This window comes from Macaca nemestrina, chromosome 1, assembly GCF_043159975.1.
Source record: "Macaca nemestrina isolate mMacNem1 chromosome 1, mMacNem.hap1, whole genome shotgun sequence".
NCBI lineage: Eukaryota > Metazoa > Chordata > Mammalia > Primates > Cercopithecidae > Macaca > Macaca nemestrina.
In genome coordinates, this window is record NC_092125.1 from 12,430,430 (window position 1) to 12,574,608 (window position 144,179).

General features: G+C 42.9%; 1 protein-coding gene across 2 annotated transcripts; it reads right to left on the bottom strand.

Moving 5' to 3' along the window:
- Nucleotides 1–3,671: 3,671 nt before the first annotated feature.
- LOC105474620 (actinin alpha 2) lies at nucleotides 3,672–79,991 on the bottom strand. Of its 2 annotated transcripts, none has more exons than XM_011729431.2 (21): nucleotides 79,676–79,991; nucleotides 49,949–50,063; nucleotides 48,903–49,022; nucleotides 47,716–47,802; nucleotides 41,940–42,027; nucleotides 40,189–40,267; nucleotides 36,398–36,479; nucleotides 31,942–32,027; nucleotides 30,441–30,533; nucleotides 28,102–28,332; nucleotides 25,413–25,560; nucleotides 23,686–23,836; nucleotides 19,975–20,083; nucleotides 18,482–18,622; nucleotides 16,120–16,302; nucleotides 13,700–13,834; nucleotides 12,599–12,778; nucleotides 11,584–11,730; nucleotides 8,177–8,242; nucleotides 6,457–6,615; nucleotides 3,672–5,153 (listed from the first exon to the last, which is right to left on the bottom strand). In XM_011729431.2, exons 1-21 carry the CDS (start codon nucleotides 79,799–79,801, stop codon nucleotides 4,995–4,997), a joined length of 2,685 nt encoding a protein of 894 aa, XP_011727733.1. In that variant the 5' UTR covers nucleotides 79,802–79,991; the 3' UTR covers nucleotides 3,672–4,994. The 2 variants fall into 2 exon arrangements, with proteins under 2 accessions (XP_011727733.1, XP_011727734.1); XM_011729432.3 differs by lacking the exon at nucleotides 31,942–32,027 and adding an exon at nucleotides 33,144–33,229.
- Nucleotides 79,992–144,179: the final 64,188 nt, after the last annotated feature.

The window sequence follows — 144,179 nt, forward strand, 5'->3', positions numbered from 1 at the left end:
TGAGACAGGCTTTTACTCCGTCACCCAGGTAGGTTGGAGTGCAGTGGCGTGGTCACGGCTCACTGCCACCTTGATCTCCCTGGGCTCAAGCAATCCTCCCACCCCAGTCTCCCGAGTAGCTGGGACTACAGGCATATGCTACCATGCCCAGCTAATCTTTTTGCATTTTTTGTACAGATGAAGTTTCACCATGTTGCCCAGGCAGGTCTCGAACTCCTGAACCCAAGCAATCCACCCAACTTGGCCTCCCAAAGTGCTGGGATTACAGGTGTGAGCCACTGTACCTGGCCACTGCAGGTTTTATCTATAAAAACCTGAACACTATGGTGGTCTCAGAGGCACACTAGCCTGTGCTGTTTGGTTGTCCAATGGTGATCTTCTAATCGAATAGCTGAAAAGAACTGCCTATGTTTAAATACATTTTTTAAAAGCCATTTTGATGGTTAATATTTCCTGCTGATGTTCTGGGATTTTCTGTTACTAATCTCCCCCATGAGCAATTCATGCTTGTGACAGTAACTGAGGGATAGAAAAGATGAAGCAAGCAAAACCTGGTATCACGGCCACTCCTAATCCTGTATAATACATATATCTGATTTCAGAACCATAATACCATTTCGTCGTTCATACTAAGTATGCATATAGTCTCCTTTTCCTTCCCTCTACAACTATTTACAGAATCTTTCTCCTCTGGTAGCTTGTCTTGCAAAGACTGTTAAATAAAGGTTAGCCTAAATCTGCCTCCTGACATATTTTAAGTTCAACCTAAAGGTTTCTCCATACACAGTGAACTGTAACCTCACTGGATATGTAAACAGATTGTAACCTACTTTTGTACCGATCACAAATGAAAGGCAGCCAACTGTTCAAACTCTGTTTACATAAGGCAGACACCAAGCTGTAATCAATCCAGCCGTTTCTGTGCCTCACTTTCCTCCCTCAGTCCCCAAGTCCTCTCATGCGGCGGCACCAGAGCTGCTCTGTACCTGTTCTGATTCAGGGGCTGCCCAAGCCACAAACTGTTCTTTGTTCAACTCAACTCTGTTAAATGTGTCTGAAGTTGTTCTTTTAACAAGACCATGGCGATTGGTTTTCCTCTATCTGATATACATCCAAGATGTAAGTATCTTATAAAAGATATATCTTAAAAGACATATGTAAGATATATATAAAATCTTATATATTTTATAAGATATATATCTTATATAAGATATCTCATATTGGTATTTTTATATCTGCCACTGTGGTTTCTTGTAAGTTCCCAGCCATGCAAAAGGATTTGCGAGTACGCCTTGGTGCACTCCCAGGCACTCCATCCATTTTACAACAGGGAGGTCTGCACTGCTAGGAAGCTAACTCCTAAAAGATTTAAATCCCACGGGGGCATTCATGGCCAGGGGTCACTGACAAATCGCAACTCCCAGCACCTTAAAAAGAAAGAATAACAGTCTGTCAGTTGCTTAAGGATTGAGTTATTAATGAAGGAATCTAAAAAGGAAAAACAATGCTGTCTTCTCTGCTGACTCCACCTGAAAGACGAAAATGCCTCAGAGCAGTATAATTATTGTGTAGGCTCCAGGGAACCTGAAAGAGCTCAAGGACACAGCGGGAACACTCTGTCTTCTTGTCAAATAATCCAGGGAAGCTGTGGGTGAATCTCTGCAACTTCTGAAAATACATGTTTCTGACTCCGTATCACTTAGCTTTATTTCCTTTCATATGAAGGCTGGAAAGAGCTCATTTCCAGCTTATCTCCATGAACATAGAAGAATCTGGTGTACAGCAGGAAAGAATACCAAGTCAAATGCTCTAATTTAAAACTCAGTATGGCAAGCGTTTCTTATCAACCAGATGGCACGAGGGTTTGCCTGGCCATTTGTATTGCTCAACTATTAACCCTGCCAGTAAGGTCTTCTCTAACCGTTTTAGACTTTTTTCTTTTTTTTTTTTTTTTTGAGATGGAGTCTTTGCTCTGTCGCCCAGGCTGGAGTGCAGTGGCGCGATCTCGGCTCACCACAAACCTCCACCTCCTGGGTTCAAGTGATTCTCCTGCCTCAGCCTCCTGAGTAGCTGGGACTACAGGCACCCGCCACCATGTAGGGCTAATTTTTGTATTTTTAGTAGAGACGGGGTTTCACCATGTTGGCCAGGATGTTCTCGATCTCTTGCCCTCGTGATCCGCCCGCCTTGTCCTCCCAATGTGCTGGGATTACAGGTGTGAGCCACCGCGCCCGGCCGTTTTAGACTTCCTGATTCCTAATGACCTTTCCTTTGCCTCTAATCCACGGGTTCTCAGTGGGGGGTTATTAGAACTTCCATGGAGTTTTAAAAAACTACAGATGTCCAAGTCTTAACCTAGACCTTCACAGCTTGACACTCTAGGATTAAGGCTGAGTATGCATACATTTTAGTAAATATTTACTGAGGATTCTGAAGTGATCTCTTGGTTAAAAATTCCTTCCTAATCTATTCACCACTGAATTTTTTTTTTTTTTTTGAGATAGAGTTTCATGCTTGTCGCCCAGGCTGATAGTGCAATGGCTCCATCTCAGCTCACTGCAATCTCCACCTCTTGGGTTCAAGTGATTCTCCTGCCTCAGCTGCCAAGTAGCTGGGATTACAGGCACGTGACCAAACCCAGTTAATTTTTGTATTTTTAGTAGAGATGGGTTTTCGCCATGTTGGCCAGGCTGGTCTTGAACTCCTGACCTCAAGTGATCCACCCACCTTGGCCTCTCAAAGTACTGGGATTACAGACGTGTGTCACCATGCCCAGGCCATCCATCATTCACTTCTAAATGGTTCATTGTTAATTCTCCATCTTATGTTCACCCTCCACCCAATAAGCCAGTCTCTAATTCTTTAAGGGAGGCAAATGCTAATCCAATGACTGTTTTTAATTCTCATGGAACCTTTAAGTGAGGAATTTTGTTTGTAGTTAACCAAAGTAATGGTTATTTTTTGAAATAACAAAAATAGGGATTCTTTTTTCTTTTATAAATTAAGTTTAATTTAGAAACTTATAAACTTTTTAATTTTTGAGCATCTAGCTTCAGAAATAAAAATAATAATGCCTAAAATGAGAGTATAAACATGTTTATTGTTTCTCATAGTTTACTTCCTTTCTTCATTTATTAGCAGATAGAAAGTACTGATCTGCTCTCTTGCTGAAGGTTGTAAAGAAATTAAAAGTTTAGGTAGATGAGTTACCCACACCCATCCTAAAACATCACAGATCCCCCTAATAGCCTCAAAGGAAGCACAACTTTCTGGCTTTTCTATAGAGTTTATGGCTGGGATATAGCACCTGCTTGAAATAAAATAGAGTCAGAGTTCATCTAAACCACCCCAAAAGTGTTTGGCATTAAACTCAAGGATTCAAATATTTCAGGAATCTGGAAACTACCAACTACTTAATAATGAAGCAAATTAAGTGAAATTCATAAAGGTTGAAGGTTCTAAATGGCCCAGTGTAGGAAAAAGAGTCAAGCTGTCAGACAGCTTGGAATGGAAATATCACATTTCCAGCTGCTGGTGGAAATCTATAAAAATCTGAGCAACAGACTGTAGGTAACAGGCATGTTACTGCTTCTCTAGTAATGCTTTAATTGCTGTTTGCAACTGTTTTTGTTTGTTTGTAATCCATTTCCTAATCATTAAGGACTCAGATATAAAAATAATTCCTGCTTTATTCTCTACAAGCTGTCAACAGGATGGAAAAACAGAGGGGGGAATTATAGCCTACAGCAGTATGAGCAAAAAGGAAGAATGAACATTCAGTGGATCAAGATGTGCGAGCGGGAGTGCATGTAGCATCCTGTGTCATGGAGCAGGCCTTTAGACACAGAACCAGACATGGGACTTGTTAGGATACACTCTCGAATCCCAGGGCTGAACACACACTGCACACTAGCTAAAACATCTAGTTATTCCTACTACCCAAAACATACGTAAAGCTTCCGCAGAGAAAGAACTCACCTCCACTGCTGCCGAGAATCAGTCCTTTCCTACGATAACTCTGGCTTCTCCTTACCAGGTCATAAAACGAGAGGCATAATGAAGTCCTGATTGGAGAGCTAGAAGGATACTGGTATCTGACTTGCCTTGTGATGAACCACTACTACAGAAACCTGCTTATTTAAAAACAGAGCACGTTCATATGGTCATCTCTTGAGAACCTGTACTAATAAGCTCCAACAAAAAGCATGGGAACTTGGAATCAATAAATAATCCTAAAAACCTCATTTAACCTAGTGACTGCATCCTTCCCTCTGGCAATTAAACTGACTTCCATGTTTCCTTAGGTCTCTACTCTGGAGGATAAGAGAAGCAGCAAAAATCACTGACTGAGTTGACCATCCAGCCCTAAATAATGAAGAGATGACCATAAACTCTATTTTAAAAATGGTAAGTGCCAAAAAATCTTTTTGATAGTCTTTTTAATCCCTGGCAGTTCCATCTCACAATTAAATTCATTTGAAGACACAATAGTAATCTTTGGATAAGCATGAAAATAAAACATTAGAATCCCAAATATACTCCCCTAGGGGCAATCACATAAGCATATTAGAGATAAATGAAATTTTTTACAAATAGCAAACCTTTATTTACCAATTTGTGGATTCCCTCCCCCCCGTCTTAAATCTTGGGTATTTTGTATTTTCACATTTTTCACTTTCCTTCTGTCCCTAGATCCTCCTAATTTCCTACTACTCAAGTAATTTGTTCCGTTTAATCAAAGAAATCAACCTGATATTTCATTACATTTAGCTAAAAACTCAGAAATAAACCTATTTATGAAGCGCACTATGTCATATACTGTAGAAACTTCATTTTAGCCGTGTTATATTGCTGGCAATTACTGAACTACAAGAGGCTTTTTTTCCCCCCTCTCTCTCCCAACTTAATAAAGCCTGTCAAAGTTTCCAGGAAACCAACTGTGACTGCTGCTTTTATTGCGTTCTGATGGGATCAGTGATTACAGAACCTCAGCGTCACAGATCGCTCTCTCCATAGAGCGCGGAGGAGAACGCGGTATAATCCAGGGCGCCAGGCACACTGCCTGGGCCCGAGTAGGCAGGCATCCTCTTGATGCAGTACTGGGCCTGATCCGGGGGCAGCTCCCGACGCAGCTCCTCCGCCAGGATATATGGCTGGAAAAAAAATACACACGTGTTTGCAGTCAGTTGTAGAAAACACCACAACATAAATAGTCTTAATACTGACATATTTCTTGCATCTGTTTAATTTTTCAAAAGGACTAAAGAATAGGGAGTCTATTGGCATAGTAGTACCAGACAACTACCAGAAAGCCAAGTTGTACTTGTAGGAGTGTATCTAGAAGCTGGCCTGGCCAGCAGGAAGGGTGACATGCTTCATAAAGGCAAATGGAGCATTACTAGTACTTCTCAAACTGAGCCACAATGCAAGGATACATACTATGATCTGCATTTCATACCAGAAAAGATGAAGCTTTGCAAAAAAATGTTCAGTGGGAAATAGGACAATTCCAGCCAGATAGACTGGTTGGTGAAAGTCAAAGTAAATCACAAATATCACATTATAATTTATATAATTATAGTTTGTATATTATATAATTTATAGTAGAAGTTTCTTAGTGGGGTTGGAGGAGCCACGGTTTATTACCTTCTAAGTCAGCTGGGCTCTTTCCCATCCACCCTCACCCCATAGGTAAATGATTCATTTTAAAGAAAACATTATTTTAAAAATAGTTGGTCTTATCTGATTTTTAAGGTAACAAATATGGCTCTGTCAATGTGTTTAACATGCTAACCTCCTTGTGGTAATGTTCATTATCCTCTCAGCCAGAAAACAGGGTAAAATAATCCTGTCCCAAATTGAATTTAGACATAGAGATGTTTTTATTGTTTGGGGGGTAAAATATGAAAATTCTGAACTGGCAATTAAACTCCTCCTGAAGGTCTAGGCTACATGTAATGAAAAGTTTGCCAATTTTTTGCTGACTGAACAGCTATATTTAACTTTGCTCCATGATTTTGCTGGGCACAAAGTCAGGGTTATTGATCCTTGGGAGAACGTACCCAGTTTTATAACATCTAAATTGCATGGTTTCTTCTTTCTGAGTCACAGTCACCAAACTAGAATGTAAAATGGGGGTTGAACCAGTAACACACACACACACACACACACACACACACACACACACACAAAAACATAAAAGTACAAACACACTACTGTCCCTTCTATAAAAATTCAATGCAAGGCCAAGCACGAATGCCAGCAATGGCGTGTCTGTTCCCTCCGTGCTGAGCGCCCCATTGTTGTGTATCTACCTGCTGCTTTCTGAAATCAGTGCCAATGTTGTATAAAATACACTGGTATAAAAATGGTTTTTATTTACAACACTGTTGCCTTTTCTGTTAGAATGACGTAATGGACTCCTGCTAAAGCAGAAGCAAATCTGTGAACGCAGACCTTATCAGAAGCCAGGATCCGGAAGGAGGCGATGACCTGCTCGGCGGTATCCGTGTCGGCCGTCTCTCTAGTCATGAAGTCGATGAAGGATTGGAAGGTGACAGTACCTTGCCCATTGGGATCTACCAGGGTCATGATGCGGGCAAATTCGGCTTCACCCTGGGGCAAAGTGCAAAGAAACATGTACTCGAACGGTACGCAGCTCTCAACAGAGCCGTTCTCATTCTTTCCCTAGTGACACGCCAATTCTTTTATGTCTGAAAATTGAAGTTTGACCTGTGTTTCCCTTCAGTCTTTGGACGAGACTCCCCTTCAGGGTGACTTAGGTTTACTGCTACCAAATAATTTTAAAAGTTGCTGGAGCTTCAAACCAGAAGCTTGTAAATGTCAGAATTCTTTCCTCTCTGGGCCCCACTGCTAGCCTTCATGGGTCACGGAATGTAATCATGGAAGAGTAGGTCAAAGCCAGAGCTGAACCCTTTTCTCAGATTAGAACTAGGAAAGCGATGCTGCCAAATTGAAGGCAGCTCAGAACACGGCTGTCACGACTGTAGGTTACAGTCCCGAAGAGAATCGAGGCAGGCCAGGTTAAAAGTACCCATTAATGGGTAACAGAGAAGCACTGGATGTTCTAGGACTATTCCAGCCCAGAGGAAATGTAAGTTTATCTTGGCTGATTTATGACTAAACCTTTTTTACCTTTCAACATATTAGAGGAAAAGGCACTTCAAAAATCATCAGGATGCTACTAAAAGCCACTGAAGTGTACACTTTAAATGGGTAAACCACAGTACGTGAGTTATATCTCAGTAAAGCTGTTTAAAAAAATCAAAAAGCGGCCGGGCGCGGTGGCTCAAGCCTGTAATCCCAGCACTTTGGGAGGCCGAGACGGGCGGATCACGAGGTCAGGAGATCGAGACCATCCTGGCTAACACGGTGAAACCCCATCTCTACTAAAAATACAAAAAAATTAGCCGGGCGAGGTGGCGGGCGCCTGTAGTCCCAGCTACTCGGGAGGCTGAGGCAGGAGAATGGCATAAACCTGGGAGGCGGAGCTTGCAGTGAGCTGAGATCCGGCCACTGCACTCCAGCCTGGGCGACACAGCGAGACTCCGTCTCAAAAAAAAAAAAAAAAAAAAAAAAAAAAAAAAAATCGAAAAGCCTACGTTCTCATCTCCTTCACCAGAAAAAATCATCTGACCAATTATTGAATAAAAATAAATGCTTTGGTTCTGTGACTTTTTTTTTTTTTTTTTTTTTTTTGACAGAGTTTCACTCTTGTCGCCCAGGCCGGAGTGCAGTGGTGCAATCTCAGCTCACTGCAACCTCCGCCTCCCAGGTTCAAGTCATTCTCCTGCCTCAACCTCTTGAGTAGCTGGGATTACAGGCACCCAACACCATGGCTGGCTAATTCTTGTATTTTTAGTAGAGATGAGGTTTCACCATGTTGGTCAGGCTGGTCTCAAATCCCCGACCTCAGGTGATCCACCCGCCTCGGCCTCCCAAAGTGCTGGGATTACAAGCGTGAGCCACTGTGCCAGGCCCCGTGACTTTATTTTTATATAGCAACAGTGAGACCTTCAAAAAATCTTATCCTATATAATGAAAATGAACCAATCCCAAATGCACTACCTTGGTTTGAGCTTACAATCTTCTATAATAGAAATCCAAACTCAATAAAATATCAAATCTTAGTACACAATTTCAACTTCTGTCTTACCAGGTCATAACCCATGGAAATCAGGCAGGCTCTGAAATCCTCATGATCCATCAGGCCATTCTTCCTCTGTTGGCAAAAACAAAGGACAGAGCAGGTGAGCACAGAGCAAGACGGGCAACACTACTTGACCAACTGAACAAAGATCTGGTAAGAGAAGCGCTTCGAGCTCTGCCAAGGTCATAAATGTCACCACTGACTTGCAAGAAGGATGGAGCCAGCACAAGGATGTTACAAACTAGTGTCTTAAAAATCAAAAAGAGGGGAGAGGAGGGTAAAGACCAGACAAAAACGAAAGGAGACCACACACTCAAGAAAATAGCAAAAGGAACCAGTTGAGAGCTCACTACTGCCACCTACTGATGACAGAACATATTGTAAATGTTCTAAGAAATGACGATGCTCTCAATGATCCCAGGTTGTCATCGTTTGTAAAATTCCTGCAGAGATGAGCACATTCCTAGAGCTCCAACACCTAAAAAGCAACTACTCTTAGGCCCTTGGGCCAGGACGCAGTGGCCCCTATGTGTGGCAAGGTCAGCTGCTCCCAAAAATCCAATGAGAGTCTACACAGAGTAGTGTGCAAGAAGGGGTCCACAGGGACAAGTTTCCCAGCTGAGAAAGGCCAGGTCAGGACAAACTGCGACCCAACTCTACAGAAACAGGGGTGTCAATGCAAAGCCCTGCATGTGACGTGAAGCACACACAGCTGTGCTGAAGATTCCCTGGAGGGTTTTGAAGGGATGGCTAATGTTTCAGCATCAGTACACACTTAGAGAAGAAAACACTGGTTATTGGCCATATGAATTATTAAATAGAAGGCTATTTTCTGTTGTTTGCGCTTGCCCATGAAACAGCCAGTCCCAAAAGCTAATGTCAGAAGTTCTTTTTTCCTATGAATAAGAGACTTTATGTGTCTGTCCTCACACCCATGTACTCTGCCCTCAGTCACCGCCAGATTCCTCAGCAGCATTCTCTGAAGTGATGCTTCCCACCTTGACCCGATTCTCCTCCACTTTCTCTAATGCTCCTCCTCTGGCTCATCTGCCTCCCATAAATGTAGTAGTTCCCTAAGATCTGGGCCTTCTCTCTTCTTACTCTCCAGACTCTTGCTGGACAGGGCCATTATACGGTGACTCCTGCAGGCTTCAGCCCAAAACTCTAGACCTGGACTCCTCCTGCTTTTGCAATAGCTGAGTCCCACTTCTCCCATGTCTTCACGGTTTGAACTTTCCATCTCACCCTCTCCCTTAGCCCCCAAATCCTGTTGTTCGCCTCTGTCAGATTTGTCTCAATCTCAGATCTACCTCTTTTCTTTTCTTCATTCCCACCGCTCCTATCCCTCAGCCCTGAAGTTCATGTTCCTTCTCTCTCACTTTTCCAAACAGACTCGGGTCTGACCCTCTGCTAACTTTCTCATCTTTTCTCCTTCCCTTCTGTCTATCCTTCATCTTAAATGTGCTGTCTGGCACATTTTTTTTTTTTTTTTGCAGCACAGCTCTGGTCGTGTTACACCTATGCTGTAACACCTTCTCTAATTCTCTGATGCCCATGAAGAATCCCTCCATTCACAGCCTCTGTGCCCCCTGCCATGCCTATCTTTACCATTTAATGAAAAGACGAAGCCAAGTGGATCCGTATCCCTGACACGACACCCCTTCCCACTACACAGTAAGCAAACTATTTTCCCCAGAAGACAAAGAATCATGTTTAATTTGAACAAACTTCTAAACATGGCATGTTCTGCACTGTACTCCTTGGACTTCTGTTGCAAAAGACTGTTGGATTCAAATCAATGTGCTTTCTTCCTCTAACGCAGCCCCAGTGAATGAGAGTGTCTTTCAATAAGAGATGGTTGTGTGCCGGGAAAAAGAGCCATCATTTCCCCCCTTGGAAGAAAAATGACTTGGGCTTTACTGAATGCAGTTAGGTCAAACCAAAGCACGTTTCTGCACAAGGAAGGTGTGCTGAAACTATAAGAACGTCAGTATCCATCTCTGTGTATAATTTTTCACTAATGCCTGGCTCTGAACCCTCTAACAGGCCCAAATCTGACTGGTCTATCTAGCCCAGAGGCATTTTAGGAACCACTGAAGGACATTTGCAAATCATAACAGGGCTCCATACAAAGTAATGGTACATCCCTTTTAGTGATCTTTAAGAATTGGAACGTAGCTAGGCGCGGTGGCTCACGCCTGTAATCCCAGCACTTTGGGAGGCTGAGGCAGGCGGATCACCTGAGGTCAGGAATTCGAGACCAGCCTTGCCAACATAGTAAAACCCTGTTTCTACTAAAAATACAAAAAGTAGCTTGGCATGGTGGTGCATACCTACTTGGGAGACTGAGGCAGGAGAATCGCTTGAACCCGGGAGGTGGAGGCTGCAGTAAGCTGAGATCGCACCATTGCACTGTAGCCTGGGCACCAAAAGCACAACTCCGTCTCAAAAAAAAAAAGGCCAGGTGTGGTGGCTCACGCCTGTAATCCTAGCACTTTGGGAGGCCGAGGTGGGTGGATCATGAGGTCAGGAGATCGAGACCACCCTGCCTAACATGGTGAAACCCTGTCCCTACTAAAAAAAATACAAAAATTAGCTGGCATGGTGGCGGGTGCCTGTAATCCCAGCTACTCAGGAGGCTGAGGCAGGAGAATCGCTTGAACCCAGGGGGAGGAGGTTGCAGTGACCCGAGATCGTGCCACTGCACTCCAGCCTGGTGACAGAGCGAGACTCCATCTCATTAAAAAAAAAAAAAAAAAAAAGAATTAGAGTGTAGCCTTAATAGTCACTCACTTTCAGCCACAGGATTAGTAAATAGTATTTTCTCATAAAGAATTGGTTTTACTCGATATTATTCAAATCAAAACACAAGATAATATTTTAAAAGCAGCACTTATCTTTTTATATGCCTTTACTATGAAAATTATCACCATTTTGTTGGTGCATGTCCTTAAAAGAGATCATGTGTCAATTTTGTTAATTAAAAAAGAAAACTGAGTTGTGTATGTTGAAAGAACAGGTTAAATTATGACCAGACGCTTTTCCTAAACAGTTGCTTAGGAAAAGCGTATCAGAGTTTTGTATTTAAGTCTTTACAAGATGACCTAAAGCCAACAGTCAGATTTTGTGAAAAATACACTTTGACTTAGAACAAATGAGCTTTGATGTCAACTAGAAATGCATTCTTATTAAGCGATCTGCATGAAACAGCACACAAACCTGGACTTTGTGTCACCTTGAGCATCAGAGCTTAGGACACTTAGTTTTGGTGGCGATTTTCTTTTGTCATAAACAATCCTGTTTCCCTGTAAATGTTGGGGAGCCTTAAGACTTAACCCGAGAGCACGCATATTATTTCAGATGCATTGTTTAATGTCCCCAGTATTGCCCTTCAAGTAAGTAGAGAGTGGTACCCTGTCAAAGTGGTTGAAGGAGGCTCTGAACTCATTCATCTGCTCCTGGGTGATGCCCTTCGCATCTCTCGTCAGGATCTGAGTCTCCACCTCATTGATGGTTCTGGCGATGGTTGTCAGCAGCAGCTCCCATCCAACACGTATGTGCTATTGAGGGAAAAGGGGAAAGATCAGTTCCAGGTCTTTCCAGCATGTCAACGCTGCCTCTTACTTTCATAACTGCACAGCCGACTCAAAGGGCTTCCTAAGCAAGGCTCAGGATCGCCTTCCCTGCACTAGAAAAAAAATTCTACTTTGTCATCTGTTGCAAGATTCTGCAGTGAGAAGTACTTACAAGTACTTACAGCTTTCTAACAGTGGCAGCGGACACGCTGTAGGATATGCTCTATCACCAGGGTTCTAACGGTGGCAGCGGGCACTCTGTAGTATATGCTCTGTCACCAGGGTTCTAACAGTGGCAGCAGGCACTCTGTAGGATATGCTCTATCACCAGGGTTCTAACAGTGGCAGCAGACACTCCGTAGGATATGCTCTATCCCCAGGGTTCTAATGGTGGCAGCGGACACTCTGTAGGATATACTCTTATCACCAGGGTTCTAACAGTGACAGAAGGCACTCTGTAGGATATACTCTTGTCACTAAAAATATTTTCCCATTTACCAAGTAGCAGGATGAGCCCTGAGTTATACCTCCGGGCTCCCAGAGAGATCAGTTTGGGCCTAACTGGTGGAAATGCAACAGTCCAGCTTCTGGCACTCACCTTGAAGAAGTGTAGCGAATTTATGGTGGTGATAATAATAATGATAACGTCACTGTCGGGAATATCATATAGTTCTCGATATAGCTCACGAAGCATTTCCACAAATAGTGACTGGAAAGGCTTAAAGATCCCTAACTTTCATACTTGTAGGTCTTAGCAGGAACAAAGAAGGACATGTGCATGAAGAAAGGACCCTGGGGAGGTGGCGTGGTCCCCGTGAGAAGCGAGCGGCGCACGCGTGCCTGGCTGCCGTACCTCCATCGTGTAGTTCGTGTGCTTGTTGTCAAAGACAAGGGCCTCCTGGATGAGCTGATGGTCTCCCTCCAGCTTGTCGATGTTGTTCTTGTAGTTGATGATGTTGTGCTCGTACTGCTTCAGCTGATTCATCTGGTCCTCCAGGGCTCCTGTGATCTGGATGGAGCTCCGGGCAATCTCCTGAGGGAGGCGAGTGAGCGAGCAGACAGAAACAAAGTGAAGTGCCCTCTAAGGGAGCTCGGTGCGAGGCGCCGTTCCAGACCCTGCATCGGGTGCTGGGCCAGCGTCAGGCAGTGGCCGGTGTCACGCGGCTCACTTTTCTCAGTGAGCATCATAGAACAAAACAAGGTCTAGTTCTAGTCTGTCTAGAGAATGGGAAAAAAGTCAACCAAGATCCAAAACAGAGAGGCAAGAGGGGTTAGAGCTGAGTCCTGTCGGCTTCTTGCCATTGGGGGGGAAATGCCGTCGGGCAGAGCCGCCCTGCTCTGGAGGAGGCTGGGGGTGGGCTGCATGGGTGGAGCTGCCGGACAGATTTAAGACCTACAAGATGCTTCCTCCATCAGAATTTCTTATATTTTTAGATGGTCTCCCCTTAAAGAAAAAAGTCAGTATTTTCACACCAAAAGGGTGGTGGGGCAAGAAATACGTGGGTCAATAAATGTCTCCTGGCTGTTCTTGATGATCAAAGGACAACAGTGTTATTTAAAGACCACTGTCCCTCAAATGTTCTGAAAATGCAAAGCATTTGTGGGCCTTCACATGTCCTCCTTGTAGGGATAGATGGTTTGAAGTCTAGGCCCTGCAAAGGCCAAAAACTGAGAAAAAGCCCTGTCACCGTTTTTAGTGAGAGAATAAACAGAACCTAGCAAGACCCCACTCTCCTTCCTTGAGTGCCCGCTTCCTGCATTTGGTATTGTGCCCCGGTCTGCACACTGTCCCCAACAGCCAGGGGCTGAAAGATAAACCTGGGGTGATAACAGAACGGTGCTCCCACCTGATTGAGTGGGTGGCTGGAAACCACAGCATGTGCGGTGTCACTGCTGCGTGGCTAAGGGACTTATCGCAGGGCTTGTGAACAGCGCCTGGGAGGGCATGGCTTACCTCCATCTTGTTCTGGATCCAGGGCCCAATGGCATTGGCTTGTGCAGCAAACTGGCGCCTCAGACGCTCGTTAGCATGCTGGCGAGCCAGCTCCTCCTGCAGGGACTGATCGCGGATGGGCACGAGTTGCTTCACCTGTCAGGGCCCAAGGACAACAAGGGTTAGAGGCCAGCTGTGGTCTCACAGGAATGACCACAGAATGTGGGACTAGTTCAAGGGGTGGGGGTGGGAATGGAGAAGGAGAAAGGAACAGAGGAGGGTGTGGGGGGAAGGAAGAGGGAGGATAGGGAGGAGGAGTCCCTACTCTAAGGACTAGAGGATGAGCTTGATTTAGCTTTGACTGCCATCTAGTGCCACCAAGTGCCTGCTGAAAGACAGGATGAGGTGGAGGGTATTTAACAGCCTGCAATAGGAGCAGCGACCATTCCCCTCCAGCCAGAGGCTCTCAGCCTGCTGCCCAACCAAGTCAGGGCCAGGTCCAGAGTACAGAGGATTTGTGAACTTGGATGAAGGGAACACTGACATGTCTATATTCACCATCACAGATTAAACTTTAGCACTCTCTTTGTTTATGAATGATGTGGACAGCAAATCTGCAGCAGTATTTAGCAGTCCCTGTGATCTTATCACAACAGAAATCACAGACATTCTATACTAACGTTACAGTTATACCTGCCTCTTGCAATAAATATCACGTACACTCTGCACTACTCCAAAATTATTAGACCTGCTGTTAGATCTTGGTTTTAAATGTGTTCATAAAGAAGCACATACATTACAATAACTTTAGAGATATTTGAATAACTACATTTCAATATAATTTGTTTCCTTTGTAATATTAAATATTTTCATAAATTTACAAACATTATTATCAGAGGAATCCACAGGCTTCCCCAGACTGCCAGAGGAGTTCATGACACCAAAATGTGAAGAGCCCACGCTGGGTTCATGAGTTCAATTCTTATACCATGCTGGCCCACAGAAGAGTATACACCTGGTCTGCTTCCTTTCTGTTCCATTTGTGAGTTACATTTTAATACTATGCCTCCATTATCTTTCAATAAATGGAAAAGAAAAAAGCTACTTCAAAAATCTTTCTTTGTGTCATCTGCAAAACTGCTACTAAAAGCATTATTATTGTCTTTTTTTTTAAACAAAAATCCATTTGCTTTATAACTTACTGATGGGAGAAAAGTTTGTCTCACTTTAAAAAATGATATATTTCTACCCAGGCGTGGTGGCTCACATCCGTAATCCCAGCACTTTGGGAGGCCAAGGCAGGTGGATCACCTGAGGTCAGGAGTTTGAGACCAGCCTGGCCAGCATAGTGAAACCCCATCTCTATGAAAAATATAAAAAATTAGCCAGGCGTGGTGGCGGGTGCCTGTAATCCCAGTTACTAGAGAGGCTGAGACAGGAAAATCGCTTGAACCCAGGAGGCAGAACTCAGCGATGAGCTGAGATTGTACCTCTGCATTCTAGCCTGGGCGACAGAGTGAGACTCTGTCTCAAAAAAATGAACATAATAAAAATGAAAACTAAAAAATGATATATTTCCTTTTTTTCCCCCCTACGAAAACTACTTAACTCAGTTTGCTTCCTTTCTGTTTTTGGGTGTTTGTTAGGAAGACCAGAGCTAAATTTAAAGCTCAGATGCGCTAATTAACCACTGTCTCTCAGATGAATACTCTCCTCTTCCTCATACCTGTTTTTGTCTTTTGCACTGTTTGTAACTATCTTGCTGCATGTGTGTTTTTATAGTAAAAGCCACTTCAGACCAATGTGGTGGACTTATTCCTCAAAAACTATGATTGGCATACTGAGATGACTGACTGTGCTATAATTTCAACCATGAAAAGAAATGTCTCAATCTTAAAAATGAGGCAAAAGGGCTCAAATTATCCCATTTGGACCATAATTACATTTGTCGATAGCTGCCCCAAATTTAAAAGGCAGCAAGTTAGTATGAATACTTTCATTGCCAAGATGTAATTTTCTAAGCAATTTTTCTGCATTTAAAATTCACACACATCTGGGACATGTCTATATCATATTCTAAAAATTCTTTTAAAAAGTACTATAAGTACTTGTAAGCAAGTTTTGAACCAAATTTCCAGTTGGGGCTTTAAAAACCATTTCCTTTATGGCATTAGGGTCATAACCTATAGCGGCTGCGTCAACATTTGTAAGATGTTCCTTAAGTAAAATAATCTCTGCTTTCTTTCCCCACAAACTGCAGAAGCTGCTGCAGGGTCCTTAAGAGTTTATCACATTTGGCCTGTGAAATCTGGGATAAAGGAAAATCCTGATCGTGACGCAAAATGAGGCTGTCACCCTAAGTCCCCGAGGCGTTAACTTCCTCCTTCAACTTCAGCTTCGAGAATGCCCCCTGGTCCCACACCAGGCCCTCAGCCACCCACCTTGTCCCACTTGGTCCGGAGCTCATCCATGGTGACAGTGCTGTACGGGTTGCTGGAGCTGATTCTGATACTGTAGCTCTGAATCACCTTCTCCACCTCGTTCTGGATGGCCATGATGGACTGTCGCTCTCCGTCCGCCTCGGGCAGCGTGGCCTTGAACTGCTCATGTGCAGTGATCAAACTCTACACCCGAGACACAAGAGGAGAAAAACAGTGTGGCTTGAGTGTTAATTTCATAGGCTTCCATATTCCTTTCTGCACACAAGTAAATGCCTTGTTAATTGCAAGAACCTCTGGAGAAAAACACATTCTGAATGCTTTAGAAAAAACTCTTTAGGTACACAGATGTCAAGTTCCTGGAAAATGGAAAAAGGATATCACGATGACTATTAATTTGATTGATGGCTACTCACCCAGAGTCTTTTAAAAATCTTTTTTTTTTTTTAATCAGTTTTCCTTTCACTGTTTTCGATCACCAGCTATTGTTTAGGTCTTTCTTATTTTCTGCTGACGAGCAGAACTTAACTTAGCGGCACTTCCTTTTTTTTTTTTTTCGAGACAGGGTCTTGCTAGGTCACTCAGGCTGGAGTGCCGTGGCGCAATCATGGCTCACTGTAGCCTTGAACACTTGGGCTCAAGTAATCCTCCTGCCTCAGTCTCCTGAGTAGCTGAGACTATAGGGTATACATCACCATGCCTGGCTAATTTTTTTCTTTTTATTTTTTGTGGAGACAGGGTCTCATTATGTTGCCCAGGTTGGTCTCAAACTCCTGGTCTCAAGTGATCCTCCCCGCCTGGGCCTCCCAAAGTGTTGGGATTACAGGTGTGAGCCACCACGCTCAGCCCTTAGATGCCCTTTCTAATGGCCAGTGTTACCTTTGTAGTCCTACAAAAGCATCTGACATTTGCTACTGTTATCCCTAAAGAAAACTAGAAAGTACATCCCTACTCCTCAAAAAGAAAAGGCCACAGAAACTAACTCTTCCCAGAAACCGCTCTAAAGAGCCATTTATCAAACCTATTCTTTGACCCGAACATGAGCAGCCCTGCAAATTCAGCTGCTCAAAGACCTCACTGCCTCCTGGAGCACCTTTGAGTGTGAAGCTACTGTTCTCTTTAGGTGCAGCAACAGATCAGTTGCCAACAGAGTTTTGACAAAGAGTGTGACTTCCAAGGCGTGCTTAGAGGTCTCACTTATTCCACAAATAAACGATTTTAGACTGTCGGCCTGTGCTTAAGAGTGCATGCAGGAAACACCATCAGAGCCTCTTTCAAAAGGCAACTCCAATGTTCATGGAAGCACTTTCTTTCCCCTGACATGCACGCGTAAACCCTTCTAGACGGCTCCTGGTAGGAGGTGTGGTTTCAAATGCCAACCTTCGGGATTTCCTTTCTACGTGGATTCTTTCTGATGACATATCTATTTTATAGGAAAAAAAAAGTAAAAAAAGTATTTTCTCTTTTTATTCTATTATACATCAAATTCACTGTACAGATTCTCTAAATAAATTATGTCCTGGCTAATTGAGATTAACTTTCCTCCCTAACATCACCACTTAGAAGCTTTGTTTATGGTTCTGAAGTTCCAGAAAAAACTATACGCAGAACATTTTGGATTGGCGGTAGGCAAAAGGTAGGTGCTGATTTGTGGCTTCTTATGGTTTACAATCTGCCACCCACTCTGAAGATCTAAATAAACAGTAATATGCACACATCTGCAAAGTAGTTAACTCAGCAGCTAGTACACTTAGAACTTTTTCATGAGTAACTCCAAGTACACGTTTATTTTGCTCAATGATTCAGCATTTGTTGTTGTTGTTGTTGTTGAGACAGGGTCTCACTCTGTCACCCAGGCTGGAATCTAGTGGCGCGATCTCGGCTCACTGCAACTTCTGCCTCCCAGGTTCAAGCGATCCTCCCACCTCGGCCTCCCCGGTAGCTGGGACTCCAGGCGTGCGCCACCACACCTGGCTAATTTTTTTGTATTTTTTGTAGAGACGGGGTTTTGCCACATTGGCCAAGCTGGTCTCGAACTCCTGAGCTAAAGCAATCCACCCGCCTTGGCCTCCCCAAGTGCTGGAATTACAAGCATGAGCCACTGTGCCCAGCCTCAGTATTCTTTTTTAAAGAACACAGCTTTTGAGACATATTCACCATTACTTGATTGATGTTAACGGGTTTGCAACACAGAGTAGTAAACACATTTTTAAGCTAAGGTTCAAGGGTAATTTGGGCTTTCTAGCCACATTTGTTAATTTTTTTTTTTAAAAGAAAGAAAATGAGAAACCAAATAACAGAACTCTAAGTTTAAATGACAACTCACTTCTAATGCACAGGGCATACACAGCTGGGGTTCCATTACCTGGATCTCCTCAATGCTGTGGACAATGAACATATCTTGCAGATCCTCCATAGCGCCCTCCATCCAATTGTTGAAAGGAGCAGCCCGCTTGGCAAACTCCAGGTGAAGCTGATCAATGGTTTCTAGCAATTTCTCCATTCTCTGAAGAATAAAGAGAAGCAAGCATTATCATAGACTAATGAATAAATTCACTGAAAGTGTAAGTATGCATTCCCTAACAACAGACTATTCTCTGACATTCTGTTAAGCATATTAGCATGTGTCCACACAAGATTACCTGATGCTCAAACGATTAGGCTGAGCCCTGCAGGTCTCTGAGGTGCCTTCTGAATCAAAGAAGGATTTAATAACATCCAGAGCAGCCTCATTTGTAAAGTGTCTAAAGTACTTCACTACATGCTACTTTTCTGAAAACTGAGACTCCACATACGGCCTACTCTAACTTGCTTTCAGCTAAGAAAGGACTTTGTAAGAGGACCTGATTCCCTAACTGTGCCAGATTAGCAGGAAATGCAGGGGCATCTTCCACGTTTTAGAGTCAACACGTGCAGAGAAGTGTGCCTTTCCCAAAGTCACCTGCCTAGTGGAGAGAGAAGGGACTACAGAAGGGAATTTGAGAATTCATGTTCTCAAATCCTCAGTCAGGATTTAACACAGATCAGCTCTTGCCTTTCTGGGCATATGAAGGCACAAGGTCTCAAGCAGCAGGATGATCCTGCATTTGTTCCCCACGGCAGACAAGCGGGGGCAGAGGGGAACGCGTCTCCACAGCTTTCAGCCTTCCATAATGAGGTTCATTTTTCCCCTCCTGTTCTAAAACATTTTGCGCTGTCTCTGTTACATGTCTGGTCTTTTCTCTCTCTCGACATCTCTTTCTTTAAGCAGATATGTCACAGCCATTTGGCATTTGGGGAGCTTAATATTGCGTTATCTCAAAAGTGTCATCAGAGTCAAGGAGAAAAGACTCGGGGAACTGATAAACTGCTTATTTCCTTCACGCAGGAGATGTCTTCCATGGTTAAAGACAATAAGGGGCAGTTCGACACCAGCTACCCACTGTGTCTTACACTTAGATGAGGCCAAATTCATCCCAATTCTGTTTCCCATCAATTTACTCACTTCAACATTTGGTTCCATCTTCCCTTTGCACATCTCTGATTTCCTGACTCACTCACAGCTCAATTTACTCAGGCAGAAGGACTTTTGGAAATGTACTGTCACTGCCCGATACCAAGTAGATTTATGCAGTAATCTCATCGCCCCTGGATTTTTTTAAACTGAAAAATATACTTCGCTGCTGTCTGGACAAATTACAGCACAAAGCTCCCAACTTCCCATTTCCCTCTTTCTTCCCTTTTCATGTTTTCTTTAGAGGTTCCTTTCACTAGACAACCTGTTTCATGCCACAGAGAAACGGACGACGAATACCAGTGATTTCATTAAAGAGCTTCTATTAAAAGATTTCGTGTCAACAAGTGGCTTCAAGACTTCACCTCTAGGGCTTCTCTCCTCTTCTGAGTAAGTGTTCCCAGTCGGTCCCACTGGTCACAAATTTTCTGGCACCGATCGTTGACATTGACAGCGTCGTGATAGTCCAGTTCACTATTAAAAGTGAAAATAAATAAAGATTAACTTTTCCAGATGATGAGAGAAAATGAACATGGGCTAAAAAAGAAAAACAACAGGGAAGTTTAAAAACAAACAAAACCATCTGAAATGTATCCACATGGACATAGAGTGCGGGCTGATAGACAGTGGAGGCTCAGAAGGGTGAGGGGCTGGGAGGGTAGGTGGATGATGAAAAATGACTTAGGGTAATTTCATACGATGTATGTTATTTGGGTGATGGCTACCCTAAAAACCCTGACTTGGCCACATGTAGCAAAACTGCACTTCTATCCCCCCAACATTTATACAAATAAAAAAATAATAAAATATAAAAATCTCATAGAGAACTGGTATGGTATTTCAGGGTTCTGTTAACTGTCATCACTGTAAACATCACTCTTCTCAGATAAATTACAAGAAGAATTCATAAAACTTTTGCTGGCCAACAGATTTCTAAACAGAGAACCGCTGTCTTCTTAATCCCGCAGGCTCCATTTATTTTCCCTTCCTTTTCTTGGAGAGGTCCCCAGACAGCATTATTTCTAAGTGGCAACATCCCTGTGGGTGAAGGTTAGATATCACTGTCTGACCTGGAAGACAGTCCTGTAGGCCAGGATGCAGCCACAGTGACTTGTGAGGGAGGAGTCAGCCTGCGCCACATTGTGTCCTTGGCTTCGCTAAAAGGGCACTTGGTCTCACCACTGGGTAGAGTATCAGGTCCAGAATTGCACCATGACTTTCTCTAACATAGAGGGATTTCTGAAATGGGGCCGAACTGAGCTCTTCCACTTAGAGACAGAGAGGTTCTGACTTATCTAATGCCACTAGTGTGACAAGCAAGAGCAAAATGATTTCTCACTAAATCCTTACTTTTCCTTGCCAGATCCATCTATGCATTCTACCTGGGATCTTTCTGTGCACACACTATTGAAGCAATTTTTTTTTTTTTTTTTTTTTTAAGAGACAGCGTCTTGCTTTGTCACCCAAGCTGGAGTGCAGCGGGATGATCATATATTACTACAGCCTCAGACTCTTAGGCTCAAGTGATCCTCCTGTCTTAGCCTCCCAAGTAGCTGGGACTACAGGCATGTGCCAGTACACCCGGCTCTTTTAAAAAAAAATTTAGAGATGGAGTCTTGCTGTGTTTCCAGGCTGGTCTCGAACTCCTGGCCTCAAACTCCTGGCCTCAAGCAGTCCTCCCTCCTCAGCCTCCCAAAGTACAGGGATTATGGGTATGAGCTACTGCATTCAACCTAAAGCAAATTCTTAACTAGAAGCTTAACCCAGTACCTCCAGAGATAACAAGTTTGAATCCTGTACAAAAGTTAATCATCTTTTTCATTCAGATATAAATCAAGAACTATGGAAGTTTAAAGACATCTTTGGGAGGCTTCTTCAAAAACAGTCCAGGATTAGACAACTTTTGAAAAGTCCCCTTCTACCCTACCAAATCCATTTCCTTAAAGCTTAAGTTCGTTTACTTCTTTTTTAACCTTAAATTAAGGCAGTGGTTGTTCGCTGCTTTTCATCCTTTGAATAACACTAATTTGTGCTTACTGAATGTTCTTGTTTCTGTTACTGAATAAAGGGGATGCACATGGTTACTATCTGAGTATTTTTCCAGTGGATAAGAAGCTCCCTATCACCTGATTAAAGCTTGTCCAGTTCTCAAGAGCAAACAGCAGCTTTCTACATACAAATACTCCTCACTAGACCAAGGTCGACTAAGATTCTTGTCTTACTTGTTATAACCAAAAAAACAAAACCAACCAAAACACACCAGCAGTTTGCACAACCCTGAATATAAAATGAGAAGGCTATGGATTTTCAGACATTAAAGAGAAGAAAGACTTCTCCAGAAACAAAAACGTAGGAATCCTTCTCTTGTTTCATGACGGAGACAACAATGCTCACCCATCCAGGGATACTTTTAGGGCAGAGTCTCTCTCTCTTCCTCTAATTCGTAAGCAACGGTTCTATACATACATGCTTTCAAGGAGTTAGGGTTTGCATAACTATGCATAACTATTGTTTGTGTACTTTGAGAACAGCACAAAAAGTTTGATTTATTATTGAAGGACAGGTCAAAATGGAAAAGGATGTTAATAACAATAAGATGAGCACATACTTGAGTTCTATGTGTGGTTAATCTCTAACCTGTGTGAAGACAAAGGCACTGGGGATGGCAGGAATAATAATAATATACAATTATTACTTAAATTTTATGGGCAACACTTAAAGCCATTCCAAATTGCTCATGGAAGCTATTATGGAGCACTAAAGAGCTTGAGTTCCTTTTCACCCCTTTATTTCACTTGTACCTGTTACTGAGCAATGAAAAAGCCAATGTTGAAGAAGCATGGGAAATAAGACCATCTACAGGCTATGAATATAGTGCACGAAGTGGATATAAAGATCACAAAAAAGAGTTTATATGGGCAAGACTGAAACACAGGATCTCTTTTAAAAGGCCCCATCTGCTAATTTTCTCCAGTCAAAAGTGAGGAACATTGCAGTTTTAAAATGTAATATACTGAAATAAATTTTTATTATTTAATTTTTGAAGTTACCATTATGTGACTGGCTCTAAACACTCTACAGATGTATCAGTGATCATAATGGTGGGGAAAGTAGTAGGGAATAAAATGTCGTCTTTATTACAAGGGAAAAGGACCTGAAGAAAGCTCAGAAACATGGCATGGAGGCTCCTCTCCCCGAGGGCAGCGGCGCCCCAAGGCTCACACTACACAAAGTGGGAACTGAGAACACTCACTCCGTGCTAAATCCAGCCTAGGCTCAATTGTCGTGTTAGTTCTTCTCATAAAACCAAACGCATGAAAGTGAAACAGCACTTATGGGATGATAAAGCAAAGTGGGGCCCTGACGTCTCTTCTGCACATGTGCGGCAGTGCCCTCGGTTTTGTTTTTTGTTTTTTTTTTTTTTTTGAGACGAGTCTCGCTCTGTCGCCCAGGCTGGAGTGCAGTGGCGCGATCTCGGCTCACTGCAAGCTCCCCTCCCGGGTTCCCGCCATTCTCCTGCCTCAGCCTCCCGAGTAGCTGGGACTACAGGCGCCCACCACCGCGCCTGGCTAATTTTTTTGTATTTTTAGTAGAGACGGGGTTTCACCGTGTTAGCCAGGATGGTTTGATCTCCTGACCTCGTGACCCGCCCGCCTCGGCCTCCCAAAGTGCTGGGATTACAGGCGTGAGCCACCGCGCCCGGCCAGTGCCCTCTGTTTTGTGTTCGTTTTATGTTGATTTCAGGACAGGCTGTATTCCGCCTCTTGCACCTGGCCTGGGTGAGGCCACCTTCCCATAGCTTTCCGGGCCCCATGTTCCAGACTTATTTCTCATCTTCCTGGAAGCGGAGCTGCTTGTGCTGGGGGCAGGGGTGCCGCTGGATGGGAGGACATAGGATTCTACCACAAGCTAAGAACCAAAATCTGTTTCTACATTTAAACAAGGAGAATCCCTGCACAGAGTGCCTCCAGCCGGGTTCCCTCTGCGTTTAGTCAGGAAAGGCAAGGCAGGCCTTCCTCTCCCCTCTCTGTGGAATCCCCGGGGCTCCCGGGAGGACCGACGGCATCTGCACGTACTTGAGCTCCTGAGCGATGGCTGCGATCTGCTCCACGCGGTCCTGGTGCGCTGCCAGGTCGCTCTCGAACGCCTCGTGCTTCCGCAGCAGAGCCCGCACCTCTGTCAGCGATGCTGACTCGTAATCCTTCTGCAGCAAGATCTGCTCTTTGCCTGCAAAGGTGGTAGCAAGAAAGTATGAATATGCTGAGGGCACAGTGGCTTCCTCGGGCCAGCCACGTTCTCAGGGAGCGTCGAGATTCCAAAGAACCAAGAGAAGGGGACAGAGAGGGGGCAGGACTGAAGACGCAGGCCAGGGTTGTGATGGAATTCAGGCTGCTACCTGCTAAGGATGCCCCAGTCCCTCTCAGTTTTGAAAGCTAGTGTCTCCAAATATAGGGGGAAGGAGAGCGTGCTGAGTGCATTTTAAGAAAAAAAGCAAATTTGTAGTCATCATTCTAAGTCACAAGTATCTGATTTTCCTGCATGATCCTCAGTTAAGTTAGTCATTATTCACTCCCAAGAGCTACTGGGGATGCTTAGATAAAACCCCTGTGCTCAACTTGTCTACCCATGAGTTCCACCCCACCCTAGTTCCTTTCATTTGAAAGCTATACTGTGTGTGCTTAAATGGAGTCTGTGCTTTCTTTTCCTGATAATAAATATTAGAAATTTTCCTCCCTGACCCTCCACTAATATTTTCCCATATAAATATTTCTCAAATCCAGCAACTGCTGTGATCACGACTGGATCCACATTTATCCCCTGGCTAACAACCTTTAAGAACTCTATGAAATCGGAAGTGGAAAGCAAATGTTCATATATTTAATGATGATGATGTACTGCTTACTGTGTACTAGACGCTACTCTAAATGCTTTCTAAATACGAACTCATTAAATCTTCATAGAAACCCTATGAGGGAGGTATTACTGTGATTCCCATTTTGAAGAGGACATTGAGGCCCTGCGAGATTAAGAAGTCATCCGGGGCACAGAGCATCAGAGCCATGCCTCCAACCCACCTTGCTCCAGCTTCCTTGCTTGTAACTACCTGTCTATGAAATATTAAAAATCAAGCAACAATAAAAGCAAAAACCATATAATGACGAAAAATCTCCCAAATCTCAAAACAGATTATTATGTGATGGGGAAAATGCTTTATTCTTCTGCCTTGGCAAGGACTATTTAGTCCAGGAGACAGTTAAAAAAAAAAAAAAATGTTAGGGCCATATTCTTATGGCTATGGAGACCGGCATGTGTGTAAGGCCTGAAAAAAGTAGATGAATGCAAGTGAAATAAGCAAGTTAGACTATAGACGATATCTTGCATCCTTCCTCCCAGATTTTCTACATAAGATATTATGTTGCTCTATGGCATTTAATATACATTCTACTGGCAGAAGCTAGTGGTTGGCCCAGGGCTATCTGACCACCAGTTAGGGAATGAATGGATACTTGTGGAATCAAATAGAAAACACAGAAGGAGGCCAGGCCTTATGCAGGTAGGTTTGTAAAGAACACATTTTAGGTGCCATTTTGGAAAGAAATAGATTATCTGCTTGATTAGAAACTAAATTTTCATGCCTACCTCTTAAATTTGGCACTGAGACAGGAGCAGAGAAAGGTGATGACACCTACCTTTAGTGTCACAGACATTAGGCATAGTTAGTAAGGGCACATCATGGCTCTGATGTGTTGAGCATGGCTCAACTCTGGTTTTTCAAAATCCAATCGGACTCCTGTCTACTTACCATAAGCCCAAGTCTCGTGGGTTGAGGCCTTTTGCCTGAACTTCTCAGCCAGGTGTTCCAAGCGCTCCAGTCTCCGAATCTCATTGAGCAACCACTCCTCGTAACCCTTCTCAGCCTGCTCCAGCCTCTGCCAGGCACCAGCAATATCCTGGGATGGTTGGAAGCCAAGGGAAGCGAATGTGTAACAAGCACCTTCGCTACATTCTGAACTCTAAGGCTGCTTCTATAAATCTCCTCCACTACATGACTGATGGTGTTTTCCTTCTGTTTTCTTTTCCTTCCTTACCCCTCACCCCAATAACCATTCAATTATTTGGCTTCCAAATGTCTTAATTATAATTCACTGGGATCTTTTAAGATGAACATAGTTGTTATCAGTTATCTTGACACTTCTCCAGATGGGGACAAAGACGCAGAGGGCTGACAATTTCTGGCTACAAGAAGATAAAGCCTCAGGATGGCTCAATTCAAAACTCTTTTATTATGATTATTTTTATTTTTTAAGAGGTGGAGTCTCGCTATGTTGCTGTTCTTTAAGTCTTAGGCTCTGGCAATCCTTCCACCTCGGCCTCCCCCACAGCCAGGATTACAGGCATGTGCCACTACACCCGGCTTCCAAAACAACTCTTATTCAGTGACTAGGGTGAACTGTCCAGCCACCCAGCCATCAACCACTAATTTCTGGGCATCTAGCATGTAGCAGGCACTAGTGAGAAACTCTGTAAGGGTAAACACCACCTCTAAAGTTCCCCATTCCCATGCAGCTTCCATGGTGGGGTGGGGAGAGGGACAATCATTAAGTACTTAAGCAATTTCATTTCGGAAAGTGATAAACGAAATGCTGTAAGGGAAAAAAAAGCACGGTCAAGGGATACTGCCAGCCCTGCTTGTCAGGGTGGTCCCTGTGGCAGGTTACTTAGAGAAGACCCCTCTGAGAAGGGGGCATCTGAACTGAGTCCTCAATGACAGAAAAAGCCAGTGATGTGACGAAGTAGGAAACGAGGGCTCCTGGGCAAGGGAAAAACTTGAATGCCCAAGAGGGCATGTGCTCTGCGTGTGGGAAGGATGGCAGGCAGGGTGGTGTGGCAGCGGTGGAGTGAGTCAGGGCAGAGTGAGAGATGCGTTTGGCAATCATGCAGACTCTTATAGGCCAGGATAATGAACCTGGATTTTACTCTAAATACTTTGGGGAGTCACTGGAGGGTTTTGAGAAGAAAGGAGATGAGATCTGATTCATATTGTTAAAAGATGACAGAGGCTGACGTATGGGGGATGAATTTTAAGAGGCAAAAGAAAAAGAACCAGTCAGGAGTTACTTGCAGGGTCCAAGGAGAGAGAATGGTGGCTTAGCATACACCAGTGGCTGTGGAGGTAAAGAGAAGGGGATCAAGAGCGTTTACTTAAGATGTAGTCTGGAAGAAGAGCCAATGGGACTGGCTGAAGAACTGGATGTAAGAAAGTGACAGAAAGGGAAGAATCAAGGATGAACCCTGGGTTTGGGGGTTAGCAACTTAGAGGACAGTGATAGAATTTACTAGGATCGAGGAAACTGGGAGGAACTCTTTTGGATATGTTTGATTTAATATGCTATAATATATCCAGGTGGATATATTGGCCAGGAACTTGGGGAAAAGTCAGAGCTGGAAATGTAAAATTTGAGAGTATTGGCATTTAGGTGGCAATGAAAACCATGGGCCTGCCCAGGCATGCTTGCTCATGCCTATAATCCCAGCACTTTGGGAGGCTGAGGTGGGAGGATCGCTTGAGCCCAGGAGTTTGAGGCCAGCCCTGGTAGCACAGCGAGACCCTATCTCTGCAATGAAATAATTAGCCAGGCCTGGTGGTATGCGCGTGTAGTCCCAGCTACTCAGGATGTTAGGGTCGAAGGATCGCTTGAGCCCAAGAGAATAAGGTTGCAGTGAGCTGTGATTGTACCACTGCACTCCAATCTGGGTGACGGAGCATAACCATGTTTTTTTTTAAAAAAAAAAAAAAGGAAAAAGAAAAAACAAGCCATGGGCCTGGATGAGATCACCTGGAGGGTATAAAGATGAAGATGGCTCAGCACCAAGCCTGAGAATCACTAGCATCTACAGGCAGAGGGAGGAGGCAAGGCCTTGAGCAGAGATGGAGAAGGCCTCGCTGGTGAAGGAGGAAGAAACAGGAGGACCAAAGTGGAAAGAACTTCAAGAAAGGGGAAATGGGCAGCTGGGTCAAAGAAACTGAGAATATAAAAATACAAATGATCCCAGCACTTTGGGAGGCCGAGGTGGGCAGATCACAAGGTCAGGAGTTCGAGACCAGCCTGGCCCATATGGTGAAACCCCATCTCTACTAAAAATACAAAAATTAGCCAGCCGTGGTGGTGGGCGCCAGTTATCCCAGCTACTTGGGAGGCTGAGGCAGGAGAATTGCTTGAACTTGGGAGGCAGAGGTTGCAGTAAGCTGAGATCGCGCCACTGCACTCCAGCCTGGGCAACAAAGTGAGACTCTGTCTCAAAAATATAAAAATAAAAACAACTTGCTTTGACAACACGAATGCCATTGACTTTGACAAGAACCTTCTTGGTGGAAGCAGGGACAGAAGCCAGCTGAGTGCACGTCAAAGGGTAAAAGAAGTGAGTGAGTGAGGGCGGGGCGCAGTGGCTCACGCCTGTCACCCCAGCACTTTGGGAGGCTCGCTACTCACCGACACCATCTTGCCCTCGGAGGGCATGAAAGCAGGCCGGTTGCTGATCCGCAGCTTGGTCTGCAATGTGTTGAAATTGATCTCCAGCTGGCATTTCTCCTGCACCTTGGGCGGTTTGTGCTTCCGGCGGTAATCCCGGAAGTCCTCCAGCTTCTTCTGCATGGCCTGCATCGTCTTCTCAGGAGTCCGGTTCTCCAGCCAGGGGATCGTGCGACGAATCCATTCCAAAAGCTGCTCCCCAAACACAAAAATACTGCTGAAGACACCAGCAAACCCCCTACCCCAGTTAAAAAAAAAAAATGAGGCATCCAATAATTGTAATGGATGAATCTAATGTTCCTAAAATCACTGACATGTGGTACCTCTATGCACAGAGGCATGAATGAAATGTTCAGTGTCCACCCACGGCCACTACTGATCACCCCAATGATATCAAACACAGGTCGAAAACTTAAAGTGAGCACGTCAAGTCGTGTCTTACAAGAATGTGACGTTTACAAGAAACTCAGGGACCAGACATTAGCAGACAAATGCTGGATGGAGCTTTCAAATTAAAAAAAAAAAAAACAAAACCAAACAACCCCAAAATACTTGACATGGCAGAATTGTAGTGTAATAAATTCAGCAAAGAACTGGATTTCACTTAAAATGTGTTTTTAAAAAGTCAGCTGAAATCTAATTAGATTACTTACTACACAATGGTATTGTAAGGCTGTGTCTAACTCAATGCCAAAGCGTATTTTAACGTCTAGCTTTTAAGTAAATCTGCATGATAGAAGTGAACGTGGTAGTGAATTCCTAAGGACAAAATATGCACGTACCTCCTGAATTACTACCTAGGTCTTAGAAATGACTTGCTGAAAACTCCATTATTTACACCTATGCCCACTGAGCACTTGGAAAATGACAGCAGATTAGAATGAAACATAGTTTAAATGGTGATATACCTAGAGTCGAAGGGTTTTAGGAGGATAAATGAAGGACCCAGTAAGAAAAGGGAGGACTGAATTCCTAAGGATCCTCTGGCCTTCAGTACTGGCCATGCTTCATGTCTGGCAACCCTGTCACTGTCATTCAACAATGCCATCAAGTTGAATTTTTCTACAGCAGCAGTATGAAAATATGAACTCAGTATCATTAAGTTACACTACTATTTATTGGAAGATTTATTCTAAGTGTCCTGATACTTTTACCAATAAAGACCAAATATCAGCTAAATTAAAAAGCAGGCCAGGTACAGTGGCTCATGCCTATAATCCCAGCACTTTGGGAGGCCAAGGCGGGCAGATCATCTGAGGTCAGGAGTTCGAGACCAGCCTGGCTAACATGATGAAACCCCGTCTCTACTAAAAATACAAAATTAGCTGGGGGTGGTGGTGCACGCCTGTAATCCCAGCTACTTGGGAGGCTGAGGCAGGACAATTGCTTGAACCCGGGAAGGTGGAGTTTGCAGTGAGCCAGGATTGCCCCACTGCACTCCAGCCTGGGCCAGAAAGCAAGACTCTGTCTCAGAAAAAAACAAAAAACAAAAAACAAGGCAGGGCAAAAATTGTTTGGTCTCAAGTATGTGTCACTGTACTTGAGTCCAATTTAGAGAGGAGACGGCTGGGGGCCTCACGCAGCCCATGCTTGTATTTGGGGAAACAGTGCAGATGCAGAGAGGCCACTGTGTAGTTGCTACGTATGCTATAACAAGAACACAAAGAAAAACAACCTGGAAAGTGCTGTCCTAACCAAGAGTCTGGCTGAAGAGCTCTGGAAAGGCACCACAGAAACTCATGCTCAAATATCCTGCAGGGAGAATTGTGTCTTCCCCAGATTTCCTCTGGATATTTACACAGACACACAAGCCCGAGCCAGCTCCGCACACCAGGCTGGCACAGTTCCTTTGACACTGGGTCCGTGTATGGAGTGAGGCTTTTGCAGATGGAGTGCATCCTACGTGACGTTGGTAGCCAGTGAACAGGAAAAAAAAAAACAAAACAAGTAACGCAAGGTCGTCTAGGGGTGTCCAACCCCGGGGGTGTAGAGCTGAGCAGAGAATGGCATTCTCCTATCTTCAGACATGCAAACTACACCTTTCTGCTTTGGGATCATTGGAAAGACCATTGGGGATTATGTTTTTGCCAAAAGTTAGGTTACGACAATAGGAACAACCTCAGACATCAGGTGTATTTTCCAGCTATCGCCCTATCTGAGATGAAAAATGCCAAAAAAAAAAAATATATATATATATATATATACCCCCACGGAGTATTTTTTCACCCTCTGTTTTCACCCTCTGTGCCTCAGCCCCTGCGTGAGGATGGACAGAACTGCAGGTCACCAGTTTCCTTTACCTCACTCGCTAGCCTCTCATATTCTTCCATCAGCCTCTCATTCTCTTGATTCACAGCAAGAACCTTACATATCCTGTTAGCCGCTGTCTCAGCCTGTAAAACACAATAGGTAAACAGGACGGCTCTGTCGACGGGAATGTGCACACACAGCATGGAACGAGGGGGGTGATGAGAGGGGACAAGGCGGGTGGCGTGCTGTAGATGGTGCAGAATCTAGGTTAGGGTGCGGTCAGACTGAAGGCATGGCTTTTGTGTACTATGAATCATTTCACACCTTTGTTACAGTTTTCACACAGACTTACACGGCAGGCTGATTAGACTGTAGGGAATAACAGGGAGAGAGCATTAGTCTAAAACACAAACTCGGTAAACATCCAGCAAGTTAGTCACAGAAATATTTGGGTCCAGGAAACCAAGATCTTGGGTCCCTGAATGTCCACCTGAACTCTCCACTGATCTCATGACGATGGGATGGAGACTCCCTGAATAACATTAGCCTTTGGAAATCAAGGCAAAAAAATAACTGGGTCAGGAAAATCCAGATATACCATTGCACTTGAATGCACTGAAGACCTCCTCAACTCCTGATATGAATATGCAGAACTTTCTGGAGGGGATCCTTCCACAGAGCTGAGTGTGCTTTAAGACTTTGTCTAACCTAGATGAGAAGTCATTGAGGTAATACACAATTCTCTATCATCTTTCCTGGAAAGGAACTTGGGGCAGGAGTGGCAAAGTGCCTTGAACCATAATTGTCTGATGGAACAAGAGAAACTTGCCTATCCGGCTTCTGGGTCCACAGTCTGTCCCCAGGCCTTTCCCCTAAAGCCCTCATCAGCCTGTTAGCATCCTTTCCCAGTGATGGGTTTCACAAGCCGTCACTGAAATAATGCATACTCCGCCCACTGCAGTCTATCAAGATCCTCCAAGGAGAGGAACAGAAACAGGTGAATATGCAGAAAGCTGAGGGCCATTCTTCCTCAAGGTCCCTTGGGCTATTTGTCTTGAGAAATGTAAAACTTTTTGAGGTTCCAACTCGGTTATCCCTTCCACTACTTCACTTAAAATAAGATTAGTCTTGAAGGATGTTAGACCAAATCATGGAACTGTGAAGGCAATTTCTAAGCAGAGAACAAGGCTGGGTTGGAACGGCATTCATTTTTCCTTGTCACATTTCCCTTTTACCAACCAATGCATGTGGCTCAATTTTCATGGCTTTTTTTTTTTTTCTAAAGCACAAATACTTTCCACAACTTACTAATGAAATAAAGGAAATATATTAAAAGTAAAACACATAAAAACATTTCAGGAACTGTCTAAAGTTAAAGCTGTTAAAAAAAAAGTTTTCACAGTTTAGAACTTGCCATATGAGGTTATTAGAAAACACTCAGAAAGATTCCAAGGTAAGATGTGAAGCGCACAAACACACACTCAAGTATGCACACACAACTAAAACCAACAGAGAGTAACACAATAGCCCGGACGGACAAGTGTTGAGTACCTGCTCCGCGCCCGCAAAAGCGTGGTAGAAGCAAGAGACGTACGTCATGATGGCTCTTTCATCGGGTTTAGGGGTGTTCACGATGTCTGAAGGGGGAGAAAATAACACAGGACGCGCGCACACACACACACACACACACACACACAGACGAAGGAGAGAAACCAGGGAGAACAGAGGGAAGAACAAATTGGTTTACACTGACCAATTTTCTGTGTTTTGCGGCCCGTGGTCCTGAACCTCAGGAAGGCCGTATTGTTTCGAAATGATTTGTGAACAGGATGGTTTGAGCCAGCATGTTTTTTAAGGATCAAACTGAGGGCTTGTTTTCTCCCCCACCCCTTGATGGGCTTTTAAAGGTGGATTCAATGGTTTCACGTGGAAACCTGGTCTGTTGCAGATCAGAACTTGTTACCCCTTTCTTGTGACTCTGGGCCTCCGACCACATCAGGGCACCTGGCCCGTCTGCTCTGGGGAACGCAAGTCACTTTGCAAGATGTGGGGAATATTCACAGCGCTGCACTGGGCTGTCTTCCCACTTCCCCTTCCCCACCCAAACAACTGTGGGGGATTTCTACTCTGTAAAGTGCCTTGCATGAGGATGAAATTCACTAGAGAGGGCAGCTCTTTTAATAACTTCTATACATACTTACCATACCGCTTATAGAAATCACCAAGAATAACAAAATATCTAAAGAGAAGGGTCTACATGGCTTGTCCTTATTATGACTCACTACTATTTCTACTAGTTGCTGAAACAGCCAAAAGGAAGACAGAAAACAGAACCATGAAAACCTACATCCTTTCTTCCTCCATCTTGGCAACACCATTTTTTGGTAAGCTGCTTTTTAAACTTGTTCATGAACTTGGGTCAGTCAATGGGTCAGAGTGAAGTTAAAAAGATACCTGATAATTCCCTATGGTGAAACCTAGTCATTGGGTTCGCAGAGACTATGAACAGAAAGGATGTGGGGTTGTGTAACTATGGAATCTTCCGGAAAACAAACATGAACGGCATACCACTGCATGAACAGAAAGTAAGTTTCAAAGAAAGCTAGACTAAAAAAGACAAACAACTGCCTCCTCAGAACCAGACAGTCTCCTTACTCTGAGGAGAGGGCGGGGGAAAAAGAGGAAAACAATTGAAAAAAAATTAAGACACAGAAGGTGAAGGGTGAGCAGTGACTCATGGTTTACATCCTCACCTTCTGTGCACCAGCAAAAGCATGATAGTAACAGGAAACATAAGTCATTATGGCTCTTTCATCAGGTCTGGCAGTGTATACTAAATCTGTGTGGAGAAAAGAAGGTTAACTGCGTGGATGTTCTAATACCAGCAGGCTTCTGTTAAGCGCTTCCTCAGAGGTGCTGGAATCAGGAATCTCCCTCCTCACCCCCATACACTTATGTTGTTAAAATTTTGGCTGAAATCAAAGAAGTCACACCTGCAAAGTGATTACTCTCTGTGTACTTTTGAGAATAGTCAAGGGAAATAAAGGAATTGCCAAACAGAACGGCAAGGCTAACCCACAAGAGCCCTAACCTAGCAAGAAAGGCACATCCATGGACAGAATTAGGCCCTTGGAACTGAACAGAGCGCACACACCAGCACACTCACCAGGACTTCCTATTACTACACACGGAGGGCCCAGGGGTCCACAAGATCCCTTCTGCAGGTTCTCACGGAACAAATGTACCCACAGATCTAAACCTAGTCTGCACCTCAAACAAAGATTTGTGGAGGGAAATCAACAATTTTTACAACCTTTTAAAAGCACAGTAGATACGTTTAGGAAGAGTTTCACCAGTTTTTGCTACAAGTAACAGTTCATGGGTGAGTGGGCCAATGAGCCACTTTAAAATCCCCACTTGGGTTCAGAGACCAACACGAATGACAGGAATTAAGGTCCATGGCAGCAGGCGGGAAGGCAAGGATTTACCAAAAGGCACTCATGATCTGAGGGGACCTGGACCTGACATTCCCATCAAAGAGCAGCAGAAATTTTAAACTGCTGATAGAATGCTGTGGTGATGGGAAGTCCAAATGCAGGCTGCAAACGTACAACAGGGAATGCGTGGCTAAATCTGTTAGGCAGTGATGCCAACGCACGCTCTACACGCAAGGTGACCAAGTTCAGAACTGTTTGCCGGAAGATTCTTTTGAGCAATTATTCTGCAAAGATAATAAAACAGTGTGTGAGCATTCTTCTGAACCATTTCAAGGGAAAGATGAAGAAACGTATGGAAGATTAGGAGGAGGAAATGAACACAGTGCTCACACACCCCATCTGCCTGGAAGGATGAGCAGAAAGGACATCTGCCCAGACCAGGACTCAGAGACTAAGGAAAAACCAAAGAACTGAGAAGAGAATATTAGCAGCGCCAGAGTAACATCGATGATGATCCTGCCAATAATTCTACAAGAGTGTTTGAACAGGAAACTCACCTCCAGCTTAGGATATTAGGGAGGCACGAATACACTGGAAAATTTACTAAGCGTTGTGTGTTTTCTCCTGTCTTTAGTACCCTGGCTATTAACCCAAGTGGGAAAACTCAAGATAGTTATTTATCGTATGAAAAGGTCAAAAGAAAGACGATACAAATACGAACTTAGCTTAGGACAGATGGAAAAAGAGGAAAGGAAATTTCCTATGTTTCTACTTCAGTGTTTTATAGACTTTGTCCCTCTAAAGACTTTTAGAGAAACCATACCCGATAATACAGATGTTTGATTAAAATGATTAATTAATGAGCAAAATCAGAGTTCTAATTGAAAGATTGCTGTTTTGGGTTGAACTGCATTTCCCAAAAAGATACACTGAAGTCTTAACTTCCAGCACCCCTGTGAAGGTAAGCTTATTTGGAAGTTAGATCTTTGCAGATATAATCAAGTGAGGATGTGGTCATGCTGGAGTAGGATGGGCCCTTAATGCAATATGACTGATATCCTTGTAAGAAAATATTCACAGGTCAGGCATGGTGGTTCACGCCTGTAATCCGTGCACTTTGGGAGGCCGAAGCAGGTGGATCACCTGAGGTCAGGAGTTTGAGACCAGCCTGGCCAACACGGTGAAACCCTGTCTCTACTAAAAAAAAACAAAAATTAGCTGGGCATGGTGGCGCATGCCTGTAATCCCAGCTACTTAGGAGGCTGAGGCAGGAGAATCTCCTGAACCTGGGAGACAGAGGCTGCAGTGAGCCGAGATCCCACTACTGCACTCCAGCCCGGGTGAGAGTGAGACTCTGTCTCAAAAAAAAAGAAAAGAAAAGAAAAGAAAACATTCACAGAGGGGAAAAGGCCGTGTGAAGACAGAGGCAGGGATTGGACTGATGCTGCCACACTCCAAAGAATGTCTGGGGCTTCTAGAAGCTGGAAGAGGCAAGGAAGAATCCTCCCCTAGAGGCTTAGGGTGCTGCCTACTCCCTGATTTCAGACACAGCCTCCAGAGCTGTGAGAGAAATTTCTGCTGTTTAGGCTGCCCACTTTGCAGTAATTTGTTACAAAGGCCATAATACAATTACCAAAAGCAAGGAGGAATGGAAGATTGACAACTGACTGTAATCAATTTCCTTACTTTTCCCCAACATCGCTAATTAGTGGAAGTAACAGACCATTAGGGAATAATAATATTTATAATAACAAAGTAATATATGAATATAAGTTTCTTGAGGGCAGGGTATATATCTTATACATCTCATCAGCTCCTGCAGTACCCAGCCGAGGGTCCTGTTCATGGTAAGTGCTCAGTAAATGTCTGTTGAGTAGTAAATGAATCATGAATAAATAAAATGAATGAATGGTGTCCACAGATCTGTGCTTTCAATGGTCTGCTGTCGGTACAGCTCACACAAATTCACCATATAAAAGGGGCAAAAAAGTATTTGAAGCAAGTCCCCGGAATGAGTGATACTGAAGTGCAAAATACGTGGAAATTATTTCAGCTCTAAATAAATTAAATTTAGATGAATTAAAAACAATATGTGAAGGTTTGGATGGCACACTGATGGCTGAATGCTCCACATTCTACATTTCAATTCTCTAACTTCTGGCTGGAAGGAATTTTTTTCTCTTAAGTATGTCACAAAGGGATTTATTTGCTACACTTGTCTCTACGTGGTTAGGGAGAAAACATTATGATGTTGAAAAAAAAATACAGGAAATGTTTTAATTATAAATAAAAGCATCTTGTTTCTTAGCCAAAGCTGAACTTTTTACCAAATCCTTTTGCTGTAATGTTGCTGGCTTGTTGGAGGATACAATTAAAAAAAAAAAAAATTTATGAACAGGCTACACATGAAAATCTCTACTACTCATGTGGCCAGTGACAGAAACTTGTTAGGAATCCAAAGCACTTAGGATGTAACTTAGCTACGAAATTTTGTAAGGTCCCAATGTGTAGCCATAACATTTGTAGCCTTCAAATTTTCTCTAACTCAGCAAACACAGTTTTCATCTCACCTTCAGCATCCAGCATTTTAGGAATATCCAGGTGCTTCTCAGCAATTTCCATGGCCAGGTTAATATTTCCTATGGGGTCATCCTGCAGGAAAACCAAGACAATGAGATTTTTAAAATGTATTTTGAAACAGGACTTATGAAGAATGTTTTTTACATACCTCACTTTAGGACGGACACCTTCCCACCCGCACACAATCGCAATAGTATAACTTGCTTTTTCATCTTTTCCCAATTACTTCAAACATTTAGAGAAACATCGAAAATGACAGAAACCGCAAAATCCATGCATGCTTCAATCATAAAGTGTAAACAAAGGGTTTAAGAGAACAAATGCCTTGACAAGAAAGGACACACTGAATCCATCAGCACTGATCTTCATGCCTAGAAATAACATTTAAATCATTCTAAATCATGAAACATGCATTTTCCAGACTTGGAAAGGGATCTCGGAGAACCAACACCATGATTTTAAATATTGGAAACCTGAGGGGTAAAGAGATGAAAGAAAAACATTGCTAGCTAAAACTTTTAGCTGGCTCAAGAGTGTTACTAGTGTTACAAAGGGCAAAACTCATGTTAAAGCAAGAAGAAATGACAAAACTTTAAAATCATTAAGTGAATTCATGAAAAAAATTTTGTTCTTAAGATTACATTTACCTTCCACCGTAAAAACTAGTTAAATATATGTAACATAGCAAAATAAACTGAACCAGAGTATATAACTAAAATAGTGAAAACAAAGAAGATGCAACATTTCTTATTTTGATCCACTAGAGAAATTAACCATTAAGAATTTCAAAAGAGATGGAGGTAAGATAGAAAAATCAAAATGAAGGCCGGGTGCGGTGGCTCAAGCCTGTAATCCCAGCACTTTGGGAGGCCGAGGCGGGCGGATCACAAGGTCAGGAGATCGAGACCACAGTGAAACCCCGTCTCTACTAAAAAAAATACAAAAATTAGCCGGGCGCGGTGGCGGGCGCCTGTAGTCCCAGCTACTCAGGAGGCTGAGGCAGGAGAATGGCGGGAACCCGGGAGGCGGAGCTTGCAGTGAGCCGAGATCGCGCCACTGCACTCCAGCCTGGGTAACAGCGTGAGACTCCGTCTCAAAAAAAAAAAAAAAAAAAAAAAAAAGAAAAATCAAAATGAAATGTAGTGCTAGTCTGCGGATGACTTTAATGAATTTTAATAACAAAGTCATTTCAATATTTTAGAAACCACAATGTTTTCCAACGAGCACCATTATTTTTATACAGCGAAACACTGAAAAAGTGCAGGTTTCAAACATATTCACAGTGCTCAATGAAGAAACCAAAGACAGCTTTCTGGCCTCACAGAGTATACAGCGAATTCAGTTAAAAAAAAAAAAAGTTTTTAACTAAAGGTTGTTTTAACAAAGCTTATCACCTGAGACTTTGTGAAAGCTATCTCATTTAGAGTGTAAATTTAAATGATAAAATGTGCCAATTAAGTATTTATTTCCTACCTCAGCTATTGGCCATGTGACCTCTGGTAGATTACTGACTTCCCACTTTCTTCATCTGTAAAACTAGGATAATAGTAGTACCTACTTTATAGGGTTACTGTGCGTTGTGAAGATTAAATGTGTATGTGGGATTTCATATATATGCATATATGCATGTGTGAATATACATGTATGTTTATTTGTTTATAACAGTGCCTGCTCTGGTGCTATAGAAGTATTAGTTGCTATTGTATTATGTAAGTATTTTTCTACTTTCTTAGATGACCAATAACTACAGATCTACTGACATTTTGTAATACAAACTGACCATAATAAACTGCTAATGAAACTGGGTCTATGCAGTACAATCCCCTCATTTTGCAAATGAGATTAAGATTAATTGAAAAGAAATGTACACTGTCTATATGCTTGGATCATTTCAAAGTAATTCAGGGGTAAGAAAATACATCCATTGAAAAGCTGGGAAAAAGTTCCATTTTCAAGGGCTACCTTAAAATATTTCATTCTCAACCTTTAGGATGCCAGTAAACTCTTCACATGCTACCCTGTATGCCATGGAGGCAGGCTGGGGGCAGGAGGCAAGCAGTGGATAACTAAAAAGGTGGTGGAAGCCAGGACACTCTTCTTACGACCATCCATGCCACACGAGTGAGGTCAGCATGCAACAGGGCTGGAGTCCACGCCCAAACACAGCAACAGCACGTGAACGGCGAGCTCGGCACACCAGCACCCAGCAGGAAATGTGTAGAGGCTACTGCAGAAATGTGTAGTAAGGGTGGGCCTTGCTTTTACCCTTAAGTCTTTACACACCATTCTTCTTTTCTGTTTTGTTTTTGAGACTGAGTCTCACTCTGTCGCCCAGCCTGGAGTGCAGTGGTGCCATCTCAGCTCACGGCAACCTCCGTCTCCCAGGTTCAAGCCATTCTCCTGCCTCAGCCTCCTGAGTAGCTGGGATTACAGGTGCCTGCCACCATGCCCAGCTAATTTTTGTATTTTTAGAAGAGACAGGGTTTCACCACCCTGTGCTGCCTTAGTGAATCTTGTGGCTTCTCTGTGCTGCCTTCCGCACCATTATCTCTAAGGCAGCACAGAGCATCCACAAGATTCAGAAGGGACCTTGATTTCTTTCTCCATCATGGGTTACATTTTAAAACTAAGTTTTTGTTTGGGAGTTGGTGTGTCACTCTGTGGTCCAGGCTGGAGGGCAGTGGTGTGATCACAGTCCACTGCAGCCTCAAACTCCTGGGCTCAAGTGAGCCTCCTGCCTCGACTTCCCAAAGTGCTGGAACTACAGGTGTGAGCCACCACACCCGGCCTTAAAACTACTTTTAAAGAAAGAATTTGAATACCAATCTGAGACTTAAACACACTAAACCTTTACCTTAAAGGGAAAATTGCAGTTTTCTAAGTTAAATTTTCTGAAAAAAAAGCAAAACTCAAAAAAAGAAAAAAAAAAAAGCCTGCCCCAAAAACTTCTTTTGCAAGGCTACAAATGATGATATTTTCTATCAATAACAAGATAGTTATGAAGTAGACCTTGTGTGACAGATGAGTTAATCAATTCTGAATAAATATGTCTACATAGAAAGTCAAGGGAATTTGACTTTAAAAAGGCTTAGACGGGCTGGGCACAGTGGCTCACACCTGTAATCCCAGCACCTTTGGGAGGTTGAGGTGGGCGGATCACGAGGTCAGGAGATAGAGACCATCCTGGTCAACATGGTAAAACCCTGTCTCTACTAAAAATAAAAATTAAAAAAATTAGCCAGGCATGGTGGCAGGCGCCTGTGAACCCAGCTACTCGGGAGGCTGAGGCAGGAGAATGGCATGAACCTGGGAGGCGGAGATTGCAGTGAGCTCAGATCACACCACTGCACTCCAGCCTGGGCAACAAAGCGAGACTCCACTTCAAAAAAAAAAAAGAGGCTTGGACTATTTGAGCCTTTCTTCTCCACAAAAATATAGGCTTCACTTCTCATATTTAGAATCCAGGAATGTAAAATCTCTAAAGAACATATAGAAAGCCTTCATAGTAAATCAAGCCAAATCAACAAACATATCTTGATATGGGCAAAAAGGGACTTAGCTTTGGGTCTTGTTTTCCCTGATTTTAAGAGGTAAGTGTTTTCCTGGCTACCCTTCATATTTGGATCATGGGAAAGGCTAGCTGGGAGAATGTACTCTTTCCTGGTGGCCATTTCTGCAGGTGGCCCTGGGGTTTGTGCTAGGCCAGTGCTGATGTGCTCATTTGCAGGACATGCTGAGATGCGTGGCTGGGGACACTGCATGCTGTATAAACAAGAATAACCTTGTTAAGCTTTGAGTAGTCAATGAGGTCAGGCCGGTGTCGGTGGATGAGGGCACAGAGTCCAAGGCCATCTTTCCAGCTTCACAACCGTCGAGAAGAACAGGAACACGTGTTAGTGGAGAGAAAGAAGCAGCCAGCGTCTGCACTCAGTCAGATGTTGGCCTTCCTTCTGTCTGACTTAATGCATCGAAAACCCCAGGTAGCTTCCTCTTTATCCCACCCAGTGAGCTTGAACACTCAACTTCTTCCCAGGGTCCGCTGTACTCCTCTCCTTTCGACTTCCTCTCCTGAGACTTGCTGTGTCTCCTGCCCCGGTCTGGTCCGTGCTGGCACAGGCAGTGACAGGAAGGGAGATGCCTCTACTGCTGTCCCTGCCCAGCCAGTCCCAGGTTTCCTCTCTCTTCTCCAAGTATCCATTCTGGCCCTTACCCCTGAGTCTACCCAATAAATATACACAAGGACGTCTACCCCGCAAATGTCCAGAACACGCTTCCTCTAAAAGTTCTTAGGATGCTTCAAAAGCCTCCGTTAGCTCCCAGATACTCCTTTGTCTTTCTTTATAAAGTTCTTTTCTTTTTCTTTTAAGGCAAAGTCATGTAGGTGAGGGAGGACATGCAACAAGCAGGGCAGATGTTTATTTCTGGTCCTTTTCCCCCATAGACACCAGCTCTAAATGCCCCATAGACAAGGGCAGGCCAGAGCTTGCTGGTGACGGCGGGTTCAGTGAGAGCAGAGTGTGGGAGTTCTGTTCCTCAAAGGGTCTGGGGTAGGAGACCTCCGTGAGAGTTATCAGCGCTACAATGCTGAAGTATTGGGGCCAACTGGGAGTCAGAAAAAGAAAAGCAAGATGAGTGGACGCAGGTCTGGGCACTCCAACTTTTGACACCTGCAGAAAGTCCCAGCCCTTGATAGCTTCTCTCATCTGCCAAATAGCACATTGTAGGGACAAAGAAGGACTCTCTTCCCCTTTATCCTCCCAAGGCCTGGCTCAGTGCCTGACACTTGGCAGACATTCTGAGAATAGTTGTTTAACTAGAAGAACCTCCCCAGTTTTTCACCGCAGTTCATCCTTATCTTTCTGATTATCAGTGGCCAGTGGTGGGCCTTTTTGCATTCATGGGTAACCTAGCATCCAAAGGCGAAAATATAACCAACTCTTTCACTTCAACGTAATAATGATCAATCTACATGAGAAAGACTGAAGCAAGTGACAGAATCATGCTCTCTCTCCTTATGTCAAGATTTCATTCATCTCATTTCCTACAATTTTTCAAACATAATTTTTCTACCTCTTTTGAATTTCAGCAGAGCAAAACTGATGGATGAAGGATCGTTCTATTTCCTACAGGGCTGAGGGCTGAAGAGTCGCTAGTTGCTAGTAGGGGGTACGCAGACTCTGCCAGGGTCCCCCTCATCCCTGAGAAACAACAGCCATTCCTGCTGCCTTTTCCCAATACCAAGGTGAAGACTAAAGTAAGATGCATGCTTATACCCCCAAACTCAGTAGAATCCTTCTGGCACTGCAACACCATTCACTTACAAACACAGTGCTGTTTTACCAGCATGCTAAGGCTTACTCCAACGTTTCCCTTTGGGAGACTTTAAGCATCAAGAATTCTACAGCCTGAGTTCTCCTCCGTACATAAAAGGTTTCTCAGGCAGGAGAAAACACAGGTGCACACAAACACTGTTCCCCATGCTACCCCCAGATTCCACTGACAATACAAGGACCAGGGGCCCTCGGTGCTCACCTAGTATGGAAGTTCTGAATGTTTACATTTCTATAAGGAGCGGTTTTCCTCTGACACCAAAGCAGCAGACCTTCTTTGGCAGATGTTTCTGTAATGACAGCCAAGAAAAAGTGGCCCCAGGGAAATGCCGCTTAGTTCACTTAGCTCCTAGTCACTTTCGAAACAGACCTCCCAGGGGGTCGATCACCAAATGCCTCATCTCTTCTTACAGCCTCTGCAAGGCTGTAAGCGTTCATAGGAGCCAGAACGCTGATCTTGGTGAGTAACTTCTGATGACACTTAGGGACTTCAAAAGGACAATGCAGGAGCAATCACAAGCTCCAACATAAAAAGATACTAAAACCAGACTTCAGGGTGGTTGGTGACTTACCCCTTTTTAAATGAAAATAATTTTTTTTTTTTTTTTTGAGGCACAGTCTCACTCTGTCACCCAGGCTGGCATGCAGTGGTGGGATCTTGGCTCACTGCAACCTCCGCCTCCCGGGTTCAAGAGATTCTCCTGCCTCAGCCTCCCGAGTAGCTGGGACTACAGGTACCACCACCATGCCCGGCTAAGTTTTGTATTTTTAGTGGAGACAGGATTTCACCACGTTGGCCAGGCTGGTCTCAAACTCCTGACCTCAGGCGATCCACCCACCTTGGCCTCTCAAAGTGCTGGGATTACAGGCGTGAGCCACTGTGCCCGGCTGAAAATAAATGTTTAAAAGCTGTGTGTACCTCATTGTGTGAGGTGACACTGGGGGCACCTATTATTCAGGATCAGAGACTAAGTGTCCAATTTGAAAAGGAGGCTGTGGATGCTGACAGACCTTTCCCTGCCTCTTGATTGACTGTATCCTTAAAGGACTAGCAAAGCTTAATGCTGAGCACAATCTGTAATTGAAGTGAGTGTTACAGGACAATCGGATCCTTTGTGTTCACTTAGTGCTTACTGTACACAATCCTGAAAAACATGCAAACATAAATAGTCTACAATGCAACTCAAATGAAAAAATAAAATGTGCGTAGTTGATGACAACTAATCTGTCATTCGTCTGGTTTATAATTCGTACTCCTAGGTAAATGGAATTCACAGATGCTACCACATCTCAAATGTACTCCTTTACCCACTGATTTTGTAACACTTAAAGGGTTTCATTGGTAAATTTCAAGTTTGGCCAATTGACTTCTGACCAAAAGAAAAACCCAGTACCATCTGTGATGACCATAAAAATGTGCTGCTCAGACATCCCACGGCTGCAGCTGGGAGCACAGGGCAGGCAACTGACGTGCCAGCTGCAGCCCCCTGAATGCACCACACCCCCTGCATTCCCACTGAGGCCACATTCCCCAGGGCTGCTCCAGACAAAGACTGGGGGGGTGAGCAGCAGAGCTGAGACATCCCTATGCGATGTGAGACTCCTCTCAGGGCAGTGTAGGATTAAAGACTCCATCAGCCTTGCGAAATTAACCTCAGAACTGCACTGCAGTCCGAGACCTTCTTCCCCAAGCCTCCTCCCTTCCTCTTCTCAGCCCAGGTGTCAGCCAGGAGCTCTGGTCTGAAGGCTCCTCAGGAATCTCCTGCTCCCTCCCCTTCATCCTGCATAGGCATTTTCCCCAAAAAATCTCTTGCATTTCTGGGATGGCCTGAATGTTGGTGTCTTCCCGCCCATCACCAGATTCATATGTTGAAGCCCTAGACCCGAATGTACCTATATTTGGAGATGGGGCCTTTGGGAGGTGCTTAGGGTTAGATGAGGTCATGAGGGTGGGGCCCTCATGATCGGATTAGTGCCCTCATAAGAGACACCAGGAAGCCTGCTCACTGGCAGGTTCTACCCCACCCCACCCACCATGTGTGGCACTGAGGCACGGCACGGCAGCAGCCAACTGCTAGCCAAGAAGAGGGTCCTCACAGAATCAGACCATGATGATACTCTGATTTTGGACTTCCAGCCTCAAGAACTGCGAGAAAACAAAGGTCTGCTATTTAAGCCACCCATGCTATGGTATGTTTTCACAAAGGCCTGGAAAGACTACAACAATTTCTAGTTAGTCTTGGCACTTGCTTCCTGGAGGAGCCAAACCAACACACATCTAAACAGCTCCTCAAAGCCACTTATATAACTTAGGATTATGCCCATATTTAAATGCTAACGGTTTAGAAATTCCCTAAAGCATGTGGACTCATAACTAACATGGGGCCTCTTCTATCTTAGGAAGGGATTGAAGTTGATTTTTTCAAATCAAAATAATTCTGTAATTATTTACCTAAATTGTCCATTTTAGGCTGGGCACGGTGGCTTGGGAGGCTGAGGCCAGCAGATCACCTGAGGTCAGGAGTTCAAGACCAGCCTGGCCAAGACGGTGAATCCCGTCTCTACTAAAAATACAGAAAGTAGCCAGGCACGGTGGTGGGCGCTTGTAATCCCAGCTACTTGGGAGGCTGAGGCAGGAGAATTGCTTGAGCCCAGGAGACGGAGGTTACAGTGAGCCAAGATTGTGCCACTACACTCCAGCCTGGGCGACAGAGTGAGACTCTGTCTCAAAAAAACAACAAACAAACAAACAAAAACTGTCTGTTTTAGTTCACATTTTCTTGGACCCATAACCCAGATAAAGTACACACACCCCTAAAGTTCCATGTGCTATAACTTGAATGACTCCTGTTCATGTCTCTTAACTAGCAAGTGCTAGTTAAGGGAAAATAAACTGAAACTGTTAAGACTTAATTAAAATGTGAATTGATATGGATGTTGAAATTTGGAACTCCACAGCCAATTATTCTGCCTGTCATTGCAGTCCTGACCAACATAATTAATAAGAAAAGGTACATCAGGAAGAAATAATGGGATGTATTTAACAGAGTTTAAATAAAACTTAACAGGTTAGAAAAGCAAACAAAGGTACATGTATCTACAACATCTTAATATTGTTACTGAAGTTTAGATTTACAAGTCACAGAGTTTCACTTAATTTCTGTCTGAATATGTGTGAACACTCTCGGGCCATGAAGGTCAAACAAGGCTTTTTCCTTATTTAATTGGTTACTACAATCAAAGCTGACCCTCCTCCAACCCCAAATCCATTTTCAGGCTTTCAGCAAAAGGTTAACAAGCTTGTGTGAATTATGTACATTACTGGAAAGCCTACTCCCGAAAGGTATATGGGAAAATGGAAATGCGGCCATTTGGCACAAACAGGTCCACACACAAAACCCTCATCATGGGTGTAAAAAGCATGTTATGGATTGGCAGTGCTATCTGTCATTGCATCACGAAACACTGAATGACACCCCGAGGAGCTCCATCATCCACTTACATCTGGACTGCTTTCATCAACACATGTATTAATCTCTCATTTTCTTTTCTTTTCTTTTCTTTTTTTTTTTTTGAGACAGAGTCTTGCTCTGTCACCCAGGCTGGAGTACAGTGGCGTGATCTCGGCTCACTGCAAGCTCCGCCTCCCAGGTTCAAGCAATTTTCCAGCCTCAGCCTCCTGAGGAGCTGAGATTACAGGTGCCCGCCACCATGCCCAGCTAATTTTTGTATTTTTAGTAGAGACGGGGTTTCACCATATGTTGACCAGGCTGGTCTCGAACTGCTGACCTCATGATCCACCTGCCTTGGCCTCCCAAAGTGCTGGGATTACAGGCGTGAGCCACCGCGCCCGGCCTAATCTCTCATTTTCCTTCTTGGAAGAGGCCCATCGTTTTGTTGAAAGAAACTCACTCCTCAAAGAATTTGTTTCTAATAATAATGACTTTTTCAACATACTATGTATCATTAAAACAAATAAAGATGATTTTTCTGTAGACTTACAGAAATTAAATGAGGTTATTAAGCAAATAAAAATATAAATTAGCAAACTAATTATCTACTGTGTTGGACACTACAGAACCATCTGCTTGAAGAGATTTAGGTACTTTGCTAATAAAATTATACTTTTTTAATGCTTAGTTTCTTAGTCTTGTGAAGAGCAGATTAGTATAGCTTTTTATTGCAAAATTTTACAAAATATTGTGATTTAGCTATCTTGCTTTGGGCATGTTAATAACAACTTTGGGGAAAACTCTAATGGATAATACCATTCATACCTACACTTGAAATATAATTAAGTTTTAAATTCCTATTATAACTAAAGTAAAATTTGTAACCAATCAGAAACAATTTCTAGTCAACTTCACCTCTGCAATATTTGTGGAAAAAGGATTTGCTAGACCAGCAACAGTGTGAACAAGATTTCTAAAAGTAGTATTTATTTAAAGTGGGTTCAACAGTTTAAATATTTAAATTTAGAAGTATATAAAAACTGATAATTATAACTTACAATTTTTAAATAAAGCAGGAATTTTAGGAAGCCTCTTGTTTCTTACATTAGCATAAAGGAAGGTACTGTAATAGAACTATATTGTGCAAAAGTTTTCAAAGTCAGACTATGTATTAATTCAAGCTGGCTGTCATTCCTGAGCCTGAATTGTTGAGGTGTTAATGCCATTAGATTTTAGTTTGATTTTTAGATGACATAAGTGGGTCTCCGGTGCCAGAAGGGAATAATTGAAGTGAATTTGAAGGTCCGTAAGGGCAAGTACTGCAGGCTTCATGTCAGCTGGTACGAGTAGGCAAAGTGTTCTTTCTTAATGTTTGCTGGTTGATGAGTACCTAAAATCACTTAAAAAGACCAGAGTCTCACGCCTGTAATCCCAGCACCTTGGGAGGCTGAGGTGGGCAGATCACGAGGCCTGGAGATCGAGACCATCCTGGCTAACACGGTGAAACTCTGTCTCTACTAAAAATATAAAAAATTAGCCCGCGTGGTGGTGGGTGCCTGTAGTCCCAACTACTCAGGAGGCTGAGGCAGGAGAATGACGTGAACCTGGGAGGCGGAGCTTGCAGTGAGCCAAGATCACGCCACTGTACTCCACCCTGGGCGACAGAGCAAATCTCCGTCTCAAAAAACAAACAAACAAACAAAAAAATCAGAGTCAGAAGCTACTCTGGCCTGGGCAGAATTATAAATAACGTCTCCACCCCTTACCACTCAGGTACTTGGTTACCTACTAGATTACAGAGTCGGGGGAGCTAAATCGTTGGACAATGCAGACAGCCCTGAAACACATTCTGCAGTTATACACTTTGTGATTTGAGGGCCAAACAGGCAAAGTTCTAATTTTAAGAATGCCAATTTGACACTTTTCAACAGTGCTGAATTCATCAAAATATTTGGGAGTATAGTTAATGTAAAAGACTAAAGATTTTTATCTTCAGTGGCAGTGCCAAGGATTGAGATTCTATGATAATGATGGAACAGTAGTTAGGCCAAAAGATACAGTGACCATAAAGGTCTTGTTTAAAAAGGAAAAGAAGAAAAAAGAAAAAGGGAGAGAGGTAAGGAGGAAGAACGTAAAGGAAATAACAAATGAACGTGGATTGCAACAGATTCTGTTTTTATACCTGGGGTATAAAGAGTGTTTCAGTTGTAAGACTACAGAACTCTGCCATAGCTCTAAATTTACTAGCATAATAAGCAATCAAGAAGCTCAATAAATGCTCATTTGAAAAAGCGACTTCTGTTCTGAACATGTGCTCATCTTGTGCAAACCGATTCCAGCCTCCATGAATGAAACAGTGCTGCTGGGGTCTTTTCTTACACACATACCAAATGTAGAAGAACCCACTTACATGTCTCTCATTCAATCATGTAAGTGACTGTTGGACTTTCAAATATCTTGTTCAAATTTTAATTCATAAGCTCAACTTACAGATTATACAATTACACTTTTAACCATGTCTTTTACCTTCAACTGAAATATCCTGAATAGCAAAGCGAAGGATGATGGTCCAGATCATGCCCAGGGTCATTTTCACGTTACCATCAACAATTTCTGCAGGTAAGAAAACAACCAATTAATGTAAAGATAACATAGTCAGTACATAACTTTTTTCCTATATATAAATTTTGACTTCAGAGCTATTGGAAAATGTGCATATGGAAAGACCGGTTTATGTTTTTAAAAGTATCGCAGTATGTCTGGTTATAAATACGGTATTCATAACCAAATGTCTCTAGTTTAAATAAATTCTGAGTTAATAATAAGCACAAATCTTGCATTATGTATTATCACTGAAAACCACCCAGGAATCTCCAAAGTTTTAACATGCAATGAGCTAAGGTGGTTTTTTTTTTTTTTTTTTTTTTTTTTTTTTTTTTTTTTGAGATGAGTCTCACTCTGTCACCCAGGCTGGAGTGCAGTGACACAACCTTGGCTCACTGCAACCTCCGCCTCCGGGGATCAAGCAATTCTCCTGCCTCAGCCTCCTGAGTAGCTGGGACTACAAAGACTACAGGCATGCGCCACCACACCCAGCTAATTTTCTGTAAATTTAGTAGAGACGGGGATTTCACCACGTTGGCCAGGCTGGTCTTGAACTCCTAACCTCAGGTGATCTACCCGCCTCGGCCTCCCAAAGTGCTGGGATGAGCATGAGCCGCTGTGCCCAGCCATGAACTAAGGTTTTAAATAATCAAATAAAGAGAACGCAGTCTCATCTTTACCCTGACCCTTCTTACGGCATTCCGCAGCTGACAAGTAGCAGGACTCAGTTGTACATATGGTGGTAATCTCAACTCCTGCTGACCTCGCCAAATTCCCAGTCTCCCATAGAGAACAAAGAGACCACTTCCTTCCTATTAGTTCTTATTAAGAGTCAGTGGGATGTGTAAGTTCTTTCTCAGTCCTGTAAGTGTTCTGAAGATGACAGCATTATATTTAATTCTATGCTTTACAAAGAACCTAGAGCTTGGTCTCCCACTCAGGGTACCATTTGTTCTTATCTCTGTGCACTCAGCGCCCTAGGGGAGAGCCTGATACAAGGCAGGTACAGTAAATGGTGAAAGGGAGGGAAGAAGAGAATTCAAGTAGCAGCCCACACCTGTGCTATAAGGTCAGTGTGGCAGAGAGGGCCACCCCACCACACCTCTCACCTTCAGCCCCGATGGACACCAGTTTCACCCCTTTGCTGGCTATGTAATCCAAAGCTTTGTTGACGTTAGCAATTTTGTGGAACCGCATTTTTCCTCGGTCAGGTTTGGGCAGCCTTTCCCCTGTTGGATGAAAAGAGAATCATGCAGACATGGAGACAGTGACCTCTTGATGCGGAATCAAGATGCCAAACCTCAGAATCCATTTTTTCCTTAAAAACAAATGGTTACATGACTATTTCTGATGTGTGCCTGGTCTCTCTAAATCACAGCAATGAGGGAACGGTAACCAAAAGGTTTTCAGGATCAAGTGGACCAGCAGGCAGCCATACTATGAAGGACATATGCTTTTCAGATCTGCAGGGAGAGTCTGGTTTGGCCCATGATCCAACTTACAAATGAGTAAAAAGAGAACCTGGTTAGAGCCCCTGGAGTATTCAGAGTTGCTGGCTAACTGTTAGAGGAAGTCAGGATGGCCTAGTTAAAATCACAGAGGTGGCTGCCAGGGTTCGTTCGACACCTGATTATGAAGATATATGGATCAGGGCAGATCTGCCATAATCCTTCCCAGTCACACTTCTCCAAAGGTGATCCATTCTCTAGTCCAAAGTCTAAATCGCCCAACTGAAATTCAGGACAAATCAAAGCCCCCCTGGGATTTTAGCTTATATGTTCAGAGTTCTGCCAACATCTACAACATGGAGATTTTTGGATACAAGATGATTTCTGGAATATGCTCTAGCTGGACGAAGAGTAGAGAGGGCAGCATGGAGGGAGTCATGTGAAGTCATTTTTTCTTCTCTTATTTTGTTTCAAGCTTGGTGGTATAAACATTATTTTAATAAGTCATTTTTAAAGAGAATTCACTCCTTTTTTAGAACACAAAAATAACTCCAGGCAGATTGTTCTTTGGAAAGGTTTTCTTTGGCAATAATACCATGTTCTTGCCCAGCCAAGTTCAAAGTGAACTTCTGATGTAATCATCTCTAAATAGTTGCTTACCTACTGATAACACATGAAAGCATAGGATTGGGATATATAACACCAACCTGAGATGACTTCCAAAAGCAGCATGAGCTTAAGGCCATTCCTGAAGTCTTCTTCAATGTTCTCAATTTGGGTGCCGGCTTTCCTTAAGTGGGAGTTACACCAGGCAGTGAAGGTCTGCAAAGAAAACCAAACACGATTTAGCACAAGCCCATCGGATTTCAGATCCCTTCCTCACAGACAACACTTCACACGTTACGCGTTCTTGGGAATCTACAAGGCTGGGGCTGCTTGGGCTTCTAGAGGATGGAGAATTTGATGGAAAGAACTGGAAACCCAAAAGAACGATTTTAGTAAATTTTCCACTTTAGAGACAAAAAGTCTCTTAATGGATATTCCAACCTGAAGAATTTTTGCCTTCCATTTAAAAAGACACCACATTTATACCTGTATCTTCACCTTTTGAAAACCTTTTACTTTGTAGAAAAGATAGATTAAATTAAGATGTACTTATTTTTTGCTCACAAATGCAAAATACGCTTGCTTGCAGCAGAATAGATGAATAACAGTGTTTTGTTTTGGAGACAGGGTCATCCAGCTCTGTCACCCAGTTTGGAGTATAATGGTATGATCACGGCTCACTGCAGCCTCGACCTCCCAGGCTCAATTGATCCTCCTGCCTCAGTCCCCTAAGTAGCTGGGACTATAGGCATGCACCACTACACCCAGCTAATTTTTTTTTTTAGAGATGAGGTCTTGCTATGTTGCCCAGGCTGGTCTCAAACTCCTAGACTCAAGCAATCCTCTTGCCTCAGCCTCCCAAAGTGCTGGGATTACAGGCATGAGCCACCGTGCCCAGTCTAAATAATGTTTAAAGAAAGTTCAAAGGCCAGGCGTGGTGACTCACACCTGTAATCCCAGCACTTTGGGAGGCTGAGGCAGGCAGATCAGTTGAGGTCAGGAGTTTGAGACCAACCTGGCCAACATGGTAAAACCCCGTCTCTACTAAAAATACAAAAATTAGCTGGGTGTGGTAGCATGTGCCTATAGTCCCAGCTACTCAGGAGGCTGAGGCTGCAGTGAGCCAAGATCATACCACTGCACTCCAGCCTGGGTGACAGAGTGAAACTCTGTCTCAAAAAAAAAAAAAAAAAAATGTTCAAAATGTCTTGCTTTAGAGGAGACGGTGGGTGATATTGTGTAGCAGAAAGAAGAGAGAAGGAACCCATAACCAATAATAGCCTACAACTAGTTTATCTTGGGTGAACAACAGTTTTAAGCTACTAATTAAACCAATTAAACAAATTTGCAGTGTAGTCAATCATTGAAAAAATAATAACAATAACCTCCTACAAGCATGTTCCAAGCACTGGACTAGATCCTGGATCTCAAAGGTGACTATATTCAACCCTGCCTTTGGAAGGGATCACAGTCCAGTCATATTAGCAAATTACTGGGGCAAATCTTCAGCTGAAAATGGACCACATATGAAGTGACATCCAAGTCATTCTGTTTATTTTTCCAGCTTCTTTTAACTTGGCTTCCACTTGTGCCCTATTTCCTGCCAAAACCAGATTAGAAATGTTTCTGGCAGCTGCTGGCTAAGCATGCAAACTGTCCCCTCGTCCCACAACAGCTGCTGGGCTTCAGAACAAAGTGCCTGGCACATCAAACTGGGGAGTAGGGGACACACAAACAGGGTTTGTGTTCAAGATGAAAAAGTCAACCTATCAAAAACAGACTGCTTCCAAGCCAGATACAGAAAGACCAAGTGTCCATAAAAATGATTTTCCTGGGTAATAAAGAGGATTTTCAAATCTGACTAATAGTCCCTCCTTTCAAGAAGGAGGTGACAGCATTTAATTCAAGGACAAAAAAAAAAAAAAAGGGGATTTTTTGGATTTACAGTAATAAATTTTACCCTGAGAGCCTAAACTAACAATTCTTTCTAAGTTTTAGTCAGGTCTAAACAGAAAAGATACTCTAAGCCATACACTCTATTTTTATTTATTTATTTATTGAGATGGAGTCTTGCTTATCTCCCAGGCTGGAGTACAGTGGCGTGATCTTGGCTCACTGCAACCTCTGCCTCCCAGGTTCAAGTGATTCTCCTGCCTCAACCACCCTAGTAGCTAGGAATACAGGTGTCTGCCACCACACCTAGCTAATTTTTGTATTTTTAGTAGAGATGGGGTTTTGCCATGTTGGCCAGACTGGTCTTGAACTCCTGACTTCAGGTGACCCGCCTGCCTTGGCCTCTCAAAGTGCTGGGATTACAGGCGTGAGCCACCACGCCCGGTCTTAAAGTCATGTACATTAGATCCATACCCAATCAATGTGGTAGCTCCTAGCCACAAGTAGCCACTTAAACTTAGACTAATGAAAATCAAATTTAAAAATTAGCTCCTCAGTTGCACAAGTCATCTTTTAAGTGATCAGAAGCCACATGTGGCTAGTAGTATTGGATGGTGCAAATATACAACATTCCTATCATCACAGAAAATTCTATTGGACAACACTATAGATAATTAAGTTTTGTTTTTTGAAGGTAAGATTATGATAAAAATTCATTACTTATTTTTTAACATATTAATTTTATGTATTTACTTTTTGAGTGAGTAATCCATTTCCTTGGTTCAAAAGTCAAGTGGTACAAATGGTTTTCAAAAAAAAATCCATTCTCTCACCTTTGTTCCCTGGCTACCCAACGCCCTACCCCATAAAGAATGGAGCTATCAGTCTCTTGTATATTCCTTCAGTGGTATCTGTGTTTACATAAACACACAGACTTACATGTCTTGTTTTTCCTTTGGTCCCTTTAACACACACCATAGGATATACATTGTTCTATACTTTGCTTGGCACAATGGCTCACGCCTGTAATCCCAGCACTTTGGGAGGCCAAAGTGGGTGGATCACTTGAGATCAGGACTGCGAGACCGGCCTGACCAACATGGTGAAACCTTGTCTCTCCTAAAAATACAAAATGAGCTGGACATGGTGTCGCACACCTGTAATCTCAGCTACTTGGGAGGTTGAGGCAGAAGAACTGCTTGAACCCGGGAGGTGGAGGTTGCAGTGAGCCGAGATCACACCATTGCACTCCAGCCAGGGAAACAAGAGTGAAGCTCCATCTCAAAGGAAAAAAAAAACAAAAACAAGCAAACAAACAATATATATAACCCAGAGATCATTCCATATCAGTATAAGTTATTTGTTTTTATGGCTGTATAGTATTCCACTGTAGTGTATAAACCATATTTTATGTAACTAGCTCCCTATGAATGAACATTTGGGTTGTTTCCAGACAATTAAGTTATTACAGTAAAATACACCCCAGGCCCTATCTTCAGCAAGTACAATTACTTTAAAACAATTTTTAAAACTGATAATATTAAGACTACTCATATACCAGAGTTTTTGGGAAAGGCACAAAAGAATAGTAGGTTGTTAAAAAAAAAAAAGCAACTGATGGAGAGAACATATAATGATATAAACATTTATAAAGTTTTAAAAATTTAAATTCTACTTAAAAGTGGGCAAATATTGCTGGTGCACGTCATCATACCTTGTCTGTTATTTAAGTGTCTTCATAATACAGGTATCAGAAGCACTTCTGGATATATCCCTAAAAGCTGCTCACAAAATCCCAAGCTTCCTGACCCCACACCGCAGGAAGTCGTTTGAAACTACCTGCTTTGTTTGATTGTTTGTTTGTTTCTGTAAAGAGATAAGAAGGTCTCGCTCTGTCACCCAGGCTGGAGTGCAGTGGTGCAATCACAGATCACTGCAGCTTTGAACTCCTGGGCTCAGAGATCCCCCACCTCAGCCTCCCGAGGTGATACTACCTTTTTATAGCTATACATACAATGAAGGTAATTTGCCATAGGTAATTATCCACTTGTACAAATCCAGAGAAGGTCCATTTATTTAGTTGAGTTAAGCCTAATGAAGTTTCCCTATCTTCTCATAAGAGCCAAGAAAGGTGGTGAGTAACTTAAATGCAGAAAAAAGACTCCAGCTGTTCTGTGGTAATAGCTTAAAAAGAGGCCAGTGCCTCTGAAAAGGAATTTTAAGCTTTATTAGAATGTTGAATTTGTATTCTATTTCCTGTTTTAATTACCAATGCCTAGGGAGACTGTTCCTATGAATCTCCTATCACCCCTGTTTCTGTGAAAAGTCTGTTAATCATGGAGAAGATAAAAACAACAGTAGCAACAAAACCCCACACATTTGACCCGAAGACTTCTGTGTGAACTTTCTTGTTGTTTGTATTGCAACATGCATCTTTAGGGTTCTTGAAAACTAAACTTTGGAGAACTCAAGTGGGAATGAAAGTGGCTCCACACCATTCTGGAGGCAGGCTCCTCGGTTTAAAAAAGATTACCAAGCCGTATGTCCTTTCTTAAGGGAAATGGTGCTTTATTCAATCAGACACAGACCATGGAGGAAAGAAGCCAGCGTCTCCCCAACTTGTAGCTCAATCCAGAAGCTGCCCTGGCACATGCAGAATCCTCCAACCTCCTCTCCTGTTTTCAACTCAAACCCTCCTCTACCTCCCTCCTGAACCAACAGCTTATTCCCTGTTTCTCTGCACCTAGTCATAAATATAAACACTTCCAGCATCCCAAAAGTAGGCACATAAAAAGTTTTAGAGCCACAAAAAAGAAGACCGAGATGGGAAACCATAAAACCATCTATCCCCAGAAAGACAAGACAGATGTTTCTAGTCCTGGCCGGGTACAGAGGCTCACACCTGTAATTCCAGCATTTTGGGAGGCCGAGGCAGGGTGGATCACTTGAGGTCAGTTGTTCAAGACCAGCCTGACCAACATGGTGAAACCTCATCTCTACTAAAAATATAAAAACTTAGCCTGGCATGGTGGTGCATGCCTGTAATCTCAGCTACTCAGGAGACTGAGGCAAGAATCTCTTGAACCCGGGAGGCAGAGGTTGCAGTGAGCCAAGATGGTGCCACTGCACTCCAGCTTAGGCAACAGAGGGAGCCTCTGTCTCAAAAAAAATAAAAAGACATGTTTCTAGTCCTTACCACCCACCACAGAAGTTAAGACAAAGCTAAGGGAAACAATGTTCAACAGTGTTCTATAGATGGAAATGCGGTGGAAGACAGTCTCACTATGTATATTCCTTAGACAGCTGGAACAAATATTAGGATCTCTTTCCTAAACACAAAGAATTGTAACCAGTGAGTCCCTGGCCAGGGTGGGCGGTCTGTGGGTGCAGATGCTCTCCACTGGCTATACAGGCCCTCCCTGGATGCACATGGAAACTCTCCTGTACACCGTGTTCCTGTGCCTTGGAGTCGTACGGATGCTTTCATGTGTAAGGACTGAAGGATTCTCAAATGATCAGCAGTCTCTGCCTCCATTATATTCCTGAACATAATCTAGAACAGCGGTCCCCAACCTTTTTTGGCACCAGGGACCAGTTTCGTGGAAGACAATTTTTCCACGGATGTTGGGGTAGGGAAGGGGGATGGTTTCAGGCTGAAACTGTTCCACCTCCGATCATTAGGCATTCCATTCTCATAAGGAGTGCACAACCTAGATTTCTGGCACGCACAGTTCACAGTAGGGTTTGCACTCCTATGAGAATCTGATGCCGCCGCTGATCTGACAGGAGGCAGAGCTCAGGTGGTAATGTGGGCCATGGGGAACAGCTGTAAATACCGATGAAGCTTCTGCTCACTTGCTCATCCGTTGCTCAACTCCTGCTGTAGAGCCCGGTTCCTAACAGGTCACGAACCAGTGCCAGTCCACAGTCCGGAGGTTGGGAGCCCCTGATCTGGAGACCCAGAGGATGTTCCCCAACCTCCAAAACATGGTGGTTGAGTAAATATCAGTTGAAGGGGTTTTCCGGGAGCATTTGCTAGCTACAATTGTCACTCCCATTCACTGGCGGAAGACGCTATTGCATCTTTCTTGGAGGACTTGCTAGCAAAGTCCCTAATCCATGGGAACTACAAGAGTACTGCCTTTCTCAAAGCTAAATTATATAACAGGGCAATCAGCACAATGTGCTTAACGGCAAAAAGAAAATGTGCATGTCCTTACTGAATTGTTGAGACAAACCAGTGTTATTCAATCGCTATGCATTTGTATTTGATTTCTTTTTAAGTTGACGAAGGCTACAGTCACATCAACCTACATTCTCTAGGGTAAAGGCAGGAAAAGTCTTTTAATCAAAATGAGTGAAAAATGTGACTGTTTATATCATCCTCTTTGACTATACATGTGCACAATTTTACCTAGAAGAGATTATTACCTAGGTACACAGACGGGGACCTGAAAAATCAATCATGAGTCTGACATGGTTCCCTGAATATCAGTTCATTTCACTTTTCAGTGAATTATTAATTCTTTTAGCAATACGGTTCTAAGCCTGGGCTGGCTTCTGTAAAACTACGTGTTCAATCTTCATCATTCCATTTTCTCCAAACAAAAGTTTTGGCAACATATCTATCCATTTCCTTTATACTTCTTTAACCACCTTTTTCTTTAATAATAATTACACAAAATAATCATTTCAGATCCCATTTCCTAAAATGGAAACTCATCCCAGATGTAGAGTTTTCTGAATGAAATGAACGAGAATCTGCTGAGGACTGGGATATCCAGGCACAGCAGAAAACTCAGGGGTCAGCAAGTCTAAAGAACATGTAGCTTTTAAACCTACCAATTATAAGACAGCATTGTCTGTCAGGTGAAAAACGGTCTGGGGTGCTGCTGAGTGTTCTATGTTGAAGTTGCGTATCATTTACTCTCCTCAGGGAGCTGAGACATCAAGAGGTCTACTCGGTCAATTCCAAGCCTCCCCCAACACTCATCACGACCTGCATCCTGTGGGGTAGGACAATCAAGCCCCAGCCACAGTGGCAGTGGTCCCCGAGACGGGGCACAGAGGACAGGCCGAGTCCGTTCCAGCCTGCAGTCATGGCTCAGAACTCGAATTGTATTTCTGACTCTGAAACCATGCAATTATTTGTCCTTCACATCCTGATGCTTTCTCAGCTATACATATATACATGGACAGTCACTGTCATGATCAGCTTTATGAAATAGTTCAAAAGATTACTGCAAGGAGAAGAAAGAGGCCGGCCAACACTACCTGTGTCACGATGGTTCGGAACACCCTCTCCTGTGAAACTACTGGAAACCACTGGAAGCCACAGCTCTATTAAACTGCTGTTCTAAAAAACGGTCCATTCATTTTTCTATTTACAGCAATCACTTTAATAGTGCTCTTTTCTACTTCACAAATTCCCAATTTGCCAAGATTACCTCTAATCGGTTTCCCGGTTCTTTTTAAATATTAGAAAAGTAAGGAGGCTCTAGAAAGCTGCATATGTTGTAAAAATCACCGACTGAAGTGGAAGAGGAAGGTCAAAATCGTCTCTCCGAAGTAAATGCAATTTCAGCTTTACCCTTAAGAAAGGAGGCTCTGCCCTCATAAAGAGTAGGTGGCCTAACCGTCTGTGACGGCAAAAAGTCCTGCAATCTGCGCAGAGCAGAACAAACCGCTTCACTACAGGGCGTCTCAATCCGCCGGGCAGCCAGGCCCAAAAGGTCCACACATCACACAAACCGCACCGGATGCAGTAACATCTCAACCAACGAGCTGTCCCAGAATCACCAGCAGCAACCTCACATTTAAATGTTCAGTCACTCAACCGTCCTGAAAAACATTTAGAGAGTGTTGGCATCTACACTAAAATCAAGAAAGTCTGCGCTAACACCAAGGAAGCTCTCTAGATCCAGAAGCCACTCACAGTGGTGACCAGCCATTCCGCATAACCAAAACTGAATAATCATGACTTTGAAAATATTCCTCCAAATCTTCAACGTTGCCAAGTACTCAGATACATCTTTCAACCATCTACACGAAATTTTAAAAATTTAATCAAAGTAAGGATTATGTAAATGAATGTGTTAATCCCAAGGATTTTGCTTGTGCTACAATCAATTATCAGGATGTCCTAGAAGTCCATTTGGGGCCTTAATGTTCTCATAACTTATATAACTAGGCATCTAACTACGCAGCAGCCCATTTATTCTCTGCCCACGAATCTCTGCTTGGTCTCCAAGGTCCTGTTAGATAACATGGTATGCAACAGCTCAGTTCAGCAATCCCTAAAAAACACAGCCCTTAAATCTGAACCCTGGCTTCGTGACCAGCCTACTGTCTAGGGTGGGCAAGTCGGCTCGTCTCTCTGCGGCTAGTTCCCTCCTCCAAGAAATGCACTATGATGGCTGGGCGCGGTGGCTCACGCCTGTAATCCCAGTACTTTGGGAGGCCGAGGCAGGCGGATCACGAGGTCTAGGAGTTTGAGACCAGCCTGGCTAACATGGTGACACCCCGTCTCTACTAAAAATACAAAAATTAGCCGGGTGTGGTGGTTCCCACCTGTAGTCCCAGCTACTCGGGAGGCTGAGGCAGAAGAACTGCTTGAACCCAGGAAGCTGAGGTTGCAGTGAGCCGAGATGGCGCCACTGCACTCCAGCCTGGGTGACAGAGTGAGACTCCGTCTCAAAAAGAAAAGAAAAGAAATGCACTATGAATCTAACTCAACTAGTTTGCTGTGAGGTATGATGGATTATAAGAGACTAGGAAATATAAAAGAGACTAGAAATACAAAAGAAGAGCAATCAGTGACGGCAATTCCAAGAAACTTGGGCGGTGCTGAGGGGTTTAAACTGAAAGAGAATTAAATCATTCTAAAATCTTACTCAGGTAGGGTGAGATTGCTCAGAAAAATAAAGACAGCCTATAGTCACGATTTATTCCTACTTGAACACAGGAGATATTCCGCCTCCAACAGCTAAGGAGAATCATGCTGTTGCTTAGCACAATTCATAGCATGTTGTTACAGACAGAAAAGGGGTGCAAGAAGGTCTGTGATCTAAGAATCCAGAACCCTGCCAATTCTTCATCTTTTCCAGATTCATCACAAGTATTCATACTCCTGCTGGAGAACAAAGAGCATCATTAACATATCTTCATTTCCTCTGGTTAGAAAGTGTTCAGAACATCCGTTTTTACCTATAAGGGGCAAAAATATTGCCCAGGTAATTGAAATAAACTTATTATTAAGGGACAATTAAAATATTGGGTGACATTTGAATCACGATTTGGTTCATAATACACCAGGTCCAAAGAGCCTTAACATTAACTCTTGTAAAAAGGCAAAATCCGTTTCTTTCCACTGCAAAAGGAAGACCCACAGCTGGTTTCCCAAGCTGTTACATGTCTGTATGCATACATATTACTAATCAAAAAACTCAACACAAGGTAGTCCCTAATCCTGCCTTATTCACCTCTGCCATCACTCAGAAAACCCAGCACCCAGCAGGTGCACCTGCATTCGCGCACACAGAGCTTGTACCTGTTAAAGTTTCAATACTTCCAAGTTTAAACTGTGATGATCTCAGTTATAAATAAAGTGGAACTTCAACAGTATGAAAAGGCTGCTTTTATTAGGTTGGTGCAAAAGTAATTGCAGTTTTTACCGTCAAAAGTAGTGAGTAAAATAATAGCTTGAGTTCCAGGTACACTGATATAGACACTGACATACACCCAAAGACAAGGTAAGAGAAAGACAGAGGGGCAGCCTTTTGTTCTGTTGATTCTCCCCGACAAACTCTGCCTGTATGCATGATTCAGAGTCTCTTTCTACCCAATGCCATTGTATATCTAATGATCTCAAATTAAAGGGTAGGAAAGCTCACAAACAACTCCAGCATTTTCCAAGGTACCGTGACCACCACCATTTGAACATTCTAAGAAATGCTGGTGAAAGTGACACACAGAGAAGCAGGAATCTTTGTTTTGTGCTCTGGACAGTGCCTAGAACACAGTGGCATTCAATAACTATTGGTTGAATAAGATCTCATTTGTCAGACTTTCTGGAATCAATCAAAGAGGATAAAAGTCAATTTTTCTTTTTTAATAAAAAGAAACCTGAGAAGCTAAAAATGTGTATCTGCTCAAGTTCCAGGTTTTTAACATTTGTTATTATCATGTCAAACTTAACTACAGAATCCTTAAATGTTAAGAAAGATTCTATAATCTTGCCAAGAAAAAAAAAGAAAAAGAAAATACCTTGCAAAAATAACAGGCAACCTCACAGCTGAGGGTATCTAAAAATAGAACCAGGCTAATGGATGACACTTTAAGTGGAGAGGTTAAAGATGGTTCTCCCAGCACTTGAAAAGACTGTCTTATCCAGCTCTGGTTTTAATCAAATTCTGCACCGCAAATTTCAGGCTTCCACCGCCAGGCTCACAAGACTGATTTCCATTTAGTCCATGGGCTGTTCAAAACACAGAAAGAAAGGCACTAAGCTCTGAGACTGTGTAACAGGTAACACTCTTTTCAGGGTTTTCGACAAAGCCAAACTAGCCCCGACTAATACTGGTTTGAGGAATGACCTCTCCGATGTATGGAATCACCCCTGTAACTTCCAGAAAGGATGGAAACTACGGAATTTGGAAAGGTGAAATGCCTGACAAGGCTGCTTTATACAGGGAAAAATCTATGCTCCAATGGGAAACTTGTGCATTGTCCATAAGCAGCCCTTCTAGGCTTTTCTACAAATCTATAGGTCACAGATAACTGACAGCAATGCAAAATAATTCTGTCTACAGACATTCAAATAAATCAGAGGAGCACTCCTCCTCCTCCCACAGAAAATAGAGCCCCTCCATGTACACATTCATTTCATTCCCGCTCCAAAAATGTGTCTTATTCTTTGGATGCTCTTTTGGACTGGCTGTAATGGCTTACCAGTTTTCTCACTAATGAGTTAAAGAACATCTTTAAATATTCATCTTTATATCTGTATGAGAGTCATGACTCTACTTTTATTTGAGAATTGTATTTTAATACCTTTTGGGTCTTTCTTCTAAGAAGAGTCCAACATTCCAATAAGCTAAAATATTCATTTTTCTGATATAAATTTTATTGGCTTCTGTGATATATATATATTTATACAAATGGGTGTATATATATGGTGTGTGTGTATATATATGGTGTATATTATATATATATACACCATAAAAAATATATATATATGTTTTATCTATTGTTCCTGGCTCATAACTCTCATAGTTACAGTCTTTGCTGTCATGCTAGGGTGGCTCCAGCCTCAGGAGCAGGCTTTCCCTGGAGGGACTCCAATTTTCCCTTGCCTTTCTGGCTTGGAGCCCATAAAGAAATGATCTGACCTACCTTATCTAACTGTAGGTCATAAGACCCTCATTTCAGAAGGAGTCCTGCCACAAACCTGAGAGAAAGGAAGTCTGCACAGAGAGGCTAAGAAGAGTCTAAACAGACAGGCTTTGCTGGGTTTTCCCACTCAGCCTATTAGTATTAGATCACAGCCTTTTTGTCCAGTCACATTCCTCCATGGTTGTCCAAGCTTCAATTATGCCTATCCAATGAGGTCTCCTTCAAAAGCCCAAGAGGATGGAGTTTGGAGAGCTTCCAGGTAACTGAACAGGTAGAGGTTCCTGGAGGGTGACCTGCTGGGGAGGGCATAAAAGCTCTGCACCCCTTCCCCCATACCTCACCCTATGCTTCTCCTCATCAGTATCCTTTTAAATCTCCTTTATCATAAGCCAGTAAATATAAGTACCTGTTTCCTTGAGTTCTGTGAGCTGCTCTAGCAAACTGATCAAACCCAAAGAGGCATGACAACCCCAATTTTAAGTTGATTGGTCATTATTCTAGAGGCTTGGACTTGAGATGGTGTCTGAAGGGGGGCAGCCTTGTGGGACTGAGCCCTCAACCTGTGGGATCTGATGCTATCACCAAACCGACAGCGTCAGAATCAAATACACTGGAGGACACCCAGCTGGTGAACGGATTGCCTGCTTGGTGCACAGGGTCGTGGAAAGCGGGAGAAGACCACAGACATTTGGTCACAGAATTCTTCTGGGTTGACTGTTGTGGTGTGAGAAGAGAAAAAACAGTTGAGTTTTTTCCACACTCAACTTCCATGAAGACAAAGAGTGATTAATACACAAGAATGATGCACAGAACTGAAGTCCCTCATATGCTGATCTCAAATTACAGTATGCTTCCCTTGGCCTGTGAAACTAACGTCTGTCTTAAGTTGAAGCTTATACGTTCCCTTTCCACATCAAATTCTACATTTAAAACTCCGTATGTGTCCTCATGTTCCCTCTTATCCTGATCACCATAAATAATACTAAATTTGGGTTGAATTATTTAGCATTTTTTCTATTTCATAAAGATCTTACATTTATCAAGAAGCTAAAGTATTTCCATCTGTTAATTTCCTTCCTGCTTAAGAGAATTTCCTACATTTGATTACCATTTGCAGGAGTCCTTAATACTCAGTCTCCTAATTCTGATTTTTCAGCTGCAATTACTTATCTCTACTTCTCTTTAATCCTCAAATCAGACTGAAGCAACCTAACAAGGTCACCAAACATTTGGAGCTGTGGATTCCCGAAGCTAGTCTGCAATTCAATCTAGCTCTACGTTAATTCCAAGGGGTCTTTTAAAATTCTTGAAACAAGATTTTAATTATTAAAAAAAAAAAAAAGAGCATCCTCTCTCCTAAATGAGGGTTAGCAAATGATCCTGATGAAACCCTCCCCCCATCTTTTAACTGTTAAATTCAAGAGTTAAGACTAGAAATATGAAGATTCTTCCCAAACTATTTTAGGGCTGGAAGCATATGTTAAACCAACCAAATCAAATTATCTTTAGAATCAAAGTCTAAGTTATGTTTGCTCTAAAAGGCAGAAAAAAAAAAACAAAAACTAGTAGGCCCAAAGGACCACATGAAAGCTATTGGTGCCTGGTCATCTGAGCTTCAAGATTTTCTAAGCCAGGAGCCTGACTTAGCCACTAGCTCAATGTTGTGTGGGGTCACACCTGCCTCCCCCAGGCTGGCACAAACTACGTGGAGAATTCCTTTGAGGACTTTCTGGTAAGTAACCATATTAAGGCTCCCAACAAACAGCCTTACATCTGATTGATCCTGAGCTATGCTTCTCAAAATAACTTATTCCCTTGGAGCCTGGGTAATTATGTGCAAGATGTGGCTCTGTGACAGGGCAGACCCAACTGTTGCTCAGTTTTAGGCAGCAGCAGCAGCATTTATTGTACTTTTCTCATTCTCTTCTTAAGGATGAATTCAAGCCAAAAGAAAAGCACACTGATGATTCTGCCCTCAACCCATCCGGCAACTGGGGAAGCAGCTTGTACTACACAGACAGCAAAATAAATATTCTTTAATTTAAGTTCACCATACTGCTACTATTTTCAGGGACCCAAATAAATGGCTGCCTACACACAGAGATGCAAGCATTCATTTAGAATGAAACAGCTCTCTGTAATACACCCTATTCTCTGCATCGCTGTCCCAGACCAGAGAACAATTCTAAGTAAGGAACAGCCCACAGTCAGGTACATCTATAGCTTTCCCCTACATATGGGGAAAACTCTGATTAACATAAGCAACAAAAACAGAGAAGCTGGGCATTTCCAACGTTCCTGCCAACTCCACACCGGAGGGAACCAAGCTGGGATTTCCTCCACCAAGAGTTCCTCCCCAGGGCTCCTGCTGACTGGCATTCAGGAAAATGGGTAATAAAGACTGGACATCCGGAACCATTTCAGACCATAGCACATTAAAGTATAAAATACATAAACAGATGCTTCTAGACTACAGCATAAAGTGAGCTAGTAGGCACTTGGCAAAATGCACACACTTGTTTTCTCCAGGTTGTAACTTTTTTAATATTTAAAAATTTCTAATTTAAAAATGTAGTATTTCCTAAATATGCTACAATAAACAGGTATTTCTTATGCGATTATTAAATACATATCTTTAAACAATAGTTTAGGAGAGCATAAACATTCATTAGCCTAGATTTGTAAGTTATTTTCTTTGCCTTTCCCTAGTTGTCTGTAATGATGCTGGCTAGCTTTACTTCACTAATCCTCCACATTCCTAACGGAGGGGGACGAAAACTACGTAACTGGATCCAATCCAGCAATCCGAGAGTTCTGATGTTAATTGCTCAATGAAGTGCTACTTCAAGACTTTTTTACAGCTTCACATTCAAATCCCTATTTTGACATCACATTTTAAAATCCTACTGGAAAGGGTACACACTGCCCAATCCTAGGACTGCAGAATAGAAATCCTTTAAAGTCCTTAATATCCAGTTACCCCGATAGCAGTTACAGCAATAGAACTCACCGTCACACATCAGGCATTTCTGACACGATTTTTCCTGCTTCCCTACCAAGTCCTTAAAGGCCTCTCAGGGTGACAGCCCTACCTGTGTCTCATTATAGAAATGAGGGAACAAGTTCTATTCAACATGATTTGTCACACAGTAAATACATTTGTCACCATTTCATGGCTAGATTTTCAAGTGCGTAAACACGGAAATAAATTCTTACAATTTTCAGAAAAGACATACGGTCAGAAGAACAAATCTACAGACAGGACTTTAGTAACTGGTTCAGATCTTTAAATAAGGTTTAGCTCTTAGTTTTGCAGATGTATAAAATAAAAGTCATTAATGCCTGGCCCATATTAATATCAAATTGTCTAAAGTGTAAGTATATGATATTTATAAAACCATATACATAGCATATGTATATACAAAATACAAAACCAAAAGTGTAACAGCAACCCCCGTTTCAGAGGGCAACCTGGCCCACAGAAGGACTCAGCCGGGCTGGTGGCCCCACAGCCCTCCAGTCACAGGGCTCACTCTCACGGTGTTCTACAAAGCTTGGTCTTCTATAAGATTTATGAATTAAAAGATTCAGAATTACTAGATTATGTATGAGATATATATACATATATCTCAAAGTATTAAAAATCTCACTTCACCAATGTTTACATTTCTAAAGTTCCAGAAATAGGCCAGCGCTTTCAGAAAAGGCATTACTACCCGATGTATAAATTACTTGGGGAAAAAAAAATCACTCGAGTGTCAACGTGATTTTAACCTTCCATGAGGCTGCCTGTGTATATCCTCAGAACAGGGTGACCCAAGTTTGTAGTCTAAACTGGGCCACTTCTGAGAGGCAAAGGAGGTGCTATTTATAATTCCTCTGGGACAAAAGCCACAAACTGGGATTGTCCTGGACAAACCTGGAGGTAGGGTCACCCTACCTCTGAAATTACTCCAACCACCGTGGTCTGTTCATTTCATAAGGAACAAAGGTCCTGAGAGATGAAGTGACTCGCCCAAGGTCACCGGCTATCGTGCTGCTCCTCAGACCATCTCTCATCTTTCAGGGTTAAAATGAAATCCCTCCAGCACTTTTCTGGGGCTACCCAGAACATTCCCAGGTATGTGGGAATTCACATCTCTAACAGGGCAGGGGCCTGCTGTGTCTAAATAAATTCCCCGGAAGCAATCTTGGCAAGACGGCCCCTAAAAATAACCTTTGCCAAAGAACCTTTGCAATGTCTGTTCTGCTCCTTCCTCTGGCTGTACTCCGGGGGAGGTGGAGGAAATGCAGATGCAGAGGTATCAAATTCAGCATCCTCAGACATTGTTCCCACCTCCTGTCTCAAAGTCAGGCTTATCACTCGAAGCAGTAACAGCAATGGTCAGTGGAGCGAAGACAGGACTCGTCTCAATAAACCTGATGGGGATGAGGGTCAGTTTATAAGATCAGGTGCAGTACGAGGAGAGGGGCATGCCTCACACACAGTAAATACCCTACCAGTACTGACTTCACACCTGGGCACTGTGGAGAGCCACCCACATATACAGGCCTCCCCATCTTCCGCTGAGCCTGAAATTCACTGGAATTAAACAGGGTTATTGTCTCAGAAAAGTCGCCTTTAAAAATATCAGTGACAATGAGCCGGGTGTGGTGGTGCACGCCTGTAATCCCAGTGACTCGGGAGGCTGAGGCAGGAGAATGGCTTGAATCCGGGAGGCGGAAGTTGCAGTGAGCCAAGATAGTGCCACTGCACTTCAGTCTGGGCTATAGAGAGAGACTCCGTCTCAAAAATAAAATAAATAAAATAATAAAATAAAAATATCAGTGATCCCTAGAAAGGCAGGTCTTGGGAATCTTTCATTTTTAGGCATAGACAATGATGACAGTTAAGTGCATGAAAAACCACAAGGAGAATGTGGGGTCTGCGGGTGGTGTGCAGGTGGAGCAGGCCTAGGTGGCCAGAGGCAGCGGCAGGAAGTAGGGGGCCTCGGGAAAGAGGATTTTGAAACATGGTAAAGCAACAAGCAGGTACTCATCAGCCTACTTCACAGTTTTACTTCATGCCAGTTTCTTTCATAGTAAAGTACTTATTAACCATTCAAACTTATTTTCCTTTTAGTTATCACCTATTCATGAAGCTTGGTTTTTCCTTGGCCTATTGCATACAGAGAGATTCATTATATTCTCTCTGCTTTGGGGTATGTTTAAAATTTCCCATAATAAAACATTAAATAAATAAACAGGATTTTTAAAAATGTAAAGTGAGTTCTCAGTACTGCCATTTCAAAACGTGCTAGGCTCAGTCCCTGTGGAGCTCTGATCTGAGAGGGCATTCCTGTAGATAAAGACACGGCACCCACAGGAGGATAACTCTAATCTATGCTCCTACCTCTGAAAGTCTCATTTTCTAGTTCCAAAAGGGAGTTGACTCAGTATCTCAGTCATCCTGAACTCGGGCTTCTTTTGGAAGTGCGTCAGACATACCAGCATTCACTCTGATAATGTGCCCTTCACGGCATGGCCCCTAAAACTCTTGAGAGGTTTAGCTGATTCTCCTGTGGCCCCTTCTCTCCTATTTTGGTATTTCTGTTGGACAATGCAACTCCTAAAGATTGACTTGGGGAAAATCTTGGAATGACAATATGGACCATGCCTCAAAATTCCATTTTCTCACAGTTATCAGACAGTCCCAGTTGTACCAGTTTAGAAATTTAAAAAATCACACACACACATGCCCGTCCACAAAGACAGGAGGTTTGTAAGTGGAAAATCAGAAATACTGAATCCCAGGCTTCTGCTCTGGGTTGGTTACGAATCCGAGCAGAAAGCAACAAAAACAGATAAAGTTTAGTGATAAAAATCAAGACCCTTACAGTTAAGCAGCCTGGATCTGAAATCCAGCTCTACCACTTGCAGACCAAAAATATGCAATAAAATAATGAGTATCTCCATATTTATAAAATTTCAATTATAAGAGAGAACTATTTCTACATAAATTAGACAAAATTCTGTGTACATTTTCCAGCTACCACTTCCCCACCCTCAGCCACTGCTGGGCAACTCACTTAACTTGCTTAGCTAAAATAATGAAGATAATATTCACCTTTCAAGATCGTTGTGAAGATCCAGTAAAATCACATATAAGGTTAAAACAGTGCCTAGAATTTCTCAATAATAGCTGTTTCTCTGTCTTATTCAGCAAATCATTTGGGATACTAGGAATAATATGTGAAAATCTCTCATTTTTTAATTCACTGGTAAAAATCCGTATATTATCACTTTTACTGTCTGATTGCAGTATTTTTTGGTTTTAGTGTTAGACTGAAAAAAATTACAACATCCTCTGCTCCAAATTCTAACATGAAAGACCAAAGTATGCAATGAAATAATCAGCCACTTCATATTACATAAAATTACAATAACAGAATAGAAATATTACAGTCTATAAAACACAAAACACATGGTTTGTATTTTTCTAATCTGATCACCTGAATACCTGCCTCCCCTCAAAAATGTGTTTGTTTCAAAACAGAAAAATATCACCATCTATGCATAATCTCTAAGTGGATTACAGTTTTCTATACATCTTTTACTATTTTCATGACTGTTCTTCTCTGATACCCAAAACATCTATAATATGTTTTAAAACCTTAAAACAAAACATCTAAATGAGAACAATAATTCATTTTCTTAATTCTATAAATGATACAACTGAAAAAGGAAGTCCTATCTTGGAGTTAAATTCTACATTATGTTATTTTTTTTTTCAGACATCTTACAAATGTTCAATAAAGTCTTCTTTAGCAAAGCCTATCACTGACCATTCTGAGTGCAGAAGAATTTTATGTCACAGACTTGAGCACACCACCATAAGTACGTTCATACAGTTTTTTGCTTCCTTTGAAAATATAACTTGTCTGGGCCGGGTGTGGCAGCTCACGCCTGTAATCCCAGCACTTTGGAAGGCCACGGTGGGTGGATCACCTGAGGTCAGGAGCTCAAGACCAGCCTGACCAACATGGTGAAACCCTGTCTCTACTAAAAAAAAAAAAAAATCAGCCGGGCATGGTGTCCCAGCTACTCGGAAAGCTGAGGCAGGAGAATCGCTTGAACCTGGGAGGTGAAGGTTGCATTGAGCCAAGATCGCGCCATTGCACTCCAGCCTCGGTGACAGAGCAAGACTCTGTCTCAAAAAAAAAAAAAAAGAACGAACTCGTTTCACGAGCTAAAAGATACTGCATTCCACAGCAACAAAGTGCTGGTTTCTGTTCCAGTAACTAAACAAACTTAAATGCCAGATTCAGGGCTGACTGGCAAAGTTCCAATAGAATACCAAGGTGAGATTTCTCCAGAAAGAAAATCAAAGACATCTTGATAGCTGAAGTGGTTCCAAGTTGTCTAATACACGATGTTTTCATCCAGAAAAGCAAGACTTCCACGTTCAGTTCCCATCACCACTTCCTCTAGGAGTCCTCTATTCTTAGCTCACCTTAGTGCCATTTGGGTAGATCCCCTTCCACTTACCCTCTAGAGTTACACCCATTGCTGTATGTAGATAACTTCCACACCTAAATCTCCAGCCTTTTCTCCTTTTATTCATTGGATATCAAGCCCTCAATCCAAATTCCCCATTTCTTTTTTCTCAAGACAGGGGTCTTGCTCTGTTGCCCAGGCTGGAGTACAATGATGTAATCCATGGCTCACTGCAGCCTCAACCCCCCCGGCTCAAGCCATCCTCCTGCCTCAGCCTCCTGAGTAGCTGGGCATACAGGCACACACCAACACACCTGGCTGATTTTGTATTTTTGTAGAGACAGGGTTTCACCAGGTTGCTGTACCTGGCTTCAAATCCCACATTTTTAACTTCTACACAACTCAAGAGCCCCTTTACTTTTACAAATGAACATCAGAGACATTGGAGATAAGGCTAGAAATGATTAGAATTCAGTTTTACAGCCTGGCTATTTTGTGGTATTGGTCAAGGGCCTCAAATATAGTGGGACAACAATGGCCGGGCACGGTGGCTCATGCCTGTAATCCCAGCACTTTGGGAGGCCAAGGCAGGCAGATCACAAGGTCAAGATCGAGACCATCCTGGCCAACACGGTGAAACCCCGTCTCTACTAAAAATACAAAAATCAGCTGGGCATGGTGGTGCACGCCTGTAGTCCCAGCTACTTGGGAGGCTGAGGCAGGAGAATCGCTTGAACCCAGGAGGCGGAGGTCACAATGAGCTGAGATCGTACCACTGCACTCCAGCCTGGCGACAGAGCAAGACTCCATCTTAAAAAAAAAAAAAAAAAAAATAGTGGGACAATAGCAGTCAAGTTGTTAAGAGTTGAAACAAAGAGACTGTAATTTTTGGAGGTAAAATGGTCAGCATCAAGTATTTCATATGGTTCTATCTCACATATAAATTATCTTAAAATCCTCATAAACAGCAATGAGATTACCTACCTTCTAAAAGTAATTGTCATCTTCACATCTTGTTTGACTATAACAAAATAAAGACTCTACATGACTTTAGAAGATAGGATTTCTTGATTTGTCTTTGCAATCTCAATTATAACTACCTGTGCAAAATGCAATCATAGCTTCATATTAAATACTGCTCCCATTCCCCCAAAACAACCTTTTTTTTTTTTTTTTTTTTTTGAGACAGTCTTGCTCTGTCACTCAAGCTGGAGTGCAGTGGCATGATCTCATTGCACTCCAGCTGTTAGCGCAGCTCACTCACTCCAGTTCCAGTGAGTCTCCTGTCTCAGCCTCCCGAGTAGCTGGGATTACAGGCACACACCACCACACCCTGCTAATTTTTGTATTTTCAGTAGAGATGAGGTTTTACACGTTGATCAGGCTGGTCTCGAATTCCTGACCTCAGGTGATCCACCTGCCTCGGCCTCCCAAAGCGCTGGGATTACAGGCTTAAGCCACTGCGCCCGGCCCCAAAACAATCTCATATTCACCTATTTGTACATTTGGTTCTCATAATCACTAATAAAATATAGGTCTTTTCTAAGATAGCATGCCTTTTTATGAGAAGGTTGTAATAGATACTAATAAGAATCTATTTTCCGTGTATAGTAATTTCTAAAGACTATGACCAACCCATTTACCCCCTAGCAAAAACAAATAAGACAGATCAAAGTTATGCCAACTTCTTGGACTAGAACTTGGCATGTATGAAGACTGCATATGCCAGTTCTTTCCCAGGACCACAGAATCACTTGCAATCTTGTCTCCATTTTCCAATTCCGCCACTGTGAAACACACTGCACCTTCAAAAAAATTTTCCCCCATGTTTTCTATACAAAAACAAATTTAAATTTATACTTCTCTGAATCATAAATGAACTTGGAATTTTCTTTATTAAGTGGGTAAAGGTTTTCAATCTGGGGGGAAAAAAAACTCATTTCAAGTCAAATTCAGATTACCAGAACTTTTTCTCATAAGTATGGTGACAAATTTTATTATGATATACATAAATCTGTATAATTATTTTTTCAATTCCAAAAGCTCTAAATTCCAATTATTTACGTTTTTTCTTTTCTTTTCTTTTTTTATTTTTAGACATAGCCCATCTCTTAACTTTTTTTTTTTTTTTTTTTGAGACAGTCTCACTCTGTCTCCCAGGCTGGGGTACAGTGGCATGATATTGGCTCACTGCAGCCTCCGCCTCCCGGATTCAAGCGATTCTCATGCCTCAGCCACCCAAGTACCTGGGATTACGGGTGAGCATCACCACACCCAGCCAATTTTTTTTTTTTTTTTTGTATTTTTAGTATAGACTGGGTTTTGCCGTGTTGGCCAGGCTGGTCTCAAACTCCTGGCCTCATGTGATCCAACTGCCTCAGCCTCCCAAAGGGCTGGGATTACAGGCATGAGACACTGTGCCCAGCCTGAATATTTTTTAATGAAAAGCTTATTCCTCACTCTGTCACCCAGAGCTGAGTGCAGTGGTGCCATGATAGCTCACTGCAGCCTCCAACTTCTGAGCTCAAGCAATCCTCTCACTTCAGCCTCCCAAGCAGCTAGAACTACAAGCACACACCACCACACTCACTAATTTTTAAATTTTTTATAGAGACAAGGTCTTTCTATGTTGCCCAGGCCAGTCTTTAACTCCTAGCCTCAAGAGACAGCCTTGCCTCAGCTTCCCAAAGTGCTGGGAATACAGACATGAGCCACCACGCCGGGCCTCGACAGCTCAGACTTACAACAAAAATCAAGTCAGGGAACTCTTTTTGGAGACTTGAGAAAATACTTCAAGAGAACATTTTTTAAAAGCATTAAATGAGTATGAGTTGGGAGTTAACATATTTAGAGCTCAAAAAATCATAAAGACTGTCAAAAAGCTTTTAATTGTTAAAATGAAAGACTTTAAATTAAAAAAGTAATTGTACTAAACGTTTTTTAGAAATGATTCGTAATTTCTTCATTCAATAAATGTCAGTGTGGGCCGGGCGTAGTGGCTCACACCTGTAATCCCAGCACTTTGTGAGGTCAAGGCGGGCGGATCACTTGAGGTCTGGAGTTCGAGACCAGCCTGGCCAACATGGTGAAACCCCGTCTCTAATGAAAGTACAAAAAATTAGCCAGGCACAGTGGCATATGCTTGTAACCCCAGCTACTCGGGAGGCTGAGAAAGGAGAATCGCTTGAACCCAGAAGGCAGAGGTTGCAGTGAGCCAAGATCATGCCATTTCACGCCAGCCTAAGAAACAGAGCAAGACTTTGCCTCAAAAAAAAAAAAAAAAAAAAAGGTGGATGACCAGAGGTCACGAGTTCAAGACCAGCCTGACCAACATGGAGACACCCCATCTCTACTAAAAATATAAAAAATTAGCCGGGCGTGGTGGTACATGCCTGTAATCCCAGCTACTCAGGAGGCTGAGGCAAGAGAATCACTTGAAACCTGAAACCAGTAGGCGGAGATTGCGGTGAGCCGAGATTGTGCCATTGCACTCCAGCCTGGGCAACAAGACTGAAATCCCGTCTCAAAAAAAAAGGAAGAAAAAAAGAAAAAAAAAAATCAAAGTGCAGACTCTGTGTGAGCCCATTGAGGCACAGGGACCTACAGAGAAGAGCTACTGCTCACAGCCCTTGTTGGGGAGACAAAGAGAACATCACGTGACCCCTGCTCTAGCACGCAGGCCTTCTAGCGAAGCAGCTGCAGAAGGAGGTACTACCAAGATAGGCGTAGGAGGGAGGGTCTCTGGAAGAGACAAGGACTCAAGTCAGACACTGTGACAAGCAATCAGGGATATGAGATCTTGAAAAACCCGCAGCAGGGATGCTGGGGTGGTGAACGAACAGACGACAGGGCTAGTTCAGGTCTGGCCTCACAAACCACCGTAAGAGGCTTGAACTCTCTCCTGAAGGCAACGAAGAACCATAGAGACACCTGAATCTGGAAAATATCACAACCAGGCTTGTGTCTCATTAAGATCATTCTTGGCAGCGTCTTGGAGAAAAGCCAGCAGACGAGCATGACCCTTGGAAGGGTGACAAAAAGGGAGGCCACCACCCTCATCTCCACAGGGAAGGCAGAAAGCCTGAAGGCCTTGGAGCACACAGGGAAAGGAAGAGGCAGGGTCCAGAGGACTCCATGGGAGGTGGTGACCCCACGTCTGTGGTGTGGGAGAGAAGGAGGCGGCAAGCGTAACACCCAGGTTTCTGTTTTGGGCACCTGGGAGAAAGACATTTCCATTCACCATGAAGGAGAACCAAGCAGGAGGGTTTTGAAACACCTTTGGCTTTGAAAACACCTTCCTTACACCAGCCTGGCTAAAGCGGATGCCCCTCCTCTGTGCTTCTCACAGACCACTCCTGTCTCTTGAACCAGGCTGTAAGCTCCTTAAGGGCCATGGTGGTGTCATCAACTCTCTCTGCTGGTCCCTAGAAGGACCACAAAAATGTCTGCCAAACGAATGAAAGAATGAACAATCATGCTTGCGTTCCATTCATATTTTGCTCCTCACTAGGGTTGCAGGTAAAAACACCTTCTAGTTTTCAAACTAGAAAGCTGTGGAGATGGGAAGTGGTGTGTGCGCGTGTGTGTGTGTGCATGTGTTCAGATATGTTTGTACCAAAAATTGTCCTCAGTCTTCTTCAGAAAGGCCAAATTCTTGCACTTAAGATTTTCCTTCCTTTGAAATGTGTCTAGCATAGTAGTTTGCAAGCTTCTCCCCCAATCTTTGCTTTCTGTTCTTTCTGGAAGACTTAGTGCCGTTCCCAGGGAAACGGCGGTAGGATTCTGACTGTCCTCCAACGCGTTCCGTGTGAACTCCTCTGCTCAGCATGGTAGCGCCCTCACCCACTCCAGAACTGCGCCTTTTCTGTAGGTGTCTCCCAGCTGCAGTAACCGACTGCGGTGCTTTCTGACAGTTTTCCGAGGCTGCGTTGATTAAGTTTCCCCGCTAAGAGTTATATTCCCCCTCCCACACTCCTGGAAAATCTTATGGGCTTAAGTTTCTTACCTGGTGAATGTGGCTGAAGGCCTAGGGCAACCCCAGGACACATCACGGTGTCCCAAATAGGATGTAAAGGCAAAGAGTGTTTTTTGTGCCTCAGAACTCCTGCACCTGTGATTCTCCGTAACAAACCACATGTATATTTATTACAGTCCCTCTGGGTATAGAGGTTTCTTAGAGCACACACAAGACTCTGCCTTTAACCTCTTCCTTGACACTTCTGCCCATTAAGAACTTCCTCTGGCTCTCAAAGACTATCTACAACTCCACCTCTCCCTCCCAGCAATGGCCACATGTACACCGGACTTGCCACCTCAGCACGGTGGCTCCTTTCCCTGCATGGAATAATGACACATCCTGTAAATACTTAACTTCTTATCCAGACGCAATCTCCCAGTGGATAAACAGACTCTCCTCATTAGTTTGGCTGTTACTTGTCAATACCACTGTCTTCACATTAAAATCCAGGCGCTCTAATGGTGAGGATCATATCTACTTAATTGGATTTATACCACAGCCTACTGTGGAACAACATGTGGTTATTTAATACTTCGTATAATCCCTCCTGATCACTCTCAAATTGATGCCTTCCTCACCATTGCTTCTAACAGCCCCCTTGTTCTAATCCCCACCACTTTATCTGTATGGTCCCATAACAGGCTTTTGCCTGGGTCCTCCAGCCTCAGGTCCTTGTCCACTCAGATTTATCCTGCCAACAACACTAGTTCTGTAAGCATGGGTCTCCCCAGCTCAAAAGACCTCTGGAGCTCTGCATGGTTTGGAGAACAAAGTCTGCACTCACCTTAGCATCCCAGGCCCTCTATAACCTGGCCCTTTTCCATGGATCCAACTTTCTAAGTTTGAATATGCATCTTTAGCGTCAGGTATTATCTCCTTATCACACGTACACAAACACAGACATATCCAATACAGAGCTAAGCCACAGACATATCCAATATACAGACACATCCAATACAGAGCTAGGCTTTGGGAGACCTGAGTCCTGGTCTGGCCACCTTGGTTACTTTCTCCTTCTATACTCTTACCTTTGAACTTCTCCCATCTCTTGATGAGAGGGTGAGAGCGGGGATGCCAGGGTGCTTTGATAGTGCCAAAGGTAAACACTTATTGTATTACATTTATTATTTTCTATTTTTTGAGATGGGGACTTGCTCTGTTGCCCAGGCTGGAGTGCAGTGGCACCATCACAGCTCACTGCAACCTCAAACTCCTGGGCTCAAATGATCCTCGGGCCTCACCCTCCCAAGTAGGTAGGATTACAGCTGTGCACCACCACACCCGGCTAAATTTTTTATCTTTTTGCAGAGACGGGGTCTTGCTGTGTTGCCCAGGCTGGTCTCAAACTCCTGGGCTCAAGCAATCTTCCTATCTTGGCCTCTCAAAGTGCTGGGATTACAGACATGAGCCACTGCACCCGGCTAACTTTTATTCTTGCACTTATTATTAAACAATTTCTTGTTTAATATGCACTTATTATTAAATAATTTCTTGTTTAATATGCACTTATTATTAAATAATTTCTTAGGTTCCAAGTGTTCCAGGGTATAAATCTTATCTTTAAAAGTACACCAGGCTGGGTGCAGTGGCTCACGCCTGTAATCCCAGCACTTTGGGAGGCCGAGGCGGGCAGATCACAAGGTCAGGAGATTGAGACCATCCTGGCTAACACAGTGAAACCCCATCTCTACTAAAAATAAAAAAAATTAGCCAGGCATGGTGGTATACACCTGTAATCCCAGCTTCCCAGCGCCTGCAATCCCAGCTACTATAAGGCTGAGGCAGGAGAACTGCTTGAACCCAGGAGGAGGAGATTGCAGTGAGCTGAGATCGCACCACTGCACTCCCGCCTGAGCAACACAGAGCAAGACTCTGTCTCAAAACAAAACAAAACAAAACAAAAAAAGTACACCAGAGGAGGGGGGAATGGGAAGCTAGTTTTTAATGGGTACAGAGTTTGAGCGTGGGATGATGGAAAAGTTCTGGAGGCATACAGTGGTGATGGTTGCACAATAATGTGAATAGACGTAAAGCCACTGAATTGTACACTTAGGATTAAAATAGTAAATTTTCTGTTATGTGTACTTCCCCACAATTTTCAAAGTATATCAAGGTCACCAAGGGCCAAATCTCATGCTCTATTATCCCTCACAAGTCTAAGCACAGTGCTGATTAACAAATATTCGGTGCACAAGGATAATAATACCTGAACATTTACAGATCGCTTTACAATGTATAAAGCCCCTTCACCATAAAATAGTTTAACCGTTTGATCCAGACAAAAAACCCTGTGAATTAAGAAAGACAGGTATTTATCTTCATTTTCTAGGTGAAGAAATTGAGACTTGAAACATTTAGTGATTCAACTGTAGTCGGGTACCAGGCAGAGCTTCGACTCATCTGGGTCTCATGAATCTGAGAAATGTCACAAGCTTTTTGTTGATCGTTGGAACAAACAATTAGTGTCTTTTCTCCTAGGAAAAATTCATAAGAGTATGTGTCATTAGGCAGGAAGAGCCTTCACCTTGTGCTCTAAATCAGCAGCTGCTGCCCACAGAACAAGGGCAGGGGCAACTCGAAGGCTCCCAGGCTCCCTATTTAATCCGGACCCCGTGGGCGGCTGCCTCTGCACACGCATCCTGCCAGGCTGCCTGACCCAACATGGCAACACGTTCGCCTAAATGCCAGACTGACAGGAGGTGCTCCAAGGTGAATCCAGCCATCTCAACTGTGAAGAGTGCAGAAGAATCTGAATTTCTTTAGGGACTATTAAAAACAATCAGAACACTTAGAAAAGTTTATCGATTATCAAGCTGTGTACCGATTACGGACATAAGGATCCTTTACGTATCGAAACATATTTCGTTTCCTTAAAAGGTCTGCTCTAGCCTCCCAGTACAGTTAAGGACAGCGCCCTGAGCTTGTGAAGATAGCAAACATATTCAGCATTGCTGCTCTGACAAGTCACCTCCCAAATAGGCTTCAGTTGAGGTACAAGCTCAATGTGTTCCTTGGTTCCAGGAGACGTTTACTTCTAGACGCCAACACTCTGAAAGTTTCAACAGTCCACTGAAGAGGTCCCAATTTACTTAGAAATTGATATCCCTAAACTGCGTTCTATATGGTAAAACATTCTCACTCCAAGAGTGTGCCTCAGCATTTCAGTGTCTTAAAATATTGTATCTGGGGCTGAGCATGGTGGCTCAATATCCTTAGTATCAGCGCTTTAGGAGGCCAAGGTGGGAGAATGGCCAGGAGTTCAAGACCTGCCTGGGCAACACAGTGAGACCCTGTCTCTACAAAAAAGTTTTTAAAATTAAAAAATTAGCCATTTGTGGTGGTGCATGCCTCAACATCATGGAGGTCACTTGACCCCAGGAGGTCGAGGCTGCAGTGAGCTATTATTATGCCACTGCACTCCAGCCTGGGCAACAGAGCAAAATCCCAACTCTAAACATTATATATTATATATACAATATACATGTGTGTGTGTGTGTGTGTATATATATATATCATATCTGTAAGACTGCAGGCAATTTTCTTCTACCCATGAGTTGTATGAAGCAAAATACTTCTTTATAGAAATAAATACTCCTAACCCTATTTACATACTCTTGTGTGTAACACACTCTTCCTAACACACTCTTGAAAGAGAAGGTAGACAGGCTGAAACACCTATTCGCACTCATGCTAAACCCACTATCTTCTGGATTCCCTTCTCTTATAAAACACATCACACTTTATAAAGTCCTTCTACAGCAAGGCTTTCATTCCACACCACAGAGCAAGGATTACCATAGCCCATGAGACTCTCTGAATTGTAGATATAATTAGGCATCACATCCATTATGACACCACAGACGTCATCATGTGCTACCAGCATCTGTTGACAGATCTCATACCCAGCATATCACCAAAATGGCAAGTGTGGAGAAGGTAGCCCACAATAGAAACAATGGCATTTTAGCCTCGTCCGGTTCCAGCAGTTTGTCTCATAGGACATAAATAGAGGCCACTGCTCTGGCTGCACTGAGCTCACAGTTCCATATTATTTTACTGACTTGAGCAGGGTCTATACCAAAAGTAGAAATACAGAATCGAGAGTAGAAATAGAGAATCTTCTAGATCTGTCCTAATGTAGTTTTTACTCCCCCCATGCATGTGCAACATTCAAACTATCTTAAGAAAAAAAAAATTATCATGTTAAACTTTTTAACATTATTTTGGACTGGGATCTGGAAGTATGTCATTTTTACTTCAACTTTACTTGAGTAAATTTACTTGAAGTAAATCAACTTTACTTCAAGTGCTATGCAATTATAATAATACAGTCAACATGGGAATCCCAAACCTAAAATAATTAAAAGCCATATATCAAAAAAATACTGCAAATATATTAAAAGATTAAATATGGTCGAAGGGATGTCAATGTGGCCTCCAGAAACTGTCATTACTTCTATCCTGCTATTGTACTGTACTTAAAAAAAAAAAAAAAAAAGGCAACAGAAAGCATTGTGATTAGACGATCACTTTCAAAAATGATGGGCAGACTACCTGTCCAATTCCTTAGCTATTTTACAGTTCCTCATAAGAAAGCAATTTTTTAAAACAAAGACCGGGAGTTAGGGAGTTACGTTTTTTTAATCCACGAAAAGTGCAGTAATCAAAATTTGGGGAACTTCTTTTAAAAAAACACTCACTGCCAAAAATTAAGGTCACTTTTTAACTTCGTGCTGATGGATGATGCATCAGCTGGTCCAGATGGCACATTAGGAATCCTCAAGCTATGTGCTTCCTTCACAATCAGTACTTTAAACAACGGTAGACGGCTTAAAGTTTTGTTGTTTCTATTTATCACTCCCATTTTCTAAAAAAGGTAGGGATGGTAAAAGCCTTAAGAAACTCGGGGAGAGACTGAAATGTAGCTAAATTAGAGCTTTAAAATAATAATAGTAAATGGTATTTTAGGAGAGAGGGTAGACAAGAGACATTCTGATATAAAAATAGTGCTTGGTTATTTGATAATTATCTCTCCTTCCAGCTAACGCTGTTTGCTGCGAGAGGAGTCACACTCCTATTCACCAAATACTATTGCACAATCAACTACAGAGCCAATTATACAGAGATTCCCATACACGCTATGGTCACCACAGGCTATCCACTTAAAGCAGGCCCTTAGAAGGGAAATCTATCTTGCCCCACGCCCAGAAAAATAGGGGGAAAAAAGCTCAGAGCGTTTGGCTTTTACCATAACCCTCTTATCTTAAGGTTGGGTTAGCAGGTCTCTGTTGTCATGCCTGACCCAAGCAGGCTCCCTGCCTAGTCAAGTAAGAGGCGGGATTAAGCCTCCTGGTGAGCATTCCCTATTTATTCTAGCCAAGAGGATCAAGAGGAAACCTTGAAATAGTGGAATGTTCCACTGGGCCCCCAGAGAGCGCCAATCAAAACGGGGAGGGAGCTTTCAGAAGCTGGCTGACTCCTTCGTCCCTGTGTGCTTACCTCAATGAACTATAAATAGAGTGTGAAATAATTGTGACTATCGGTAAATGTCTAGTGTTCATACAACATCCCTCTCCAAGGAACCCAAAAGATTGAATAAATGACTTTCCATGACTCTAGAGGCTGCCCGGTGGAAACTGCAATGAAGCTGATGTTCTTTTGCTTCTTTCAATGGGGAAGAGAGAGGCTAGGGTAAAAGGACATAAACGGGCCAGGAGAGTAACTCGGTCACAGACTCAAGGGGTCAGGAGCAGACCAGAGACCCCTTCAGATCCTGGTCTAACGCGGGCTGGTGTGAGGAACAGAACCACATCTGTGGCTCCGATGCTGCTAACACACGCGCGCGCACACACACGACGCCCAGTGTCCTGCCTGTCCCCAGACGTGTCCTCTTTCCTAAGGGGCCCCCGGGGCTGCGAGGGCACAGGACAGCACAGCACCTCCACAAAGCGCCCTCTCGCCAGTCGCCAGGCCACGCGGCCACGCGCACGGGAGCCCCGCGGGGGACCCGGACCCACCACGCGCGCGCGGCCCGCGGGCCCCTGCTGACCTTCCTCTGCTGCTTCTCCCAGGCAGGGTCCAGGAGCAGGTCGCGGTCCCACTCCTCCTCCTGGATCATGTACTCATCCTCGTCGTACACGTAGTTGTACTGCACGCCGGGCTCTATCTGGTTCATGGCGCTCGGTTGGCCTGGGCTGCGGCGGGGCGCGAGGAGCTCGGACGCACGGGCTGACGGGCAAATGGACCCACGGAGGTGGCGGGTGGCGGGTGGCGGGCGGTGGGCGGCGGGCGCGGGGTGACCTTCGCGCGACTCCTCTCGGGGCTGCACGCCTGGGCGCTGGGTCTCGGGCGAAGCACCAGCTCCGGCTGCGAGCAGCTGCCGCGCGGCTTAATAGCCGCGCCGCCCGTCACGTGGCCGCCCGGCCGCGCCCCCGCCGCCACCGCCCCCAGCCCCACCCATAGAGGCGCAGCCAGCCCCGCCCGGAGCACGTGCGGGCTGACGGGGCGCCGGGCCCCTACACGGTTTCCCCTGCAGCCGCCGCCCTGACGCCGCCTGCACGCCTTCCGCCGAGGCCTCCGGGAACGCGTGGGGTGCGGCCGGGCCCGAGCAGAACCACGCCTGCCACCCACGCTCTGAGAGCGGCTGGTTCGCCGCGCGGGGTCCGTCGGTGTCCCGGGTGGGTGATCGCGGGCCAGGGGAGGGCCACCCGAGAGGCTGGGTCCCTGACCACCCCAGCACAGCCAGATTTTCCAAATATTCGGAATTCGCGTTTTCCATATATTCCCACATATTCATTGGAGATCTCTCTTCTCTCTCTCATCTCTCTCTCGTGCCTCTCTCTCCGCTCTCTCCCGTGTCTCTCTCTCATCTCTGTCCCTCTTTCTCCCGTGTCTCTCTCATATATCTCTCTCATCTCTGTCTCTTTCCCGTGTCTCTCCCTCTCACGTGTCTCTCTCTCACGTGTCTCTCTCTCCTCTCATCTCTGTCTCTTGTGTCTCACTGTCTCTCGTCTGTCTCTCTCCTCTCCTCTGTCTCTCTCTCTCTCTCATCTGTCTCTCTCTCGTGTCTCTCTTTCTCTCGCTCATCTGTATCTGTCTCCTGTGTCTCTCATACCTCTCTCATCTCTGTCTCTCTCCCCCCCACCCGCCGCCCCGTTTCTCTTCCTCTGGCTCTCTCACACATATACATACATACAGCCCCCCATGGAGTAAAGTTTAAAAGCTACAGAATCCCCTCTTCCTTCTCTCCTCCCCACCCTCACCTGGGGAAATCAAGGCACAGGATTTGGATCCATCTATTAAAATGTCAGGAACCAAACCAAAGGCAGAAAGTGTCAGCTCTCACCTGCCGGGCATAAATTTAAGAGAGCTGACAATGAAGAGCAAGCGGCCAGCTTCGTGTTGTATTTCCATGTCGCCCTGTGGGTTGCACTTAACGCCTTTTCATCCCATTAGTGCTGGCTAGCTGTTCCCTATCAGTTATGCCGCCAGAGGAAGCAAAATGAGGACCCTTGGGATCAGTAGGCTGAAATTTTTTAATCAAAAATGTATTGAGCAACTACTGTAAACCAGAGGTTGCCTTAGGCACCAAATGAGCTGATAGGATGCCTACCTCTAATTCAGTTTATATCTCAACTGAATAAACGTTGCCCACAGATGCTACAGAATTTTTTGTGATTCAGGGCTACTAATTTGTGGGCATGTTTCAAGTTTAGTTTGTCTGGATTTATCATTGTTCCTTAGAATTTTGACATCACTCTCCGTTACTGTTTGGGGCTTTATGCAGAAAGACTAACAATTAGCAAATAGATTGCATTCACTTTTTTTTTTTTTTTTTTCCGGTGACGGAGCTTTGCTCTTGTTGCCCAGGCTGGAGTGCAAGGGCACGGTCTCAGCTCACTGCAACCTCCACCTCTCGGGTTCAAGCTATTCTCCTGCCTCAGCCTCCCGAGTAGCTGGGACTACAGGCATGTGCCACCATGCCCGGCTAATTTTGTATTTTTAGTAGAAACGGGGTTTCTCCATGTTGGTGAGGCTGGTCTTGAACTCCCGACCTCAGGTGATCTGCCCGCCTCGGCCTTCAAAAGTGGGGATTACAGGTGTGAGCCACCGCGCCCGGCCGCATTAACATTTTCAAAAACCTTCTCACTGGGATGTAAATTCCTCAAACACAGGGATTTTGTCTGGTCCACAGTAGTAGACCGCAGTAACTACAGGCGTGTCCACCGCATAGTGGTGCTCAAACATTTGTTGAAAGAAGTAATATCCCTGGAAATAGTGACTGAGCTAATTTACTTGGATTTAAATATAAAATTTAGAGTTTATATATTGGATTAAAATCATACTCTTGAAACAAGTTGATCAATAAACTTTAACTATTAGAAACTGGGGCTGGGCGCGGTGGCTCATGCCTGTTATCCCAGCACTTTGGGAGGCCGAGGTGGGTGGATCACCTGAGGTCAGGAGTTCAAGACCAGCCTGGCCAATATGATGAAACTTAAAAAAAAAAAAAAAAAAAAGTTGGCTGTGGTGGCATGCATCTGTAATCCCAGCTACTTGGGAGGCTGAGGCAGGAGAATCGCTTGATCCCGGGAGGCAGAGGTTGCAGTGAGCAGAAATCGCACCACTGCACTCCAGCCTGGGCGACAAGAGCAAAATTCCATCTCAAAAAAAAAAAAAAGAAAGAAAAGAAAAGAAAAAAAGAAAGAAAAAAGAAAGAAAGAAAAGAAAAGAAACTGGATCTACAATTACAAAAAGTGCTACGTTGTTCAACTTAGTTTTCAAAAATTAACTGTGGGGACTTAAAGTTCTAGATAAGATGGAAAAAACAGCACCAGATTTACCATCCTGCCTGAAACAACTAAAGCCTGGGGGGAAAAACACATAAAACAACGGTTTTCAAGACATTAGTCATCAGGCAAAGAGGGACAATGAACTCTCAGAGGCAGAAAATAAATGTGAGTACTGCAATTGCCCCAGCTTACAGCCTAGAGAAAAATTTCCAGATGCAATGCAATAGAGGGGTACCCAGGCACAGCTTACTGGTCTCCATAAACTGAGAGTTCAGAGAGACCAAACATCAGAATTTGCAAGGCCAATTACAGGAGAAAATAGAGCTGCAAAGAGAGAAAATGCTGGAGATTTGCTATCCCCTGGAATCTGATCAGTGAATACATGAGAGGAAACTGAGGCCAAGGAAAGAAGGTACCGAAAGGAATAGAAGGAATGATTCTTGAATTCATAGAGGGCCAGGAATAGTTCCTGTTTCCATCAGCCAGGGTGGAAAACCTTATAATCCACAAAGCATCAGAGTACTCCGACCTGGAGGGAAATTAGCTCTTGATTAAATGTTGTACTGGTCCTGCCTGCAAAACCTGAGAAACATGACCTGAAAATAATAGTTTCCAAGTAACTTAACCATGTCCCAGATCAAAGCTCAAAAATTTTATCTATAAGAATATGAAAACATTCAACAATCAAATTTTACCCAAACGTAAAATTTGCAATTTCTGCCACCTGTGAAATGTTACCAAATTTTTCACAGGTGTGCAAAGCAACTGACACGTATCATCCATAATGAGAACAATCCATTAATCAAAACTGACCTAGAATTGACACAGATTATAGAATTAGTAGAAAGGAACGTTAGAAGAGTGATTATTGCTATATTCCATATATTTAAGAAGCTAGAGGAGAGATTGAACATGACAAGAAGAGACAGAGGAGATATAAAAAATTTAATATCTGGAGATGAAAACTACATCTGAAATTTTAAAATACACTAAGCGCGTTTGCCTATAGACACTACATTAAAAAAGATGAGTGAACTTGAAGGCATAGCAACAGAAAAAATCCAATATGAAACGCACAGAAAGAATACAGGCTTAAGAAATGAGCACGGCCAGGCGCAGTGGCTCACGCCTGTAATCCCAGCACTTTGAGAGGCCAAGGTGGGCAGATCACCTGAAGGCAGGAGTTCAAGACCAGCCTGGCCAACAAGGTGAAACCCTGTCTCTACTAAAAATACAAAAATAGCCGGGCATGGTGGTGGCACCTGTAATCCCAGCTACTCGGGAGACTGAGGCAGAAGAATCGCTTGAACTGGGAGGTGAAGTTGCAGTGAGCCAAGATCGCACCACTGCCCTCCAATCTGGGCGACAAAGTGAGACTCTGCCTCAAAAAAAAGGAAGGAAGGAAGGGAGGGAGGGAGGAAGGATCTCTGAGTTGTGAGAAGTCTTCAAGCAGTTTAGTATCCAAGTAACTGGAGTATCTGAAGTGGGAGAACAGGAAAAAACAAAAGGACTTGAAGAAGTAACAAAGTCAAGAAATTAGTAAGGGGACTTCCACTTCTGGCCAAGGTGGAGTATGGTGAACTGAGATAATTCTTCCTAAAACAAACACTGCCTCCCACCATGGGACTGGAAAAAACGGATCATTCACAGAGCACTGAGTAGAATACTTAGGAAGGTCTTGCCTCAGCAGGGCAGAATGATTACTCCTAAACAGAGCATTGTTCTAAGCTGGTTAACCAAATCATAAAAACAAGACCCAAAAGATTAAAACCATTTCCAAGTTTCTGCATCACAAAACATAGCTCAAGAATATTTATAGCATACAAAAATATCCAGCACCCAACAAGATAAAACATCATAATACCTGACATTCAATACAAGATTACCAGGTATGGCGGGGCGTGGTAACTCACACCTGTAATCCCAGCACTGTAGGGGGCCGAGGTGGGTGGATCACCTGAGGTCAGGAGTTTGAGACCAGCCTGACCAACATGGTGAAACCCTGTCTCTACTAAAAACACAAAAATTAGCTGGGCATGGTGGTGGGTGCCAGCTACTTGGAAGGATGAGGCAGGAGAATCACTTGAACCCAGGAAGCGGAGGCTGTAGTGAGCCAAGAGCGCGCCACTGCACTCCAGCCTGGTGATACAGTAAGACTCCGTCTCAAAAAATAAAAAAAATTAAAATTAAAAGATTACCAGACATACCAAGAGACAGGAAAACACATCCATAATAATGAGACTATAAATCAATTGAAATTGACTTAGGACTGACAGATGTTAAAGTTAGCAGATAAGGACATTAAAACAGTTTCTATGACTATATTCCATATGTTCAAAAACTTAAATACAGATATGAAAGATACATTTTAAAAGACTCAAATAAAACTTCCAGAGATGAAAACTAAAATGTCTAAGAAGAAGAATACACTGAATGGTATTCAGGGAAGATTAGACACTGGAGAAGAGATCAGTGAACTTCGAAAGCGTAGCAATAGAAACAACCCAAAATGAAACACAGAAAGAAAAAATAATCCAAAAGAATGAAAAGAGCTTCAGTGAGTTTGCTGAAAGAACAATTCACCATCTGTCCTGAATATGCCTGCACATTCTTCCTGGTCTGCCAGAAATGATAGGACCCTGACAGCTCTTTACCCCGCCCATTTCTCAGGGTTGTGTTTGCAATGTACAGCCTTGACAAAGGCAGTGATACCTACTCCCAAGCAAAAAAGTCTTGCTTTTGGTTGCTATAAAAGTCCTGCGGCGCAAGCTCAGTGTTCCTCTTCTGTAATGAGACTCACTGTGTGTGCAGGCTTTCATTATGAGCCCTTTGGGGTCACCTCAATGGGACTTGGAGGTTATGGGGAACCCGCATGAAAATCAAGACAGGTCATTTTCAGGGCTGTAAAACAACTCTCAGTAAATGTAAAATAATTCAATCTTAAAGTGAGTGTTCTCAGATAACAATGGAATTAAGTTAGTAATCAGTAACAGAAAGATCTCTGAAAATTCCTTGGATACTTCAAATTCAATAATACATTTTTAGTTAACCCATGGATCGAAGAAAAAAATTTAAAAGAATTTTAGAAAGTGATTTTTAACTGCATGAAAAGTAAAGAATTTGCAGGATACCACTAAAGCAGGACTTAGGAGGAAATTTATAGCACTAAATGCTCATATTAGAAAAGAAGGATTTTATATCAGTGACCTCAGCTGCCACCTTAATAAACTAGAAAAAAGGGGCAAAGTAAAGTATGCAAAAGAAAAGGCTTAATAAAGATCAAAGTAGAAATCATTGAAATTCATAAACTCAAGAGAGAAAACCAATAAGCTCAAAGCTAGTTCTTTGAGGAAACCAATAAAATTGATATGCTTCAAACTACACTGAAAAAAGAAAGAAGACACCAATTATACATATCAGAAATGAACGAGGTGATACTACTGCAGTTTTTATAGATATTAAAAGAATAATATGTGAATATTACTATTAAGAACATTCTTAATATGTGAATATTTTAATATTCACTTATTCTTTTATATCTGTATTATACTTTCATATCTATACTGTATGACAATAAATTCAACAACTTAGATGAAATAGACAGCTCTCTTTCACAACACAAACTATAGATCAATATCCTTCATGAAAATAGTTGCAAAAATTCTTAACAAAATTTTAGTAAATTGGTTTCATGATGATCAAATGGTTTATTCCAGAAATGCAGGATTGGTTTAATATCCAAAAATCAATCAATTTAATTTATCATATTAGTGGACTAAAAGAGAAATACCATATGATCATCTCAATAGATACGAAAAAGCATTTAACAAAATCTAACATCCATTACAGATAAAATTCTCAGCGAACTAGAATAGAAGGGAGCCTGATAAAGGGTATCTATGAAAAAACCTTCAACCAACACCGTTCTTAATGTTGAAAATCTGAATGCTTTTCTCCTACAATCAGGAACAAAACCATATGTCTGCTCTCACAACTTATATTCAATGTTGTACTGGTATTGAAAAAGAAATGGAAAGAAACAGGCAAGGCAAAGAAATAGCCAGATTGAAAAAGAAGAAGTAAAAATGTGTTTATTTATAGACATAATCATCTATGTAGAAAATATGATGGAAACTTCAAAAAAGCTACTAGAACTAGTAAGTTGGCTTATCAAAGCTGTAGGTTGAATATAAGATAGATGTACAAAAATCAGTTTTACTAAGAAATCTCCCGGTTCAGATGGCTTTAGTGGCAAAATCTACCAAATATTGAAAGAAATAACTCTAGTCCTGCACAATCTCTTCCAGAAAACAGAAATAGAAGGAACACTTCCCAGCTCATTTCAAGAGGCCAGCATTACATTGGCACCAAAACCAGACAAAGATAATGCAAAAAAAAAAAGAAAAAAAGAAAACTACAGACCAATTTTCCTCATTAACACAGATGCAAAAACCCACAACAAAATATTAGCAAATTGAACACAGTAATGTGTAAAAATAATAAAAATATTTTCAAATCACATATCCAACAATGGACTTACATCCAAAATACATAAAGAACTCTCTAAATGCAACAATAAGAAAATAATCAATCTGAATAAAAGGTTGGCAAAAGACTTTAAAAGATAGATCAGAGCACACACTAATGGAAAATAAGCATATGAAAAGATGGTCAACATTATTAGTCGTTAGAAAAAGGCAAATTAAAACCACGATGAGCTACAACTACCCACCAATAAAAATATCTAAACTCTAAAAGTCTGAACATATCAAGTGTTGGGAAGGTTATGGAGAAACTGGAGTTCCCATACATTGTCGGTGGGAATGTAAAATGGTAGAACTACTTAGGAAAACAGTTTGACAGTTTCTTAAACAGTTAGACATATGCTATATGATTTAGCCGTTCCACTCAAGGTGTTTATCCAGGAGAAAAGTGTGTGTCCATACCAGCATTTGGACATCAGTGTTCATAACAGCTTTATTTGCAATAACCAAAAACTGGAAACAGCCTGAATCTTCATCAATGGAAAAATGGAAGAACAATTGTAAATTCATGAATAGAGTACTATTCAACAATAAAAAGGAATGAACTATCTCAACATCATTATGTGGAGTGTAATAAGGCACACATAAAAAAGTTCATATCGTATGATTACACTTACATAAAATTCCAGAAAATGCAAGCAAATTTACACTGACAGCACAGATTGGTCGTTGCCTGGAAATTGGGAAGGCCTGGGTGTGGGTGGGAAGGAAGGATTTCAAAGTGGCATAAGAAAACTTTTGGGTGATATGTTCATTATCTTGATTGCAGTTATGGTTTTGCAGGGATATATGTACATATCAAATTGTACATTTTAAATATGCACAGTTCATTTTATGCCAACTATATCTCAACAAAGCTGTTTAAAAATGAACTGTGTGTTTCTCTGTTGCCCTAACAATTTGGACTGGATCGTGATTCTTTCAGTATATCTCACAAATTTCAATTTTTTAAAATTCTGCCTGTCTTTAGAGGCCCATCTGAAATGCCTTCTCTAAAACACCTCCTGATAATTTTAGCCCGAAGTGACTCACCTCTGTATTTCAAAAACCTTGCGAATGCCAGTTATGTTTAACTAACAAATACTGCCTTGAATCATAAATAATTACATGTTATTTCCCTTAGAAGATTACACACTCCTGGAAAGCAAGGACCTTCCTTTGTACAATTTGAATTTTCATTACACCTGATAGCAAAAAAAAAAAAAAAAAACAAAAAAAAAAAACAGTGTATATAGATGTCCATACTTTAAAAAAAAAAAAACTAACAAATATAGCTAACACTTAATTGGACACTTTCTGTAAGGAACTCTGGGAATGCTTTGAATGCTAGCTAATTAAATCTCACAGCAAGTTTATGTCTGAAGCAAGTATAATCACCCCCCATTACACATGCGGAAACTGTGGTTTACAGAGATTAAATAACTTGCCCAAACTCAGATAACTCATAGATGGTAAAACCTAGAACTTGACCCCAGGGCTGTTGCTAACCACTGCTAAGGGATTATGGGACTTAGTTGAGATCTACTAGTTAGTGACAGAGCCACAGTTAGGGGTCACAATTCCATTTCCACAGGCTCCTCTTCAGGCCTTTGTTTCAGGTCAACTCTCACCCAGCCATTTCTTCACCTCAAGGTTATAAAAAATTCCAGGAGACCCAAGAATCAGAATCAGAATCTCTGAAATGTTCTTGACTTGCTTAAGAATCCCACTCCCTGCCAGGCATACTCACACCTTGTTTGTCTGCTTCTCCGCTGCCTTCTTCCTTCCACGGTATTAATCTTCAAACCCCCCTCTCACCTTGCCCGAGACCCTATCAGTCTTCTTTCCAGTTCTCCACTGTACCACATCATCGTGCAGTCCTTGTTCCTAAAAGAAACTTTAATTTTAGGTACTATTAATCATTTAAGGAGGAATGACTTGTGTAAATTACCTGTTCTTTCTTCTCCTTCATGATACATAGATTTAGGGTATTTTGATGTATACCAACAACTTTCAGATTCACGAGACAGAGACATTTAAGAGCTGGTAAATGTTATCTAGTCTGAACTCCCACCCAGTATAGAAGTCAACTAAAGAACACTATTAAAGACAAAAAACAAAAAACACACAAAAAAATAAATACCTTGCTTACTTGCATTATTTCTAGACCTCTGGCATAGCTGCTGTGACCCAGAATATAATTTTTCAGTCCTAGGAAGTTCAGTGTCTCACAGTGACTCATCTGAAGGTGGATTTACTGAAGCTTAAACTTTAGAGACTCTCCCTTGCATGGCCCCTTCATGACTCAGTGTCAAGTTTAGGAGTCATAATTTGGTATCCTTTGTTCTTAAAGTTCACCAGATTGAACAATCTATGGTCCCCCGAATTCATCTTAGTTTTGGAAGAAGTGATGTAACTTCTACCCATTAGTAGCTCCACCTTTCTTCTGGAGCTCCAGAGAAGATGTCTAAGCACCTGTGGTCCTACTGACTCAGGGGCCGAGGTGGGAGGGTTCTTCACCATAATAGCATCTATTAAGAATTATTTATTATTACAAAACCTACACATTCAACAGCTATGTCATATTGCCTTCTTAATTTTTTTCTGGACAAACTTCTGCATGTTTCTGAAACATGCAGATGTATGCAGTATGTTATTTAATCTCTGTAAACCACAGTTTCCTCATGTGTAATGGGGGGTGATTATACTTGCTTCAGACATAAACATGCAGTATGAAGTATGAAACTTCATACTGTTTCCAAAAGGTGATTTTGATGCAACCTATTTGGAAAGGATTTGTTACTACTTATCAAAAATTGTAATTGTACCCTTTGACTCAGAAATTCTGCTTTTTGAATCTACTGTACAGATCCAGACAAATGTCCATGTGTAGGGGACTGATTAATGATTATCGAACACCTCTCAATTTTGATGTTTGTGATTTAGAAATGAAAAGCAAATTGCAAGAATGATAGCAAGATGTAAGAAAATTATATGTCTATGAAATGTTTGCATCTGGAAGAAAACATCCCAAACTGTTCCTATCAGAGAACTGTGGGGAATAGGAGGGGTGGAAAGATGGGGGAACTAAGTTGTGTTTATTTCATACAATTTTGTACTATTTGTTTTTCTTTGTACAATGAGTACATGTTACATTTATAATAAATGATAGCCTTTATTACTAGCTGCGTTCTCGCCAGCTCAAAGAATACTACATTATCAACAACTGAACGTCACATCTATTAATGCAATTTAACTTTGCATTTGATTTTTTTTCCGCCTACAGAAGCTTCTATTGAACTTGCCATCAGTTAAGACACCTAGGTCTTTTCCACAGAGCCCGAAGGCAGTGTAGGTAAAATAACAAAAGATAAAATTCAATCCAATAATTGTTACTTATTGTTAAGAACAGACTTAACACAACAAGACATCCTTGACATTTTCAGCACTGATTCCTGCACCAACCCACATTCTCTTTCCTGTTGATGATGTTTACCATTCTCTTGCGTTGCCATGAAGTGCAGAGCCCCTTTAAAAAGTGAAGAAAGTGCAGGTGGGTGGTGTGCAAATGCAGCTGTTCAGTAGTGCTTGATCTAATGCAAATGCTGCTGTTCAATAGTGCTTAATCATTTGGGGGTTTTTTTGTTTTTTTTTTTTTTGAGATGGAGTCTCGCTCTGTCACCCAGGCTGGAGTGCAGTGGCCAGATCTCGGCTCACTGCAAGCTCCGCCTCCCGGGTTCACGCCATTCTCCTGCCTCAGCCTCCCGAGTAGCTGGGACTACAGGCGCCCACCACCTCGCCCGGCTAGTTTTTTGTATTTTTTAGTAGAGACGGGGTTTTACCGTGTTAGCCAGGATGTTCTCAATCTCCTGACCTCGTGATCCACCCGTCTCGGCCTCCCAAAGTGCTGGGATTACAGGCTTGAGCCACTGCGCCCGGCCAGTCATTTGTTTTTTATAAGTGTGCATTTATAAATGTAATGCTTTTTCCTAGCCATACAACCAATGTGAACAGATTCTTGTGATCGTTTCAGAATTTTTCTATGCATATTCACTCATAACTATTATTTTTTAAAAACTTAAATAGGATTAAACTATATGACTATGGTACAACTTCCTTTTTTAATGTAACGCTGCATCTTGGATATCTTTCTATATCACTGCATGGAGATCCTCATTCCTAAATGCGGTGTTGTCTCAGTAATGTTGATTGACCTTTTTTTTTTTTTTTTTTTTTTTGAGACAGTCTCGCTCTGTTGCCCAGGCTGGAGTGCAGTGGCACAATCTTGGCTCACTGCAACCTCCCCCTCCCAGGTTCAAGCAATTCTTTTGCCTCAGCCTACCAAGTAGCTGGGATTACAGGTGCACACCACCATGCTCAGCTAATTTTTTTGTATTTTTAGTAGAGACGGGGTTTCACTCTGTTGGCCAGGCTGGTCTTGAACTCCTGACCTCAAGTGATCCACCCACCTCTGCCTCCGAAAGTGCTGAGATTACAGATGTGAGCCACTGTGCCCGGCCTGAACTTTTTTTACCATCCACCTTTGCATGTATTTTAGAGAGATTGGGGTGAAGGGGCAGCAAGGAGGGAAAGAGAGGGGGAAGGAGATAGGTCCTTTTGAAATTTCAGATGGCAAGGAGTATCAGAAGTTTATCAGCTCAAAAACTGTGTTCCAAACATTCCACTAGCTGGAGAGCTGTTTAGATGGCTAAGTTCTTCATTGAGAGTGTAGATGATTCTACAGGCTACCTGTGTATCACAGTCCGGTAAACACTTAGACAGCAGCAACCCTGAACGTCTGGGAACCCCAGGCTTTCCCAGAAGTCTCCTCCCATTTGCTCAGTCCACCCAGGGTCCAGTCCCATTTCCCTGGTTCCTGCATTCCTTGGTTTTTTACTCTATCTCCTAATGTCACCCTCAGTTATTCTCTCGTTTTCTAGCAATGTCTCCCACCTGACTTTCTTCCGTTCCATTTTGATAAATTTGAATCTCTAGGGACGCAGCCAGACATGCCCTTCAGGATCCATTCAAGCTAAGATAGCCCCAGGAGCACACTCTCACATTCCAGTGGGGATTGGGAGGCTGGAGGGCATGCAGGGTTAAGTTCACCCATTCATGAATATTCATTTGTGCCAATTGTTTGATTCGGGCAATGTCTGAGATAGACTTGATGAATCTGAGTTTGGGTTCTGAGTAGGGAGATGAAATTCAGACTTTTGAAAAATGGAAAGGCTTGAGTGGTTAGGATGTAGGATATTAGACGATGAAGACCAGGACACAGTGCTAGAAGAGAATGAGGAAGTGAGAGAGGTGGGCAAAGACTTTAATTTTGACTGGGACTCGGGTGGTAGCTCGAATAATTCCTTAAGAACATCTTTAATGCCACTGGTATATTTATGGTTTCTTGGAGCATCACTGTTTGAATTTTGGATGTCTGTACTGGTATGGATTTAGTAATAATAATATCTACCACATGTTAAGAGCATGATATTTGCCAAGTGTGTGCTAAATGCTTCACTAATGTTAGCTTTCTCTGTCCCCAGAATCTGGAACTATGCCTGGCACACAGTAGGCCATTAAAAAAAAAATCACTGTGGCATCAATAAGCAAATCAGCCTACAACTGGTAAATGTTGCAATCAGGATTCAAACATAGATCCATCTGATTTCAGACTTCTGAGTCACTATAATACTGTTTCTTAAAGCAGTATTCTCAGTCTATCTCATTTTAGCTAGTTGATTCTGATCCAAGGTATTCAAATCTCCTCTGATGCAACTCTTGTATTTAGTCTAATGATTCTCTCCAAGAGACCATAAGGAAACATAAAGCAAAATAATTTTCCAAACACGTGCTTGGGGAAAAGTAGTTTCAACTTTTGTTTTCAAATGACCCACCTCCTTGGGCCACTCCAATTTAGGAATATTCCCATGTAACAAAGGTGGAATTTTTAGAATTTTCTCCTAATCAGTTCTGGCTCAGCCAAGCAATTTGGATAAGGCAGGTCAAAAAGCAGTGATGAGTGATATATATCAATATTATTCATTCATGTCTCTATTCAGCAAATATTTTCGTGCCTATTCTAAGTACCAAGCACCATGGTAGGTGCTGGTGATACCAAGAAGAAAGTAAAGTGTTCTCACCTTCAAGGAGCTTATGAGCTAATGAGGAGAGAATCACACACATGAAGAGCTCTAGTGCAATAATTTAAGAGCATTAATGGGAGTGTGTGCAAATGTGAGGTTGTATAGGAAGACTGGAATCAGGTCTGACTCAATGGGACAAGACAGGCTTTGCAGAGGAAGTGGGATTTAAGCTGAGATGTGAAAGACAAGCAGGAGTTTCCCGTGTTGGTAAACCAGGGTTGGTATTTAGAAAGAAAGAACAACGCGTGCAAAGGCATGGAGCCCTTTTACAACCCTGAGCCTGAATGGTGGCACAATGGGGCATGGCAGGAAATAAAACGACACATGGGCACGTGGGCTGGTGCAAACCATGAGAAGGGGCCTTATATGCCACACTGTACTGTAAACATTGGTTCTATATGTCAGGGGGAACTACTGGAGAATTCGCTCAGGTACACACGGTTGGATTACTGTGTTAGAAAGATCATTCCAGTGGCAGAGGATAAGAGGGAGCTGGAACAATGGCAAGGAGGATGGAGTCAAGGAAATGGGCACAAGAGACATCTGGAAGGTGAAAGAAGGGGATATTTTATTGTATTATTATTATTATTATTATTATTATGGAGTCACCCTGTCACCAGGCTGGAGTGCAGTGGTATGATCATAGCTTACTGCAGGCTCGAACTCCTGGGCTGAAGCTGTCCTCCCGCCTCAGTCTCCCAAGTAGCTGGGACCACAGGTGTGCACCACCACACTTGGTTAATTTTTTTATTTTTTTGTAAAGACAGGGTTTCATCATGTTGTCCAGGCTGGTCCCCAACTCCCGGACTCAAGTGATCCTTCTGCCTTGGCTTCCCAAAGTACTGGAATTACAAAAGTGAGCCACTATCCCCAGCCAGAAGAGAATATTTTAATTGATTTGATGGAGGTAGAAGAAGGTAGAGAAAGGAATCTAGGTTTCCTCTTAGGTTCCTGACTTGGCCAGTGGGTGGATGTACCACTCCTTGAGACAATAGAGAGAAAGGAACAGGTATAGGCGTATGCAGAAGTCATAGGGAAGATGGTGAATTCAGTTTGGGGACAGGTTCAATAGTCAGACTCAACTTGTGGATCTAGGGCAGGGAGAGTGATCTGATTGGAGGAGAGATTTGGAGAGCATCAGCCCTGGCATAGATGAGATTGCCTTTTGAGAATCTGCTACTCAGGTATATTTTATATATATATGTGGTTATATAGGTATAAAGATATGTTATATAGATAACGTTCTATGCTTGGGGCAAAGCCTATTGGTAGAACAAACCTTCATCAAGATTTAAATGGAGATTTAAAATGGTTATTATTGCTGGGTTTGAGTCCAGCCTGGTCAACTTAGCAAGATCCCACTTCTAGAAAGAAGAAATAGTCCTTGTTTATTCAAATTGTAATCGGGACGTACGGATCTACCGAATGTACCAAAAGGCTAGTTTTGTTTTATTTTGGCAGAAAGCCTGAAATTTTGCCTTTCTATTTTAATCTTCTTTTTCTTAATTTTGTCCATTCTATTGAGTCATGTGCTTTCATTATCTTTGTCTGAACATTCATACAAATATACTTGCTCTCTGAAAAATCATAAAATTGTTAGAAACTTTCATTTTCTTTATCCAAGAGAAATCTCCAAGCACATCTTTCAAAGGTCAATTACACTATGAGCATCTCTTTTCTAGTGCTTCTTAATGGACCCTGAAGATCTAAACAGAAAACAGTCAGATGGTGGAGGAAGTGTAGAAAGTCCACCACTGAAGAGTTACTAAAGGTTCCTTTGGCAAGACTTGGCAATGATAAAGGGATTTGATGATGAGTTTTGTTGTGTCTCAGTCACAGAAAGTAAGCCAAGTTCCAAGTCTTCCCTGGTAATTTAGTCCTTAAGGCAACTTACCTGAAAATAATACAAGTGTTATGAGGCAAAAGGCAATACAATTTTCTCACTTGATGAGAGTCTGAGAACCAGAGGACTCTCTTCTAACTATGGACAGGGTACATTTTGCACTTGACATTTTATTTTAAACACTGCTTTGTGCTTGGGTTAATTGTCTTTGGTCTAAAGTTCTACAGCAGCAGAGAGACTCATTTTTGTCTCCCTCTACTCTTCTCCCATGTGAGAAATAAAGGAGATTAACTACTAGCGAGTATTAGCGATAGGGGAATCTTAGTGTTCATATCCAGGCCTCTCATTTTAAAGATAAGGATATTGAAGCTAAGAGATTAAGGAGTCTGCCCTGGCTCTAATTATCACGACTGTCTGGAGAGGCGGTGTGCTTCATGAAAAAGAACTGATGTTAGAGCCAGCTTGACCCAGGTTCTAGTTCCCTAGTTATGTGACCCCAGGCAACTTTCCTTATCACTCTGAGCTTGATTTCCTCTTTTTTTTTTGAGATGGAATTTCACTCATGTTGCCCAGGCTGGAGTGCAGTGGCATGATCTTGGCTTACTACAACCTCCGCCTCCCAGGTTCAAGCGATTCTCCTGTCTCAGCCTCCCGAGTAGCTAGGATTACAGGTGCCTGCCACCATGCCCAGCTAAGTTTTTGTATTTTTAGCGGAGACAGGGATTTCGCTATGTTAGCCAGGCTGGTCTCGAACTGAAATCAGGTGATCCACCCACCTCAGCCTCCCAAAGTGCTGGGATTACCGGCGTGAGCCACCACGTCTGACCAAGCTTGATTTCTATACATGCAGAAAATGAAAAACTTGGGTTAGAAAACTGCTAACGTCACTCCGAGTTCTAGCATCTGCAAGTGTTTTCTTAAGATTAGAGCCAACATAACCTGATCCCTAGTCCAGGACATTTTAAATCACACTTTACTCCCCCTCACATTATAAGTCATTGTTTGTTTGGCAAAAATCTGCTAAATCCTTGCAATTTCAAATGTTTCTGTCTGCAGACCTGCAGCCTCACCTGGGAGCTTTACACAGCAGAGCCTTGAGACCTCACAAATCAGAACCTGCATTTTAACAAGATCATCACTGGCTTGTATGTACATTAAAGTTTGAGAAGTACTGTGTTCAAACAGTCTGTGCTATAGTATTGATCATAACACTTTTAACTAGATTAAACAGCTAATGTGTTTAAGCTTAAAAATATACATTGGAGGCATATATAAGCAAACTATTTACTGTAAGGATCAAACTCACGTCTCACATTGGCAGGCCTTCAGAATTTATATTCAAAATTCGGCATTATCACTTATTACCAGTGTGATGCTGGACAAATTATTCTTCAAGCTTCAGTTTCCCCAGCTGTAAAATGTGAATAATTCTTGCTTTGCACACTTCACCAGAGGTGTTATGAAGAATGAATAAACTAATGATGCAAAATAACATTGTAAATGCTTAATACCATAGAGAAGCAACTTTTTTTATTTTTTTGAGACGGAGTCTCGCTCTGTCGCCCAGGCTGGAGTGCAGTGGCGTGATCTCAGTTCACTGCAAGCTCCGCCTCCCGGGTTCACACCATTCTCCTGCCTCAGCCTCTGGAGTAGCTGGGACTACAGGCGCCCGCCACCACGCCCGGCTAAATTTTTTTGTTTTGTTTTTAGTAGAGATGGGGTTTCACCGTGTTAGCCAGGATGGTCTCGATCTCTTGACCTTGTGATCCGCCCGCCTCGGCCACCCAAAGTGCTGGGATTACAGGCGTGAGCCACCGCGCCCGGCTGAGAAGCAACTTTTAAGAAAGAGAATAGTCCTGACTCTACTGATAATAGAACAAAATGCCTTTGAGAAGTTGATAGGATGGATTTTGTTTATAGAGAGAGGTAATTGCCTGCATAGTGAGGTCTATGAAATAATGGGAAGGTATCTTCCATCCTCCTTCATTCATTCTATCACCTGAGTAATGTTAAAACTTTTCTAGTGGGAGCTGAGATTTTTAAAAGTTCAATAAAATAAATAAATAAAAAGACTCAGCCAGGTGCGGTGGCTCACACCTGTAATCCCAGCACTTTGGGAGACCGAGGCAGGAGGATCACCTGAGGTCAGGAGTTTGAGACCAGCCTGGCCAATATGGTGAAACCCTGTCTCTACTAAAAATACAAAAATGTGTCAGGCATGGTGGCGTGTTCCTGTAATCCCAGCTACTCAGGAGGCTGAGGCAGGAGAATCGCTTGAACCCAGGAGGTGGAGATTGCAGTGAGCTGAGATCGCACCACTGCACTCCAGCCTGGGTGACGGAGCAAGGCTCTGTCTCAGAAAGAAAGAAAGAAAGAAAGAAAGAAAGAAAGAAAGAAAGAAAGAGAGAGAGAGAGAGAGAGAGAGAGAGAGAGAGAGAAGAAAGAAAGAAAGAAAGAAAGAAAGAAAGAAAGAAAGAAAGAAAGAAAGAAAGAAAGAAAGAAAGAGGCACCATCTTAAATCATGATACTGAGTGGAAGGCAAAAAAATCCTCCTCTAAGAGTTTGTAAATGTAAGCTGGCCCTCACATTTGTTTGGACTTACAGTCTAAAATCATACTTCCAAAAATCTCAAGCCAACAGTTTAACTTTATTTTTTATTTTATTTATTTATTTATTTATTTATTTTTTTTTTTTTTTTTGAGACAGAGTCTCACTGTGTCGCCCAGGCTGGAGTGCAGTGGCGCGATCTCGGCTCACTGCAAGCTCCGCCGCCCGGGTTCACGCCATTCTCCTGCCTCAGCCTCCTGAGTAGCTGGGACTACAGGCACCCGCCACCTCACCTGGCTAGTTTTTTTTTTTTTGTATTTCTTAGTAGAGACGGGGTTTCACTGTGTTAGCCAGAATGGTCTTGATCTCCCGACCTTGTGATCCACCCGTCTCGGCCTCCCAAAGTGCTGGGATTACAGGCTTGAGCCACTGTGCACGGCCCAACAGTTTAGCTTTAAATAGTCATCAGAAAGATTAGTGAATTTGAATACTTAGCAAGAGAAATTATTACAAATTTTTAAAAGAGAGAAAAGAGAATTAAAAAACAAAAACAGAACATTGGTGAATGGTGGAATGGTAAGCAGCCTAATAACCCAAGTAACTGGAATCTCTGAGAAAAAAGAGTTAGAGGAAAGCACAGAAAAAAATTTGAAGAAATAGTGGCCAAAATTTCCCCAAATTTTTTGAAGACCCATAGAGTGAATATATTCTGTGAAGATGAAGCAGAAGAAACAAGAAGAAAACAACATCAAATTGCTCAAAATTTGGGACAAAGAAAAAAAAACCTTAAAAATAGCCAAGGCGTGCCGGGCATGGTGGCTCACACCTGTAACACCAGCACTTTGGGAGGCCGAGGCAGGTAGATCACTTGAGGTCAGGAGTTCAAGGCCAGTCTGGCCAACATGGTGAAACCCCGTCTCTACTAAAAACACAAAAATCAGCTGGGGGGTGGGGCGCGGTGACTCACATCTGTAATCCCAGCTACTTGGGAGGTTGAGGCAGGAGAATCACTTGAGCTTGCGAGGCAGAGATTGCAGTGAGCTGAGATCGTGCCATTGCACTCCAGCCTAGGTGGCAAAGTGAGACAGGGTCTCAAGGCTACTCAAGGTAGCCAGGGGAAAAAATATGTGTCATACACAGAGAAGAAAGGCAGGTTATGAACAGATAAGAATTATAACAGAGTTCTCATCAGAAACAGTACAAGCCAAAAGGCAGTGAAATAACATCTTAAAGTACTAAAAGAACATTGCAAACTGGGAATCATATACTGAGTGAAAGTGTCTTTCAAAATAAGGTAAATACTTTTTCAGACATACAAAAGCTGAAAGAACTCATCACTAGAAAGAAATGTTAACGTCCTTCAAGTTGAAGGAAGATGATATGCCATCGAAATAGGGATCTCTCCAAAAGAAAGAAGAGTGTTAGAAATAGTAATAACATGGGTGAACATAATTTTTTTTATTGTTGATATCTCTTAAAATGTATTGTTGATATCTCTTAAAATGGATGAACAGTTTAGAAAATTAATAACAATGTAGTATGAGATTTATAACGTATAAAAGTAACATGAATGGCAGCACTAGCATAGAATTCAGAAAAAGAGAAATTAAAGTATATTATTGTAAGGCTTGTATATGGCATGTGAAGTAATAAAAGACAATTTCAACATAGACCTCTGATAAGTTAAAGATATATATTACTAGCCCTAAAACAATTATTAAGATAACAAATCAAGGAGTTAGAGCTAAAACACCAACAAAGGAGGTAAAATCATTAAAAATATTCAAATGATCCAAAAGAAGGCAGAAAAAAATGGGAAAAAGAATAGATGAAACAAAGAGGGAACATTTGGAAGATGATTGACTTAAACCTAACCGTGTTAATAATCACATTAGATATAAATGGTCTAAACTCCCCATTTACAAAACAGATTATCAGACTGGACAAAGAAGTAAGACCCAACTGTATGCTGCCTATGCAAATACACTTTATATATAAAGTTAAAAAAAAGTTCAAAGTAAAGTATATCAAGAACTAAAGTACATAAGATTTTTACCCCACTTGCAAGTTAATAATCTACACCGCTCCAGTTTCATGGATGCTGGTAAAAGACATGAGACTCCCGGGTCAGAGGCAAAGGATTTTATTACTCACACCAATAGCAGTAGCCTGAGTATCAACATTTTTGCACTGCTTTCCTGAGTTTCAAATGCGAGATTCTATGAATATTAGAATTATAATCAAGGAATATGTTTAAAAAACTGTATGTCAAAAATTTTGAACGACTTAGATAAAATGGGCAAATTCCTTGAAAGACATAAATTACTGAATTTTACTCAAGAACAGACACTCTAAATAGCCTGATTGAGGAAATTGAAAGTGCAGTTTAAAACCTTACCACAAAGAAAACTCTAGACTCAGATGGCTTAACTGATTAATTATACCAGAGACATCATTTTCTTTTTCTTTTTCTTTTTTTTTTTGAGACAGCGTTTCGCTCTTGTTGCCTAGGCTGGAGTGCAATGGCGTGATCTCAGCTCACTGCAACCTCTGTTTCCCAGGTTCAAGCGATTTTCCTGCCTCAGCCTCCCAAGTAGCTGGGATTACAGGCATGTGCCACTACATCCAGATAATTTTATATTTTTAGTAGAAATAGGGTTTCTCCATGTTGGTCAGGCTGCTCGAACTCCCAACCTCAGGTTATCCACTGCCTTGGCCTCCCAAAGTTTTGGGATTACGGGCGTGAGCCACCATGCCCGTCTGACATCATTTCTACATAATCTTCCAGAAGTTGCAGAAGAAAGAGTGCTTCTTAATTCATCTAGTAGGGCCAGCATAACTCATACCAACATCAGACAAAGTCATTACAAGAACAAAAACTATAAGAAATTATCTTTTATGAACTTAGATGCAAAATATTCTAAAATAAATTGTGTAAATCAAATACAGTAATATATAAAAAGAAGAATACATCATGACCAAGTGGGGTTTATTCAAGTATACAAGGCTGACTTGATGTTCTAAAACAATCACATAATTCACCATATCAAAAAGCTAATAAAGAACAACCATAGGCCAGGCGTGGTGGCTCACGCCTGTAATCCCAACACTTTGGGAGGCCGAGGCGGGCAGATCACTTAAGGTCGGGAGTTCGAGACCAGCCTGGCCAATATGGTGAAACCTTCTCTCTACTAAAAATACAAAAATTAGCCAAGCGCCGTCGCGGGTGCCTATAATCCCAGTTGCTCAGGAGGCTAAGGCAAGAGAATCGCTTGCATCCAGGAGGCAGAGGTTGCAGTGAACCGAGATCGTGCCACTACACTCCAGCCTAGGTGACAACAGTAAGACTCCATCTCAAAAAAAAAAAAAAAAAGAAGAAGAGAACAATACATTTATCTCGATAGTTGTAAAAAAGACAATCCAAAATCCATTCCTTATTTTTTTAAAAAAAAAAGTCTTTGTGAGCTAGGAATATAGAGGAACTTCTTCAACCTGCTAGAGAATAAAACAGAAAACATCATACTCAATGGTGACACATTGAATCCTTCTGTTAACTAAGATCAGGGAAAAGACAAGGATTTCATGGTTATCTATTCAGCATTGTACTGGAGGATGTATCCAGCGTAAAAAGGTAAAAAATAAGTAAAAAGGTAAAAAATAAGTAAAAAGTCATCCACATTGGAAAGGAAGAGGTAAAAGTGTCTTTGTATAAAAATGACTTGATTGTGTAGAGAATCTGATGGAACCAACAAAAAAGCAGCTAAAACTAATAAATGACTTTTATAAAGTTTCAAGATGCAAGATTGATGTACAGAAATCTAGGCCAGGTATGGCGGCTCATACCTGCAGTCCTGAAACTGGGAGACCAAGAAGGGAGGACTGCTTGAGGCCAGGAGTTCAAGACTAGCCTGTGTAACATAGTGAGGCCCCATCTGTACAAAAATTTTTAAAAATCAGCCAGGTTTGGTGGTGTGTACCTGTAGTCCTAGGTACTTAGGAGGCTGAGCGAAGAGGATCACTTGAGCCTAGAAGTTCAAAGCTGCAATGGGCTATGATCATGCCACTGCATTCCAACCTGGGCGGCAGAGTAAGACTGTGTCTCAAAAAAAAAAAAAAAAAAGTACCATCAATGAACAATCTGAAAATCCATGACAATAATAGCATAAGTCAGGAACAGGTGCTCAGTGTTGCAGTGGCCTTAAGGTCCTTGTATTGTCCTGGAGGAGGATAAAGATGTCTATGACTTTAGAAGTTGATACCTTACATGTCATGTTAAAATTCCCACGTTAACTACCAAAAGAATAGAAATAGAATGTATAGCTTTCAAAGTAGAAGTGGGGAAAAAATTGGATTGAGGAAAAAAACACTTCCTTCATCTATAAAAAGACAAGAAAGAAATGAGGAAAACAGAAAATTGGAGCATATTAGAGCAAATGTGAATGTTGAGGGAAAGACTCCAGAAAAGAGGGAGGAAGTAATGATCCGAGGGAGAAATGGGAGATACGTATCAAGGTCTCTGTGAAAGGAAGAAAGGAATGGGATTAGAGAGCACGAGAAAGGGACAGACAGGGACTCACTGAGGGAGGAAGGAAGATGGAGATGTGTGCAAGGAGGCTTGGGAGTTTGGTCTCAGGTAGATGAGACGCTCATGTTTGATGGCTTTTAGAGCCACCAGGGAGGAAAGGGCATCTGCTGAGGGTACCAGAGAAAGAGGGTGGGGAGGTATGAGGAGCTGAGAAGTTCTGCCTGCTCAGGAAGCATGGAAAATACCACAAATGGCAAGAGAGGCAAACTCACCCCTTCGCAATTGTGCCTGGTTTCCTAGAAGCCTCTTCCCAGATGGTAGGACCATGCAGAAATATAGCTGAGACTGATTTGAAACGACAGAATGGAAACTGAAACCTTTCCTTTCATTTTTTGCTCCATGAGCCATCCAACCTCTCCATTTTGCAAATATCCCTGTGAAATCAAGTCACAGAATTATGGAAGCTTAATATCTTCGAGCTTGGAGATCATTTTTACAGATGGGAAAGTCCCAGAAATATTAATCCAGTTTTTCTTCTCCAGACCCCTGCTTTATTACTTTTATTTGAAAAGAACACTGTGGTAGCACTAGATGATTAGCAGTTAGCATTTCTGCAGGATTTCATTCATTTCACTTATTTATTCTTTGAGACAGGGTCTTGCTCTGTTGCCCAGGCTGGAGTGCAGTGGCATGATCAGCCTCAACCTCCCAGGCTCAAGCAATCCTCCCACCTCAGCCTCCCAAGTAGCTGCAACTACAGGCGTGCGCCACCATGCCCAGCTAATGTTTGTACTTTTTGTAGATACAGGGTTTCACCATGTTGCTCAAACTAATCTGGAACTTTTGGGCTCAAACTATCCTCCTGCCTTAGCCTCCCAAAGTGCTGGGATTGCAGGCATGAGCCACTGTGCCGGGCCCTTTTTAAAAAAAATTGCTGTGGCAAAATACACTTAACATAAAGTTGATCATTTTAACCATTTTTAGGTGTGCACAGTTCTGTGGCATTAAGTACGTTTATATTGTTGTATAACCATTGTCACTATCCGTCTCTGGAAGTTTTCATTTTCCCAAACTGAAAGTCCGCACCCATTAAACAGGATTTCATTCTTAACCTAACATTGACTGGCTCAGTAGGCCTCGTGTGCATAATAGCAGGGTCTTGGGCCCCTTCAAAGTATCCTACGGTTATTTTTGGATAACTTAGAGAAATGCACACACATAAATATATTGTATGTAAAAATTTTGATAGTACAATTTTAGACCGTGGTAGTGACTCATGCCTATAATCCTAGCATTTTGGGAAGTCGAGGCAGGTGGATCACCTGAGATCAGGAGTTTGAGACCAACCTGGCCAACATGGTGAAATCCCGTCTCTACTAAAAACACACACACACACACACACACACACAAAATTAGCAGAGTGTGGTGGCGTGTGCCTGTTAATTCCAGCTACTCAGGAGGCTGAGGCAAGAGAATCGCTTGAAACTCGGAGGCGGAGGTTGCAGTGAGCCGACATTGTGCCACTGCACTCCAGCCTGAGTGACAGAACAAGACTCTGTCTCAAAAAAGAAGTATAATTTTACATAATTCTAAATTTCATGCTTATTTTTGAGCAATTTTAGATTTACAGAAAAATTGAACAGAAAGTACAGAGAGCTCCTATACACACTCTCACCTATGTCCTCCCCAACAGTTTCCTCTATTATCAACATCCCTTACCCAAGAAGGACATTTATTACAATTGATGAGCCATTCTTGACATATTATTGCTAACTGAAGTCCATAATTTACATTAGAGTTCACTCTTCATGTTGTATGGTTTCTTTTTTTTTTTTTTTTTTTTTTTGGAGACAGAGTCTCACTTTGTCCCCCAGGCTGGAGTGCAACGGCACAGTCTCAGCTCACTGCAACCTCCACCTCCCAGATTCAAGCAATTCTCCTGCCTCAGCCTCTGGAGCAGTTGGGATTACAGGTACATGCTACCACGCTGGGCTAATTTTTATATTTTTAGTAGAGACGATGTTTCACCATATTGGCCAGGCTGGTATCAAACTCCTGACCTCAAGCGATCCACACGCCTCGGCCTCCCAAAGTGCTAGGATTACAAGCGTGAGCCCCTGCGCCCAGCTGGTTTTGGAAAATGCATAGTGACATGTATTCACCATTACAGTATCATACTGAATAGTTTCAATGTTCTAAAATTCCCTGTGCACTCCCTATCGTTTCTCCCTTCCCACAACCCCCTGGCAACCATGGATCTTTTTACTGTCTCCATGGTTTTACCTTTTCTAGAAACTTGTATAATCAGGATTACATAGTATGCAGCCTTTTCAGATTAGCTTCTTTCGCTTAGTAATATACATTCCGGTTTCCGACATGTCTTTTCATGGCTTGATAACTCGTTCCTTCCTTTTTTGTGATAAATAATAATGTATTTCATTTTCCAGATGTACCACAATTTGTTTATTCATTCACTTACTTCAGTAAGTGACATCTTAATTGACCCCAAGTTTTGGCAACGATGAATAAAGTTGTTACATTCATGGACCGGTTTTTGTAAGTACATAAGTTTTAAGCTCATTTGGGTAAATACCAAGGATCACTATTGCTGAATCATGTGGAAGATGATGTGTAGTTTTTTAAAAACTGCCAAACTGTCTTCCAAAGTGGCTGGACCATTTTGCATTCCCACCGGCAATAAACAAAAGTTCCTGTTGCTCCTCATCCTCACCAGCATTCGGTGCTGTCAGTGTCTTAGATTTTAGCCACTCTAGTAACTGGGTAGTGTAGTGATATCTCGTTTTTTAAGTGTTCAATCTTGAATTACATATAATGAGCCTCTTTTCATATGCATATTTACTACCAATTATCTTCTTTCTTGAGGTGTCTGTTCAGCTCTTTTGCTCATTTTTTAATTGAGTTGTTTTCTCACTGTTGAAGAATTCTTTGTATATTTTGGATGCCAATCCTTTATGAGATATACATTTTGCAAATATTCTCTTCGAGTCTATGGGTTCATCTTTTCATTCTCTTAACAGTGTCTTTCGAAGAACAAACGTTTTAAATTTTAATGAGGTCCAAAATTATTTTTTTCTTTCATGGATTGTACTTTTGGTGTTGTATTTAGGAAGTGAACACCAATCCCAAGGTCACCTAGCTTTTTTTCCATGTTATCATCTACGAGTTATATAGTTTTGGGTTTTACATTAGGCCTATGATACATTTCCTTTTCTTTTTTGGCTAATACTCTCCATAATTCCCCAATTTAACCATCGAATTAAAAGATCACAGCATTGTGATATTTCCTATTTTGCACTATAAATTGCACTCTGAAAATTAGGCTATCCTCTTCTTTTCTTTTCTTTCTTTCTTTCTTTTTTTTTTTTTTTTTGAGATGGAGTCTCGCTCTGCTGCCCAGGCTGGAGTGCAGTGGCGCAATCTTGGTTCACTGTGACCTCCGCCTCCCAGGTTCAAGGGATTCTCCTGCCTCAGCCTCCCTAGTAGCTGGGATTACAGGCACGCACCACCATGCCTAGTTAAATTTTGTATTTTTAGTAAAAATGGAGTTTCACCATGTTGGCCAGGCTGGTCTTGAACTCCTGACCTCAGGTGATCCACCTGCCTCGGCCTCCCAAAGTGCTGGGATTAGAGCGTGAGCCACTGCACCCGGCCAATCATCTTGTTTTCTATCCCACTATGTTTTCCTGTTTCTTTTCCATAGGCATTTCTTCTATAGCAGTTCATTTATAACATCTGTATTGCTTGGACACATGCAGAAACTTCTTTAATCATGAGCATGTTATGAAATTAGTAAGTTATTAAAAATTCCTTCTTTACGAATGGCAATAACACAGGCCTGAAAAGGAACTCATTCACTGAATAGCTAACTCAATATGTATTACCCAACCCAAGTGAAATCTCACAGCTAAAAAGCTGTGAAGACTCATAAAGGGACTCGAAAATGGAACATTCAAAGAAAGCACAGTGTTCTAAATAAGCTTGAGCTTGTATTATGCTATTAATGAAACTGCACTCGGCCTTTGCAGCCTAACACATAGGGTGACAGGTGGAGAAACTACAAATAGCCTTGGCCTAAGAATGGAACAAATGATAAGCCGGGGCCAAGGCTTTCAAAGTGACTTAATGGCAGGAATGCAAGGGGCAGACCTGAGAATACAGAATAGTGAATTACAGGCCTCCCAAAGAACCTGCGAGTGCAGAGGGTTGGGCTACATGCCACCCTCATGCTGGCCCTGCTTAGACTTAGAATAGTAAACTCCATGACGTCAGTCTGTGGGGGTGCTGAGATCCACGTGTCCATACAGTGTGTCTGATGAATACTAACTTCTCAAAAGCAACAGAACACCCCTGAAGTCCTTGTCATTGTACCACATGGTGGAGGCACTTTGAACTGCACTTTTCCTGGGTTGATCGGGCTGTGCTGGTTCCTCTGGGGTTCTGATGCTATTGCAGAGTGGAAAGTGGCTTAGCCCACCTGCTGGCTGTATCATATTACCTGCAGGCTGGGGAGAGGGCCACAGACAGGGGATTTAGGAGCTCTGGGTTTTAACCTCAGCTCCACTTGTCGAGTCATTGAACACTTATGGCATTTTGATTTCCTCATCTTTAAAATTGGGATATGAGCTGTCTTCACCGGAAAGCTGACTATGAGTAATTAACTAGTGAAATAGATCATTTGATGCTATCTATTCAGTGGAGGAATAGGGAACCAAACATAAATTGTAGACCTCACTCTGCCTCACCCTGCCCTAATTTCCTCATAATAAGGAAATCCTCATGTGGGTAGCCCACATGATCGCAAAGATCGCTTCTATTCCAAAATCTATCATTCTAGTCATCGCCTGTGTTAGTGGCTCTCAAACTTGGGCATGAGACAGAATCACCTGGAGGTGATCTCGTTAAAACACAGATTGGGGCTCAAGGTTTGGCATTTCTAACAAGTTCTCAGACCATCTCAGTGCTGATGGTCCTCTCCAGGGGACCACAGCCTAAGAACCACTAATTTATGGCAGGTAAGAAAACTCTTGCCATGGCCAGATGTGTTGGCTCACGCCTATAATCCCAGCACTTGGGAGGCCAAGGTGGAGCTCAGGAGTTCGAGAGAGCCTAGGCAACCTGGTGAAACCCAGTCTCTACAAAAACAGAAAAAAATTAGCCTGGTGTGGTGGTGCACAGGTGTAGTCCTAGCTACTTGGGAGGCTGAGGTGGGAGGATGGCTTGAGCCCAGGAGGTGGAGGTTGAGGTGAGCTGAGATCATACCACTGCACTCCAGTCTGGGCAACATATCAAGACCCTGACTCAGAAAAAAAAAAAAAAAAGAAAAGAAAAGAAAAGAAAAACTCTGGCCAAAAGAGAGAGTGAACAAACCCTATTCACGGCTGTTACATGGGTGCATAGCCTGTGTAGTCCTACAGTCTCAGACCTCACCCTCAAGGGTCCTGTGCTTGATTTAGTGCTCGGCTGTTACCAACAAGCTGAAATTCTTAATGTTTGAACAGGATGCCCCACATTTTCATTTTGCACTGGGCCCTCTAAATTATGTAGCGGATTCCATTCATGGTTTTGGTTTTTCAAATGCACAAAGGTCATTTTAGAAAGGCACCTGTAAAACTCCTAAAAACCTTCAAGCTACTTCTACATCCAAAGAAACAGATTTACGTAGAAATCGTTGTTTTGGTTACCGGCGTCTTGCCAGCCTGCTGATCTACCCAGAAGAGGCTGGTGTGCCCATGTGGCCAAACCCTAGGCCAACACAGGGCAGAGTGAGGTCTGGTCTCATCTGTCCTCTCTGAGAACCTCTCCTCCATCTTTTGCCTTCTTTCAAAGTTCCAAAGCCACTTTCACATTTCTAGGAATTCTTACAGGAGCACCCCCCTTCTTGATAGCAAATACTGTCTTAGTCAGCTTTAACAAATCACCATAGTCTGGATGGCTTAAACAACAGAAATGTATTTCTCTCAGTTGTGGAGACTGGGAAGTCCAAGATGCCGGCTGATTTTGTGTCTGACATTGCCCAGGCTGGAGTGTGAGTGGTGCAATCAGAGCTCACTATAACCTTGAACTCCTGGGCTCAACCGATCCTCCCGCCTCAGCCTCTCTAGTAGGCAGGGCTGTAAAGTGTGCACCACCATGCCTGGCTAATTTTTAAATTTTTTTTGTTGAGACAGGATCTTGCTACATTTCCCAGCCTGGTCTTGAACTCCTACCCTCAAGCGATCCTCCCATCCTGGCTTCCCAAAGTGCTGGGATCACAGGCATGAGCCTCTCCAGGATGGCTAGCAGGAACATCTGCTTTTCAAAAGAAGAATATCTCTAGGGAGAACACAATCTTGTTGTATAAATATACATGATTTTTTGAGGATGGAGGACTTCACCGTTTGAATCATAGTGTGCACAGAATTGTCTGCCTGGCCTGTCTCTCAGACTGGGCTGCTACGTAATCTTACCCTTAAGAGGAGAGGCTGGGCACGGTGGCTTACGCCTGTAATCCCAGTACTTTTGGAGGCTGAGACGGGCAGATCACTGAAGGTCATGAGTTTGAGACCAGCCTGGTCAACATGGTGAAACCCTGTCTCTACTGAAAATACAAAAATCACCTGGGTGTGGTGGCAGGCACCTGTAATCCCAGCTACTTGGGAGGCTAAGGCAGGAGAATTGCTTGAACCCGAAAGGCAGAGGTTGCAGTGTGCCAAGATCGTACCACTGCACTCCAGCCTGGGCAACCAAGGAAGGCTCCATCAAAAAAAAAAAAAAAAAATTAGGAGAGATCTTTTAGGTGCCTAACCTGAAAGCACACCCAAGCAAGGTTCCAACTACACGGCCAAGCTGACTGCACATAGTCAAGGCTAAGGCTACTCACCAGCAAAATGAAGACATCCATATCTTTTTTTAGGATGGGAATTCCTACCCTGGCACACCTCTTGGACTTGTTTTCCTTTTGGTCAGAGCTGATAATAGCACTTGGGTTTTATATAGCCCTGTAGTTGTCAGTGTCAACAGCATGGGGAATTACAAAGCTAAAATCCATTTCTTTTGCTTCCCTGGGGTAGACAAGCTTTGCCAAGAGGACATGAGGAATGAGAGATTGAAAGAGCCATTGCCAAAATTAAGATTTTATCGTATTGATGAAGAAAGATTCTCTTGGTCTGGAAATGGTAGCTAGGGCTCACAAGGACGTACTTAATAAGGATGGCATGATTCCACTAGTGTTTAGGATGCCAGTCTTGTAAGGATTGCGTGGAATGATGCAACGTTAGCAGACTGGAGATGGAGGGAACTAGTTAGCTAATACCACCCTAAAAACACCAAGAAATGTAACCCTCTTTCCTCTCAAGGGTCATATCCCCCCAGCCTCACTGTTTGCATAAAAGGAGACTTTGTGCAAATTACAAAGGAGATCCCCTTCCTCAGGACACTTTGAAGCCATAAACCAGAAAATTGTCATCATCTCCATATAAATTTCTTTTTGTTCTTGGCTTTTTTTTTTTTTTTAATAGAGAAGAAGTCTCACTATGTCACCCTGGCTGGTCTCAAGCTCCTGGGCTCAAGAGATCCTCCTGCCTCGGCCTCCCAAAGTGCTGGGATTACTAGCATGAGCCACCATCCCCAGCCTCCATATACATTTCTGATGCCCCTGAAGTAAGTGGTGTTCCCTGGAGTCGTGCCAGCACAACTTACCCTGCCCGTTGGATCCCAGGTGAGAGAGATGTTAGGCACATCTGTCTATTGGCTACTACCTCCTTGGGGAGTAGCAGCTACAAATCAGTGTCAAGAACTAATACTGACTGCCTGTTTACCGTGGTGTGGCTGTGGAGTAAGGACTCAAAAGAGTGAAGAATTGCTGCTAATCACTGCATCTCTGGATGGTTGTGGAATCCTACCTGCTTCCGGTGGGGATCGAATTCATCCCGTACAGAGTGTACTTTCCCAAGGAGCAGCTCCAGCCACATCATTTGCATTCAATTTCCTCATGAAAACCAAGACAGTTTGACTAAAAGGATAACTGTATTTAACAGATGCTATACAAAATGACAACTATAAATAGAAACCAAAAAAGCAAACAGAAAACCTGTCAAAGCATGAGTTTCTTGGGTTTTGTTTTTTGTGTTTTGGACGGAGTTTCACTCTTGTTGCCCAGGGTGGAGTGCAATGGCACGACCTCAGCTCTCTGCAACCTCCACCTCCCAGGTTCAAGTGATTCTCCTGCCTCAGCCTCCCAAGTAGCTGGGATTACTGGCATCCACCACCACTACCTGGCTCATTTTTGTATTTTTAGTAGAGACAGGGTTTCACTATGTTGGCCAGGCTGGTCTTGAACTCCTGATCTCAGGTGATTCAACGCCTGGGCCTCCCAAAGTACTGGGATTACAGGCGTGAGCCACCGTTCCCGGCCGAGTTTCTTGTTTTTATTATTTACTCATTTTGAAGAGATGGGTCTCACTATGTTGGCCAGGGTGGTCTTGAACTCCTGGCCCCAAGTAATCATCCTGCCTCAGCCTCCCAAAGTGATGAAATTACAGGCATGAGCCACCACGCCCGGCCTCTTGTTTTTATTGATTTGCTAAACTTTTACTCATTTTGTCTAAGGCCAACTCAAGTTTGCAAATGCATAAAGAAAATGATGGAAAAAATAGTTAAAATTTGATTTGAGTAAACCCCACCCATTAAATGATTATTTCCTGACTATTAAGAAACAATCTTTTTTCTTTGAATTTATGAGCAGAACACCTATAGTTAACCACGCAGAGCTACAGAGTTTATGTAAAAGCATAGCATAGAAACCACTTCAGAATGTGGATCCTGCCTGATATTTGTGGTGCATATGAGACACTTTCCAGAAGAAGGTGACCAAAAATAGAAAGCAGAATCAAGATTCAGTCAAATCACAAGAGGATTAAAATATAGGATATGTTAAAATATATATTTTAAATATGCTGATATGTATGCCTGCACTTGGGGTGATATTTAGCATCCAAACCAACAAGGTATTACTTAGGTTCTACCAGGATGTTGACATTTATCCTACAGCACAGGGATAATTGAACACTCCACTCATCTCTGAAACTTTTTGCCTTCCGCAACGTCCCTAAGCATACTGAACCCTAACGCAGCATCACTTGTACCAAAGTTGTCTGTCCTCTAGGTGGGGAAATCCAGCCATAAGCATCACTTTTGAACATTCCTGTCCTGTATGTTTTGTCTCCTCCAACTTAGAATTTACTGCGTGTCTCACACTAAGGGCGCTGGGATATTGTGATTTATAACAAGAAATGTAAGACCAGCTGGGCAACATGGCAAAACGCCATCTCTATAAAAAATAGAAAAAATAGCCAAGCATAGTGGCATGCAGCTGTAGTCCCAGCTACTCGGGAGGCTGGGGTGGAAGGATCACTTGAGCCCAGGAGTTCTAGGCTGCAGTGAGCTATGATCACATCTCTGCACTCCAGCCCGGACAACACAGCAAGACCCTGTCTCAAGCAGCAAAAAGAAGAAAGAAAAGGAAGGCAGGAAGGCAGGAAAGAAGGAAGGCAAGAAGGCAGGAAGGCAGGGAGGGAGGGAGAAAAGGAGGGAGGGAGAAAAGGAGGGAGGGAGGGAGGGAGGGAGGAAGGGAGGGAGCGAGGGAGGATGGGAGGGAGGGAGAGAGGATGGGAGGGAGGGAGGGAGGATGGGAGGGAGGGAAGGATATATATTTTAATATTTTTTCCCTGGTTCCTGTCACACAGCTGCAAAAACCCTTCTAATTTCCTGAGCAATAGGGGTGCTAGGATAATCTTTTGTTTTAATATTTGATCTTTGACTCTGTTTCATGACACAGAGCTCCTAATCCCTTGGAATGTTCCAGGTAACACAAGCATCTTTTGCTTTAATTAAGTAACTCTTGGTGGGTTCCTGGATGGGGGCTGGTCACCAGAAAGACAAGCCATGATTGATTAGAAGATTTGAACTTTCAGCCCCAATCACGCCTATGTGATGAAGCCTCTATGAAAATCCCTGAACTATGGGGTGGGTGAACACGGAGGAGCCCGGGGGGTTGGCACACCTGGAGAGGCCATGGACCTTGTACCTTGCCTGTGCATCTTTTTCGTCTGGCTGTACCTGATCTGTATCCTTTGTAATAAACTGGTACTTTAGTTAAGTAAACTGTTTTCCTGAGTTCTGTGAGGCACGCTAGCAAGTGATCAAACCCAGGAAGGGATCATGGAAACCCTTAATTTATAGCCAATAGGTTAGAAACGTGTGCCATGATTTGAGACTGGTGATTGGCATCTGAAGTGGAGAGTCAGGGAGTCTTGTGGGACTGAACTCTTAATCTATGGGATCCCTCCTAACTCTGGTTAGTGTCTGAACAGAACTGAATTGTAGGACACCCAGTTGATGTGTGCAGAGAATTGGAAAATTGCTTGGTGTGGGGGAACCCCCCTCCACCACCTTTGGTCACAAAAGTGTTCTGTGTGAGAGGACAGCCACAGTGTCTTCCCCGAAGGTGCTCATGCTCAAAGGTGCCAAACTCAAGGTCAGGCCTCTGCACCCAGAGGACGAGATGTCATGTGTCGCTGCCACCATGAGAATTCTCACAAACTCTACCTATGGCCACGATGTCCATGCCAGATTCAAATAAAGGTGATAACTGCTATTTTCAAAATAATTGAAAGAAGAATCTAAACCCTGAAATCACATTGCTTTGGTGGGTCACGTCTTCATTGGCTGCTTGGGGATTAAATAAAAATTTAATTTTTTAATCTCTTTGACAGTAATGATAATTGATATCTGATAACACCTTTCTTCCTACGTAGCTTATTATAATGATGTTTTAAAATACCAGGGAACCAAATTGTAACCTCATGTCTCACCTGCTGATTTTATGCTGCTCTTACAGACCCAGAGGGTTAGTCCAGGCTACTTGGAGAATGTCAAGTCCATTCCACCGTGTCATCTCTGTACCAGCCATCTTCTGCCCTTGTCTCTATCAGCTAGGCCAAAAACAGAAGAGCAATATTTTGCATACAGCTTTTCAGGAGATGATTATTTCATCCTAACATATGGCCGTACTTGAAATGAAAATTACAATTCTATATTTCCATGTGAAAGAACGGCTAATGAATGGTTTTGTTTTCAAAAACAAACATCCAAAATCTGGCTGTAGCATCAAGAAAGGAAGAGAGTGAAAGAAAAGAAGGCGGAGAAAACACTGCATGAAGCATGCTTCTTTACCATCATTCTTATCCACAGTCGTTTATTTATTTATTCAGTATTATTATTTTTTAGAGACAGAGTCTTCTTCTGTGGCCCAGGCTGGAGTTCCACAGCGGGATCATGGCTCACTGTAACCTTGAACTTTTGAGATCAGGTGATCCTCCAGCCTTAGCCTCCTGAGTAGCTAGGACACAGTCATTTATTAATCGGGTGACCAGAGAACTTATTGTCCTAATTGGGATACGTCATCTGTAAGTGAAAAGGGAGGCTGTTAATGGTGACGTTGAGGACGACTTCCCTATTGATCACGTGCTACTTAGATCCAGGGACTGTGTTACGGACTGAACATACAAAATGGCCAGAAACATCATTTCCTCCATACAATGCTAAAATTTAGTTGGGGAGAGAAGATATTCAGAAAGAAGGGATACATCACGGAGATATTGCTGTATAATTGCATTTTTACTAATTCCATAAATACAGGAAAACTCTTAACTAATTTAATACATGTAATTGGCCAGGTGTGGTGGCTCACGCTTGTAATCCCAGCACTTTGGGAGGCCAAGGCAGGTGGATCACCTGAGGTCAGGAGTTTAAGACCAGCCTGGCCAAGATGGCAAAACCCTCTCTCTACTAAAAATACAAAAATTAGCCAGGCATGGTGGCAGGTGACTGTAATGCTAGCTACTTAGGAGGCTGAGGCAGAAGAATCGCTTGAGCCGGGAGGTAGAGGTTGCAGTGAGCTGAGATCATGCCATTGCACTCCAGCCTGGGCAACAGAGCAAGGCTTCATCTCAAAAAAGAAACAAAACACAAAAAACAAAAAACAAAACAAAACAAAACCATGTAATTATATGCCTATAATAATTTAAGTATTGGCTAGTTAAACATAGATACCTAATAATCTAGTAAATTACATTTTTAATTACATACTAATTGTGAATGCATATTTATAACATACCACCATATATTACTAATTACGTATATTACTAAATGAGGTACATGGACAATAACAAGGTGATTATTAAAGGCTGAGAAAGGTCTTGTTGAAGAGGTCCAATCTAGTCTGCATTTTTATTAGTTATTAAATCTTATAGTTGTGTTGTTATTACACTTCTCTAAGTTATTAAATCTTAGAGTTGTATTGTTATTTACACTCCTCTATTGAGACATAGTACATTTGCTCCTCATAGCAACCTGGAGAGGTTGAGAAGTTGGACAGCATTATGTGTATCTCACAGGTGAAGCAGCAGAGGACAAGGAGATGGATTCATCGGCCAACAACTCTGCCAGTGAAATGAGGAGTGGTGAACAGAAGCCAGATGCCCCAATTTTGGGTCTAATACCTTCTACTACAGCACTCAACATGGAAGAGGGGATGGGGATCATCAGAATTCTAGGAGCAAGATCAGAGTGATGGGAAGAAAACCTACAAGTTTGGTGAAGGCATAACTCATGTAGATAATAGGAGATAATATTAAAACTCCAGTTTAGGTAAGGGTGAAATTGTGAAACCTCTTGATGCTAGGCTAGAACTAGTGAATGCAGGCTCCTGCCAAATGTGGGCCAAAGGCATGATGTATGTAAACTCACATCTTAGGATGACTTACCATGGAGCAGTAGAGCTGGACAAAACTAGACATAGACAAGGTTGTAGAACTTCAACACGTGGCACTGTAGGTTGAAATTAAGATAGCAGATCTTGAAGTGAAAAGCACTTTATATTATTTTTTATATTTTGAGATGGAGCTTTACTTTGTCTCCCAGGCTGGAGTGCAGAGGCACAATCTCCGCTCACTACAACCTCTGCCTCCTAGGTTCAAGTGATTCTCCTGCCTCAGCCTCCCTAGTGGCTGGGATTACAGGTGCGTGCCACCAGGCCAGCCTAATTTTTTTTTAATTTTTAGTAAAGACGGGGTTTTACCACGTTGGCCAGGCTGGTTTCGAACTACTGACCTCAAGTGATCCACCCATCTCGGTATCCCAAAGTGCTGGGATTACAGGCATGAGCCGCTGCGCCCAGCCTTGACATGAAAAGGACTTTATGACTCCTTCAACTGGAGAAGAGATGAGGGATAGGCCTGTGTTACTGGAAGAATGAAACTATATTAACAAAACTAGGCAAGCTTAGAAGGGGAGTTGCTTAACAGTGTGTCTTACAGGTCTTTCTACCACAGAATATAGACATACACTGTATATTTACAGTATTTTAATTGCTGTATAGTTCCATAGTATAGTTGTACCAAAGTTTATTTAACTTAATTCAATCTTGGTCTCACTTACCTTTTTGTCAATCTTTACACTTTCAAGTACAAATGAAAATATCTGGGGCCGGGCAAGGTGGCTTGCGCCTGTAATCACAGCACTTTGGGAGGCTGAGGCAGGCGCATCACTTGAGGTCAGGAGTTTGAGACCAGCCTGACCAATATGGTGAAACCCCGTCTCTACTAAAAAAATACCAAATTAGCCGGGCGTGGTGCCGCACGCCTATAATCCCAGCTACTTGGAGGCTGAGGCAGGAGAATTGCTTGAACCTGGGAGGCAGAGGTTGCAATGAGCCGAGATCGTGCCATTGCACTCCAGCCAGGACAACAAGAGTGAAACTCCATGTCAAAAAATAAATAAATAAACAAATAAATAATTAAATAAAAATCTGGCTGGGTACAGTGGCTCATGCCTATAATCCCAGCACTTTGGGAGGCTGAGGCAGGTGGATCACCTGAGGTTAGGAGTTCGAGACCAACCTGGTCAACAGGTGAAACCCCATCTCTACAAAAAATACAAAAATTAGCCAGGCATGATGGTGGATGCTTGTAATCCCAGCTACTCGGGAGGCTGAGGCAGGAGAATCACTTGAATCCAGGAGGCAGAGGTTGCAGTGAGCCAAGATTGTGACATTGCACTCCAGCCTGGGCAACAGGGTGAGACTCTGTCTCAAAAAACAAACAAACAAAAATTATAAATAAAAATCTTGTACTTGTGCATCCTTGGCTTATACATAAATTTCAGAGGAAACCATGTAATCTGGTAATTATATTCTTCTAGGTTACGGTACATTTGGCGTGAAAACAGCATATCGTTAGACATTTACAGAGTTTGACTCAGTAAATCAAAATGTTCCACTCAAAGAACATAATTTCTAGGTCCAAATCTCAGGTAATGGTGCTGTAGGCTTGACCTCAAGGAATTTAGAGTCAAGAAGAGGAAATACACATACAACAAAACAGAAAAAATAAAGATAAAAACTTACACTAGAGATATATACAAAATGCTAAAGGATGAAGGAATCAATTCTAAGTGCAGTAAGTAGATTGTAAACAACCTAGCACTTTGGGAGGCCGAGGCGGGTGGATCATGAGGTCAAGAGATCGAGACCATCCTAGCCAACATGGTGAAACCCTGTCTCTACTAAAAATACAAAAATTAGCTGGGTGTGGTGGTGCGCATCTGTAGTCTCAACTACTTGGGAGGCTGAGGCAGGAGAATTGCTTGAACCCGGGAGGCAGAGGTTGCAGTGAGCTGAGATCGCGCGACTGCACTCCAGCCTGGTAACAGAGCGAGACTCCGTCTCAAAAAAAAAAAAATTTTGTTTTTTTTTTCCTCCAGTCTGAACTGTACATAGTAGTTGAGCCATTCAGGAAATATATATTGATTGATTAATTCCAGGAATAATGAGCATCATTTATGAGCAAATGCTATGTGCTGGCACAGTGCAGAGTGCTCGCTTACATGACTTCATTTAATCAAATAATGGAAAGCAGGTTGGAAAGAGAAAATATTCAACATGCTTACTGGCTCATTCTATTCTAATAGTACACTAAAAGGATATCTCTGCATAATTGCATTTTACTGATTCCATAAACACAGGAAAACTGTTGCTAATTTAATACATATAATTATATGTCTATAATAATTTACTTGCTAATTAAACAAAGATGCCTAATAATCTAGTAAATTACATTTATTGCATACTAATTGTGAATGCATATTTATAACACATCACCATATATTACTAATTACATTTCAAATATAACTTTACTGCACATGGGATGCATCATTTCTGGTGTTGCTCTTGCTTCATCTGACTCTTTTTCTTCTTGTTCTTGTTCTTTTTGCTCTTATTCTTCTTATTCTTGTCTCCTCCCTTCTTCTCCTCCCACTTTGTCTTTCTGTTGTGCATTGCTTTCTTTAACAAAAATAAATGAATTATTCAAGTTCCATGATTCCCATTACTTATGGTAGTCCTTGTAGATAAAAGAATACTTTCTTGGTTTGGAAATTCATTTTTAGTCTGTCTCTTTTACATTAACCTAAAAGAAACCCTTTAATTCGTTCTTTGTCGAGTGATTTTTTTCTCTCTCTATAATGTTGCCTTTTACCAACACCAAGTCACATGTAAAACACGGTTCTACCCGGTGTCCAGCTAAATCTCAGACTTGAATTTGGGAGGGCACTGAAGGACATTGAAAGCTGCTTCTGTAGTGGCCTGAAATTCAGTAGATTCCCACCAATCCTCCCTCATTACCAATTTCTTTTCTTTCTTTCTTTTTTTTTTTTTTTTTTTTTTTTTTTGAGTCAGGGGTCTCGCTTGGTTCCCCAGGCTGGAGTGCAGTGGTGCAATCATGGTTCACTGCATCCCTGACCTCCAGGGCTCAGAGGTTCCCCCCACCTCAGCCTTCCGGGTAGCTGGGACTACAGATGCGCGTCACCACACCCAGCTAATTTTTTGCAGAAGCGGGGTTTTACCATGTTGCCCAGATTAGTCTTGAACTCCTGGGTTCAGGCAATCTGTCTGCGTTGGCCTGCCAAAGCGCTGGGATTACAGACGTGAGCTACTACGCCTGGCCTCATCACCAATTGCTTTATGGGTTGGGCCACGGAGGTGATAAGACCGGTATCCTACCTTAGATTCCCATGTAAGTCAGTCGGCTTCATTAACTCCTGTGCCCTAATCCTGACCCGCCTTCTCCCCAGCACGCATATAGAGGAAAGCAAGAGCGAGAGCTGAGGGGATCAGCCCACTAAATGAAGGCAGGTGTTTCAAGACGGTGTCGGAAGGACAAGCCGAGCACTGTAGTAGCGGGGAGGGGAAAACTAAAACTTTATTAGTGTAAGCAAATATCACAGCAAATCCGCCTTAAGTAGGTATAAAAGAACCCACAAAAGAAGACAAAATGTAACCAAAGCTCACCAGACCACAGAAGAGTCATCACTGGAGTCAGAAGACGGACGCCCTGGATCCTGCAGTCAGAGTCGGGGCATCCCCCAGCATACGACAGCAGCAACCTTCAATCTTCCTTCGTGTAAGCTCCTTTTATTAAGTGCAGTTGTTACTTTGGACATCCTCTGTTGTTTGCTGGGGAGGGCCCTTCCCGAGCAAGCAACACTGAAGCAATGGTTCTGGGAGCGGCGTCCCAGGTCGCGTTTCAGGACTTGAGTTAATTTCTGGGCTTTTCACCAAATTTTACACAAGGTGTTTACCTTTTCACCTTAGGTGTCTTTACCTCCCCTACAGATGGAGGCATATTTTATTTGGTTTATTATTATTATTTTTAGACAGAGTTTCGCTCTTGTTGCCCAGGCTGGAGTGCGGTGGTGCGGTCTCAGCTCACTGCAACCTCTGCCTCCTGGGTTCAAGCGATTCTCCTGCCTCAACCTCCCAAGTAGGTGTGAAACAGGCGCGCACCACCATGCCCGGCTAATTTCTGTATTTTTAGTAGAGACAGAGTTTCACCATGTTGGCCAGGTGGGTCTCGAACTCCTGACCTCAGGTGATCTGCCTGCCTCGACCACCCAAAGTGCTGGAATTACAGGTGTGAGCCACTGCGCCCGGCCAGATGGAGGTGTATTTTAAAATGGAGTTAGTATGGCCAATTTTTCTCTTCCTACAGCAGGGTAGAGGCAGCGGAGCACAGCTCTCTTCACTCAGATGCCTCGCTGGAGTTGGCAATGATAAGGTCTTTGAGACCGGGTACCTAGATGGGCTCTGTAGACCCCTATGCCCCTCCTTGGCTATGCTGCTGCAGTACAAGAGAAGCTCCTGAGAAGCAAAGAAAGAGAGAGGGTGGGGGGTGGGGGGCAGGAGGTCTTAATTACAGTGTGTTTGTGACTTCATTATCTAAATTCCCCTGGTCTGGGAAGGGAATCCTAGGTGTGGCTGCCCAGCCTGGCTGCTCACCATGCAGATATGTTTAGGAATAAAAGCCAGAACTAAGGTTTTTAGAAAATAAATGGAAGGTCATGATTGGCTGTTACATAGATTATATATGAAGGAAAGGACCAGGTAATTAGAAGTTGTTTGAAGGAAGATTCAGAAAGATTCCATACAATCTGTCACCCCCTCTTCCCCATGCAGTGTTTCTGTCCTGGGTCTTAAAGGAGGTCTCTAACCACCAGGAGAATGGGGTGTGGGGAAAGTCACACTGTGCATGCCAGATGCCCACCCCATCCCTCACACATATACCCACCTTCTCCTTCACATTCACACACACGTACTTTACACTGGTGAAACAAGGGTAATCATAAGGAAAAAATAAGGCACCAGGGAAGTGTGCAGTGTGAGGAATGTGAGTGGGATGTGAAAGGGGGTAGGTGGGGCCGTGGCTGGGCACAGTGGCTCCCGCCTGTAATCCCAGCACTTTGGGAGCCCAAGGCGGGCAAATCACAAGCTCAGGAGATGGAGACCATCCTGGCTAACACGGTGAAACCCAGGCTCTACTAAAAATACACAAAATTAGCCGGGCGTGGTGGCGGGCGCCTGTAGTCCTGGCTACTCAGGAGGCTGAGGCAGGAGAATGGCGTGAACCCGGGAGGTGGAGCTTGCGGTGAGTCGAGATCGCGCCACTGCACTCCAGCCTGGCGACAGAGCGAGACGCTGTCTCAAAAAAAAAAAAAAAAAGAAAGGGGGTGGGGGATGAAGAATCACCAGCCACCTGCTGCACCCCAAGACACACACTGAAGGTCAGAACTTGCAACTTTAGTAATAATGACTGATGACTGGATGGGATGCCTCTGGGTTTGGGGGTTTTGTTTTGTTTTGTTTTTGTGAGACAGCGTGTCACTCTATCACCCAGGCTGGAGTGCGGTGGTGAGATCATAGTTCACTGCATCCTTGAACGCCTGGACTCAAGCAATCCTTCGGCCTCAGCCTCCCTAGTAGCTGGGACTACAGGTGCACGCCACTATACCCAGCTAATTTTTCAAATTTTAATAGAGACGGGAGGTCCCACTATGTTGCCCAGGCTGGTCTCAAACTGTGGTCCTCAAGTAATCCTCCTGCCTTGGCCTTTCAAAGCACTAGGATTACAGGCATGAACCACTGCACCTGGCCTGCTCTTGAATATTATCTTTACACACATTATTTCATCAGAATGATTGCCTCACTTCAGAAGAGGCCATAGTCCCTCCTCTTCCTGTTGCCAGGTAAGCCAGGGCTGGCTTGATCAGACAACAACCTTGGGGGTCGTATGTTACATTTATGTTCATCTGTAATAACTTGTTATTTTTCAATGAATTAATATAATTTTTTAACAGTTTAAGTTCAGGGGTACATTATTAGGTTTGTTATTAGGTCGATGCAAAAGTAATTGTGGGTTTGGTTTACACAGGTAAACTTGTATCATGTGGGGGTTGTTGTACAGATTAGTTCATCACCCAGGTATTAAGCCTAGTATGAATTAACTCATTAGTTATTTTTCCTGATCCTTTCCCTCCTCCCACCCTTCATTCTCCAACAGGCCCCAGTGTGTGTTGTTCCCCTCCATGTGTCCATGTGTTCTCATATACACTGTTGGTGGGAGTGTAAATTAGTTCAACCATTGGGAAAGATAGTGTGACGATTCCTGAAAGACCTCAAGACAGAAATACCATCTGACCCGCAATCCCATTACTGGATATGTCCCCAAAGGAATAGAAATCATTCTACTCTAAAGACCTACACACATGCGTGATCATTGCAGCACTATTCACAATAGCAAAGACATGGAATCAACCCAAATTCCCATCAATGGCATACTGGATAAAGAAAATGTGGCACATATACACCATGGAATACTGTGCAGCCATAAGAAAGAATGAGATCATGTCTTTGCAGGGACATGATGGAGCTAGAGGCCATTATCCTTAGCAAACCAACACAGGAACAGAAAACCAAATACCGCATGTCCTAACTTAATAAGTGAGAAGTAACATCATATTTTAAGTGTCTTAGTTTTTATTTGTAATATGGCAAATACTGACAGATAAAAGGACCAGGAGCAAGCACAAGAGTTTCATCTAAGTTGGTGGGAGGTGCAGGGAACGGAGAGGGCAAAGGACTTTTGAATGCCACACACTGAGGCAAACATCAAACTATAGAGACCAGAATCAGAGATCAGAGACCAGAGTCAGAGTCATGAGTTCCAGCAAAAGCAACTGGGGCTCAAACAAAGGAGAGGCTGACTTGAATGACCACCTCCACTTGCTTGTCTTGGAGGTTTGGCTCTGTGGGTGGCACTGCATGGGACGGTCACATTCCCAGGAGCTAGGTGTGAAATTTGGCTGGGTGTGTGGGGAAGGGTGTAGCCCCTTTCCCTCCTCTGTCCCACAGTCTGTCTCTGCTGCCCAAACAGTGCTGCTCTTGCCAGAGCCTGGGACACCTCCTTCAACTTTCAGCCCAGCAACAGCTTTCAGCAACTTTCAGGCAAAACACATTCCGTAAGCACACATTTTAGGGGACATGTTGTTTTTTGTTGCTGTTGTTTGAGATGGAGTCTCTGTCACTCAGACTGGAGTGCAGTGGCACAATCACAGCTCAAGGCAACCACTGTAACTCCTCTCAGAGGGCTGGGATTACAGGCGTGAGCCACTGTGCTAGGCCATGTTGTCTGTTTTTTTAAGCCCAGAGCAGTCTCTCAGTACACTTAAGACAAAATGCACAATAAAACATTTTTTCTCAAGGCAACCTAAATCTGCACTGCACTCCCCCAGCCACAGAGACAATTCTTCACTGCGCTGCACAGAGCAGGTTAGCATCCTGGCACCACAACTCCGTAGCCAACTGTATCCCTGAGCCATGGTTTTAGATGCTAAACACAGAAAATTGAACTAGAGCAGCTTACGCGAATGGGGTTTACTTTTCCGACGTGACAAAAGGAGCATGGAGGCTGCACCCTGGCTCTAAGTCAGTTTTCCCATTCCACCGTCCCAAAGGCCGTGTGCTTGGCCCCTCACAGTTGCAGCATGGCTGCCTCAGCTCCAGGCATTTAAGGCAAGAGAGAGGGGAAGTGCCGGCATGTTCTTTTCTCTCACCTGTAGCTTTTGTGAGAAAGCACAATCTTTCTCAGAAACTGCCAGGCACGGTGGCTCACACCTGTAATCCCAGCCCTTCGGGAGGCTGAGGCGGGCGGATCACCTGAGGTCAGGAGTTCGAGACCAGCCTGGCCAACATGGCAAAGCCCCCTCTCTACCAAAAATACAAAAATTAGCCAGGCACACCTAGCAATTCTAGCTACGTGGGAGGCTGAGGCAGGACAATCACTTGAACCCAGGAGGCGGAGGAGCTGAGATAGCACCACTGCACTCCAGCCTGGGTGACAGAGTGAGACTCCATTTCAAACAAAAAAAAAAAAAGAAAGAAAGAAAGAAAGAAAGAAAGAAAGAAAGAAAGAAAGAAAGAAAGAAAGAAAGAAAGAAAGAAAGAAGGAAACAATCCCCATCCACTTCTCTTTATGTCTCCTCGGTGAGGATGGAGACACTTGGCCACTGCAGACTGCAAAGTAGGCCAGGAAAACAATTATTTGTTAATTTATTTTGTTTTCCCCAGGTTCTTTGGTGGGAGGCAGGCAAAGAAAAAGGTGATTGGGAATGGCTGCTGGGTTCTATGGCTTCCCTCTAGGGGTGCCAAGGCACAGGTTACTGCACAGAAATAAAGACCCCTCCGGGCCACTGAGTGGAGCCTCTGGCTGGTAGCTCCTGGCCTCGAGCTCATCTTCTGTTTACCTCAATCTGCCTCAGACATTCACTATAGCAGCTATGCTCAAAATTTGCTGTTGGGACCCTTTTATACTCTTAAAAGTTGCAGAATCATAAAGAGTTTTTCTTTTTTCTTAATTTTTTTTTTTTTTTTTTTGAGACAGAGTTTCACTCTTGTTGCCCAGGCTGGAGTGCAATGGCGTGATCTTGGTTCACCGTAACGTCCACCTCCCAGGTTCAAGTGATTCTCATGCCTCAACCTCCTGAGTAGCTGGGATTACAGGTGCCCACCACCACGCCCAGCTAATTTTTGTTTTTTTGTTTTGTTTTGTTTTGCAATGGAGTCCCACTCTGTCTGGAATGCAGTGGTGCGATCTCAGCTCACTGCAGCCTCCACCTCCCATGTTCAAGCGATTCTTCTGCCTCAGCCTCCCATGCAGCTGGGACTACAGGCGCCCTCCACCAAGCCCAGTTAATTTAGTAGACATGGGGTTTCACCATGTTGGCCAGGCTGGTCTCAAACTCTTGATCTCAGGTGATCCGCCCACCATGGCCTCCCAAAATGCTGGGATTACAGGATGAGCCACCATACCTGGCCTAATTTTTTTATATTTAACAAAGACAGGGTTTCACCATGTTGGCCAGGCTGGTCTTGAACCCCTGACCTCAGGTTTTCCACCCATCTCAGCCTCCCAGAGTGCTGGGATTACAGGCATGAGTCACCGCACTCAGATATAAAAAGCTTTTTTAAAAAATGTGCATTATATCTATCAATATTTACCATGTTAGAAATTAAAACTGGAGCATTTAAAAGCTAGTATACTAATTTGAAATGAACAGCAAACCCATGACATGTGAACATACATCTCATATAAAGAATGCATTTTTATGAAACTTAACTCTATTTTCCAAAGACATTAGTGGTACCATAGCATTGTTTTACATTTTTGCACATCTGTTCATTGTCTGTCTTAATGGAAGACACCTGGATTCTCCCATCTGCTCCTGCAATCTGTTTTATTACTGAATGTCAGGTAGCGTGAGGAACACTTAACTGTAGACTCAGGGCAGGCTGAGAGGGTTAAAGGCAAAGAGTGTCTTAGTATTATTAGAAAAGTGGTTCTGACCTTGGAGACCGCCTAAAAGGCCTCAGGACCACTTTGAGACCTCCTGGAGTGTAATAAGACCCTTTGTTGGGAAGCCATCCAAGAATGTCTGCCACACAGGTCCCCGTTTCCCATTTTGGGATTTCCCTTTTAATTTCATAACTAAATGTCCAATCTGAGAGTTAGTTTCAGAACTAGGAAACTGTCTTCCCCACAGTTATGCATGTGCAATTCTTCATGGCTTACCAAACAGAAAATTACCAGCAGTTTTTAAAACACTGGCTTGTTTTTGGTTTCCTTATACACATTTTTTTTTTTTTTTTTTTTTTTTTTTGGAGACAGAGTCTTGCTCTTTTGTCCAGCCTGGAGTGCAGTGGCATGATCACGGCTCACTGCAGCCTTGACTTCCCGGGCTCAAGCTAAGCTCCTACCTCAATGTCCTGAATATCTGGGACTACAGGTGTGCGCCACCACACCCAGCTAATTTTATTTTATTTTATTTTTTGTGCAGACGGAGTCTCACTATGTTGCCCAAGCTGGTCTTGAGATCCTGGGCACAAGAAATCCTCCTGCCTTAGCCTCCCAAAGTGCTGGGATTACAGGCATGAGCCACCACACCCAGCCCTTGTACACATTTTGGTTTCAAAGGTCAAAGGGTCTTTTCAGTCGTGGCGCAAACAAGTGACATCTGTGCTTTCCCACTTTTGCAAGAAGAAGGCCTCCCTCCCAAGCTGATAACTTGAAAGCAGGGGATTCTGCGGAAGGATGTGTCTCCTTCCTTCTTCAGCCTTCGTTGCCATACTTCATTGCCGCACTTCATTGCCATACTTCATTGCCGCACTTCATTGCTGTACTTCATTGCCGTACTTCATTGCCGTACTTCATTGCCGCACTTCATTGCCGTACTTCATTGCCGTTCTTCATTGCCGTTTGTCTGTGCAGCCATCCCTGCTCTTCAGGGATTTGATTTCATTTGATTTTGAGACAAAGTCTTGCTCTGTCGCCTAGGCTGAAGTGCAACGACACAATCTAGGCTTACTGCAACCTCCACCTTCCAGATTCGAGCAATTCTCCTACCTCAGCCTCCCAAACTGCTGGGATTACAGGCGCCTACCACCACACCCGGCTAATTTTTTGTGTTTTGAGGAGAGATGAGGTTTTGCCATGTTGGCCAGGCTGGTCTCAAACTCCTGAACTCAGGTGATCCACCCGCCTTGGCCTCCCAAACTGCTGCAATTACAGGCATGACCTACCATGGCCAACCTCTTCAGGGATTGTAGAAGACATGGTTGATGACATTCAAATTCCCACTCTAAATCTCCCGCAGCTCCGAGGATCAAACTTAAGACTCTCTGTCAACTGTTGTCAACATTTAATTATACTCACCTCATCCTCATTAGACTCTTCTGTCTCTTTAGCTACCCCCTGATAGCTGTGAGAAAGTTCACAGGGCAACATCAGGGAGGGTAGCCGAAGACTTCCAACATCTCCTCTGTGTGATCTTCCCCAAGTGCTCCCTTTTGGAAATGTCAGGAGCACTGCGGGCAAATTGCAGAAAAAGCTGGAGGGGCCTCCGTCGGCATCCCAGCTCTGTGCCAGCGATTCTCTGATGAGACATCGGAATTTGGAGGTGGGATACAGAATCACTTGGGGAGTTTTTTTGAATTCCACATGCTGGTTCCTTCCCCAAACTCCCTGGAGACAGATCTCTCCTCACCCCCACCCTGGTTGAAAATCACTGATCTCGATGATTAGGAAACAGCTTTATTAAATTTAAATTTAGCGTGTGAGGTTGTGGATAACCCTATCTCTGTTTCTGAGAAACAACTGTTTACTATTCTAACACTACAGAAACCTGGCAACTGACTCACGGAGGACTAGCAAATGCCAGCTTATGTGCAGCTGCTCTGCAAGGGACCCCGGTCCTAAGCACTCCTACCCGTCAGCCTGGTGTCTATGTTAGAAGGGGTACAAGACCTAGAACTTTTGCAGAACCACAAAAGGCAGTCAGGACCTATTTTTAATGATCCTGAGGATTATATAGAAAGGAAATTCCATCAAGTCCATGTAGCTCTTAAAAAGCATTTTGTTCCACTCTTTTCTTCCCCTGCCCTTCCTGTTCTATTTCTGTATTTCCCTCTTTATGTTTATGGGTCCGGAACTGAATAGCAATGAAATAAAGATGATTGTCCTAAAGTGATGTTCCCGGGTAGAAAAATGGGTTCCTAAAATCCCCATTTCCACCATTGGGATGGCAATCTGGATAAAATTGCAGGGGGATTTGCAGGATCACTGAAGCTCTTGATATTCAGAGTGGGGATTTTTATTCTATTTTCACTCACTCTCGGGAAAATGTGATGTGCGTTATAGTGACATGGGTATTATGGCCAAATTTGTCAGTGAACTCAGAGCCTTGTTCACATCTTCTGTGTGAAACATTTACTGCAGGCAAAGCCCTCTGCTTGGATCCTCCTATTCTAAGCCACACACATAGCACGTGATGCTTGCTTTTGGAGTGGGGTCACTGGACAGTAGGGGCAAAGCAGTAACGGTATCTCTACAAGTGACATTATAGACATGCCATGCCGCGTGATCCCCACGGCTAAAATGAGACTCCCGGAGCTAGAGGGAATGGAAAGTGATGACGTGAGATGCCTGAACGATATTGTAACCTCAGATGATGTTGGTGGCCAGTACTATATAAGCTAAATGAACTGGGGCTAAGTGCTTGTGACGACATCACGGGCAGAGAATGTTATGAAGTCGTATGTCATTCTTGGCCTGAAGTGTCCCATCTAATGAGCCTATTTGTCATGGAAAAAATAAAATTAAGTGTGTAGACGTCTTCAATATTTGATGTTGGAAATGTGCTCTGGAAGAGAATACAGTTTATGCATTTAAAGGATGAATACGTTTTAGCAAAACTTGTCCAACCCCATTACCTCTGCGTGCATCTTGAACATTTGTGACCCCAGCGGACCAGACATCAGCCAACATCCATTTAATACTTACCATGATCAAGGCACTGAGCTACAACCAGACAGATAAATAAAGATAAAACCAACATTGAAACTGCCCTAAAATAATTATACACTAGTAGGCAAGGACATATATGTGATGAGTCATTTTATGTATACACATATAAATATATGTTTATACACCTGCCTGTCTCAGAGTAGCTGCCATGGTTCCATTCATTATGTAGGTGATGCATAGATGAACAAGCTACATACGTGTGAGCAGGGCTATTTTTATGGAGGTTGTACAGGAATACCCTTCTAGAACATTTTTACCCCAGAATTCTGAAAGCCGGGGCAGGATTCCAGAACTTTCTTTTTCTTTTTTCTTTTCTTCCTTTTTTTTTTTTTCTTGCTTACTTTTTAATTTTTACTTATTTATTTATTGAGAGAGAGTTTCACTCTTATCACCCAGGCTGGAGAGCAGTGGCGTGATCTTGACTCATTACAACCTCCACCTCCTGGGTTCAAGCTATTCTCTGGCCTCTGCCTCCCAAGTAGCTGAGATTACAGGCATGCACCACCATGCCCAGCTAATTTTGTAGTTTTAGTAGAGACAGGGTTTCACCATGTTGGCCAGGCTGGTCTTGAACTCCTGACCTCAGATGATCTGCCCGCCTCGGCTTCCCAAATCTAGCCTGGGTGACAGAGCAAGACTCCGTCCAAAAAAAAAAAAACTGTTGCTTTAGAGTCAGGGTTTTACTCTGTCACCAGGCTGGACTGTGGTGGTGTGATCACAGCTCACTGTAGCCTTGAACTCCTAGGCTCAAGTGATCCTCCCACCTCAGCCTCTGGAGCAGCTGGGACATCAGGCACATGCCACCACACCCTGCTAACGTTTTTATTTTGATTTTTTTGTAGAGAAAGGGTCTCACTATGTTGCCCAGGCTGGTCGCAAACTCCTGGCTTCAAGTGATCCTACTGCCTTGGCCTCCCAAAGCAGTGGAATTACAGGGATGAGCCACTGTGCCTAGCCTCAAAAAGTAATAAACTCTATTTTCAAGCTTATCTTATAGCTGCTTATATAATTGAATGAATGGTATTTTTATCAGATGCTTTTTTAAAGTCAGTACACAATTCCATCTATTTCACAGTAAATGCTACAGAAAAAGCAGCTGAAGAGCAGGAAGCTGTGGCTTACTGTTCAGTGACTTGTGATGGTAATTAAATGATTAGTGTTCCACTCCATTCCTTCCAACTTGTCTTCAGTCTGGGGAGGCAGGGAGGACAAACACAAAATCCATTGAGTCATTGAGGAGTTTACTTTGCCATTGACCCTGGCAATCGATTGTCAGGGAGACGTGTGGATTGTGACGAAAACATGACTAAGGACAAGCTTCCTCCAAGGTAGTGCTCTTACGTTTTCATTCAATGAAAAACTATTGGTGTTGTATAACCCAATGAATCATTTGTATATTTTGAATCTTTAAAAATATATACAAGTGCTATTTTGCTTGAAGTGCTGTTTATTTATAAGGTTTTGACCATTAACCTGACTCAATTAAAAATTTAATTAGTTAATCAATTAATTTTATTTATTTATTTATTTATTTATTTATTTATTTATTTTTGAGACGGAGTCTCGCTCTGTCGCCCAGGCTGGAGTGCAGTGGCCGGATCTCAGCTCACTGCAAGCTCCGCCTCCCGGGTTCACGCCATTCTCCTGCCTCAGCCTCCTGAGTAGCTGGGACTACAGGTGCCCGCCACCTCGCCCGGCTAGTTTTTTTGTATTTTTTAGTAGAGACGGGGTTTCACCGTGTTAGCCAGGATGGTCTCGATCTCCTGACCTTGTGATCCGCCCGTCTCGGCCTCCCAAAGTGCTGGGATTACAGGCTTGAGCCACTGCGCCCGGCCATTTATTTATTTATTTATTTATTTATTTATTTTTGAAACGGAGTCTCGCTTTTGTCAGCCAGGCTGGAGTTCAGTGGTGTGATCTCAGCTCACTGCAGCCTCCACCTCCCAGGTTCAAGCGATTCTCCTGTCTCAGCCTCCCAAGCAGCTGGGACTACAGGCACCCATCACCATGCCCGGCTAATTTTTGTATTTTCAGTAGAGACGGGATTTCATCATGTTGGTCTGTCTGGTCTCGAATTCCTGACCTCAGGTGACCCACCCGCCTTGGCCTCCTAAACTACTGGAATTACAAGCGTGAGACACCACGCCCTGCCAGAAATTGAATTTAAACAGTTGCTTCTAATAATGATGGAATGAAGCTTTGGTGAAGAAGGCAAATGTGCCATTCAAAACCTTTGTGGTTTGTGCTGTTTTAGAAAAGCCATGCATAGAAGTAGAATTTTTCTAGAAGTTCAGCAAAAGGCATAAAGACAAATTTGAAATATTTTCTCAAAGATTCTTGATTTAAAAAAAAATTTTTTTTAAAGGCTAGGCACTGTGGCTCACACCTCTAGTCCCAGCACTCTGGGAGGCCGAGGCGGGCAGATTGCCTGAGCTCAGGAGTTCGTGGCCAGCCTGGGCAACGTGGCAAAACCCTGTCTCTACTAAAAATACAAAAAATTAGCTGGGTATGGCGGTGTGTGCCTGTAGTCCCAAGTACTTGGGTGGCTGAAATGGGAGGATCATGTGAGCCTAGAAAGCAGAGGTTGCAGTGAGCTGAGATCATGCCACTGCACTCCAGCCTGGGCGACAGGGTGAGACCCCATCTCAAAGAAAAAAAAAAAAACTTAAAAAGGCAAGATTACCAGAAAATGACTAGCTTGCTTTTCTCCAGTTGACACTCTCTTGGCCTTGCCTTGTGGTAGCTATTCTTTCCACCAAAGGCCAATAGCACTCCTGTGGGGTTCTTCGGCACTTGGCACCAAGCCCAGGGAGTCACCTAGGTAGATAGAACAATACTACCTGCCAGGCCACCTGCCTTGCTGTGTGCCACGCCTCCATGGGCGAGAAGGTTTCTATCACGTACTGATTGCAGTATGTTTATTTATGCTGGGCACTTACCTTGTCCGCAGCCGGTGATTCCAGGGATTCCCTTTGCCTCACACTATAACACTGGAGGTGTGCACACACACGCACACACACACACACACACACGGGTGCACATGCATGTTTTCCCTCTCCCTCCCCTGTTCCTTGGCTGTTGCAGAAGCATCACTGCATGATACCATGTCCGAGTCTAGCCGGGGCTGTCTACCACATTACCACCCCCACCACCCCTCCCAGTTCTAGTATCAGTATCTGACGGAAATAGGACCTTCAGTGGAAGAAGGGAGGAGAAAGAGACTAAGACAGAGAGAGCAACTAAGAGAGAGAGAGAGAGACTCTCCATCTCCTCCTCCTCATTCCATCCCCACTGCTCCTCTCACCCCAACTCTAGTCCATAGTGTTGAGTACGGAGGAAAGAAAAGGATGGAAAGACACTCGTCTTGGTCTCTGCCACTGCATCTCCCTCCAGTTCCTACCACCTCACTCCCCCAACATGTCCGTGGTGAGGAGAGTAGGAGGGAGATGGGAAAATGATTGATCTGAAGAGAGTGAAGCCCAGAGCTGCCCTCACTGCTCCCAACCTTCTGAGCTACATGAAGGGGTCAACATACTCTTCGCCCTGCCCCATCGGTTCCCATACCCTCTCCACTCCAACAGCTCCTCCCCTAATCCTTTCCTCTTTAGGATCCCCAGTCCTTGCTTCCCACCTCTTCCAGCCTCCAAGGCTCAATAACCTCTGCCTCTGGCTATAGGATCCTTACTGGTGGTATAGACCTGGGAAGTTTGTAATCTTGGTTGTAGGACCGCAGCTATGGAGACATAGGTCTTCCACATCCAGAGTTGGGACTCTGTCACAGTGGGTTTTGCTCCCATTTCCACAATAGCTATTGAATAAAGTGCAAATTTCATGATGATACATAGGCTCGTTACAACCTGGCCCCGTTCTTCCCACCAGCCACATCTCCTGCTCTCCCTCCTTCTTGCGCCCTCCCTGCATCCAAGCTACGACACCATTTATATTTTTGTTCATGCTAGTTCTGTTATTTTTCAACCTTTTAACTGTGATAAAATACACATAACATAAAAGTTACCATCGTAACCTTTCTTTTTTTTTTTTTTTGAGACGGAGTCTCACTCTGTCGCCCAGGCTGGAACCTCCACCTCCTAGGTTCAAGTAATTCTCTTGCCTCAGCCTCCCGAGTAGCTGGGACTACAGGCATGTGCTACCACGCCCAACTAATTTTTGTATTTTCAGTAGAGACAGGGTTTTGTGATGTTGGCCAGGCTGGTCTCGAACTCCTGACCTCTGGTGATCCACCCACCTTGACCTCCCAAAGTGCTGAGATTACAGGCATGAGCCACGGCATGTGGCCTGCAAATACTACACCACTTGTATAAAGGACTGGAGCATCTGTGGATTTCAGTATCCATGTGGGTCTTGGAGCCATTTCTCTGCAGATACCTAGGGATGATTGTGCCATATTTTATCCGTCCATTCACCTGTCAGTGGGTACTTAGGTTTCTTCCACCATGCTATTTCTTTTGTGTGGAATGCTTGCCCTTCACCTCCTTACCCATTTGCTAGCAACTCATTCTTCAAGGAGCAGCTAAAATGTCCTTTGTGGCTCTCCAGGATCTGCTTCTCCTTCTCCCTCCAGGTAGAATTTACTGCACCCAAGCCCACGTTTCCATACTTCTCATGTACACTCCTATTAGTACATTTATCACACAGTAGGAAATTTTTTGTTTATGTCCTTCCCTCCTCTATGCACAATATACATCCACAGGGAGTTATTGGAAAGTCAAAGGATATGTCTGCTCCATTTTTAATTCCTAGTGAACTAGTGTTTGGTAAAATAAGTGTTTGATGAATAGAGGTAAGTATACAACATCGTTTATCAGTTCCACAATGTAGACATGTTGTAGATTATTCATTAAATTAAAAAAAAGTATACCCACCATGTGCTGGGAACTATTCTAGATACCACAGATACAGCCGTAAGAGTGACAGATAAGGTACTCACAGTCATGGACAGTGCATGGTGGGGGATGGGCAAACAAGCAAGCAAACAAATAAATGAATAAGATTATTTCAGGGAGTCTTAAACTATGTTATCGAAGTACTACAGGGCGATGTGATAGAGTGTTTAGGTGGCATACTTCCCATTGACTGGTGACAGAAGGCCATTCCAAGGAAATATTAGTAGCATTTACTCTGAGACTAGATAATCAGAAGGAGCCAGTGAATATCTGGGAGGCACCATATTTTAGAAGGGGAACAGCTATTGCACAGCCCAAGGTATGAACAAGATTGTCATGTTTGAGAAACAGAAGAGTCAATGTTACTGGACAAAAGTAAGAAAGGGAATGTTATGGAGTGAATTTTATCCAACAGTTGGATAAAATTGTTGAAGCCTTACCCTCCAATTCGATGGTATTTAGAGATGGGAGTTTTGGCAGGGAGGTGCTTAGGCTTAGATGAAGTCATGGGGTAGGGCTCTTATTTTTTTGTGTGTTTGTTTTTTGAGACAGAGTCTTGCTCTGTTGCCCAGGCTGGAGTGCAGATCTTGGCTCACTGCAACCTCCGCCTTCCCGGTTCAAGTGATTCTTCTGCCTCAACCTCCCAAGTAGCTGGGACTACAGGCATGCACCACCATACCCAGCTAATTTTTCTATTTTTAGTAGAGACAGGGTGTCACCATGTTGGCCAGGCTTGTCTTGAACTCCTGACCTTGTGATCCTCCTGCCTCGGCCTCCCAAAATGCTGAGATTACAGGCGTGAGCCACCATGCCCAGCCTGAGGGTGGGGCTCTCATGATGCAATTAGTGCCCTTATAAGAAAATATGTCAGGGCTGGGCATGGTGGCTCACACTTGTAATCCCAGCACTTTGGGAGGCCAAAGTGAGCAGATCACCTGAGGCCAGGAGTTCAAGACCAGCCTGGCCAACATTGGGAAACCCTGTCTCTACTAATACAGAAATTAGCCAGATATGGTGGTGGGCACCTGTAATCCCAGCTACTTGGGAGGCTGAGGCAGGAGAATAGCTTGAACCCAGGAGGCAGAGGTTACAGTGCGCTGAGATTGCACCACTGCACTCCAGCCTGGGCGATGGAGTGAGACTCCGTCTCAAAAAAAAAGAAACAAAGAAAAAGAAAGGACATCAGGGAGCTGTCAGCAGGAAGAAACCAAACATTGCTGGAAACTTAATATTGGACTTTCCAGCCTCCAGAACTGTGAGAAAGTAAAATTCTGTTGCTTATGATGTTTTGTTATGAAATCCCAAGCTGATGCAGGGAACACCAGATGAGGTAAACACAGCAGGCAGGAGAGCAGATCTTTTAGGATTGTGAATTGTAATGTGGAACATGAACACTTCATCATCTTCTGTGTGCTGGCTAGTGTCAGTTATCCCTTGCTGTATAAAAATCACCCCCAAAATTGGTGACTTGAAACAACTGTCCCCATTTATTTGCTCATGATTTTGCAGTTGCTCAGGACTTGGTGGGGATACCCTGACTCTGCTTCTTGCGGTGTTGGCTGAGGTCATACTTGCATCTACATTCAGCTAGCAGCTTCATTGGGGCTGGAAAAACAAAGACAGCTTCCCTAACATACCCGGCACCTCAGCCAAGGTGGCTGCGATGGCTGGAGGCTCGCTAGGCCTTTCACTTCTGTGTGGTTTCTCGTGATTTCGTAGTCTATCCTGAACTCCTTTTTCACGGCAACTGGAATGCAAAAAGTTGAAAACAGAAGCCACAATGCCTGGGAATAGAAGTCCTAGAATGTCCCTTCTACTACACCTATTACTCACTATCGGTCAAAATAAACTCCTCTCCCAATACTCCTCAAAGACTCATCCAATTATGGCGCCTGAGTTGAAGTCCAGTTTCTTGTGATCTGCATCAGGTCCAAAGGTAGAAAAGTCTCCTCAGAGATGAGTCCTCTGGCTCTGGATACCTGCGAATTACTTTAGTATCTACCTCTCCTCCACCCAACATCTAAGGGTGAGACAGGGGTAGCTGCTATCTCTGGTCCATAGCAGTGACTGATTCATAGCAGTTAGGAAATCAACAAAACATGTATCGTGAGTTCCCTTGACTCGAGTCAGGAGCAGGAACACACAGAAAGCTCCTTGCTTAGGGTCCTCGTTTACAGGTTACTGCTCTCTGGCGTTGGTTTCCTGATCCAGTATTCTCCATTGCTCTTGGTTCCACCATCTGAGCTCCTGAATCTGCCCTGTGTTGTCTGCCCCTTTCCATAGTGATTGAGCAATGCTTGCACCTGGTTCTGCTTTCTACCAAAGGGAGCGGGAGTCCCGAAGTCTCTCTGCATTTTGAACTCTTTCTGCTTCCCTTGAGTCCAACTTGGTACAACTCCTTTAAAGTCTTTTATCAAATTCCAATCCATTTCCTTAAACAAAAGGCACATTCACAATTATCTTCAAGGTAAGCTCTTTTTCACTTAGGGCTACAAGTCAGGGTGCTGTGGAACAATGTTCCTAAGGTTCTCAGAAACATAAGAGAAAGGATCTGTGAAGTCCTTTACATTTTTATGTGACTTTGACAAAGGGCCTTATAGGGACATTTTGTTTTAATCTTGCCCCAAGGCTCTGTTATACTAGTCACATCCTGGATTTGATCTTTTCCCCGAGAGTATTTCTTACTTCAAGAATTTTTTTTCAGGGCCCGGTGCGGTGGCTCAAGCCTGTAATCCCAGCACTTTGGGAGGTCGAGGCGGGCGGATCACATGAGGTCAGGAGTTCGAGACCAGCCTGGCCAATATGGCGAAACCCCGTATCTACTAAAAATACAAACATTAGCAGGGCCTGGTGGCAAGTGCCTGTAATCCCAGCTACTCGGGAGGCTGAGGCACAAAAATCGCTTGAACCCGGGAGGTGGAGGTTTTAGTGAGCCGAAATCACGCCACTGCACTCCAGCCTGGATGTCAGAGCAAGACTCTGTCTCAAAAAAAAAAAAAACCTTTTTCCAGCTGAAGATGCTGAGAATGAGAAAGTGGTTTTACTTTCCAAACCAACAAATCCTGGATTGGAAATACATCCTCTGATGTTTGCTTGAAAATTGCACAGTTCCTTCATTAGCTCATCTCTCTCTTCCCTTACCTTATCACAGGCAGTGAGTTAAGATAAGTGAATCGGCACTTTTCATAATTTGCTGGAAAATCTCCTTGGCAAACCCCACAAGTTTAACTTAGCATATTGACTTAGTGCCACCTATAGCACTTATGGCCCTTCCTCCAGCTTCCCATGGAGTTTCTTCATTGTTCTTCCAGCCTCCACTTCTGTATTCCTATCACTCCTCTGGCCTCCAATTCCCTGATCCTACAGCCTATGACACACATATTAGGTTTTTGTTATATAACAGCACCCAACTTTAGGGTACCCATTTTGGTACCAGCTACCTTTTTTTTTTCTTTCTTTCTTTTAAGAGATAGCATCTCGCTCTATCACCCAGGCTGGAGTGCAGAGGCATGATCATAGCTCACTGCAACCTCAAACTCCTGGGCTCAAGTGATCCTCCCGCCACAGTCTCCCAAGTACAGGTGTGCACCACCAGGCCAAGCTAACTTATTTTTTATTTTTATTTTTTATTATACTTTAAGTTCAAGGGTATATGTGCACAACGTGCAGGTTTGTTACATATGTGTACTTGTGCCATGTTGGTGTGCTACACCCATCAACTCGTCAGCACCCACCAACTTGTCATTTACATCAGGTATAACGCCCAATGCCATCCCTCCCCCTTCCCCCCTCCCTATAATAGGCCCGGCATGTGATGTTCCCCTTCCCGAGTCCAAGTGATCTCATTGTTCAATTCCCACCTATGAGTGAGAACATGCGGTGTTTGGTTTTCTGTTCTTGTGATAGTTTGCTAAGAATGATGGTTTCCATCTGCATCCATGTCCCTACAAAGGACAGAAACTCATCCTTTTTTATGGCTGCATAGTATTCCATGGTGTATATGTACCACATTTTCTTAATCCAGTCTGTCACTGATGGACATTTGGGTTGATTCCAAGTCTTTGCTATTGTGAATAGTGCCGCAATGAATATACGTGTGCATGTGTCTTTATAGCAGCATGATTTATAATCCTTTGGGTATATACCCAGTAATGGGATGGCTGGGTCTTATGGTATTTCTAGTTCTAGATCCTTGAGGAATTGCCATACTGTTTTCCACAATGGTTGAACTAGTTTACAATCCCACCAACAGTGTAAAAGTGTTCCTATTTCTCCACATCCTCTCCAGCACCTGTTGTTTCCTGACTTTTTAATGATCACCATTCTAACTGGTGTGAGATGGTATCTCATTGTGGTTTTGATTTGCATTTCTCTGATGGCCAGTGATGACGAGCATTTTTTCATGAGTCTATTGGCTGCATGCATGTCTTCTTTTGAGAAATGTCTGTTCATATCCTTTGCCCACTTTTTGATGGGGTTGTTTGTTTTTTTTTCTTGTAAATTTGAGTTCTTTGTAGGTTCTGGATATTAGCCCTTTGTCAGATGAGTAGATTGCAAAAATTTTCTCCCATTCTGTAGGCTGCCTGTTCACTCTGATGGTAGTTTCTTTTGCTGTGCAGAAGCTCTTTAGTTTAATTAGATCCCATTTGTCAATTTTGGCTTTTGTTACCATTGCTTTTGGTGTTTTAGACATGAAGTCCTTGCCCATGCCTATGTCCTGAATGGTATTACCTAGGTTTTCTTCTAGGGTTTTTATGGTATTAGGTCTAACATTTAAGTCTCTAATCCATCTTGAATTCATTTTCATATAAGGAGTAAAGAAAGGATCCAGTTTCAGTTTTCTACTTATGGCTAGCCAATTTTCCCAGCACCATTTATTAAATAGGGAATACTTTCCCCATTTCTTGTTCTCTCAGGTTTGTCAAAGATCAGATGGCTGTAGATGTGTGGTATTATTTCTGAGGGCTCTGTTCTGTTCCATTGGTCTATATCTCTGTTTTAGTACCAGTACCATGCTGTTTTGGTTACTGTAGCCTTGTAGTATAGTTTGAAGTCAGGTAGTGTGATGCCTCCAGCTTTGTTCTTTTGATTTAGGATTGTCTTGGCAATGCGGGCTCTCTTTTGGTTCCATAAGAACTTTAAAGTAGTTTTTTCCAATTCTGTGAAGAAAGTCATTGGTAGCTTGATGGGGATGGCATTGAATCTGTAAATTACCTTGGGCAGTATGGCCATTTTCACGATATTGATCCTTCCTATCCATGAGCATGGTATGTTCTTCCATTTGTTTGTGTCCTCTTTTATTTCACTGAGCAGTGGTTTGTAGTTCTCCTTGAAGAGGTCCTTTACATCCCTTGTAAGTTGGATTCCTAGGTATTTTATTCTCTTTGAAGCAATTGTGAATAGAAGTTCATTCATGGTTTGGCTCTCTGTTTGTCTGTTACTGGTGTATAAGAATGCTTGTGACTTTGCTGAAGTTGCTTATCAGCTTAAGGAGATTTTGGGCTGAGATGATGAGGTTTTCTAAATATACAGTCATGTCATCTGCAAACAGGGACAATTTGACTTCTTCTTTTCCTAACTGAATACTCTTTATTTCTTTCTCTTGCCTGATTGCCCTAGCCGCTAATTTATTTATTGTTGTTCCCCAGTCTGATCTTGAACTCCTGGGCTCAAGTGATTCTTCCTGCCTCAGTCTCCCAAAGCAGGTATCAGTTATCTATTGATGCATAACAAACCAATCCAGAACTTTAAACAAAAATCGTGTATTATTTCTCACAGTTCTGTGGGATTGTGGGTAACTCTTCTGCTCTACAAGTTGTTGGCCAAGGCTCACCCTTGTGGCTGAATTCAGCAGGTACCTGGGCTTTTCTGGAAGGAAGGTCTCTCTCATACATCCGGGGCCTTGGTTCAATCTTCAGCAGGGACGCCTTGGTTCTCCTCCGCATGGCCTCTCTCTCCATGTGGTATTACATCCTCCATGTCCTCTCCACGTGGCCTCTCTTTCCAGCAGAATAGCCTGGACTTCCTTACAGTATGGCCACCAGGTTCCGAGGAAGCAAAGCAAAAACTGCCAGGTATAGGTAGCATCATTGCTGTTTTGATTCTATTGTTCAAAGCACCATCCAGGGCCAACATTGATACAAGGAGAAGAAAACTAGACTCCATCTCCTGGAATATGCACGGATGGGAGAAATTGTCGGCAGTCATATTTGTGGGACAAACTACTCCGTTGGGTCCAGCCCACTCTCCGCATCTCTTCTCGCGTGATGCAGATCTTTGAGCATTTCTACAGAATTTTGAGCATTTCTAGCCCAGGACTCAGGAACTCACTTGAGTGCCTTTTAATATGTGTCCAGCTCTGACTTTGACCCCTGGTTCACATTAGTGGGTTTCTACATTGTTCCTAAGACCCAAAGCTTGAACTCTATACTGCAGCTGCAGTAACTAAATCTCCTTCTTGCACCTGCTGAGGTAAAATGACTATTCTTATTAATAGCAAATATTTGTTAAACTTGTTCTCTGTACCAAGCAAACCTGGAGAGTTTCATATTATCTTCATTTTGCAAATGAGAAAACTGAGATCCAGAGAGGTTGGTTAGGTGGCTCATGGTAGTAAGTGGCAGACTGAGTATGATCAGCTCAGATGGTCTGGGCTAAAACTTGTCTGTGTAACTCCCAAACTCTTCCTGGGCTGTGGTACTGCCTAACTCTTGTCAGCCTCCCTTACCTGAAGTAGCTTCTAACTCCTGACCCCTGCTTGGATTTTGGGTCGTGCTACATGCCAAGATGCTTCCTACTGCTGATTCCATGACTTCCTTCCTTTTTAAAAAAATTAAATGCATATTCTACTATAGTACACCATACACACAGAAAAGTATAGTTTATAGCCTGATGGTTTTCACAAAATGAACATACCTGTGTATTTACTGCCCAAGTCAAGAAACAGAACATTACCATGACCCCAGAAACCCTCATGCCTCCTCCCAGTAACTACCTATCTCTGCTGCACAAATTATTTCCTTTGTTATAGATTAATTCTTACTGGGTTTGAACTTTATATAGATAGAATCGTGCTATTTGTATTCCTTTACTTGACGTCTATTGCTTGATATTAGGCTTGTAAGAGTCCGTCACATTGCTGCGCATTGCAATGGTTTGTTCTTTCTCATTGCGGAATAATATTCCACTGTATGACAGTTTCACGATGTATATGTTTATTCTTCTATTGATAAACATCTGCATCGGAAGCAGATTATGCTGTTACAAAATATGCTGCTATGAACATCCTTGAACATGCCTTTTGGTGTTCGTACGCACCCATTTCTGTTCATTATAGTATACTTGAGAGTTTCAGTAATGATAAAACAATAATTTTACAAAATATTTGTACCAATTTGTACTTCCACCAGCAGTATACAAAATTTCAATTGTTCCACATCTTTACCAACATTTGGTATTGCCTCTCTTTTTAATATTAGACATTCTGGTGGGTGTGTAGTGAAATCTCACTGTGGCTTCATTTGACTGGTTACACATGTGGAGGACATACTTCTGTGTTTATTAGACACATTCAGATATTGTCTCTTTAAAAGTGCTTGTTCAAGTCTTTTGTTAGTTTTTTCCTATTAAATGTCTATTTTTTCTTTTTGATTTGAAGCAGTTCCTTAAATATTCTGCATATGAGTCATTCGTCAGATATATATGAATTACAAATATTTTCTCTGTTTTGCAACTTACTATTGCACTATCTTAATGACGTTTTTGGTAAACAGCCTATCACTACTCCTAGATTGCCAGTTGCTAGACTCTGCTTCCCGGCAGGGTCACCCCATTTCCTCTGGGCCCTCTCTAATGCTGACTGCTGCCTGTAATCTTGCCTTCAGGACAATGTCCCCTGCTGGCTGCACTGAACGCCCTCAGAATCCAGTGCACCTGCTCCTGTCCTTCCAGGGCCAGTCCTGTCCTAGTGGGCAGATCTGGTTCCAGGTTCTGGCACCTTCCAGTCTTCTCAGGCTTCCCTGCAGTTAACTAGCTGTGCCCAACCGTGTTCTGAAAATAAGTTCAGGATGTGCAAAAAATTGACTTATAAGTGAACTTTTGGAACCCATGACTTTGTACACCAGGGGAGTCCTATATATTCTATTTCTTTCTGCCTTAGTCACCTAGGATCAAGTACCTCCTGTAGCCAAAGGGAACTGGGACATTAAAACCATGATTGTGAATCACCAAGACACCCCTGCAAATTAGTACTAGCCCATCAATCCACGGAAGAAAATATACCATGGGAAAATGAAATCCTTATGCCAAATCAAGACATTGAGAAATTCAGCAAATAATTATTGAGTGCCTGATATGTGTCAGTAACTGTTCTAAATATTGCAGAAGTAACAAAAAAGAAAAAAACCAGACACCAATCTATGCACACATGGCACTCATATTTTAGATGGAGAAACAGACAGTAAACAAGCTAAATAAATAACACAGTTAGCATGTTAGGTAATGAGTGCTAAGGGAAGGGATATAGGAGTGTCAGGATGGTGGTAATGGGTTGTTAGTAGTTTTAGAGGGACTTCCAGGTAAGAGTTCACCAAAAAGGTGATATTTGAGCAAAGACTTGAAAAAAGGAGATAACTATTACGTTATCTCGGGGAAGAGCATCAAAGGCAGAAGGAACAGTGAATTCAAAGGCCCTGAGGTGAAAACATGTCTAGTGTTCAGAAAAACAGCAAGCAGGAGCAGGCACTGTGGCTCATGCCTGTAACCCCAGAACTTTGAGAGGCCGAAGCAGGTGGATCACTTGAGGTCAGGAGTTTGAGACCAGCCTGGCCAACATGGTGAAACCCCGTCTCTACTAAAAATATGAAAAAAATTTGCTGGGTAAGGTGGCACACACCTGTAGTCTCAGCTACTCAGGTGGCTGAGGTATGAGAATCACTTGAATAATCTGGGAGGCAGAGGTTGCAGTGAACCGAGACTGTGCTACTGCACTCTAGCCTAGGCAACAGAGTGAGACTCCATCTCCACAAAAAAAAAAAAGGAAAGAAAGAAAGAAAAAGAAAATCAGCAAGCATCCAGAGATGTAGATGGAGTTATAGTTATAGCTGTTGTAAGAAGAGCAGAGAACAATAGGGAAAGAGGTCAAAGAAGTATAAAAGAGGTAAGGTCTTGTAGGTCATTAACCTTCAATACAATGCAGAGAACATACTTACATGTTTATTACACACATTCAGATATTGTCTTTTTAAAAGTGCTTGTTCAAGTCTTTTGCCCATTTTTTTCTAATGAATGTCTATCTTTTCTTTTTGATTTGAAGCAGTTCCTTATATACTCTGCATATCAGTCATTTGTCAGATATATATGTCAACTGTACTAATTTGAGATAGTGGTACTTAGAGGCCAAATTGCCGTATGTGTAGAAAAAGATGACTGTCATTTGAGTTGTTAAGAATAACATGGTACAATATCAAAACATCAAGCTGTATATCTCAAATATGTATGATTTTCATATGTGAATTGTATCTCAATAAAGCTGTTAGAAAAATAAAATTACCATTAAGTTAAAAGCAAACAAACAAACAGAAAAAAACAACCACAGTTGGACAGTTGGGGCAAGGGTCATATTACTAGGGCCAGGGATTTGGCCAATGAAGCAGGAACATGGAGATCCTAGGTCCATAAGGAAAACAAGATTCAAGGAAAGGCCAGGACATGAGAGGCATTGAACAAACTCCAGTCCTAGAGGTTTAGCAGAGACTAGTTGGCTTCTTGGAGTGAATTGATAAATGAGAAAAAAAGCTGAGATCACATTAAAAGATCTTTACTGGTGCAAGGGTCACCTCTCACTGCTGTTTGCCTGCTTTGGGTCATTCTTTAGTACTTTAAGTTTTTTATATTTTGTGAAGATTTTATAATTTTAATCTGCAAGACAGTAAGCTTGATCAAATTATTACACCATTACTAAAAGTGAGGCTTCTTTGACTATTATTTTTAGAGTTAGGGCTCACTCACTCACCCAGGCTGGAGTGCAGTAGTGTGATTATAGCTCATTGCAGCCTCGAACTCTTGGGCTTCAGGGATCCTCCTGCCTTAGCCTCCTGAGTAGCTAGAACCACAGACATGCTCCACCATGTCTGGCTAATTTTTAAAAATTTTTGCAGAGACTGCATCTTTCTATGTTGTCCACGCTGGTCTTGAACTCCTGGCCTCTAGTGATCCTTGCCCCTCAGCCCCCAAGTAGCTGATTACAGGCATGAGCCTAGCTCACTTTTACTATTTTTTAAAATTCAAGATGTTGTATATCTTTTTCAGCTACTCTATCCTGCTTGATAAATGTTCTGTTAGTTTTGACTTATATCCTTCTTTTTGGCTGGCTCCCTGAAGGCTCTGGTCTTGTATTGAATTACCCAAGTTGGTAGTACTTTTCATGTAATGAAAGCGAAAGCTGTCTCTACTCCTATGGTTGGCAGTGTAGAAGCAGGCAAGTTAACAACTCCAGTAAGAATCATGGACAAAGTATTTCTGTTCTGTTTCTTCTTGCTTTCCTTGTCACAGGATCAGTAAACACTCAAGGCATTGTTAAGCTGTATATTAGTTTTCTTTTGCTGTGTAACAATATTATCACAAACTTGCGGGCTTGAAACAACAAAAACTTACTATTTCACAGTTTCTGAGGTTCAGGATTCCAGTCACAACTAGACTGAGTCCTCTGTTTTAGGGCCTCACAAAATTGTCATCAAGATGTCATCTGGGCTGCAGGCTCTTCTGAGACTCGACTGGGGAAGGATCTGCTTCCAAGCTCATGTGGTTGTTAGCAGCATTTGTTTCTTTGTGGACTGTTGGACTAAAGGCCTCTGTTTCTTGCTGGGTATTAGCTGAAGGAGTTCCTTAATTCCTTGCCATATTAATCTTTTCAAGAATCATTTGTTGGCCGGGCGCAGTGGCTCACGTCTGTAATCCCAGCACTTTGGGAGGCCGAGGCGGGTGGATCATGAGGTCAGGAGTTCGAGACCATCCTGGCTAACATGGTGAAACCCCGTCTCTACTAAAAATTACAAAAACTTAGCCGGGCGTGGTGGCGTGCGCCTGTAGTCCCAGCTACTTGGGAAGCTGAGGCAGGAGAATGGCGTGAACCCGGGAGGTGGAGCGGAGCTTGCAGTGAGCCGAGATTGTGCCACTGCACTCCAGCCTGGGCGACAGAGCGAGACTCCGTCTCAAAAACAAAACAAAACAAAACAAAACAAACAAAAAAAGAATCATTTGTTTTCTCAAAGCCAGCAAAGTAGAGTCTCCTGGAAAGATTGAAGTTACAATCATATGTAATGTAATCATGTACATGTGATCACACATATTCTGTCACCCTGGCTGTATTCTGTGGATTAGAATCAAGTCACAGGTCCCACCTACACTCAAGGGAAGGGATTAAATCCAGGAGGCAGGGATTATGGAGGTCATTTTTAGAATCAATCTGCCACAGTCTGCCCTCTGATTCTCAGTGATTCATGCCTCTCTCACATGAAAATATATTCACCCCTCTTAAGGTTCCTAAGAGTCTCATCCCATTGCAATGTGTGCTTGAATTCAGAATTTCATAATCTAAATAAGATCCAGGCACAGGTGAGGCTCTTTGGGTCTAGTTCCTCTCCATCTGTGAGTCTATACAACTAGAGGTTGGGGGGAAAAGAAATCAAGATCCACAAAAGCATGCCAGTTCATAAATACAGAATTAGCTAAATTTATTATCAAGCAAAAACACATGCACCCACAAAAAACATCTGAAATGCACTCATGCAAGCAGTCATGAGTGGCCATAAATTTCTAGTGAATTTTCAGCTCTACTTATCTAGAATTAAAGCTACCATTGTTATACCTCATCTCTACTTTTGTAAATACTCATCAGTTATTCAACAAGCATCAGTAGTTACATGAAGCTTACTCTAATGTCCTATTTTCTTTTTTGGAGACAGAGTCTC

Excerpts from the sequence above, each read along its gene's own strand:
- LOC105474620 (XM_011729431.2), bottom strand. The coding sequence starts at position 79,801 with ATGAACCAGATAGAGCCCGGCGTGCAGTACAACTACGTGTACGACGAG. Across the intron at positions 50,064-79,675 it reads GGGAGAAGCAGCAGAGGAAG|ACCTTCACTGCCTGGTGTAA; the intron begins GTCAGCAGGGGC and ends TTTTCTTTGCAG. Across the intron at positions 23,837-25,412 it reads CCACGAGACTTGGGCTTATG|GCAAAGAGCAGATCTTGCTG; the intron begins GTAAGTAGACAG and ends CCACCTTTGCAG.